Source organism: Gorilla gorilla, chromosome 9 (genome assembly GCF_029281585.2).
Source record: "Gorilla gorilla gorilla isolate KB3781 chromosome 9, NHGRI_mGorGor1-v2.1_pri, whole genome shotgun sequence".
Taxonomy (NCBI): domain Eukaryota; kingdom Metazoa; phylum Chordata; class Mammalia; order Primates; family Hominidae; genus Gorilla; species Gorilla gorilla.
In genome coordinates, this window is record NC_073233.2 from 83,146,343 (window position 1) to 83,288,548 (window position 142,206).

Genomic DNA, 142,206 nt, shown 5'->3' on the forward strand with positions numbered 1-142,206 from the left:
CTTCTTGAAGGATGTTTTCACTGGATATAGATTTCTGGGTTGACAACTCTTTTAGTGCTGTAAAGATGTTGTACTCCTTTCTTCTGGCCTCCATGTCTTCTATTGAGAAATCCACGTTCAGATAGTCATCCTTTGTATGGAAGAAAATACAAGAATGTGTCCTTTTCTCTAGCTGCTTTCAAGATTTTTAAATTTGTCTTTGGTTTTCATAAGTTTGGTTATTTTGTATGTTTATGTGTGATTTTCTTTGAGTTTAACCTGTTTGAGATTTGCACAGCTTCTTGAATCTATAAATTTATGTCTTTTACCAAATTTGGGGTGTTAGTGGCCATTATTTTCTCAACTATTTTTTCTCCATCAGTCTCTTTCTCCTCTCTTCTGGGAGTCCAGTGACATGGAATCTTAGGCCTTATGATATTGTTCCACAGGTCCCTGAGACTGTTAATTTCTTTCAACCTATTTTCTCTGTTTTTTCAGATAGAATAATTTCTATTGATCTATATTCAAGTTCACTGGCTCTTTCTTCTGTCAACCCCCCATTCTGCTATGAACTTATCCAATCAATTTTTAATTTCAGATATTGTGTTTTTCAGTTCTAAAATTTCCATTTGGTTCTTTTTTAATTGTTTCTATATCTCTGCTGAGAACTATTTCAATCCATTTCAAGTTATAACAGCCACTTCAAAATCTTTTATAATTCCAACATCTAAGTCATCTTAGAGTTGGCATCTGTTGATTGTATTTTTCCTTGAGGATTGGTCACATTTTTATGGGTTGTCACCCCACTCCCCCATCTTTAGTTTTACTTTCCCTGGTTTCAGTTATTTGCACTCAATGACAGTTGAAAATATTAAATGGAAAATTCCAGAAATAAAAAATATTAAATGGAAAATTCCAGAAATAAACAATTCATAAGTTTTAAATTGCACACCATTCTGAATAGTGTGATTAAATCTCACAGTGATCCATTCTCTCCTGCCTGGGACGTAAATCATTGCTTTGTCTGATGTATCTCGGCTGTGTATGCTATCTACCCATTAGTCGCTTAGTAGCCATCTTGGTTATCAGATCAACTGTTGCAATATCACAGTGTTTGTGTTTAAGTAACTCTTATTTTACTTAACATTGGCCCCAAAGTGCAAAGTAGTGATGCTGGCATTTGTTATAATTGTTCTATTTTATTATTACCTATTGTCGTTAATCTCTTACTGTACCTAATGTATAAATTAAGCTTTATAATAGGTATGTATGTATAGAACAAAGCATAGTATATAAAAGGTTTGGTACTATCTGCAGTTTCAGGTGTCCAGTGGGGATCTTGGAGCTTATTCCCCATAGATAAGGGGGGACTACCATATTTGTATGTTGAGTAATTTCAGATTGTGTCCTGGACATTGTGAATGTTATATTTTATAGACTCTGGGTCCTGCTATAATCCTCTATAGAATGTTGATCGTGTTGTTATTGTTGTTTCAGGAGGCAATGAACCAACTTAAGTTCAGAGAAAAGAGAAAAATGGGAAAATCATCCTATGGAGATGACTTCTCTAAATTTTAACTCACCTGCATCATTTGCCTTCTTTTGTCTAACTTTCACAGAGTTGTTATTTAATTGTGTTTTGTATTTTTGTCCAGCGTTTTTCGGTGTAATCAGTAGGAGAGATAGGCTGTAATGAATTTACTCCATGTTGGCCAGAATTTGAACCTCCTGTTCGGTTTCTTTTGATTTGCTGGAGTTTAAAAAAGCTAGGAGAAATGAAGCTCCAAAGCACAGTGAAGACAGTGATAGTGGCATTAAGGTTGAAAGATATGAGAAAACAGCAAATATCACTCCCTTGTTTGGAATCCTGTTCAGATGTCAAGGCATTCCTTCTAAATTGTGGTAACCAGGCCAACATAACTACTTCTACTTTTTGGATGAGAACACTAAGGAAGAGCTTGCCATTTGCCTATTTGATCTCAGATCAAATCCCTTGACCTTCTCTTGCTCTGTATTGTCAGGCCCTGACCATTGCAAACTGCATTTTCATATTTCTTGAAAATCAGCTTTTAATTAGATTCTGCCAATAGGAGGCTCTGGCTTAAATTTGGAGGGCAGGAGGAGAGAAGAAGCCAGAGCATGTCTCCAGTCTCTCTGCTTTGGGCAGCATTCCCAGCAAGGGTGATGTTTCCTCTGTGCTTCTGGCTTTCGTAGATACCCTCTTCCCCAATGTTCCTGCTAGGCTGCCCTGGTTCCTCAGCTCCTCTCCTTGTCCCTCCACCCTAGGGGTAGTAATGGTCTCCTATTGTGCCACATCTTTGGGTGGTCTCAAACCCCATTTGCACTTTCATCTCATCCAACATTTTAATAAACATTTCCCCAATTAAATTGCTTTCTTTTTTTTTTTTTATTTTAAAAAATTTGAGATGAAGTCTCGCTATGTTGTCCAGGCTGGTCTTAAACTCCTGGGCTCAAGGCTCAAGCAAGCCTCCCAAAGAGTGAGTTACTGCAGCTGGCTTTTTTTTTTAAGTGACAGTTTCTCACTCTGCCACCCAGGCTGGAGTGCAATGGTATGATCATAGTTCACTGCAGCCTTGAACTCCTGGGTTCAAGGGATCCTCCTGCCTTAGCCTCCCAAGTAGTTGGGACTACAGGCATGCACTACTACTCTCAGCTTTTTTTTTCTCTTTTTTTTTTTTTTTTTGAGAGATGGGGGTGGGGTCTCCCTATGTTATCCTAGCTGGTTTTGAACTCCTGGCCTCAAGAGATTCTCCTGCCTTAGCCTCCCAAAGTGCTGGGATTACAGGCATGAGCCACTGCATCTGGCTCAATTAAATTCCTGCTGCAGGGATAGACTGCTTATCTGGACTCAGACTGACACAGTCCATATGCCAGGGCAGCTGAACAAAAGCTGTAGCTCAAGTCTCCTGATTCAAATGTCAGTGTCTTCCCACTGCCCTACTCTGGCTGGAAGGGAACATCAGAGGAAACAGACTCCTTTCTGGGCAACCAGGAGGGCAATGTTCTGATCTACATTGCACAGTATTTTACAGGAATGTTAAAAAATATATTGTTCACCTGGAGTTCAAGACCAGCCTGGCCAACATGGCAAAACCCCATCTCTACAAAAAATACAAAAATGAGATGAACGTGTTGGCACATGCTTGTAATCCCAGCTACTAGGGAGGCTGAGACATTAGAATCGCTTAAACCCAGGAGGCAGAGGTTGCAGTGAGCCGAGATCGCGCCACTGCTCTCCAGCCTGGGTGACAGAGCAAAATTCTATCTCAAAAAATATATATATAGACTGGGCACGGTGGCTCACGCCTGTAATCCCAGCACTTTGGGAAGCCGAGGCGGGCGGATCACAAAGTCAGGAGATCAAAACCATCCTGGCTAACACGGTGAAACCCCGTCTCTACTAAAAATACAAAAAATTAGCTGGGCGTGGTGGTGGGCGCCTGTTGTCCCAGCTACTTGGGAGGCTGAGGCAGGAGAATGGTGTGAACCCGGGAGGTGGAGCTTGCAGTGAGCCGAGATCGCGCCGCTGCACTCCAACCTGGGCAACAGAGCCAGACGCTGTCTCAAAATAAATAAATAAATTAATAAATAAAATATATATATATTTCATATATAATTAATTTTCTAGGAAAGTCATCTTATATGCATGGGCGTCTTCCTTTTGTGTTAATACAGTACATTATCTATTAGAACATCGACTCTTCCTCACTGATATCCTTACTCCTCCCATATGTTCTGTTAGACTAGGTGGCACATAAGTCTTTGAAAACTGAAGTGACTTCAGGAAGACCCAGCAGAGCAGGAGATAAGAAGTGAACAAGAACCAGGGCTGGGGCTGGGGCGAGGACTCCCGCTGATGTGGTCAGTGGTGCCAAAGATAGAAGATAGGATGGCTTCACCCCAGGAGCAAACCATGGGTCACAAAATCCTGTGGTATCTGAGAGGGATGAGAGGTATGCCAGCTTCCCAAGGCCATAAGGCTGAACAGTGGCAGAAGAGGGACAGGAGAAAAGTTTTTGGCAGTCTCCAGAAGTTGGTACAAGGACCAGGCTGGAGCTGGGGCCACAGACAAGGGAAGAGAGCACCTCACCCAGTGATGAGCCCCATCTGCCAGTCCAGAGCAGCAGGGAAGCATTTCTTGGTCTTTGACCTGCCATGGGCTTATGAGACAGAAATGAAAGCACAGCCAGCATCCTATGCCACAAAAGACCTTTAATGGCCTCCTATTTATTGTTCTTTTGTTCATTTGTTAGAGTTGAAAGAACTATAATAACTTGTCTGACATAATAAGAATGCCACAGGTATAACAGATAAACCAGGCAGGTGGTCCAGGAATGAGAGTGTCACAAAATAATCACTCAACACAAGGGCCACAGACCTGGAGATTCTTCCCAGCCATCCCTCACTCCTGCCCCAGGACACAACCCATGCAGGCCCCCATTCCATAGGAAGAGGCAGGTCCCACAGTGTCTGTGGCTAGACCTTAACACTGAGCAGAGATGCCCGGGAAGATGGCACTTCCTATGCTCGTTCCCAAGTGCTCTGCTCATCTGCCATGCAGGTCAGGACCATACCCCGAGTTTGTGAGGCACCCACCTCTCATACTCACCACCTCATATGACCACCTATCATACCCACCTCTCCTATGACCCTTGCAATTGTCCCAGTGAGGTGGGAAGAGCCTGGACTAGCCCCATTTTGCACACAGGGAAACTAAGGACACACTCGGACCAAATGTAATACACCCGTGTCATGCACTTGCTGTGCCCTGAGCTTCACATTTTCACCTAGAATTCCCTGGAGGGTGGGAGTGGGGGACAGGGCAGGCAGGGTTTTGTGCCAAGGGCTGGTCCAGGTCTCACTAAAGTGTCCAGGATTCCTGGGGGAATCCTGCCCTCAAAGGAGGGACTTTTGTCATAAAATCCTCCCTGAGTCTGTCTTTTATGTGAGCCAAGATTTCCATCTATCCGGCTCTGTGTAAAGATGAATTTAACCCTAGCCTCTCTCTCCATCACACTGCTTCTCCTGCTGTGTCCCTTGGGCCTAGGCCAGGAAAGTGGGGTGCCAGATAGGGGTGCAGACACAAGTCCTCAGTGGGGGATTGAGCCTGTTTCCTTGCTCCAGAGCTCCCCATGCTTCATGGGCCAATATCAGGGTCACGACCCATCCCCACTGAGCACCAGGCCCCTGTCCAAATCAAACCTTGGCCAGAGCTTCAGGGTGGGTTGGCTAGAAAAACCATCAACTATGTACGTGTGTGTGTGTGTGTGTGTGTGTGTGTGTGTGTGTGTGTGTGTGTGTGTGTGTGTATAAATGCTTGCGCCTGGGTCTGTGACCCAAGTTCCAACACAAAGACACTTTGTACTGGAACGCTGGAGCCATTCCAACATGAACAGCAAGAATAGAACCTGTGCTGGCTGGTCTAAGATCAAACCTCGAGATGGTGGTTTGAAGTTTTTCTTCAAAGAAAGCTTGAAAATGAAATCTCAGTAGGCAAGACAAATAAAAGCAGAGTTATTCTGGTGGCGGTGGAAATGGGAGGAGGGCTGGAAACCTATCCTTTGCCTCCACTCCCATCTTCCCACTTTAGCATCCCCTGACAAAGCTCTGTGGAATATCAGGGGTTCCGCAGCACCTGGTTTGAAAACCACTGTGTCAGTGTCTACAAACCATAGGCCCCACAGACCTGTGCTTTGAATTCCCTTTTGGGGTGACGAGTTGGAGTGTGATGGGGAGAGGATGTTTCCCCTTCAACAGGGCCTGTCTTTGAAGCCGCTGTGCAGTGACCCTGTGGGGAAGTGGTAGAGGTGGAGTCCTGCCACTTTAGTCCAGGAGGAATGGCAGAAGAGATGGAGCTGCCTGGGCCAGGAGGAAACACCAAGCCCAGTGCAGGCCGTACAGATGAGGGTTCAGGAGTGTTTTGGTCCTTTTGAGTTTAAAAAATATAGATATCAGAACAGGCATAGGCTTATGTCATGAGACCCTATAAGAGTTGTAAGACTGGGACCTAACCCCTTCCTCCTGGATGGGTGGAGAGCAACCAGTCCCCAGTGACAGGCAGGAGAGAAGCTGCCGCTCTGGGATGCTGACGCCACTGCGTCCGCTGTGGCTCAGCTCTCAGGACAAAAGGCTTGGGTTTTCCCTGGGCCCGAAGCCCTCCCAATGTCACTGAGAAGCTGTGGTGGCTTCAGTTGCTCCTGGAAGAGGCCTTACACTTTGAAGGGAAGGAACAGACAATTTCTATTTCTCCTTGCCCTTAGATTTCTGCGGATGGGTGGTTTCAGCTCCCTGAGCCTGGGGGCTGGTGGCTCTCTTTAACCTGGGTCAGGGCCAAGGCCCCTTGGCCTCTGTGGGGTCTGAGAGATGGGAGATGTGACACCAGGCCTAGGAGGGTCCAAGATGTCCCCCTCCACCAATCACTGACAATATCCATGTCTTCCCTCTGTGTCCTGGTTGCTGGGACCACTATTTTTGGGCATGATATTCCTGAATTGTATCTAAATTTCCCTCTCAGCTGGGTCATCAAAGCCAAATTGGCTGTATCTCATTCTGGTTGACATCTGCCTAAGTGAGAAGCAGGGCAAGCGATGAAGACTGGTGGGGAGGGCTCCTCCTGCAGCAAACTTCCTGTGTGACCTTGGGCCATCCCTGCAGTGGCAGGGCCACACACATCCAGCCATTTTCAACTTACAGAGCCCTGACCGCTGACTTTCATCTCATCTGGGCCTCGTAACAATTCCTGCGTCAGGCAGGGAAGGGATTACAATCCCATTTTACAGTTAGGGAAACTGAGCCCCAGAGGTTGAGTAGCTTGCCCAAGCCCCCCAGGTGGTTGGTGACAGGCAGGACTGAGAGGCGGCATTGGGGACTTCCAGGACAGAGTTCCTTTTACTGCACCATGTAGGAACCAGCTTGTCAGGAACTCTCCCACAGAACCAACAGCCAGGTGAACCCACTCTAGCAGGTCTGAGCTTTGAGGCTGAGGAGAGGTGCAGCCAAATAACTCAGTCCTTATCTTCGTGGGGACTGAACTCTTCCCCTGGGTGGAATGCTGAGGAGGTCCCGCTGGCTCTCTGCTCAGTGGGTTTTCACCAGGGCATGCTTTTCCTTCCTGCCCGGACCGGTGTCCACACGCCACCCACAGGGCGCACTGCAAAGTCCCAGTGACGGATGGCTTGGCCAGTGCAGGCCCCAAACACTTGGCAGAGAAACCGCCAGTACTGTGGGATGGTGCCTGGGGCCTAGTGAGGCTCCCCCACCCCTAGTTTCACTTCAAGGTATCACCTGGACAGGCTGACTCCAGAAAGGAAAGGGGCCCTGCAGAGAAGCACTGGCTCGGCCATGTTTGGGGGCTGGGAGGTGGTGCCTGGAGTTGACCAGAAGCTTGGAAACATGACCTGGGGCTTCCTCTCCAGGAAGAGGCTGAAGGAAACACTTTGGCCCGTGTGTCCCTCGAGGCTGCAGCATATGGCCGTGCAGCAGGGCACCTGGCCAAGGGGCAAGGGGTGCTAAAATCCAACCTGTGTGTCACTCCCAAAGCTGTGCATTCTAGTGTAGGTCTGAATCCACCTGGAAAGGGCACCGTCTTCTAATTCACATCAAGGCACCATAGGGACCAGCAGCCACCAGGAGCCCTGAAGGCAACTGCCCTCTATTACTTCTCCCTACAACGTTTCCCTGACCATGGGCTTCCTGAGGATAGGGGCTGGGACTGACCCATCTCTGTGTCTCCAGTACTTGGCATAGAGCTGAGTCATCAGCAAAGGATGGTAGGCTGAATTCAACTAAATTTGGCCATTGCCTTGTGCAGTCCTGGCTCCAGGAGGAAAAAAAAAAAAGATAGTGCTCTGATCCTTCCCTGCAGCTGGAGAAATTTGCTAAATAACACTGGGCTAAACCCAAAAGGGTGAGCGTGATGTTGAGGTGGAGGAGGCTCGGGAAACCGGCCTGACAAACCTTTTCCATGCATGAGTAAGGGATAGGGGAAGAAGTTTGCAGGAAAGAGGTCATCCCAGACACTAAAGGATCTTGTGTCAGCCCCAAAGGTTTCAGAAGATACTGGAGGGCATATGTTTGCCATGCATTGCTCCAGCATTTCATCAGCTCTGCGCCTGCCCAGATGAGGTGCAGCCTGCCTAGCAAGCTCTAGGAGGAGCTGGATGCCTGGGGGACCTGCAACTAGGCCCTCAAGACTGGACAGGGTAGTACGACAGCCCCCAGCTGACTTGGTTCTGGTCTGGGGAGGGGTCCCTTGGGTTGAGTGGTCATGAGACTCAGAAGTCGCGCTGCCAGGCTTGTGAAACAGGTGATTTCACCACAGGAAATAAGTCACACTGCCTGCCCCAGGAGGTGCTGGACTGGAAAGGATTGAGAGGCCACTTTTATAAGATTTTTTTGTCTCTCTTTTCAGACAAGTATGGGAGAGAGATGGAAGGGAGCAGAAACTGAGGAGAGAGCCCTTGTCCTGCTAATCAATATATTTGCTTGGGTAAACCTCAGGGTGTCTGTGCCCACAGGGGGCTGTGAGGTACTGCAAGCCCTATCATAAGCCCCTCAGCCAAGCCTCAGCAAAGATATGCTCTGTCCCTCCTTGGGCAACTCATGCTAGCTATGGCCACAGCCTGACATCAGTCCCTTCCCAGTCTTGGGCACAGGGTGGGGTTGAGGGGAGTTGGTGCTCCATAGGGCCCTGCCACCTCTGAGGTCCAATAAATCCCCTCTGGAGGCAGAGAGACCAGTCAGCAGCTCTGGCTCTACCCACCAGAGCAGGAGCTCTAATGTTCACAAATTCTTTGTGGCCAGAGCTAGGAAGGCCCATTGTGACCATCTGGTCAAACTCCTTGCTTTCCCAAGTGAGAAACTGAGGCCCAGAGTGGGGAAGGAACTTGCCCAAAGTCACACAGTAAGTTACTCTCAAAGGCCAGGCAAAGAGGATAACTCCTAACACTTTCTATCTCATCTCCCATCTGGCTTCTTGCCCCAGGAATTGCCCCAGGTCTCAATCGACCCAACACCAGCTAATGCGTACTGGGTACCCATGACACTGGGAGCTACTGGAGGTCATCAACTCACCAAGAAAAGAAGGGGCTTATTTGCTACCCAGCAGCCTCCTTCCCTTCGGGTGAGGATATCTCAGTGGATGCTGCCACCTTCTGAGATAGGACCCCCTTTGACTGTGGCATGGTGGCCTCAGGCACTCTCTCCCAGTCCGTAGGGTCAGTCCAGCCCTGGAGAATGGCAGGGGGAAGCAGGAGGACACTAGTGGCCTCGGCCCCCGCTGGACACCCATCCTCACTTCCTGCATGACCATGTGAAGTCCACAAGGAAGGGACATAAGGCAGACTCTCCTCTCCCCGCCCCCTGCCCCCATCTCTGAGCGCCCCCCTTCGGGAACCCTCCTCAGGAGCTTCAGCTCACTCTGCTGGGAGCTGGTGCTTGCTGAAGACCCCCTCCCTCCCTCCCTCTGCTTTTCTCTCTGTGCATATCTCTAGACAGGGCCATGCACTTGAAATACAAGGTAGCTAAGATGTCACAGCCTGACAGTACTGAAATATACTTGGGTGAGTCCACACAGCTTGCCTCAGTCTAGGTAACTGCTGGTAAGAAAGTCAGTCCAGTTGCTTTTCTCTACTCCTGGGGTCTACGAACTTTCACCAACATCACTATCAGACACAGAGGGACATCAGGTGGGGAGGAGGGTGAAGGCAGAAGGTCTTTGGTGGGTCAGAACTTCAAAAAGGCATTGAGAATCTGTCCACAGGTCTGCCCCTCCCAGCCAGAAGGAGGTGGCCTTCAATGCGGTCATCTTTTAGCTGCCAGAACTTTGTTAACCACCTGGGACCGTGGACATCTTCTCTCGTGTCTTGAGCCCTCATCCCCACCCCTCCAAGCCCTCATGCCCACCACACCGTGTCCCACATTCCCCATCCTCCCCTGTCTGCTCCCCATCTCAAGTCCAATTCCAAGGCCAGAGCCCTGGCAGCTTTTCTGGGAGACAGCATGAAAAGGAGGGGAGTGGAGATGGCAGAGATGGGGTGGAGCCAGTGCGCTGTGGTCCTGTTGGCGTGGTGATGTGGGGCCACTCCTGAGGCCAGAGGTTCATCACCGTGATCTGGAAGCCCACGGGGCCCCCTGGTAGAAACTGGAAGAACAAAGGGGAAAAGAAACCAGAACGGGAAGAAGACGAATAAGCATCCGAGTGCACGAGAGTGGAGCCGGAGCCACATGGAGGCAGGGCCGGCCCGTCTATCTGTTGTTGAGCTGTGGAGAGCCGGTACCGTCCTCCTCTTCCTCCTTGTCATCCTTCATGCCTTTCAGTCTCTGGCGAGCAAAGTCCTCAAATACAATGTCGTCATCACTGGTGGGAGAGACAAGGAAAATGTGGTATGTTTGCAGGGGCAGGGAGAGTAGGCTTATCCAGAGGCCCAGCCAGATGTGACTCAGAGTATGGCTCTGGGGCCGGGGAGAACCACCCTCTCTGAGGTCTCTGGCCTCTGGGGCTGACCATGAGCAGAAAAGCCTGTCTGGCTGGCACATGTGGGTGCCACCTGTGGCAGTGGGGACAGTCAAATCAGGACTCGGGCCAGTCACGAAAGGGGCAGAGAGGGGCATGAATTTGACTCTTGTGCCTGAGGGCTAGAAAAGTAACCTGGTTCTTTAGGAGGTGGGGGGAGCAGTGTGGCTCTGTAGCCAGAGGAAGGACTTATTCCCACTGTGAGAGGCCAGGCCACCAGTAGTTTCACAGCATGTTCTGAATCCCCCAAGAAAAGGCCCGGCAAACCCCACCCCACCACCCAGAAAACTACCCTTAGGTAGCATTCCCGTTTCTGGACAGCAAGGAGTAGTTTGGCTTAATGGAAGAGAAGACCATGAAGAACCTTTCTCCCAGAAGTGTCAGCTCAGATTCTACCTTGGGGGATCCCGGACAGAAGAAGGCTGGGGTAGGAGGATGTGAATCTAAATAGGGGGGCAGAGGACCTGTTCGTGAGGAAAGGGGAGGCTTGAGTGGGGTTTCAGGACTAGACTGCCTTTAAGAACAGCGAGTTCCCTTCTACCATGAAACATGTCCACTTAGGACCACGCAGGTGTCCACCCGGGTCCCCTGCCCAACAGGGTTCAGCCAGTGCATGGGGCATCCTCATGGGGTGACTTGAGACCCCCACACCCCAGATTTCTCCTGGGGGACAAGGGAAGATTGGCTTTGGAGCTGGAGCAAGAAAGCCACTTGGACCTGGAGGTGGTCCGTGCAGTCGGCCCAGGTCCTCCCCCTCTGGCCACTGTCCGGTGACTCGATGGCCTTTGACCGCAGGGAAATCCACATCGGTTGGTCCTCAGGAGTCAGAAGCAACAAGATCCCCAGTCCCCTGCCCACCCCACAGCCTGATTCCACTGGTTGGCGTGGGCAGGACAGGAGAGCCGAGCCCAGGGCCATGGACCAGCCCTGTGTGAGCCGAGCAGGCGCTGTGGATGGACGAACGGACTGACGGACGGACGTGCAAGGACGAGGGAGGAAGACAGACCCCACCAAGGCAGGAGGAAGAGGAACAGGCACGGAGGGTCCTTCAAGTCACATGCAGGCAAGCGGGTTGCTGAAGAGGCGAGCAGAGGTGGCTCTCAGCAGACGGGGTTAGACCAGCGGCTCCTCAGGAGTTAATAAGCATATACGCAAATGACCCCCTCCACCCCGCCCACCCGCAGCCCACCCCCCGGATGTCTGCAGGCAGGGTTCAGCTTACTTTGTGTCAAGTTCTATGAGATTGGTATCTACTGGCGTCTCGTTCTCTGGAACTAAACACAGGGTGGGTGGGGAGGGTGTCCAGGGGTTAGTGAGTGGATGAGCACGGGGCGAGTAAGCACAGGCCCCCACCCTGGGACAACCAGACTAACATGAGGAGGGCAAAGGATAAAGGGGAATGGAGATGGGGGAGGACTCATTCCTGGTACTGAAACACCCCAAATCATCTGAAAGGCAGGGAGGATGGCACCAGGAGGGCCCCGGATCCCCACTGCAGCCCCAGAAGAACAGAAAATCCTCTAAACTTCTGTTTCTTTTGACAGGTCTCCAACATGAATTACATTAATTCCTTGCATGCATGCCATTCACCAATTCTAAGACAATCTTTTTTATATTTTCCTTCACATTTTAACATCTCCAAACTTGGAGTGTGTCTTACCGTCGATGGCACTGCACAGTTTAACCATGGAAGTTTTTTCCTAATCGTACCTACTATTAATTATGTTGTCTCTCTCCACTGAAAGTCTCAGATTCAATGAAATATGACCAATCTGCTATCACTTGAAAAAGAGGCCAGGCCAGGCATGGTGGCTCATGCCTGTAATCCCAGCACTTTGGGAGGTTGAGGCTGGAAGATCACCTGAGGTCAGGAGTTTGAGACCAGCCTGGCCAACATGGTGAAACCCCGTCTCTACTAAAAATACAAAAATCAGCCAGGTGTGGTGGCAGTCGCCTGTAATCTCAGCTACTCGGGAGGCTGAGGCAGGAGAATCTCTTGAGCCTGGGAGGCGGAGGTTGCAGTGAGCTAAGATCACGTCACTGCACTCCAGCCTGGGCAACAGAGTGAGACTGTGTCTCAAAACCAAAAAAAAAAAAAGAAGAAGAAAAACATGACAATAGTGTGTCCAACGGTTATCTTATCCAAGCAGCCCCTTCCCCTACTTCCAAACGGGATCCAGCCCATGCCTGGGTGCAAGATAGAGGCTCAAAGCACGGCCAATGAGTTCCCTTCTCCACTCCTGGCCTCCCTCTCCCATGGGGAACAGGAGCCACGCCTCACTGTCTCCTGGTGGGGTCAGAAGCAAATCGAGTTCTGGACCCCACAAAAGATCTGGGGACCCGAGAAAAGGGTGACTGGGCTGAGGGCGAACCCAGGGCGGGGTGGGTTACAGGGTCACGTGGCAGCTGCTGGAGAACCCCTACCCCAGAGACCTACAGATTCTGCTCACCTTCCCGATGCGGGGGTTCCTCTTTGGGCTTGGGGTGCATTAGGGTGAAGGGCAGTTCCACGGCCACGTCGCTGAAACAGAGACCCAGACCCAGTGAGCCTTGAGCGGACTCGCAGGCTGTGAGACTTGATGTCGATGCCCTGTCAGTCCGAGGACTGCAGAGGGTTCTGCCATCAGAGGAGGTAGATCCAAAAGATGCCCTCCAGCCCCAGTTCTGCCACTCGGAGCCTCGGTCTGCCTGGGAGCTGGACGAGGAGACTTCCTCTGGTCCCAAAAAGAAATGGAAGCCTCCTCTTCCCTGAGAAGGCTCTCTGGGTTCCCACAGGCTGGGAGGAGGCCCAGGGGTGGGACAGGATTGCCCAGGGCAGCATGCACCATGGTCACTGCGGGGCTCCAGAGGTGCCCTGGGACCCCGCCCACCTCAAATCGCTACAGCCACCCTCGCCTCCCCTGACACTGCCCTTCCCAACTTCCAGGTTGGAGCTCCTCCCACCCTCACACCATCCCATCTTGCAACACCTCCAGGGTGCTCTTGTAAAAGTGCTCAGGTGACCCTAGCACCCCTGCAATCTGGATGAAGCACTGTTGAGGTCAGTTTAGTCAGGTTTGGGATGGCCCCAGGGCCCAAGGCTGATTACACTGTGGGGATGCAGGGGAAAGCGGCTGGGAAGACCCAGCCACCAGCCAGTGCTTCTGATGGGGCTTTCTCTGTACTTGGCCCTGATGGACAGAATAAGAGAAGGTATTCACATGGTACTGACCCTGTGCCAAGGATTACTGTAAGCCCCTTCCATAGAGTAACTCATTTAATCCTCGCAACAACCCTATTATTATCCCCAATGTACAGACTGGGACATTGAGGCATGAGGAGATTAAAATATCTTGCCCAAGGCCACACAGCTATTAATGGTTATTATTAGATTCTGGCTCCATAACCACACCCTTGATCACTGTGTGACAGTAGCAGAATTGAGACTAACAAAAGCAACCCTGAAGGCTCCTCTCGGCTTGGGGTGACATCACCCTAGGAGACCGCCCAACTGCGAGTGCCTACAGGCACAAGCCACATCCCACTGATCTTGTTGTCCAGAGCCCAGCTGGGAAAGAGGAAGGGACAGGGAATGGAGTGGTCAGAGGCACAAGCCGTGCAATTAGAAAGGTCTGTTCCACCAGCCTCGCCACCCGCTGGTGCAGCACTTTCTAGCTTTGAGTCTCACTGAGCTCAACTTGGAAGCGGGAATAACAAAGCCTGTCTTCTAGAACCACGGGAACTTCTGGGAGATGAGGCAGCTAAAGAGCTGAGTTAAACTGTGAAGCCTGACCAGGCGCAGTGGCTCACGCCTGTGATCCTAGCACTTTGGGAGGCCAAGGCGGGAGGATCCCTTGAGCTCAGGAGTTCGAGACCAGCCTGGGCAACCTGGTGAGACACTGCCCCCACCACCCATCTCTACTAAAAATACAAAAATTAGGCTGGGCGCGGTGGCTCACGCCTGTAATCCCAGCACTTTGGGAGGCCGAGGCGGGTGGATCATGAGGTCAGGAGTTTAAGACCAGCCTGGCCAAGATAGTGAAATCCTGCCTCTACTAAAAATACAAAAATTAGCCGGGTGTGGTGGCGGGTGCCTATAATCCCAGCTACTTGGGAGGCTGAGGCAGAGAACTGCTTGAACCTGCGAGGCGGAGGTTGCAGTGAGCCAAGATCGCGCCACTGCACTCCAGCCTACCCGACAGAGTGAGATTCTGTCTCAAAAAAAAAAAAAAAAAAAAATTAGCTGGGCATAGTAGAGCACACCTGTAGTCCCAGCTACTCAGGAGGCTGAGGTGGGAGGATGGCTTCCGCCCAGGAGGCAGAGGAGGTTACAGTGAACCAAGTTTGTGCCACTGCACTCCAGTCTGGGCAATAGAATCAGACCTTGTCTCAGAATAAAAAATAAAAATAAAAATGTGAAGCTTGTGCCTGCCAGAATCGTTACTTAAGTCCCCTCATTGGGAACCTGGGGGTTTTATAAGGCTGTCAGAGCTATTTGGCCTTTTTTTCCCTTCTCTTTTTTCTTCCCTTTTGCTTTGCGGATTGCTTCAGAATGGAGCTGGTGGAAGACTGGGTTTGCCAACATTTTAGTGGAAGAATCTGGATCTTAACCTTCTACCGGGCCAGGAACGATAAGGTCAGGGACCACATCTGATTCCTCTCTGGGACTCTGGCACTCAGCACCAGCCTGGACACAAGCCTGGGTTGAGGAAATCTTTGCTGAATGATATGGAACTGAATTGAATTGAATGAATTTCACCTGTCAAATTAGTTTAAGATTTCTTAGGATGAGCCACACTGCCATCTTGTGACAGAAGGAGGCCAAACTGCTGTGTTTGGGGTACATGCATTTTTGGAATATAAGTGCATCCAGGTGGCTGCAAGGAGACCTTATTTACAAAATAGGATCTCCTGAGGACCTCTCCTTAGCAACACTTGGCCAGCAGTTCATCCTCACTAGTGTAGAAGTTTGAAAGCCATGAAGTCTGCATTTCTCCAAAAGCTCCTATAATTCAGGTGATCAGTAATTCAGACAGCTCTCTTGGGGGCCACTCCCTGTATCAGTGTAATCAGGCTTTGCTCTCTGTAAAGATCCCTGTCACTCAGGTGGGATGGAAGAGCAAGGTGAGGTTTGTTAAGGAGAAATTGTGTCTCCCAGCTCACACCTGAACCTGGCTATCTGAAATGACCACTAAGATTCCTTCCAACCCAGTGCCCTGTGATTCTGGTCAGCCAATGGGCTCCAGGCCCTCCAGGAAGGTGGGTGAACCAGGTGGAAGGGAGGAATTTACCTGGATGCAAGATCTCCCAACAGGCTGGGTGGGTCAGAGGAGGCAGGAGAAGTGGTCAGGAGAGAGTTCAGAGAGGAAGAAAACAAAAAGCACATTCATTCACCACTTCTGCTGTCCCCCGGATAGAGAAGACCCACGGGACACACTCCCACCCACCCCCCTGCACAGCCCTGACTGCTCTTTCAGGGATACACTGAAATGGCATTAGCCCTGCCCCGAGGGACTGGGATCCAGACCCAGCTCAGCAAACCCCTGAGCCCCAGGATCCTCATCTGTCAAGGCAGTGTAAAAATTAACCCCGGTGCTGCCTGTCCCAAGGGAGGCCGGACTAGCTAAAGGCAGAGGGAAGGACTCCGGGGTTGCCAAGAATGTTTGAGGGACTGTGGGTCCTGAAAGGTCACCAGACACAGGATTTGGGATTTGTAATTTTGAGATGTCCTATTATATAAGGTCAGGATTACACACTGCCACCTGCCAAGAGGCATTCTTCTAATAATCAAGGAGACCCAATGTCTAATGGGATTTAGCTTTTCAATCTTTTCACAGAAATTTATGAATTAAGTTACAAAAAAGAAACACAGTAGTTTGTTTGTTTGTTTTTCTCCCTGAGCTTCCACCAAACTATGCTCCAGGGCAGGGCAGTCTGGTCCACCACTATGACCTGAGTTAGGAGAGGAGATTTCAGGCAATGTTTGGGGCACTGTCTGGGCCTCTGTTTCACCATCTGTAAAGTGGGAAAGCTGACTAGCAAATCCCCAATCCAGCTCTGGGTTCTGAGCCCTTTTAGCCGTTTCCTCAGAAAATCAGCTTGGGCATGCATGGGGGTGGGTGCTATGCCCAAAGTGTGATAAGGAGATGGCACCCCTGGGGATCCCACAGCAAAGACTCTGAGGACGCCATCCCCTGGGCATGGCCAATCCTCAGTGCGAGCCCAGACCCAGGATAGAGGAGGAGGAGAGAGAGAAAGAGATGGGTGGGGGTAAGAGAGGGGCTGAGGGCCAAGGAAGGAAGAGAAGGAAAGCGGGCGGGGGAGAAAGAGGAACAGAAGGAAGGAAAAGAAGGGACAGGAGGTTCCTCCTCCAAGGTGGATGCAGCTAAAAGGGCTGCAAACAGGCAGAATGGGGCAGGGGCCTGTGGGCACCTGGGACGCTCCCCTCTGCACTCCAGGGTCTTGGGCTTGGTTGGAGCACTCACCCGCCCCGAGACACCACCAGCTTCACTTTCACTTTGTAGGAAACAATGATCCCCAGGATCTCACGGTTGGCGCCTTCCCTCAACCTGCAAAGTGACACAGGGGAGCCAGTTTAGGGGCCTTGCCAGGTGGGCGAGACACCTCAGGGGTGGGTGTGCTGGGGGGCAGTGGCCATCCATCCCCCATCTGGCTAGCCACTCAGCTACCACGTCCAATAGAGCCCAGTGGAGGTGAGGAAGGCGAGCAGTGCCCTTAGGTAGCAGGGACCCAGAGCCCCGGTTCCAAGTCTGACTGTAAGACTCGCTCACTGAGTGGCCCTGTTGAGCCCCTCTCCCTGCCCAGGCCAGCGTCCCCCCCATGAGGGCCAGGCTCCTCCTCCCCTCAGATGGATTCTGCTTCTCTCAGCAACCCATGGGCAGAAAGGGCCACACGGGGAGTTCACGGAAGGCGAGGCAGCTGGGGTGGGGTGGGGGCCATCAGAGAAGGACTTCTCCGCAAAGGTTGTGCTTCAGCCGGGTCTTGAAGATGGGTAGGGTGTGAGCCAGGGTGGAGACAGGGCAAAAAGCTTCAGGTAAGTGGGAGGCTGTGCAGGGGCTGCTGAAGAGAGCTGAGTCTGTGCTGGGAGTGGCGGCTGCTCTAGACGTAGGCCAAAGCCCCCCTGAAGGAGCACACTCGCAAGAGGGCAAGATGGCATCCCCATAGCCAGGGCTCTGCTGGAGCAGAGTAGCCTAGAGGCATCCACGATGACTGTGCAGCAGGAGTGACCAGATGCCCTGGGACCCCTGACTTGGAGGGGCACCCCATGTTGGGTCTAACCAAGCTACCACCCTGGTCTCTCCTCAGGGACACCCCATCTGACTAAAGGCATTACGTCAGAAGCTGCCACCTCTTGCAGGAAGCCTTCCCAGGTTGCCCTCCCCCAGGCATGGTAGCAGAGCCCAGCACTGCCTGAGTGAGCTGGCCTAGTGGTCCATCTTATTCTCTCAGTCACCCCTGGGTAGGGGTGGGAGTAAGGAGGCAGCTTCCCTGACAAGTCAAGCACCTGAGGACAGGCCCTGACAAGGCTATGGAGAGGGTAGCCTGAGCCTTGTCTTTGAACTGGGGGGACCAAGGAGGGTGTGGCCCCATCAGGCAAGATGCACTAGGAGCCCAGGGCTAGGAGGGCAGGTCCTCACAGGGTGCTAGAGGCCAAGTTCGTGTCTTCGTGCTTGAGCTTCCCGTCCAAGGCGAGGCCCCGCTTCTCTCGGTTATTGGCTAGGAAGGGAGTCAGTGTGTAGACCTTGCAGAACGTCGAGCTGGGTGCCACAGTGTCACTGGGAAGAAAGGAAGCAGCTGTGGAGATGGCCCTCCCCAGAGCCAACCCCAGCCCTGATCTCCAGCCCAGCAGAATATCTAGTCTGAGCCTGCTCCAAGTCTCCCTCTGCCAACCTCTGTCCCCTAGACACATGGACCACTTGGGCCAGCCCAGCTCGGGCAAGGAGACCACTGCCACTCAAAAGAGGCACATCTACATTCTACGCACAAACAGGACTGAATCTCGGATATTCTAAAAGATTATCCTAGTCAAGCAGCACAGTGCTAAAAAGCACATTTATTTAAAGAATTACAGCCAGCCGGGCGTGGTGGCTCACGCCTGTAATCCCAGCATTTTGGGAGGCCGAGGCGGGTAGATCACAAGGTCAGGAGATGGAGACCATCCTGGCTAACAAGGTGAAACCCCGTCTCTACTAAAAATACAAAAAAATTAGCTGGGCATGGTGGTGGGCGCCTGTAGTTCCAGCTACTCAGGAGGCTGAGCCAGGAGAATGGCATGAACCTGGGAGGTGGAGCTTACAGTTAGCCGAGATTGCTCCACTGCACTCCAGCCTGGGTGACAGAGCAAGACTCCATCTCAAAAAAAAAAACAGTACAGCCACAGCAGGCACAATTGCTCATGCCTGTAATCCTAGCAACTTGAGAGGCTGACAGGAGGATTGCTTGAGGCCAGGAGTTTGAGACCAGCCTGGGCAACATAGCAAGACCCCATCACTACAAAAAATTTTAAACATTAGCCTGATATGGTGGTGCACACCTGTAGTCCTAGCTACTTGGGAGGCTGAGGCAGGAGGATCACTTGAGCCCAGGAGTTCGAGGCTGGCTGTAGTGAGCCATGATCGTACCACTGCACTCCAGCATGGGCAACAGAGTGAAACTCTGTCTCTAAACAAATTTAATTTAAATTAATTTTATTTTATTTTATTTTATTTATTTTTTTTGAGACAGAGTCTTGCTCTGTCACCCAGGCTAGAGTACAGTAGTGTGATCCTGGCTCACTGGAACTTCCACCTCCCAGGTTGAAGCAGTTCTCCTACCTCAGCCTCCCAAGTAGCTGGGATCACAGGGGTGCGCCACCATGCCCGACTAATGTTTGTATTTTTAGTAGAGATGAGGTCTTGCCATGTTGACCAGGATGGTCTCAAACTCCTGACCTCAAGTGATCTGCCTGCCTCAGCCTCCCCAAGTGCTGGGATTATAGGCGTGAGCACCAGCCCTGTCTCTAAACAAATTTTAAAAAGAAAAAATTATAGCTACACATAAACCATAAATGAAGCTATTTGGGCACCCATATACCCACCATGGAGGCTCGACAATTAAAACTTTACTTGCTTGATCACATCCATCATATATAGGGTGTTTTGATTGTCCAATTTTTACTTGCTTTTGCTCTATCCCCCATCCTTTCCAATGAGAGCTGTCATGCAGCAGATAGTGAACAAGCCTTGGAGTCGGACGACCTGTGTTCCAGCCCCAGCTTTGCTGCTTGCAAACTTGCAAGTCACATCTCTCTAAGCCACTTCCTCCTCTACATACTGGGGCAGCAGCAACCCCAGCCCCACAGCGCTTCCTGAGAAGTAAACAAGTCTGTGAGTGCAAATGCCTCCCCAGCCATCCCTGCTGGTATTTGTTATGCAGACGCTGGCACCATCTGCAGTGGTTGGGATTTTCTACTCTTTAGGGATTATATGTTACTCTGGTTCTAGATCACTTCACTTTACCATCAGGAATCTATGCCTCATAGCTCTGATTTTTTTGAAAAAATCAACAGTGGATATGAAAAATATCCAGTAACCAGAGAAAGCTTGATCTAATCATAGCATGTTCACCTATAGGACATTAAAAACTATTTCAAAGGCCATGTAGTAACATTTTAAAAATGTTTTCAGTTGCAAGAAATACTGATTGGAATTATACATAAACAAATACACATATACATGTAAAATTATATCAGGTATAATTGCCCCAAGAAATTACTTGCAGGGCCAGGAAAAAAAAATGTGTATGTCTTTGAATGGGAGCATTTACTTCCTTTAGGTAAGTAAAGATGTTTCACTTCAGATCTCTCCTCTTGCCTTAGCTGCCAACAAGCCTGGGACAAAGTTCGGTCCATGCTCAACCATAGTAGTTCTCCTCAAACCTAGATGATTTTTGTGTGTGTAATTATTCTCTACACTCCCACACACAACCCCTTTTTCCCAATGAGCTGGATTACCCCTTTATCAGACAAGAGCTGTGTACCTAGTGCCTTACCCACTTTGCCCTGGCTACCAGGAAGCCAAGAACAAAGTATTTCCCTTCAACCTAGGTTTCTTGTACAACGTAATTATTTCTTCTCACAACCCAAATCCCCTTACATTCATTAGCTATTGTTTTGTCATTCTAGTTTTAGTGGGTCTCTTCCTTGACTGTAGCATGCATTTTCTTGAAGCTAAATCAGGTGGATGGTTTCTAAAAGGCTCTTCGGGATCATCTACTCTGAGTGGCAAGGAAGTCTGAGGCCCAGCCCTCTGCCAGGTGGAGAAGAGCCACCTGGACCTGTAACAGGACACCTAGAGCTTCTCTTTTTCCCACCCAATCCCACGCGCCCAAGGCCAGACTTGTGCCCACTTACTCAGCCTCTTCCATGGCAACAGGGCACTTGTACTGAGCTGTGTTGAAAAGGCAGATGTCTGCATACTGGCGCACTAGGGAGGGAGAGGAATCAAGGTGGAGTGAGTCGGGAATGTAGCTCCCATGGAGTCTCACAGGCGTCCCCGGGTTGGGGATATTCAGCCCCAGGCAATGGCCAGAGGCCACCAGTGGGGACTTCTGCATAAGACCACCCCTGTCTTACATCCAAAGGGTAGCCCCAAACACACCCATTTCCTTCCACAACCAAAGCCTTCCCCTCAAGGACAGCTTTGTCCAGAACCCAAGAAACTGAAGAGGTGGCTTAAAGAGCAAACTCATTACCTAGCCAATAAGCAGCCTGCCTTACCCAACTCAAAAGCTTTGCCCTGTGGCTCAGAGCAGGCCCTGGGCTTCAGTGGCTATTTTTTATACGAGGCTGTTAACAAGGGGAGATACTTCAGCCACCCCCAGCCCTTGGGAAGATTGCCTCTCGCTGTCCCCTAAGCTGACCCTGTCTGGGATACCTGAGATCTTGATCTTCTTCACCGTCTTGTTGGTGTTGTTGGTGACGTGGACGTTGACACTGATGGGTTCTCCATGGTAATAGATCTGGGGGGCATAAGAAGGGACAGGGTTGGCTGGGAGGACAGCAAGGTTCTAGGGAAAGGGGAGGGAGAAAAGCCCCCACGCGATCTTCTGGGGTTCCCCAGACCTTGCGCAGACCTTCAGAAGGGTCTGCTGCTCCCATCTGAAGTCCATCACATCCCTCAGGTTCATGCCCCCTCTGCCACTCCTTTAGGCCCAAGAGGCTTCTCCGAATCCCCCAAGGCATTGTGACATTTGCCCCAAGTTCATCAGCCACTTCTCACTGCTGCTAAGTGGCACGAAAGCCACCAAGCACATTAGCCTTCAGTTCCCTGGTGGGACCCTTGAAAGATAACGGAATTGGAAGGTGATAGTCCTGGGCTCCAGCCCTGGCTTGGCCAGCAGGAATTGCGACAACAATAACAACAATAACATTGACGATGATGAAAGCAGTGTGACCGTGGGTAGGTTATCTAAGCCTCACGGTCTCCCTCTGTGCAATGAAGGGGTTGGACTAGGTGATGTCTGAAGTCCCTGCCAGCTCTAAATTCTGTCCACAGAAGAATCTGGAAGAAGCAGGGAAAGGTGAGGAGGGGCTCACCAGTTCACTGAGGGAGCCAGCTCTGAATCCCTACAAAAAGACCTCAACTTGCATCTTGCCCCAAGGCACTTCCCTTCAGCCATGCCCCGAGAGAGAGGGGGTGCCCACACCTTGAGGAGGGGCCAGCCCAAGCTCACAGCAGCCATCAGTCAGCTGGGTTTGATTCAGAGTTTGAGGGGAGGCCCTTCCTTCTGCAGGGCTTGTCACCCTGATGCTCAGTGTTTGGCAGGGAGGTCACGGCCCCCCACTGTGCCCCCTCTGCAATGCTGGTTGACCTTCAGCACTCGGCCTGAGGCAGGCAGCTGGTGGAGGTGTGGGGGAGATGTCCAGGACCTTCGGGAGGGTCTGCTCCTCACTTCTGAAGTCCATCACATCTCTCAAGTTCATGCCCCCTTTGCCACTCCTTTAGGCCCAAGAGGCTTCTCCAAATCCCCCATGAGAGGTTTCAAATTCCCTGACCCCTGTGGTCCTTGGGCTGGGGGTAGAAGCTCCTACCTGAGGCATCCTTGCAGGCCAGGAGAGAGCTGGGATCTGAGGCCCACGCCCTGGTGGAGCAGCCCCCACCCCCTGCCAAGTCCGAGCCTCCTACCTCCTTATCCAGGGAGGCTTCTAGGTGCAAGGGCTTGTCCGACATGAGGAACTGCCTGGTGGTCTCGGCTGTGGGCTGGGGGCCAGGCCTCTCTGGGGCATACTGAACCTTCCGGATGACCAGACGCACAGAATTCCTAATGGAGATGGGCGGAGTGAAAGAGGACCAGGGTCACCCGCCTTCATCCCCTCTCCTTGCGAGCCTCACATCATTCTCCTGCTCAAGAGACTGGCATGGCTCTCCATCACCTTAGAATCCAGCCAAACTGCAGAGATCAGCATAGGGGTCTGTCACCATCTGGCTCCATTCCATCCTCCCCTGTTCTGTCCCAGAAGTGCCCTGTGGCTGCACTTCATTTGGGTCCTGGTACCCAGCAGGATGCTGAAACAGGGACTACATTTTTCACCTCCTGCTTCCCTATGTCACCAAATAGGTAACATTGTCACTTCCTGCCTCCCTATGTCACCATACACAAATAGTGTCCCTCTGTCATCTATTTTGGTGACATAGGACACTATTTGTGTAAGTTCTTTAAGGACAGAAATTTGTGTCTAAGGTGTTCACAGCTGTACTCTCAGCACCTATGACTGTGCCTGCCATATAATAAACACCTGCCAGATATCTATTATGTAAAACTATGCAGAGGGGACAGCGGTCTCAAGAAGAAATGGGGCTTGGGGAGGCGTTGGGGTTCAGAGAGGAGGTGTGGATTCAGTCAGGGGGATGCAAGCCAGTGAAGGGGACAAGCCCAGGGAGGGGAGAAGGCCCATGGATGAGACTGGCTCCATGAAGATTACAGGGGATCAGGGAGCAAATGAGGATCTGGTGAGGGAGGAGGACTTGGTGAGGCCATCTCTGTGGCATGCTGGGAATGCCGGCATCTCCGTTGCTCAGATAAGCTGCCTCCATTGCCTGTAACCAGGGAGCCAGGGTCAAACTCCCAGCTCTCCTCTTACTAACTATGTGGCCCTGGGTACATTAACCTCTCTCTGCCTCTGTTCCCTAATCTGTAAAGGGTGATGACAGAAGGACCTACCTCTTTTTTTCCTTTTTTAATTTTTATTTATTTATTTATTTTGAGATGGAGTCTCACTCTGTTGCCCAGGCTGGAGTGCAGTGGCGCAATCTCAGCTCACTATAACCTCTGCCTCCCAGGTTCAAGCAATTCTCCTGCCTCGGCCTTCTGAGTAACTGGGATTACAGGCATATGCCACCACACCTGCCTAATTTTTGTATTTTCAATAGAGATGGGGTTTCACCATGTTGGCCAGGCTGGTCTGGAACTCCTGGCCTCAAGTAATACGCCTGCCTTCGGCCTTCCAGAGCTCTGGGATTACAGGTGTGAGCCACCGCGCCCAGCCAGGACGTACTTCTTAGAGCTGCTGTGAGGATTAAATTAGTTCATACAGCCCAGCACTGTAAATGGTGTCTGGCACCTAATCAGCCCTTGATACATGATAGCTTCTATATCATCATTATTAGTAACTCCTTGGTGTGGATTTTAAATGTCCCATTGGTGGTAGGGTGAGAGGGGTGGCTCTCGATGTCACCTCCTCTTTCTTGTGCTTACCAAGCCTCCTCCCACATCCCACAGCACCCTTCCTTTTCCCTGGTCTCAGGTCTTAAGAGTAAAAGGGAGACAGAAGCAAGGGAGAAAAGTCCCATCTCCCCACACACAGCTGCCAGGGCTGCAGATGCAAATGCATGCAATACACCCTATAGCCACCAGGTGGCAAACTCAGCCCACGCCCTAAAAAGGCTGCTGTGCCCTCAGCCAACCTCCTCTGGGAACAGTGCCTCTGGATGCAGGAACATCAGCGTCGAGGGCCCACCAGCTATTCCAGGAGGCAGACAGAGAGAGCACAGCCCGACCCAGGAGGGGCAGGCATGAGACATCCGGGCCAGCTGTTTCTGGCTGCCAGCCTGGGCTCTCTGTCTGCCCGGGCTGTGCTTCTCCAGAGAACGCTTCCCCTCTCTTAGATGTGGGCCGACCTCCCTGTCACTCTCCCCTGGATGGGTTCACTATCTCCACTTCCTCCTCACTTAGAAGCTGCCATTGACACACACTCCACTCCTGCTGAACGCCTCCCAGGAGGAAAACTGGAAAATGGGGATGGTCAGGAAACAGCCTGCTCACTGTTTAACACAATCTGAATTTAGGGTTTTTCCAAAACAAATTAAAAAGACATGCAGTCTGGAGGGGATGAAATGAGAGGCAGGGAGATGAGGGAGGAAGCTGCCACAATGGTGCAAAGGAGAAGATGCTGCAGCCTGAACCCGGGCAGTGGAAGCCACCTCCCCAAGGAAGCCCTCCGTGACCTCCCAGCTTCCAGAGTGCCCTTCCAAGGCTGGAATGTGCGCCCCTCCTCACACACTTCCAGGTATTGTTACTTATCTCCTCTTGGACTTTGCCCATCCTGTCTCCCTCCCTCACCCAGCAGGCGGCCCACACCCTGGCATCCTACTCACCGCTTGTGGATCTTCTCCTCCAAATTCTCCGCGCAGAAGGCTTTGACTTCATAGTCCACACCGCAAGCCTGTGGGGAAGGGGTCACTGACCACAGGGCCTTGGAGAAGCAGGGTCCCCAGTACATAGCCAGCCCACCTCTCATTTTACAAACGAGGACACTGGACAGGAACACCAAGCTCCCACAGCCCAGCCTTTCTTGGTCTGGAAGAAGCAGGGGAACGCCCCTGTGCTCAGCCCCAATGCTGTGCTGCCTCCTCCATCTGACATGGGACATCCCAAACCACCCAAACGGGGCTCTGCTCTTTGGATTCCTGCCTCAGTCTGGGTGGCCATCCTCATCCAGGCAGCTGCCCAGAAACAGCAACAGGCACCTGAGCAGACTAGGGGCGCCTACTACTATGTGCGGCCCTGGGTGGCTTCTCTGGTATCCCTCTAACAAGACAAGGAGGCACGTGCTGTTATCTCCATCTTGCAGATGAGGAAGCTGGGCTCAAAGGTCTGGAGCTAGTGGTGTCACTTCTCTCCAACCCTCAGTTTCCCCATCTGTGAAATGGGGATGATTGCACTTTGATTCCAGGTTGCCAGGGGTTACATGAGGTCAGGTGTAGGTCCTCAGAACACTTTGGTCCTGTTGCAGCCAATGCCACCCAGGAGAGCCTCCGGACCCATCACTGAATGGGAGAGTGAGGCTGACCCCGTACCTGCTGCCCTGTCTGAAGAGAGACTGGTTGTCCAAGGTGGGACCAGCTTAGCCTAGACACAAAGACTGTTCAACAGGGAGAGTGGTCCTGTGTGTCCAGCACCTCCCAGGGAGAAAGCCAGGGACCTGGGGACATGAGACTCCTGGAGCCAGAGAGATAGTCCCCTTGGGGTGACCTACCTTCCCCGTGTCTTCGGGCCCCGGCTGCAGTGTCACAGAGCATGGAAGGTTTGGAGGGATCTGTCAAGAAGAGGACAGAACGAGCCACCTGTCACATCCACCACTGTCCTGTCTCATGTATTGCAGCCCAGACACTCCCATACACCCATCAGACCAAGGGCCCCAGGGGACAGGCCATGTCTATCCCATCAGACCATGCCAAGCCATGCCCCATCTAAAACTCTTTAGATAAAGAGTTTTCTTTATCTAAAGGGTTTGGCCCAGCCCAGTCCTCACAGCAATAGTTTAAATAGATCTTTCTATGATGTCTACTGTGGTTGGCAAAATAATGTTCCCCAAAGATGTCCACACCCTAATCCCCCAAACCTGGGAACTTAATGACAAAAGTGACTTTGCAGATCCAATTAAGGCCTTGAGATGGGGACCGTATCCTGGATGATTTTGGTGGGCCTAGTATAATCACAAGAGTCCTTAGAAGTGGAAGCAGGGGGCAGAAATGTCTGAGCCACAGTGATGGGATGTACAAAACACTCAACGGCCACCGCTGGCTTTGACGATGGAGGAAGGCACTGTGAGCCAAGGAAAGCAATGCTGGAAAAGGTGGACGCTCCCCGAGGGCCTCCAGAGGAGCCAGCCCTGCCACGCCTCCATGGTAGCCCACTGAGACCTGTTTTGGGACTTCTGACCTCCAGAGCTGTAAGCTCATACATCTGTGTTGTTTTAATTGCTGCCGAGTTTGTGGCAATCTGTTTCAGCAGCCATAGGGAGCTAACATGTCTACGTGGAAAAGGTGACTCCATGACCCTCTCCACTCTCTCAGCCTCCAAGAAAGGGAGAGACCACACTGAATCTCAGAATCAGAGAGCCTAAGAAACTTGAGATTTTGAAATCCAGCATCTTAAAGTCTCTGATTTGAAAGGTGGTGGGGCAGACAGATCACCTACTTGCCATCCCTCTCTTGCGAGCTGGGTTGCTGCCGGGCAAGTGGGGAGCTGATCTGAGCGGGAAACACCTTGCAGTGATTCAGGGGACAGAAAGGGCTCTTTCTTTCTCTGAAGCCCCTTAGCACCCCCTTTCTCCCACCAATGACCTGGCCTCAGAAGGGTCTGAGGAGTAGCCCAAAGGTACAGGTGACAAACCCCAGCAGGGGCTGGAGAAGAGACACTTACCAGGTAACACAGGTGACAGTGCCCCAGGTCCCAGCATACACTGGGAAACTGGGTGGCAGGGAGCAGCTGACCCTCACCGCCCTCTTATGCCCACCCCAGAGGGCTTCCTAGAGGCGGCGTTTCTGGAATGGGGCCCCAGGGATGGCAGTTCCTGACCTCAAAGGTGAAAGGGTAAGCGTGCTCGCCCAGCTTCTTGATGAGGCGCTCCTGCAGCCGCGTCAGGGGCTTCTTGTCCTCGGGGGCTGGTGGGAACGACTGTACGTTGGCCACAAACAGGTCCTTGCGAAAGGTCAGGCCCAGGACATCCAGGTCCTCCCGGCCATAGCGGAAGGCGCAGGTCAGTGTCACATAGACTGTGGGGAGCGAGGAGCACTGAGGAGCGGCCTGGGAGAGCAGCAAGCGAGCCCCCCAGAGTGCCGGCAGCAGCCCTGGGACGGGCCCCACTGGAGGCCCCAGGCCTGTCCCAAGCTCTGTGGGGATGGCTGCACTGTCTCCACCAGGAGGGCTGGTAGTGAGTACCGGAAGGATGCCATGGCCTGGCCCCTGGGAGGAGGAAGGGGCTGCCTGCTGAGCCAGCTCTGTCCTTCCCCCTCCCACCTCTCCCCAGGGCATATGTGGAGGGGTATGGAAACGGTCTGACCGGCTTGGTGGGGGCTGGAGTAGTCTGGCAGGCCTGGGGTGGGGGTAGGGGACCTGGGGAAGGAGCAGGGAGTTGTGGGGGCAGGGCAAGTGCTGGGTGGTATCTGGACGGCAAGGGTCTTGTCACAGCTCAGTCTGCACTCTTGTCTTCCTGCGCATTGATACTGCCCCGGTATCAATGTTCTGTTCTGTTAAAGAAGAACCTACTCCTGCCCTGCTGGCATCCCCAGCCTTGCCACAGTCATGACATATTGATGTGAAAGTGCTCAGGGCATGGGGAAACCTCCCAAAGTAGGCTTCGGGCAGGGCCATCCCAGGCTGGAGGAGGCAAGGGCATCTGTGGGGGTATTTGTTGGGGCTTTCAGGGGAACCAGTGGGGATGGGCAGGGAGTTCCTATGCTAGAGGTCCGGGGGGAAGAGGAGGCCCTTGACAGGCTGGGGATGGGGGCCACAGCCTACCTCTCCGCTCTTTGAGATACTCAGGATCCACCAGGACCACACCATCTGGGGAAACAACAGAGAGTAAGCAGCCTCTCCCAACCTGGTCTCCCAAACCTCTGTGCCCCCAACACCAGCCCAAGCCCAGATCCAACCATCTGTTCATCTAAAATCATTCCGAGAAAAATGGAAAGGCCGGCACCTAGAGGGTGGCACTGCCCACCTCCGCCATGCTCCACCCTTCCCCCATCCCAGGCCAGTATAACAGACCCAGCTGGTGACTTTAGGCAGGTTAGAGACCATTTCTGTTTCTTCATCTGTTAGTAAGAATAATAACATAGGTCCGAAACTCCTAGAACCAGGTATTCTTTGGAATTCAGAAATTGCGAAGTATAGAGAGGCAAAATGGGCCGGGCATGGTGGGTCATGCCCATAATCCCAACACTTTGGGAGGCTGAGGTGGGCGGATCACTTGAGGCCAAGAGTTCAAGACCAGCCTGGCCAACATGGTGAAACCTCATCTCTACTATAAATACAAAAATAGCTGGGCATGGTGGCGGGCGCCTGTAGTTCCAGCTACTCGGGAGACTGAAGCAAGAGAATCACTTGAACCTGGGAGGCAGAGGCTGCAGTGAGCTGAGATCATCCCACTGCACTCCAGCCTGGGCAACAGAGCGAGACTCTGTCTCAAAATAAAATAAAATAAAATAGGCAAAATGGTACATGTTCCATATATTCTGTAATGACCTCTGCAAGATCTGTACCCTATTATTAAAGCCATTAATACCTCTGTAGGAAAACACAAATATTCTCACCAAGAGGCTAAATCAGGCATAAATAGCCTCGCATCAGTTTGGGTCAGGTTTGCCAGTAAATGAATTCTGCATTAAACTTGGAAGCAATGTTAGGTTTTCAGAGCTTGGGCTTGGCACATGTGGATTGGGGGTTGTGATCTGCGGTGCCTCCCTCATGGGGCTCCCGTGACGACTGAACGGGTACATGTGTGAATGTGCATATGTGTACAGCGCTTAGACAGTGCCGAGCACTCGAGAGCACTCTGCAGATTGTGGAAGGCACCTCAGTGCCCTGAGGCCTGCCCGCGGGGGCAGAGTCCAGCTGGACACAAAGGACATCTCTGCTCAGCACCCCAGGAGGCCAGAAACACTGGCTCAGGGTCACCCCCTTGGCTGACATCCCCTGTCTATCTTTGGCCAAACCTTTCTTTCCTCTCTCTCTCCCCCTACCCTCTAACCCATTGTCACTCCATTGCTGGTGGAAGAGGAGGGCCAGGATGGATCATCAGTGTCCTGTTGGGCAGGCCAGTGGGCTTGGACTTGCGTGCAGGTTTGGTGGGGAACCGGTAAGCATAGGGAGGGTGTGATCAGATCAAGCCAAATGGCAGGGTCACTATGGGAGAAGAATCTCTCACAGTGAGTCCCTGATCAGCTCTGCACAGTGCCCCAGAGTTCTCGGGGATACCAGGCCTCACAAGGGGCCTGGCACAAAGGGGGTGCTCTGTGAACACCTGCTGAACAGCTCTCAGGGTGCCTGCATGTGTTGGGGGCTGGTTTCCTGCCCCTGTCCTCTCCCAGTCTCTGGGCCACCTCTGCTGCTGTCCTTAGTAGGCCAGTGGGCATGGACAACCCTGGCCTCAGAGGGCCCACCGGAAATGACAACATGAAGCAGCCACAGGTGAACACCAGGATGCCTGCTCCCGGCCTCTGAGAGGCCACCTCAGGGAGAAGATGCCAATGGCAAAGGGACACTGAGCTTCAGAAGACACCAAACAGCATCCCAGGCAGAGTTGGAGGGGAGAATTGGGGGTGTTCTGCTCTAGGCCATGAAGGGCTCTGCTGACAGCCCCCTGGCCCTGGGAGCCCAGGGTCCCCAGGTCTTCCTCCTGGTGAGCTGAAGCCTGCAGCCGGGCTCGCTTCCTTGGCTCAGGAACCACACAAATCACTCCTGCCCTGGACCCAGGACAGCCCACAGGGACATGATGGGAAAGGCCATACTAGGCCTCACTTTGATTTGCTCATCCTTTTTTTTTTTTTTTTTTTCTGAGCCAGAGTCTTGCTCTGTCACCCAGGCTGGAGTGTGGTGGCATGATCTCCCTCACTGCAACTCTGCCTCCTGGGTTCAAGCGATTCTCGTGCCTCAGCCACCCCAGTAGCAGGGAATACAGATGCATGCCACCATGCTCGGCTATTTTTTTTTTTCTGTATTTTTTAGTAGAGATGATATTTCACCATGTGGGCCAGGCTGGTCTCAAACTCCTGACCTTGGATGATCCGCCTCCCAAAGTGCTGGGATTACAGGCGTGAGCCACCACGCCCAGCTGGTTTGCTCATCTTTAAAAAATCATTGAACCTCTTTGGACCTCACTGTGCCCATTTATAAAATAGGAGTAATTTTAGGCTTCCCTCTCACAAACAGACATGAGAAGAGGCCATGAGACCAAGGCTCTTCCAATGACAGCAGTCTCTTAATCAGGGTGATTCTGCCCCCAAAGGAGACACTTTGGCAATGAATAAATACTTTTTTTTTTTTTTTTGAGATGGAGTCTCACTCTGTTGACTGGGCAACAGTAGTGCAATCTCAGCTCACTGCAACCTCCATCTCCCAGGTTCAAACGATTCTCCCACCGCAGCCTCCCAAGTAGCTGGGATTACAGGTGCCCACCGTCATGCCCAGCTAATTTTTGTATTTTTAATAGAGACAGAGTTTCACCATGTTAGCCAGGTTGGTCTTGAACTCCTGACCTCAAGTGATCCTCCCGCCTCGGCCTCCCAAAATGCTGGGATTACAGGCGTGAGCCACCGCACTTGGCCTAAAGACATTTTTAGTTGGCCTAACTGGAGCGTGAGGTACTCTGGGCATCGAATGAGTAGAGACCAGGGATGTGGCTATCCAGCCTATAACACACAGGACAGGCCACACCAACAAAGAACTATCCAATCCAAAACGTCAAGCATGCAGAAATTGCAAAACCCTGAACTTGAACAAGAACTTGGAAGGTGCCTTCAGCCGCAGCCCAGCTTCTAGCAGGACCCCCATGTACATGAGGACAGCCCCCATTTCACAAGTCCTAAGAAGGGTTCTCCCTGTGTCTCCCACTCTTTGCCATCACAAGGAAGCAGAACAAAGAGTTTTGCAGACTCTGCCAGGTTTGAACCGGGCTCCTCTATCTACTCACTCTGTGACCTGGAGTAAGTCACTGAGCCACTGTGTGCCTCATTCTCCTTGTCTGTAAAGCAGGGACAGTCATCATAGCCACCCCCACTGTCTGCTACATGACACGCCTTATAGTAAGTGTCAGTGTCTGTCGTCATCACCCTCACCCTTCTTACCATCATCAGGACGTCTTCCCTGATTCTCACCTCAGTCCTTCCCACAGTCTCTTCTTGCAGTCCTCACTTGAGTGGGAAAGTAGCTGCTCAGTAAATGCTTGCTGCCTGAAGCAGGAAGCCATTCACCCCCGTTCTTGGCACCGGGCCCCTCTAGGGAGCTGAGAGCTATTTCTGGGAGGCTTGGCCAGTCCCATCTTCCCCCAGCCCTCCTCTCGCCCTCCAGGGACTCACCCACAGGGTCCACGAGGTCAATGTGGTCCACAAAGTCCCGCTTTCCCAGGTAGACGGTGAGCTGAGGAGGAGAGGCATAGGGGGTGTTAGCAGCTGCAGGCCCAGAGGACACAGGACCCTGTCTTGGAGGAAACCCTGTGGGCAGCCTCTGAAACTCCAGACCCATCCCTAACCCTTATCAAAATCCTAACTGGACTTGGGCCTTCACCCCAGCCCTAATACCAAGATTCGCAAACCCCTGTAAAATCTTAAAAGCACCACTTCCTCCCAAAACCCTTGAAGGAGTCATTATTGTTCCTGTTTTACAGATGAGGACACGGAGGCCCGGAGAGATCTTCATGCCAAGCACCACTGCCGGTGGAGCAGCAGCGGCAGAGAAGCCGGGTGAGTGGGAGTGTGGGCCTTTCAGAGGGTGAGAGCCCCCAGGCAGGCGGGAGCGCTGAGCCCTCAGAGGCTCTGAACGCGGGCCGCGCTGTGTTCTTCAGTTGCTCCTTCTCCCATGCAGCCAGGCGGGGATCCACTGATACGAGGACTCGTTTCCTTTTTCTTAAATAATTTTTTTTTCGAGATGGAATTTTGCTCTTGTTGCCCGGCCTGGAGTGCAACGGTGCGATCTCAGATCCCTGCAACCTCCGCCTCCCGGGTTCAGGCGATTCTCCTGCCTCAGCCTCCTGAGTAGCTGGGATTACAGGCATGCACCACCACACGCAGCTAATTTTTGCATTTTTAGTAGAGATGGGGTTTCACCATGTTGGTCAGGCTGGTCTCAAACTCCTGACCTCAGGTGATCAGCCTGCCTCAGCCTCTCAAAGTGTTGGGATTACAGGCGTGAGCCACCGTGCCCGGCCTAATTAATTTTTTAAATTGAGTTAAAAGTATATGTTATTTATCATGTACAACACAATGTTTTAAAATAGATATACATTGTGGAAAGGTGACATCCAGCTAATGAACAAATGCACCGCCTCACACAGTTAGCAGTTCTGTGTGTGACGACTTGCCTTCTGAGGCACTGAGGGTTTGGGGGCTCACGCCCCACTCAGTAGCCAGCCGGGAGGGAAAAACCCCGAGACAGAATTCCAGCGGCTAAACCAGATCCAGAGCGTCACCCTGATGTGTGCTGTTCCTCAACAACCCTTCAATCCTTGTGACTCGATCGCCATCATTATTTCTCAAGTCCGTACCTCTCCATCCCCACAGCCACTCCTGCCTAGACCACCACACCAGCCCCTTGCTGCTCACTCGCTGAGAGCCTGCTCTCCTCCTTAGCTAGACTAGTCACCCTAAAATGCAAATCTTTCTTTTTTTTTTTTGAGATGGGGTCTCCCTCTGTCGCCCAGGCTGGAGTGCAGTGGTGCAATTTCAGCTCACTGCAACCTCTACCTCCCGGGTTAAAGTGATCCTCACACCTCAGCCTCCCAAATAGCTGGATCTACAGGCATGCACCACCATGCCTGGCTAATTTTTGTATTTTTAGTGGAGACAGGGTTTCAAACTCCTGACCTCAAGTGATCCACCCACTTTGGCCTCCCAAAGTGCTGGGATTATAGGTGTGAGCCACTGTGCCCAGCCCTAAAATTCAAATCTAACCATGCTACTGCCACCTGAAACCCATTAGTGGTTCCTCAGTGTCCAAAAATAAGGATGACAAATGGGTTTCATTCCAAGTGCCAACTCTGATCTACCGGTGGGGAGAGGGGACGGGGAGCTGTCTCGGATCTGGGCTGAGAAGGAATCTAAGATGAAACCCTGGTGCAGCAGGGAAGGGCAATGGTGACTGATGTTATCTACTGTGGGCACAGAAGAGAGATGTGGAAGCAAACGTGGTGCTATTTGCCAACCCAGGCCAGCTCATAAGCCAAGCCACAGTGTTCCCGTGACCAGCCCTGCAGCCTCTCAGCCTCAGCCTCCCTCTTGGCACTCTGAACTCAGCTGCTTAAGATTCCCACAGTTCCTATGCTTTTATGTCCCGCCTACAATGCTGTTTTCACCTTGCCTTGCTGGAAATGCATCCCTCCTAGAAGCTGCCGCTGCCCACCAGGCTGGGTCCTGCAGCCCCAATGGCCCCGTATCTCCCGCCTGCCACTTCATGCTGAAATGATGGATTTCTGTGTCTGCCTCTGCCATCTGGCTGTGAGAGGCACAGACTGTGCCTCATTCATCTCAGTACACCCTGCCCCTGCCCCTGTCCCCGCCGGCTCAGCGCAGACCTGGTGTGGAATGGTGTCAGTAATGTCTACCTGCTGAACTGAGGGGGAAGCAGGATGGCGTCTGGGCCTACAAGGAGAAAGCAAGGAAGCCAGGCCCTGGGAGCTGCCCTGGCTAAGGAGGTGACGCTAGGGTCCTCTCACAGCAGGGCACTCACTCCCCCACGGCCCTCGGCACTTACCACTGAAGTCTCTCTACGACAGGCCGTCTCTCCCTATACCAGAGCTCAGGGGAGCTGTGCTTCCCCACTCTGAAAGTTTCCTGAGTGTGTCCCTCCCCCTTCAACTGACAGCTCCGAGAGAGAGAGCTGTGTCACCCCTAAGACGGGGAGCAGCACCTGCCCCCTCCCACAGAGGTGTGCATTTCAGGGGACATGCCGTTTCCTCTGCTTCCCAAGAGAAAATGACCAGAGTGTGAGGTCAGGGAGGCGCTGGGCGCAGCTGTTACAGACTCACCTTTCCATTTGGACTGGCCTTCTTGAACACTCTGTGGAGAGAAAGAGAGGTCAGGCCAGGGTTCGCGTATCCTGCCCAGGCACAAGCTCCTGCGGGCCACCTTGAGGCAGGACTGGGGACCAGGGCTGGAGTGACTGACAGGCACCATGCAGGCTTGAGATCCGAACAGTGCCCATGTAATCCGCTCTTACCATCTCCACTTGTAAGCCTCCACGATAGCCATTAGAGCTCTCCTGGGCTACGCAACAGCTGCCTTGCAGTCAGGTCTTTGCAGGGCAGGCTGCGGGAGTCTCCAAGTGCAAGTTTTCCGAGCTCATGTGAGGAAAAGCCTGGCATGCTGTAAGGTCTGTGTGATCTACCGTCACCTCCCGGTGTCACCTCCTACTACTCTCCCTCACCCATCTCCAGCCACATCTACCCCCGGCTGGTCCTCAAGCACACCAGGGCGATTCCCACCTCGGGGACAGTTCTCTTCTGGGAGGCTCTCCCCGAGACATCTGCATGCTCAACCCCACTGTGCCTCCGGGGCCTGAAGTCCCTCTCTTGCTCTACTTCTTCTTTTTCCATAGCACTCATCACTTTCTTTTTTGAGACAAGGTTTCACTCTGTCACTCAGGCTGGAGTGCAGTGGCGTGATCTCAGCTCACTGCTTCAATCTCTGCCTCCTGGGCTCAAACGATCCTCCTGCTCAGCCTCTCAAGTCACTGGGACCACAGGCACATGCCACCACCCTGGGCTAATTTTTATTTTTTGTTTTCTTGTTTTGTTCTGTTTTTTGGTAGAAATGGGGTTTCACCAAATTGCTCAGCTGTTCTCAGACTCCTGGACTCAAGCGATCTGCCCACCTCGACTTCCAAAGTGCTGAGATTACAGGCGTGAGCCACCACGCCCAACCAACACCTACCACTTTCGAATGTACACATATTTTGCTTGTTTATGATGTGTCTACTCTGCTAATATGTCACTCCACAAGGGCAGGGATCTTTGTCTCTCTTATCCACAGATGCATCTATCCCAAGCACCCAGAACAGCACTGCAATCATTGTTTAATAAATGATGGGACCAGGAACGGTGGCTCATGCCTGTAATCCCAGCATTTTGGGAGGCCGAGGAGGTCAGGAGTTCAAGACCAGCCTGACTAATGTGGTGAAACCCCATCTCTACTAAAAATGCAAAAACTAGCTGGGCATGGTGGTGGGCGCTTGTAATCCCAGCTACTTGGGAGGCTGAGGTAGAATTGCCTGAACCCAGAAGACGGAGGTTGCAGTGAGCCAAGATCATGCCACTGCACTCCAGCCTGGGCGACAGAGCAAGACTCAGTCTCAAAAACAAACAAACAAAAATTGATGAATGGCAGGTAGCAAACACTCAATAAACATTAGTTGAACAGGTGAATGAATGAATGAGTGAAGGAATCAACTGCCTTACTTCACAGAAACTGAAGCCCAGGAAAGGCAGAGAATAAGCCATGGTCACCCAGCTGGATAAGGAATCAGGTTGAGATGTAGTCCATGACTCCCAAAAAGTGGAACTCACTTGCCTTCCGTATCTCCTCCTGCCCTCTCCCCCGAGCTGGGTCTTGGAGCCTGAGACCCCCTTCCCTAGCTGCCAACAGCTAGCTCCAGGATCTCTCAAAGTAATTGTTGGGAGGGAGAGAAGAAAATTGAAAGACAGAGACAGAGACCGCGAGATAAGAGAGGGGGTTGGGGAAGAGAGGGGAGGATAGGGACACAGGCCCTGGACGGGCGAAAATAAAAGATGGAATAAGAGAGGCTAAAACAGCCATGGACAGAGGGGTAGGGCAGGAACACATGAGGCTGAGAGGGCTTCCTGCCACCCAGTCCTCCCCAAGGAGCACAGGGTCCAGCAGGCACCAGGGTGGGCAGGACAGTGAGGCCCGCCATGGCACATGGACAGCCACTCCTGCCTCCTTCCAGAAGAGAAGGCGAGTGGGTGGTGGCTCTGCGCTGCATCGATAGCCCTGGCCCTGCCCACCCCCACCTCTCACTTCTGGGCTGGCAGGAACCACTGATGAGTGTGAGCACGGCTTGCTAAGAAGCCTGGCACATCCCGCCCCACCTCCCCTGGGAGCCCTGGGCTTTTCTCCTGCTCATAAATATTTATTTATTTATTTATTTATTTTTATTTTTTTGAGATGGAGTCTTGCTCTGTTGCCCAGGCTGGAGCGCAGTGGCATGATCTCAGCTCACTGCAACCTCCATCCCCCACGTTCAAGTGATTCTTGTGCCTCAGCCTCCCCTGTAGCTAGGATTACAGGCGTGCACCACCAGGCCAGGCTAATTTTTGTATTTTTAGTAGAGATGGGGTTTCTCCATGTTGGCCAGGCTGGTCTCAAACTCCTTACCTCAAGTGACCCTCCCACCTCCAGCCTCCCAAAGTGCTGAGATTACAGGCGTGAGCCACCGCGTCTAACTTCCTTCTCATAAATATTTATTAGTGTTCAGAATGTGAAGATGCCACAGTCAGCTGGGGTGTGATAATTGCTAAAGTGAGGAAAAATACAGATCACAAGGTTTGAAGCAGCAGCTCCCAAGCTGGGGCCGGACGTGCAGAGAAGACCAGAGAAGTGGCACCGGCCACAAGGGACTCCACCTGCTTCCAGAAGCCTCGGGAGCCCATGGTCTGAGGGAAAGGAGAGGCCACAAGTGCCTGCGGCCACAAACAACTGAGTCAGGGAAAACCATTCCAGGGACTGCTGGAAGGAGTGAGACACCCTGGTCAGGCTGGAAGGGGCAACTTAAGAAGGGAGGGAGAGAAGACAGAACTTTGTTGAGTGGCTAATTATTTCTCATAATAGCTCTGTGAAATGGGGATTATCATCCTCATTTTACAGGTAATTAGCTCAAGGCTCAGAGAGACGCAGTAATTTCCCCAAGAACACACAGCAAGCCAGGGGCTCGGTCAGGATTCAGACCCAATTCTATCTGCCTGCCTCCAGAAGCTGGGTGCTTCATATCCAACCCGGCTGTTTTCCTAAACCGGGTGTTGTCATCAACATCGGGAATAACAATAAAGAGGAGAAATGAGGAGAGGAGAGGGGCAAGGGGCAGAGTGAGAGTGGCCAGGGTAGGAAGTGTGGCCAGCAGTGGGGAATGACCTGCTGCTAACCTTGTCAGCACCAGGACCACCTCCTTCAGGAAGCAGGACTCTGATGGCTTCCTCAAACAACAGCAGCAGCCACCACATTCCCCAAGAGCATGCCATGCTCTAGACATGACTTTAGGTATTTTTCCTAGAACACTGCTGATCCTTACAATACCATTTCAGAGATGAGGAAATTGAGCTCACCAAGGTGAAGCATGGTCTGCCTGTCTCCCAAGCCCATGTCCTTTCCACTCTGTGACACTGCCAAGCCCTCTGTGATAAAACTCCTCTGACTTCCTGACCCTAACACTATCAGAAAAGAGGCCCCTGTGAGGATGTTTCGTTTCCTGGGACCTCCACCTATGCAGTGTCACACAGATGGCTCTGCCTGTCAACTTTGAAGAACAAGCACACACGTCCAAGACTGGTCAAAGCCAAATTTCCAGGATGCCAGAGGCAGGGTCTGCCTCATGCCCAGCCCCATCTATGCCCCACAGCCTGATTCACAGAGCTGGGTGCCTATAAGAGAAATACCAGCAGTGTTCCAGCTGATTAAGGCTCAGTGGAGACAAGGAACAGAACCAGCCCCCACCACACCCAACCCCACCACCCAGGGTAGCTCAAGAAAAGCGGGAGGGCATGTTATAAGAAGGCAAAATTCTCACAGGATGCAGGCAGGACACATGGGGGCTGGCGCAGGATCTGGGAAGCCATCTGAATCTCAGGCAGTCTCACTCTCTCTGCACCTCTCCTCCTGGGGCTTCATTTTCCCCCGGTTGCACTGCTTTCTGGGCGGCTGCCCCATTGCCTCTGTGGACCAGCTCTCTCTACTTACTCAAGGCTTTTCTCCTCCTCCATCCTTTTGGCTTGGATGTGACTCCCACTCTGACACTGTTTCCACTCTGATTCTCACTCAGCTTCCCACTGCTAACTGGTTGAATGGCCCACTTCCAAATTCCCAGTAGAGGAATTTGATTGGTCAGCACTGGTCATGTGTTCTACACCTGGGCCAATCAGCTATACCTAGGTGTGTCACACATCTAGGTGTGTCATATGGTCGAGGAGGCCCGGGCAGAAGAGGGTCTGTAGAGTAATGTTTTCCAAACAGGGGGTCACAACATACTAGTTGATAATAAAACCAATTTATGGCTGGGCATGGTGGTTCATGCCTGTAATCCCAGTACTTTGGGATCATGCCTGTAATCCCAGCCGAGGTGGGAGGATCACTTGAGGTCAGGAGTTCAAGACCAGCCTGGTCAACATGGTGAAACCCAGTCTCTACTAAAAATACAAAAATTAGCCAGACATGGTGGCATGCACCTGTAATCCCAGCTATTCGGGAGGCTGAGGCAGAAGAATCGCTTCAACCACGGAGGCGGAAGTTGCAGTGAGCTGAGATCATGTCACTTCACTCCAGCCTGGGCAACAGAGCAAGACTCCGTCTCAAAAATAAATAAATAAATAAATAACTTAAAATTTTTTTTAATGAAATGGAATGGAATAGACTAGAAAATATAAGCATGCACTGCAGGTAGCAAGGTATAATAGACATTACTATATTCACCAAAATTCAGTTTCCTTCTAAGCCTGGGGGTATGGGAGTATCAGATTTCTCTGGTCCTATGAAGTTAGGCATGTCCATGTGGCTTGCTCTGGCCAATGAAATATGAGTAGAAGTGCCAGATGTCAGTGCTAGGCAGATTTAAGTGCTGGTGCTTGATTCCCCATGCCCTCTGTATTCGTTTTCTATGGCTGCTGTAACAAATTACCACACACTTAGTGGCCTAAACCAACACAAACAGGCCAGGTGTGGTGGCTCATGCCTGTAATCCCAGCACTTTGGGAGGCCGACATGGGAGGATCACTTGAGTTCAGGAATTCAAGACCAATGTGGGCAACATGGTGAAACCCCATCTCTACAAAAATACAAAAATTAGCCAGGCACAGTGGCGTGTGCCTGTAGTGCCAGCTACTCGAACGCTGAGATGGGAGGATCACTTGAACCTAGGAGGTGGAGGTTGCAGTGAGTCAAGATTGTGCCACTGCACTTGAGCCTGGGCGACAGAGTGAAACCCTGTCTCAAAAAAAAAAAACCCACACACCCAACACATTATCTTATAGTTTGGTAGTTCAGAAACACTAAATGGGCCTCACTGAACTAAAATCAAGGTACCCACAGGGCTGCATTCATTTCTGGAGGCTCAAGGGATGAATCTGTTTCCCAGCCCTTCCCAGCTTCTAGGGGCTGCCCACATTCCTTGGCTCATGGCCCCTGCTTCTGTCTTCAAAGGCAACAAGAGCAGGTTGAGTTCTTATCACATTGCCTCACTCTGACCTCCTCTTCTGCCTCTCTCTTCCATTTATAAAGACCCCTGGGACTACGTTGAACCCGTCTGGATAATCCAGAACAATCTCCCTATTTTAAGGTCAGTTAATTAGCAACCTTAACTCCATCTGCAACCGTCATTACCCTCTGCCATGTGACATATCTTATTCACAGGTTCCAAGGATTATGATGTAGACATCTTTGGGAAGAGCATTCTTTTGCCTGCCATGCTCTCTTTCCTTTGCCACTGAAACCAGCAATGATTTGGATGAGAAAGCCTCCATCAGCCTAAATCCCAGGGCTGCCCCACTACATGACAGATGTGTAGCATAAGGGAGAATGAAAGCTCTTGAGCCACTAAGATTTGGCGGTTCTTACCGGCCACAGGCTAGCTTCTCCTGGCTGATACAAAAAGTGAGTATTGGCTGGGCACAGTGGCTCATGCCTGTAATCCCAACACTTTGGGAGGCCGAGGCGGGTGGATCACTTGAGGCCAGGAGTTTGAGACCAGCCCGGTGAACATAGTGAAACCTTGTCTCTACTAAAAATACAAAAAATTAGCCAGATGTGGTGGCACATGCCTGTAATCCCAGCTACTCAGGAGGCTGAGGCATGAGAATCACTTGAACCCGGGAGGCAGAGGTTACAGTAAGCTGAGATCGCACCACTGCACTCCAGCCTGGGCGACAGAGTAAGACTTTGCCTCACAAAAAAAAAAAAAAAAAGAGTATTATTTAGCAAAATGTTTGTTTCAGGTGAATGTGTGTGTACTGAATTACAATGTAAAATGAATTTCATGCTGCAAATTTAAAAATGTTTCAGATCCGCTGTTCTAGAAAAACATGCCTAAACCAAACATGCCCTATCCGTGTCTGTGCAGACTGCTGGATGCTGTCTTCTGATTCCATTCCATCAAGGTGGTGCTGCCAGGAAGACAGGTAGGTCAACTCTCCATGAACCAGAATGTCAGTTTCTCCAGTGAGCCTCGTTCCCCACCTGCAGCATAGGGTACCTGTGGACCAACTTTGACACTAATATTTCACTGCTCTTCTGTGAGCCATCAGTCCTCCCAGTGTCCCTTTGTGCCTGTCAGGGAGAGGGCTACACAACAAGGAACCCAAATGAAGTACCTTCCAAGACTGATTACACCAAAACAAGATTTTATAATTCTATATGATACAGCTAAACAAGGAATTTTTTTTCCTTTTCTTTTTTGAGATGGAGTCTCACTCTGTCACCCAGGCTGGAGTACAGCGGCACCAGCGAGGCTCATTGCAACCTCCATTTCCCAGGCTCAAGCGATTGTCCTGCCTCAGCCTCCCAGGTAGCTGGGATTACTGGTGCATGCCACCATGCCCGGCTAATTTTTTGTATTTTAGTAGAGATGGGGTTTCACCATGTTGTCCAGGGTAGTCTCAAACTTCTAAGCTCTGCCTCCCAGAGTGCTGGGATTACAGGTGTGAGCCACTGTGACCAGCCAACAATGGAATATTATACAGCACTGAAATTAGGTTTCCATCTTTGATAACACAAGGAAATGCCTATCATAGAATATTAAGCAGAGTAAGTCAGGAATCAGAATAGTACGTTTGGCATGAGCTGAACTTTACACTCAATAAATACCCAAAAGAAACAAATGAGAAGACTTGATGTTAAGATGCCTACGCTCCCCTAATTGATTCAATGTAATCTTTAACAAATCCCAGCTAGCTTTTTTGCAGAAACTGAGAAGCTCATCCTAAAATTCATAAGGAAATGCCAGGGATCCAGAATAGCCAAACTATCTTGAAAAAAAAAAATAGAACCAAGTTAGAAGACTCACACTTCCCATTTTCAAAGCTTACCACAAAGCTACAGTAATCAAGACTATATTGTGCTGGCATAAAAACAGACATATAGATCAATGGGATATAATTGAGAGTCTAGAAATGAACTCATATATTTACGGTCAATAGATTTTTTTACAAAGGAGCCAAGGCAAGTCAATGGGGAGAGAACATTGTTTTCAACAAATGATGCTAGGACAACTGGATAGTCGCACACAAAAAAACAAAGTTAGATCCCGACCTCACATCACGTACAAAAATTAACTCAAATGGGGCCGGGTGCTGTGTCTCACATCTGTAATCCCAGCACTTTGGGAGGCTGAGGCGGGCAGATCACCTGAGGTCAGGAGTTCAAGACCAGCCTGGCCAACATGGTGAAACCCTGCCTCTACTAAAAATACAAACATTAGCCAGGTGTGGTGGCAGGCACCTGTAATCCCAGCTACTTGGGAGGCTGAGGCAGGAGAATCGCTTGAACCCAGGAGGCGGAGGTTGCAGTGAGCCGAGATCATGCCACTGCACTCCAGCCTGGGTAAGAGAGCAAGACTTTGTCTCAAAAAAAAAAAAAAAAAAAAAATTAAATGGACCAAAGACTTAAATGTAAAAGCTGCAGCTATAAAACTCTTAGAAGAAAACATAAGTGTAAGTCTTCATGACCTTGGGTTAAGCAATAGTTTCTTAGATATGACACCAAAAGCACAAGCCACTTAGGAAAAAATAGACAAAATTTTAAAACTTTTGTGCTTCAAAAGTCACTGTCAAGAAAGAGAATATTGGGGGGTGGGGGCTGGGGGAGGGATAGCATTAGGAGAAATACCTAATGTAAATGACGAGTTGATGGGTGCAGCAAACCAACATGGCACATGTATACATATGTAACAAACCTGCACGTTGTGCACATGTACCCTAGAACTTAAAGTATAATTAAAAAAAAAAAAAGAAACGCACAGAATGGAGCAAATATTTTCAAATCATTTATCTGATCAGGTCCTAATAGCCAGGATATATAAAGAACTATTACAACTCAACAACAAACAGGTGAATCACCCATTTTTAAATGGGCAGTGGATTTGTTTGAATAGGCATTTGTCCAAAGAAGATATTCAAGTGGCCACTAAACACATGAAAAGATATTCAGCATCATCAGTCATCAGTCAAAACTACAGTGATACACTTCACACCCATTAAGATGGCTATACTCAAAAGGAAGGATAATAAGTGTGGACAGGAGTGTGGAGAAACTGGAAACTTCATACATCACTGGTGGGAATGGAAAGTGGGGCCGTCACTTTGAAAAACAGTTTGGCAGTTCTTTTAAAAGTTAAACCGAGAGTTAACATATGACCCAGTAAGTCCCCTCCTGGGTATACACCCAAAGTAACTGAAAATGTCCACACAAAAAACTTATGCATAAATGTTTGTAGCAGCATTATTCAAAATAGCCAAAAAGAGTGAAAAAAATCTATCAATGAATACATGTATTTTTTTAAAATTCAGTCTATACATACAATGGAATAGTACATAGCCATAAAATGGGATGAAGTACTGATTCATGCTACAACATAACGAACCTTGAAAACATTATGTTAAGTAAATTAACATAATGTTAATTATGTTAATTTAACATAATTAACATAATTCTGTTAACAGAAGGCTGCATATTATATGATTCCACTTGCATTAAATGTTCAGAGTAGGCAAATTGATAGAGACAGAAGGTAAATTAGTGGTTGCCAAGGGTTGATGGAGTGGGAAATGGGGAGTGACTGCTAATTGGTACAGAGTTTCTTTGGGAGGTGATGAAAATGTTCTGGAATTGGATAGTGGTGATGGTTATACAAACTTGTGAATATATACAAAAACCACTGAATTTTACCCTAAAAGTGTGAATATTATGGTATATTACATCTCAATTAAAAAAAAAACAACTAAAAAAAGACAGAGAGAATGAAAAAAAGGAAATGTGACTAAATACTGACAGGAGTTGAAGACTCCGCCCACCCACACGCTTCTTTATATCTATAATTTTTCTGTTATACAATGAGCATAAAGTACTTTATAAAGATGCTTGGATTTCCCTAACAAGATATGTCTCAAGTCTTGGAGAAAGGACAATCTAGGAAAATAAAAAAAAAAGTAAGTGAAGTAGGGAAAATCTGGACCCTAAACTCTGAATGCTTTGATGTAAGAGTCTCTGGTTCTGTGATTTTACAATCCAGGATCCATGTTTCTGTGAATCCTGAGATCCCTCCCCAGGCCTAATGTATCGTATACTCAGCTATCCTTTTTCCAGGAAGCCTTCCCTGACTACCCTCTAAGTCTGGATTAGGGGCCCCTCAGCTCCACATCCAGTGTGTCCCCAATCATAGCACTTACCATACTTTGTAATGGTCTGATAACACCCTCTGCTTCACTTTTATAGCAACAATGAAAGTAGAGATATTATTTGTGTTATATTCACTGTATTTCTGGGGCATAGCATGGTACCTAGGATATAGTAGGTGCTCAATAAATAAATATAGGATGAATATGGTTAAATGAATGCCCTAAGAGAATTATTCAAGTATGAGGATGGATGAAGTTTAAAAAGATGGTGGTAGGACAGGCGCAGTGGCTGACGCCTGTAATCCCAGCACTTTGGGAGGCCGAGGGGGGCAGATCACGAGGTCAGGAGTTTGAAACCAGCCTGGCCAACATGGTGAAACCCTGTCTCTACTAAAAATACAAAAATTAGCCGGGTGTGGTGGCACGTGCCTGTAATCCCAGCTACTCAGGAGGCTGAGGCAGGAGAAACACTGAACCCAGGAGGCGATGTTGCAGTGAGCTGAGATTGCGCCACTGCACTCCAGCCTGGGCAACACAGTGAGAGTCCGTCTCAAAAAAAAAAAAAAAGAAAGAAAGAAAGAAAAGAAAGCTTATCCAGGTTATCCAGGAGAGAAACCAGGTCCAGTTACTGCTGTAAGTGAGTTACAAATATTAACTCACTTATTTCTCCAACGACTCTATAATAAGTATTACTATCATCCCATTTCACAGATGAGAAAACTGAGGCACAGGGAGGTTAAGTAATTTGCCTAGGGTCACACAGCAAGTAAGCAACAGAGCTAGATATCAGAGCCCAGATACTCCAGCTCCAGAGACCACACTTTTAATCACTCACAATACTGCCTGAGAGGTGGGATTATATGGTTCTGTCTGGGGAGTCAAAAAAGCCTTCAGGGCTGGCCGCTGTGGTTCACACCTTTAATCCCAGCACTTTGGGAGGCTGAGGTGGGCGGATCATGTGGTCAAGAGATTGAGACCATCCTGGCCAATATGGTGAAACCCCATCTCGACTAAAAATACAAAAATTAGCTAGGCATGGTCATGGGCGCCTGTAGTCCCAGCTACTCTGGAGGCTGAGACAGGAGAATCGCTTGAACCCAGGAGGAGGAAGTGGCAGTGAGCCAATATCATGCCACTGCACTCCAGCCTGGCAACAGAGGGAGACTCCATCTCAAAAAAAAAAAAAGCCTTCAAGGGAGGAGGTAGCAATGAGGAAGATCTTGAAGGACACACGAGGTGCAGAAGGTGACCACACTGCAGGCAGAGGCCTGGAGAGGGCAACTGAATCCACCAGGTGCTCAGGAGACAGCGAGCCTCTGGTGTGGCTGGAGTGTGCCCCAAGTGCCTGGGAGGAGCCCCAGGGGAAGAGGCTGGGCTGGAGAATGGTCCGTTCACTCCACAGAGAATCACGGAGCACCTCTATGTGAGGGCCCTCGGCTAGGAGGGTAGGGCTGTGAAGGGCCTTGAGTGCTGGGCTAAGGAACTTGGACCTTATCCAGAAGGCAATAGGGAGCCATGGGCATTTGAGGGGAGGGAGAATGACTGGCCAGGGCCATATTTTGGACCCAGAGATGCCCTCAATCCCATACGTTCCCCCATCCCTGTCCAATAGCAGCCATGGCTCAGCTGGGTAGGGTGGGGAGACGCAAGGGGGCATTCACTCAGACGCAGCCACCCTACATTCTGACCCACTTTCCTCAGTGTGAGAGCAGCCATCAGGGAGCAGGGAGGTGCAGGGAGCAGGTGGCAGCGGCTGCAGAGAGGTTCCTAGGCCCTTATCGCATTCTCCCTGGTAGCAGAGTTATTTGTGTACCGGTTCGTCTGCTCTGCCAGAATTTCCCAGCCCTCCCTGTGTCAGAGTGTGGCCCTTCTGTTTACCCACCATCAGTGTATCTGCTTCTCATGACAGCCCAGGAGGGGGAAGGAGGCAGGAAGGCAAGAAATGTCACCCCATTTCAGAGATTTCCGGAGCCTGAGGGAGCACAGTCCCACCTGCTTCATTTCCCAGAGGGAGAAATCAAAGCCCGAGTGAGAGAAGAGTCTCACACCAGGGCCAGGAAGCTCGGGCTCAGGGAGACCCAGAGTCAGACTGGGATGGGGACCACCGGCTTCTGTGGTTCCCGTCTCCTGTCACATCCCTGCTCAAATCTGCCATAGCTCCCAGGGCACAGGGCAGTGCCTGGCAGGCCAGAGGGGTCAGGGGTGGTGGCTGGGGAGTGAGGGGTTCTGGCCAAGTCAGTCTCCTGGGCTGCAGACTTCCCACAGACTTCTAGGCCGACAGCAATTCCCCAAGCCTCCTGCCGCATTCACGGGTTCACTTCTTTGGCCATGAAGCATATTTGTGAAAATTCTCAGGTGGTGCAGAGTGAGGAAAGAGGGGGCCATGGACAGAGGGGAGAGTTTCTTAAAAGAGCTTGGCTTATTTTCTGTTAACCCATGAAGCTGGAGATCTGAAAATCAAGGGCTAATCAAAATTTCCCCAGGCGGGCTGGCAGCTGGATACCAAAGAGCCCATAGACTGCGCCTGAGCGCTGCCCAGCCTTCCTGGGGCTGAGATGCAGGAAGAGAAGGTTGCTGGCAGCCAAAAGGGCCCAGAGGCTGAAGCAGACAGTCCCTGCCTGAGTCTCTGCTTGAGCCCAGTGTGACCTCAGGCCCATTTCCTATCTTCTGGAAGGCTCAGCTTCCTTCGCCTAGAGAATGGGGATAATATCCACCCCATAGGCTGGGGATAGGTGTAAAAACTTGATCCCCAGTAGTGACTCAACACAGGTAAGCTGACATTGTGCTATGATACTATGAAATTATCATCATCATTATCCTGGCCAGTGTCCTGTCCCCACCCCCTGCTCAGGGAGAGTTCTCCCCCAAATGTCCCTCAGGTGAGAAAGCCTTGCGGGTGGGAGGAGATGGTCATGTTACTCCTGCTGGGACAGGGAAATGTTTAAACTGTCGGTCTCCCTACAGTCTTGGGTAGAAAACACAATTTATGATGTTTTTCCCCCAGATTATTATTATCATTATTATTATTATTATTTGGAGATGGAGTCTCGCTCTGTCACCCAGGCTGGAGTGGAGTGGTGTGATCTTGGCTCACTGCAACCTCCGCCTCTTGGGCTCAAGCAATTCTCCTGCCTCAGCCTCCAGAGTAGCTGGGATTACAGGTGCACACCACCACGCCCGGCTAATTATTGTGTTTTTAGTAGAGACGGGGTTTCACCATGTTGGCCAGGCTGGTCTCAAACTCCTGACCTCAAGTGATCCGCCCATCTCAGCCTCCCAAAGTGTTGGGATTACAGGTGTGAGCCACTGTGCCCCACTTTTTCCCAGTGTAGACATCCACATTCCAGAAATTTCCAGGTGCGTGCCCTGCTCTTCCCTCTTCCTGTACTATCCTTTGCATCAGTTCTACCAACTGCAGCCCCTTCCCATCCTTCACACAGTCCCAGCGTCACCTCACCCAAGAAGCCCTCCTTGACTGCCTTGGCTTAAAGTGCTCTTGCCCTGACTCCTCTGCCCTTGCTCCCTCCTTTGCTTCCTTCCATTCGTCTTTCTTATTTCCCTCCTTTCTTTTCTTCCCTTTATTTTTCAAATCTCTGGGCCTGGGGCTGTTTTTACCTGCAGAAGGTACAGGCCCGGGTGTCGGTGTTGTTTCCCCAGAGCACCTACAGGGCAGCGGAAGGCAGACACTCAGTGAACAAGCAAGCCCTCCCTCAAAAGCACAGTGGGAGGGTGGGAGGAGGTGCATGTGTGATGTGCCCAGTTCCGTTCCAGGCACCACCAGGCACCCAGCACACATGTGCATCTTTCCCTCCCTCTCCTGCTGGCCCCTGAGCATCCAAACAGGGCCTGCACATGGCTGCTCCTGAGTGGATGCCACGGAACTGAAATGATGGCAAACCCCAGGGAACAGAAACTGTGACTTCAGTCACTTATGTTCCTTGGTACATAGTAGGTGCTTAATAAAGATTTTGAATGAATAAACAAGAGCCAAGCCCTGAGCTTGAGGCTGGGAAAAAATAGGACCTGGGCCAAGAAGCAGCAGCCTTGCCATCTGGATGAGCACCATGGATGCGCAGTCTTGGCGGGAACCCATTAGCTATAGGGCACTCCTGACACAAGACAGGCCATTATTTTCCCAGCGGAAAGATTTTATTTAAAGGGGGTTTTTGTTTGGTTTGTTTGTTTTGCCAATTTCAACATGCAAACTTTTAAGGATATAGAATAACATATGTTAAAATAAGATATTAATTCAAAAACATCATTAATTTCTTCCTATTCTCACATTTCATAAAATGTCACAACAGATCCACTATGGCAGCATATCTCTGACTCTGTGTCCACTGCTCTGTGGATCAGTCAGTAAGCCGAGAGGGTTCTCTGTGGTCAGGGACTCCGTACAGACCGAAATCTAAGGCCTAAGGTGGCAGCTTTTTCCAGGGAAACAGTTGTGGGGGAAAAAAACTGCCTTATATTTATCTGGATGGGGTGCCCACGGTGTGCTGAGCTGGCTTGTACAGGCTCATAAGAGCCAAGTGTCACATTTTTAAGAATTTTGTGAGCTAGTTGTTAAACACAGCCAGTACCATTGGTTCTCAGCCGGGGGTGAATTTGCACCCCAGGGGACACCTGGCAATGTCTGGAGACATTGTGGGCTGTCATGATTTGGGGAAGAGGTGCTACTAACATCTAGTAGGTAGAGGCCAGGGATGCTGCCTGCATAATGCACATGTCAGTCCCCCCAAACCCCCCGCAAAGGATCTCCACACCAAAATGTTATGGTGCTGATGCTGAGAAACCCTGCTTGGAGCAGTGGCTCATGCCTGCAATCCCAGCACTCTGGGAGGCTGAAGTGGGAGGATTGCTTGAACCCAGGAGTTTGAGACCAGGCTGGGCAACATAGTGAGACCTGTCTTTAAAAAGAGAGAGGAAAAAAAAAAGTTTAAAAAAAAGAAAAATAGAAATCCTAATGTGAACTTACAATTAAATAAACTCTATTAAAAGCAAAGGGAATGCATTTTCTTTTCTTTTCTTTCTTTTTTTTTTTTTTTTTTTTGAGACAAGAGTCTTGCTCTGTTGCCCAGGCTAGAATGTGGAATGCAGTGACATGATCTCGGCTCACTGCAACCTCCACCTCCTGGGTTCATGCAATTCTCGTGACTCAGCCTCCCAAGTAGCTGGGATTACAGGTATGCGCCACCACACCCACCCAGCTAATTTTTGTATTTTTTTTTTTTTGGTAGAGACGGAGTTTCACCATGTTGGCCAGGCTGGTCTTGAACTCCTGACCTCAAGTGATCCTCCAGCTTCTGCCTTCCAGAGTGCTGGAATTACAGGCATAAGAAACCATGCCTGGCCCAGGAATGCATTTTCAAGACTGATTACATACTAATTATTTTACTGTTGTTACTATCATACCCTCAAAGGTATTTATGCCTACTATACCTGTATGGTGGAAATGCTATACAATGGTGTCTACTGTTCATCTCTTCCCAACTGCACATTCAGTGACTTCACACTGGTAGAGTGAAATCTGAAGTCAGAGAATTTACATCACAGAAATTGGCAGATGCTAAAATCCCCCACCCTCCTTTTTTTCTGGAGGGCCAGTTGTTACCAGCACACTGTTGGGTGTAACCCTAAGTAGAGAAGATAAATTCACAAGCTTGATGAATCCTTCCCAGTTTCCAGCCTAGGCAGACGACTTAGCACCAGCCTGCTGTATGGATCAAGGATCTGAATGTGGTCCTGTGCACGCACTCTACACACCATGCACAGAAAGACATACACAAATACTAAACAATAACACACCTGCATCACACTCCCCACACACATCTTGTCTACAAACTCCCACATATACAACATACACATAGCATATAACCGACTACACATGCACCCCACAGTAGCCCTTCAGTCAGCAGGGGAATAATTTGAATAATGACAAACACAAGCAAAAGAATGACAACCTGACTGACCAAATTCCTTGATATCTGAGCACCTTCACCTTTACTCCCTCTTCATCCTCTGTGATCCACCCTTACCCGCACACCCCGACACCACACTGCAAAAGCAAAGGTCTCAACCCTCACAAGAAGCACCAAACCCACTGACCCCATTTCAGTCCCGCTGGAGGCCCTGGCCATCCCTGCTCTGTGCCCAGCTCTCAGGAGACTCCAGAGCTGAGTCTGACCTTGGCCCCTTCCCAGAGCCCATGAAAAGGAGTTCCCTGGGCAACTCCACCCACCTGACCACTTCAGCTGCCACCGATGCTAGTAAGTCCAAACCTCGTCTCCAGCCAGACCCTCTCTGACCCCCACCCATCAGCCTTCAGACATTTCTACTCGATGTCCCCCAACTCCTTAGACAAGTCCCAAACAGCCTTCCCCCATCTCCGCCCTGCACTGTTCCTCCCTGTGTTCTCCATCCCCACCTATGCCAGAGGCTGGTGCGCAGGAAGCACTCAATGCACATCTCATGGAGAGAGGAAGAAATCATGTAAATCCCAGAAAGAGAAGAAAAGCAAACTTCCTGGTGAGGCAGATAGAAAGTCTTACCCCATTTTACAGATGAGAGCCCAGAGATTCAGTGGAGTGAAGAGGCCAGCCCAGAAGCAGCGCCAAAGCCGTGGACTGTGAGGTGGAGGGAGCCTGAGCTGGGGGCTGCAGGCAGCAGCAGCCAGGCCAGGGCCAGCCCCGCAGGCTCAGCTCTCCCCAGCCCCAAGTGAGGGGTTAGTTACAAAGAAAAGGAAAAGGCGTTCCTGATACGCGTCCTGTTTCCTCTCCTCCTCCGGGCTTCTCGGGCCATGGAGGGCGGATGTCCCTGGGCTGGCAGCACTCTGCCTGTACACAGACGGGCAGGGGGTGAGGGTCTCCCCAAGGATGGTGACGGTCTCCCTAGACCACTTTCCATTCCAGCAGTCCAGCCTGCATGGAGACAGGGGCTCACCAGAGTGACCCCTCAAGTTTCCCTTCCAGCCTGGGGGAGCCCTTACCCCTTATCCCCAGTGGGTACTTGTCACAGCCAGGCACCTCCTGTCCATCAGAGGATCCCACACAGACACCTTCACCAGGAAGGCTTCTACGTCACCCTCACTTGCTGCAGGGGGCCTTCTTGCAGTCTTCTGTAAGGAGTCTCCTGTCTTCCCTTCCTCCCTGCCCCACAGCAGCCAAGTTTATAACTGCCCAGCTCCGTCCGTAGCTGCTGCCTGTGGGACCTGAGCTCCCCATTAATCAGGTAGCGGAAGGGGTCAAAGTGAAGGGGTCAAAGGTGAAGGCCATAAATGGGGTTTCTTGAGTGAGAGGACAAGATGAGCCTCCATCAGACAGGGGTCCTTCCTGAGGACAGAGGTCAGGGCTCCTCTCTCAAATAGGGAATCTCTCTGAGGGAAGTGGCCACGGATCCCCCATCAGATTGGAGGCTCCTGCAGGATGGAGGCCATGCTTCATTCCTCAGGCACACAGCTCCTACAGAACAAGAGGACTGTGTCCCCTCTGTTACACAGAGAGTCCCAGGAAACAGCAGCCATGGTGCCCCATCAGACAGGAGTGTCCTGGAGGACAGGGTCATGCCTCCTCCATCACACCAGGAGCTCCCAGAGGGCATGATCCCCATCTGCTCCCTCTCCCCAGAAGTTCCCAGGACAGACTTCAGCTCAGTCTAACACACGGGGAAGGTCTTCCCTCTGGAGCAGAACTGACAGGGAGTCTTGCTCACACCCTCCCCTGCCCAGGGTCCCACTCCAACTCCCCATTTATGCTCTCCATTGAGCTGAAGCCACCATGCCATATTTATGACAGCTGTGTGTCTGGGCAGAGGCCAGCAACCTCTGGAGAGATGGCAGGGGGCAACAGGGGGATCCCTGACAAGAGGATCCCAGGACAGGCCATGGCTCCAGCTCTGGCTGGATGTGACCCAGATGGGTATCCACACCTGGCTCTGCCAGTAACTGAGCAAGCCTCTTCCCCCGTGGCCATGGATAGCACCATCCCCATCATCAAACTTTATCAGCACCCACTCCTGGCTAAAGTGGAATAAAGCATCAGGGACAGGGGATAACAGGCCCTTCCTTAGTCCCACTGTGAGGACAACACTGGCCCTCCCTGGGTGCCAGCCCTAAGCCTGGCCCAAGCAACTTCCACAGTCATCTTTCCTACTCACGGCAGCTCCAGGGAACTGCTATTAGTTAGCATCGATCCACAAAGTACTTTGCCGACACTTTATGAGCTCAGTCTCACCAGAGGCCCCAGGGACCATGAGCAAGAGGCAGAAACCAAGGCTCAGGAGCTCAGGCCACTGAGTAGAGCCAGGGAGTCGCTGAGCCAGCATTTGAAACCAGGCCCCATGACCAAGGCCCAAGCGAGCCCAGAGACAGCACTAAGTAAATGTTTACTGAATGCCCGTTCACTGAAAAGCAATCTGACTGGATTTTGGTAACAATCTGGGCATATTTTCTTATTAAGAAATTTGGCCTGGCACAGTAGCTCACGCCTATAATCCCAGCACTTTGGGAAGCCAAGGTGGGTGGATCACGAGGTCAGGAATTCAAGACCAGCCTGGCCAACATGGTGAAACCCCGTCTCTACTAAAAATAAAAAAAATTAGCTGGGTGTGATGGCACACACCTATAACGCCAGCTATTCGGGAGGCTGAGGCAGGAGAATTGCTTGAACCTGGGAGACGGAGGTTGCAGTGAGCCAAGATCGCACCACTGCACTCCAGCCTTGGTGACAGAGTGAGACTCCATCTCAAAAAAAAAAAAAAAATAGCCCTACAATAATATTTTTTTCTGGAGAAAGGGTCTCACTATATTGCCCTAGCTGGTCTTGATCTCCTGGGCGCAAGTGAGCCTCCCACCTCGGCATCCTGAGTAGCTGCAATTACAGGTACATGCCATCATGCCCAGTGATTATTTTAAGATATACCATTTGTTAATTTGTCTTGTGCTAGGTACTTTAAATATTTATGTTTAATCTCAAGGATAACTCAAGGAGAAAAAGCCAGTATCCTCATTTTACAGAATTGGAAACTGAAGGCTAGGGAGGGGAAGAGAAAAGTTACCCAGTTCAGGGGAGGCAACGCCCGCCTGGCGGCCCCAAAGCCCCTGCTCCTTTTCCGGCCCACACAGCTCCCTGTGCTCTCAGAAGGTGGCCTGGGGAGGCCAGAGGCCCACAGATGGGTGCAGCCAGCATCAAAGTGCTCAGGCAGCCTGCCTGGTGGGCCTGACCCCACATTGCAGGGACCCCTGGAGGAGAGGGCTCAAGCCCTGCTCCCTCAGGGAGCTTTGCCAGGCCTCTCTGAGGGCACCTATTTCACACCCCTGCCTTGGTGGGAATCATTCATTTGAGAACTTGCCCCCCAGGATGGGAGCTCCTCCAGGGCAAGGCCTGTGCTTGGCACAGAGAAGGTGCATCATAAAGGAGTTAAGGGCACAGGCTTAGGGTCAGGCAGGCCTGTAGCCTCATCACCCTGCAACGCAGCCGTCTTGAGTGAAATGAGGCCCTGGCACAGAGTTGGAGCTCTGTGAATGGTGAGAATACTAACCCCCACCACAGCAAGCAGACCCACTGGTGGCCTTGGGCAGGTCCTTGTCCATCTTGGCTTCAGATGGCTTACGCGCTGTCACTGGGGGTCACGTTACCTCACAGGAGGCTAGGTAGCTGGGAGGAAATAATGGGTATATGAGGAGTCCTGGGGAGACCAGAGTGCTGAGCAGAGACAAAGGCCTGATATTAGGACAAGGCTGAATTATTGAGCATTTTAAATAAATGCATTTCCATTACTTCCAAGAATACACAGGCCTTGCAGATAAGGTGGGCACAGCAAAGCCAACCAAAAGCAGCTGTGCCTCAGTGAGGCAGAGAGCAGGGGAGGAGCATTCTAGAGCATCTCCAGACCGTTCCCCAGACATACACTGGGACTTGGTAATATGCAACCCCCAAACCTTCCACCTCCTCCTCAAAACAGTTCCCTTTTATGGCTTCAGGAGGGGTAGTAAGAAGCCCGCAGGAGGAACGGTGCTGGCCCTCTTAGCCACCAACCTATCTGGAGTGACCTTCCCAGAACCAGCTCTGCCTGCCACAACCTAGAAGCTCAAGCCATCTGATCCCAAACCTCGGGGAGAACTGCGCAAATGGAAATGGATGTGGGGAGCAATGGGGAATGGGGTCTCGCTCTCTCCCCTGGTATTTAATGGCTATGTTTGGACATGGCATCTTACCTTTCCTGTCCTCACCTGGATAATAGGGCAACACAGCCTGCTCCAGGGTGTTGAGGGGGATGAAAAGCCAACGTCTGTATGTGCCTGGCATGTAACCTGGGTTCAACATAGGTAGGTGAGTGCACTGAGAGGCACTGGGAACACCAAGGGGGACAAGGCCATCCAGGGCCCTGCCTCTGTGGGGCTTAAAGTCTAGCAGGGGGGAAAAGGTATAAGGAATCGCATGTAAGAACACCTGCAGGAAGTGGAGGAGCCTTTGGTCACCATGCTACATTGTTTCCAACATTTATTTGATACTCTCTGTGTATCCAACCGGCACCAGGCAGTGGGACACAGGCTTCCCAGGGGGTTTGGAGTGTGGTGGATGAGCTTACGGAATGTGCTTCTTTAAGACCTAGATGGCCTTTCCTTCAGCACCTTCCTTTGGCTCACATTTCACCCTCATGAGGAAACCTCATGAGCAACTCAGCCCCTGTGCTGTCTGATTATCAGCAGGAGGCAGTGGGCATGGGCATTCATGCCACAGAGAGAGAAGGACCTGAATGATTTGGTTGCCTGCTTTTAGCTCAGGTTCATGTGAATCTGATTGAGTCAGTCATGCAGTCTGCTCAATTCTAAGGGCTGGACTGACATGTGGCAACTTTGTACAGGCCAGACCCCAGGAGGCCGGCTCCCCAATTGCCTTTGCCACACTGCCTCTGTCCCACCACAACCACAGTGACCTTAAGGAGCAGAAGGGTCTGTTACAAATGTACTGCCCACATAGGGTAGGGGAGACAGATGTCCAAACCAATACCCAGCCCACCAAAGGCACCCTATGAGAGGGTTATAAAGAGACCACAGGGCCAGGCGCAGTGGTTCATGCCTGTAATCCCAGCACTTTGAAAGATCAAGGCAGGCAGATCATCTGAGGTCAGGAATTGGAGACCAGCCTGACCAACATGGTGAAACCCCGTCTCTACTAAAAATACAAAATTAGCCTGGCGTGGTGGCACATGCCTGTAATCCCAGCTACTTGGGAAGCTGAGGCAGGAGAATCACTTGAACCCGGGAGGCACAGGTTGCAGTGAGCTGAGATGGTGCCGTTGCACTCCAGCCTGGGCAACAAGAGTGAAACTCTGTCTCAAGAAAATATAAAAATTAAAAAAATTAAGAGGCCACAGCAATTCCGAGAAAGGAGCAGCTCCATTCTTTCTGGGATGGGCAGGGGGCTGTTGAGAAAGTTACAGAGAGCAGGTGACATCTGAGCTGGACTTGACGCACAATGAAGAGTTTGTCAGATTGTCAAATTGCAGAAGAGAACGTTAAAGGAACAGGCTATGCATGGAATGCACATCCTTACATAGCAGACTGCACATTTCAAAAATCAGTTCAAAATCACAATCTCGTTTCACCCTCTCAAATCCCATAATGGTGTTATTAACTGCCTCTCCCACGGCCCTCCACCTGCCACACACAGGCAAACAAAAAAAGTAAGGTCCAGTGAAGGCAGATGGTGAGCCCCAGGGCAAACAAACGGTGACTGATTTCTGAGTAGAGGGAAGTGAGGGGTGGACTCTGGCTGAAATGGTCCTCTTCTCACTGAAGTGGGGGACTCCTGAATTCCTGTCTGGCGGCAGCACCCCACTTCGGCCCCTGCTGGCCTGTGACACCCTCCTCTCATCCCCAGCATACACACACACTCCTCCAGCCACCAGGGCCTGTCAGAAGGGGCTGGCTGAGAGGGGACGGCCGGCAGAGGAACCAAGCAGCAGGGCCTGGGCCGAGGGGCTGAGAAAAAGCTGACCATTCTCGAAGGCCCAGATCGGAGGCCCTGCCCAGCCTCTTCTCCTCCTCTGAGTGCTGATCACCTCAGCCTCTCCCACTGCAAGTCTCCTTCCATGGCCTCTCCTCTCCCATCTCTTGCAGTGGCTGCTGCCGGCCTCTCCCTTCTCCTTCCTCCACCCTCGCCCTCCCCGGGGAGTGGTGAGCTCAGCCTTTCCCAGCAGCCGTCCCTAGGAATGATGGGAAATGCACCGCCGGGAACTGAGAACAGGCCTGCCCCTGGGAAGGAGTGGGAGAAGAGGTGTCGGGGACAGGGCTCAAGTCTGCCACTTCCTAGGACCCCTGACCGCCGAAGGGACAGTCTGCCTGTGTGTACTGCACGCTGGAAGGACATGGGCTCAGACTATGTGGACTGCCAGGGGCCTCGTCTTACAGATGGGGAGACAAAGGCCCCAGGAGAGGAGAAAGGGGACTGACTGCCTGTCCCAGGCATTGGGAGCCTTTCGCTTGTCTTGTCTCATGTCATCCTCACAACTGCTCTGCAAGGTATGTGTGGTAGGCTGAGTAACAGCCCCCCGAGATGCCCACATCCTAATCACCAGAGCTGTGGCTGTGTTGGGTCATGTGGTAGAAGAGATTCTGCAGATGTGATTTTGTTCAGGGCCTTGAGATGGAGAGATTATCCTGCATGACCTGGGTGGGCCCAATGTCATCACAGGGGTCCTGACAAGAGGGAGGCAGGAGGGTCAGAGAGAGTAAAGGCGATGGGATGATGGAAGCATTGAAAGACAGACGAAAATCTACACTGCTGGCTTCAAAGCTGGAGGATGGGGCTGGGAGCCAAGGCATGCAGACAGCTTCTGGAAGCCAGCAGAGGCAAGGGAATGGATCCCCACTAGAGTTTCCAGACGACACAGCCCTGACAACCCATTTCAGGACTTTGGACCTCCAGAACTGTAAAGAATATATTTGTGTTGTTTTAAGCCACTAAATATATGGTAATTTGTAACAGGAGTAATAGGAGACTAATACGACAGGCATTCTTATTCCCATTCTGCGGACCAGGAAACTGAGGCTCACAGAAGGCTCATAACTCCCTCAGGCCAGGTGTGGTGGCTCACACCTGTAATCCCAGCACTTTGGGAGGCCAAGGCGGGCAGATCACTTGAGGTCAGGAGTTCGAAACCAACCTGGCCAACATGGTGAAACCCTGTTTCTGCTAAAAATACAAAAATTACGGGCGTGGTGGCTCATGCCTGTAATCCCAGGTACTTGGGAGGCTGAGGCAGGAGAATTGCTTAAAGCTGGCAGGTGGAGGTTGCAGTGAGCTGAGATGGAGCCACTTCACTCCAGCCTGCGTGGCAGAGTGAGACTCCATCTCAAAAAATAATAACAAGTATAATAATAACTCCCTCAGGTCCTGCGGGAATCTCTATAGGCTCTTAAGGTTGGGGGCCCCTCAGCCAGGGCTTCAGGCTAGGGGGAGAGTCTGAGGAGGAGGCAGCGGTCTGCCACTGTAGGCTAAGGCTGAGGACAAGAGAGAGAACTGGAGAAGGTTAAGCTTTGTGCCTTATTACAGCTGGGCCCTTCCAGATCCCGTGACTAAGAACTGCCATGTCCTGACTGAGAAGCAGGGAGGCGTGTGACACACAGGAAGGGCCCTGGCTGTGCAGCTGGGATTGGCTGGCTGAGTGTTTGCCGGATTAACTGAGATGAAATGATATCCCCTACTTAGCTCTTGGATCCTGATAAAATCCCTGTGAGGAAACTCCTTATCCTTCTGCATTACTGGTAAGGAAAATGGGTCCCCCAGGTTAGTGACTGGCCCAAGTTCTCCCAGCTAGTAAGCAGTGGAGTCTGGGTATTCATAATGAGCAACAGAAAAAGCATCACAGCCAGGCCTGATGGCTATTGAGTGCTTCCTACGTGCCTAACACTGCCTTAACAGTTGCAGGCATTTTCTCAGTCATTCCAGATGCAAACCTGATCACGTGCCTCCTCTGCCTAAAAACTCTTAACCGCTCCCAAGAGCTCTTCACGATCTGGCCTCTGTCCAGCCTCCAGCCTCCCTCCCACCATGCTCCCTGCCCCCACACACCCTCCAGCCACACTGACCTTGGTCAGTTCCCTGGAGCCACCAACTTCCTTCTCACTTCGGGGTCTCCCACAGGACTCCAGCCCCACCAGCCTGGGGCCCCACTAACACAGGGTGGAGAAACCATGGGTCCTGGCCACCTCTGCTCCCCATTGTGGGTAAGGAAGGGATAGGGCCAGGGGTCAGCCCACAATGGCAAGGGGCCTGGGAGGCTGGAGTCGTGAGGGCCCAAGTCAGCCAGTCATCTTCTTAGTAAAGATAACAGCAGACTGGATGCAGCAGGGCATGGTGGCACAGCTCCCAGGGATGCCCCCTCTCCACCAGAAATGCAGACCCCAGGACACTGGAGCAGAGGGGGTTTGTGGAACACAAGGTGTCCCCTTAAGAGCATGCATGGCAACATGAGGCCCACGGAAGGGCAGGACTTGCTGCAGGCCCCACAGTGTCACTCTGGGAGTCAGGTCAGAGCAATGGTTAAGGCTTTGGGGTCTGCCACTCACTAGCTGGGTAACTGAACCTCTGACTCTCATCTCTAACAACAGCACGTTTTTTTTTCTTTGAAAGAAAAACTCTGTTGCCCAGGCTGGAGTGCAGTGGCACCATCACAGCTCACTGCAGCCTTGACCTCCCCAGGCTCAGGTGATCCTCCCACCTCAGCCTCCCAAGTATCTGGGACTACAGGCATGCGCCACACCACCACACCCAGCTCATTTTTGTATTTTTTGTAGCGATGGGGTTTCGCCATGTTGCCCAGGCTGGTCTCAAACTCCTGACCTCAGGTGATCCACCCGCCTCGGCCTCCCAAAGTGCTAGGATTACAGGCGTGAGCCACCACGCCCAGCCAACAGTGCCTTTCTTCACTGATGCATGTGGAGCACCTGGTTCAGTGCCGAACAGAGAGGCCCATGGTAGATGACAGCTGCTCTTTCCATTGAGAGAGCAGGGCCTGCACTCGGGACGCCTGGGTCCCAGTTAGTGCTGCTTCCACCACCACCACCACCCCACGCTGCTAGATGGGGGAGATCACCCGCTGTAGTGAATTTTAACAATTTCATGTTGCTTGGGCACCCATTCTGAGTATGTCAGACTTTCTCGTACCAGAAGCGGGGCTCAGTCACCCTTGACACAGCTTCCAGTGCTCGGCCTCCTCCCAGTTCCTCAATGTGATCCATCCAGGTATCTGCCTTATGCAGCCTCCTCCTGGTGACCACCTCGCCATGGGACAGCCAGACAGAAGCCACCTAACTTGCCCATTGACCCCCACACCCACATGGGCTGCATGGATTTGCCGCAGTGACCCCCCTCAGTCACCATGCCTTATGCCTGCTTGCTCTAATCCCAGCAATTATATTTACCCACAGAAACTGTGTGGGTAACATCTTGCACCCCAACAAAGCCTCCAATCCACAGGTCCTCCCATCTCTCTCTTGCTCCAACTCACTGGCTAAGCACGGGATCCCAGGCAGCTTCCCACTGCCCTCCCCTCTGTGAGTAATACTCTGCTTCTGTTATTTCCCGGGTTTTGCTGGCTACTTTCTCCGTGTCTCACCTGACCACGTACTCTCCTAGAGAGTGGTTTTCTTGGTAGGAATAAACGGACACAGGTCAGAAAAGAGCCACGAGGCGCCTTCCACTATAAGCCAGTTTCCTGTGAGAGGGACACCTGGTCACGGCTGGATACTTAGGCATCAGACCATCCACCAGGATAAAGAAGCATCTCATGAAAGGCACACTGTGGACCCCCACAACCACCTGCCCTGGAACTCCATCAGCAGGGCTAGAATTTATAGCCATTCTCAGAGAGAGACCTCAAGACCAAATTAGAGGAAAATACACTCACCCCACCCCTACTCTATGATACAGCTGGGTGGGTTTAATTAACCCCTCAGGTGGGACCCAAACAGGGAGGACACCTGGAGAGGTGGCACTCAGCTGTTTCTGGAGCCTCTGCTTCTGGGCCTCAAAGCTGGTTACAGGTGGGGCACCGTGGCTCATGCCTGTAATCCCAGCACTTTAGGAGGCAGACAGATCACCTGAGATCAGGAGTTCAAGAGCAGGCTGGCCAACATGGTGAAACCCCGTCTCTACAAAAATACAAAAATTAGCCAGGCATGATGGCGGGTGCCTGTAATCCCAGCTACTTGGGAGGCTGAGGCGGGAGAATTGCTTGAACCCGGGAGGCAGAGGTTGCAGTGAGCCAAGATTGCACCATTGCACTCCAGCCGGGGTGACAGAGTGAGACTCTGTCAAAAAAAAAAAAAAAAAAGTGCTGGTTATGTCCTTATCTCCTCTGGTCATCTATAGAAAAGAGGTGATCAGCTTCGTTTTCCTTACAATTAAAGGAAGGGGCCAGCACTTCCCCAGCAGAGTGAGCCTAGGCTAGAGGAACTCCTAATTCAAAACTGAGCTCCCTACTTGCAAACCGACAGAAGGGAAAGAGGAATGGACTATTCACTGAGCACTTCCAGTGGGTGGGTGTCATGGGAACCTGCCATGAAACATCTCGCTTAAACCCCACAACAGCACAACGAGAGGGGCTAGGCAGTAGTCCAGTCCCATTTTGCCGGGCACGATGGCTCACCCCTGTAATCCCAGCAACTCAGAAGACACAGGCAGGAGAATCATTTAAGGACAGGAGGTCAAGACCAGCCTAGGCAAGACAGTGAGACTTATCTCTTTAAAAAAATTTTTTTTTAATTAAAAAAAATAATAGGCCAGGTGCGGTGGCTCACACCTGTAATCCCAGCACTTTGGGAGGCTGAGGTGGGCAGATCATGAGGTCAGGAGTTTGAGACCAGCCTGGGCAATATGGTGAAACCCCATCTCTACTAATAATACAAAAATTAGCCATGTGTAGTGGCGCGTACGTGTAGTCCCAGCTACTCGGGAGACTGAGGCAGAAGAATCGTTTGAACCCGGTAGGTGGAGGTTGCAGTCAGCCGAGATCGAGCTACTGCCCTCCAGCCTGGGCAACAGAGCGAGACTCCGTCTCAAAATAATAATAATAATAATCCCATTTTGCTTACATGAAGCTAAGGATCCCAGAGGTAAAACAACTTAACTTGTGGCACTGGCTGGCAAAGTCATTCTCCTCCACTGTGTCAGGTGGCCTCTGGGTAACGGCCCCATTTCCATTCTAAATGGCTACAGTCTGGGGTCCTTTTGAAGGAAAGGAACCCAGACCAGGAAGATGAGGCCCCCAAAGCAGCCTCTCACCCACCCTTAGCCCCTATGGCCCATCTCCTCCCTCCAGGTGCATTCCCCTCCCATCAGCCTACCCCAGAGGCTGGTTATTAATTTCTGTGAAAATAACACATAGCAATGCTGCTGCCTCCCCCAACCCCCGACGGCATCCTCACCCCCACGCCCGGTTCACAACCACTCCTTCTCTGAGTTTTGCTCCTTTGGCCCTTCCAAAGCCTTTAGTGATCTGCAACTAGGTCAGATCCCCCCATCAGACAATCTCCTGTGCCTGCACTTTTCCCTCGGAGCACATTTCACAGTGTGCATCTCTTGCCGTCTGTCTACCTGCTCCAGACCATAAGCCCCATTAAGCCAAGGACATGTCTGTTTTGCTGCCATGGTATCCCCAGGGGTGTGCACCGCACTGGCACCCAGCCTCAGAGTCACTCCACACTCGCCTGTGCCAGGCCCTGTGCTAAGAGCTGTGCTTAGGCATCACACTTAACCCCCATCAGTGCTCCAGCAGAGTGAGAATGATCATCCGGCTGCACAGATGAGGACAGCGAGACTCTGAAAGGTGAAGTGAATTCCTGGAGGTTACCCCTTAGCCTGGGTCATGGCAGGGACCAGCACCGAGGACTAGCTACATAATTTGTGGGACCCGGTGCAAACTGAAAATGTGCTCAGATGTCAAGACAAAGTCCTGACTCGAAGTCAAAGCCAGGCTCCACCCACCGAGATGCTTAGGTCCCCTAAGGCAGTGGGTCTCACACTTGAGCTGGGGTCACAATCACTGGAAGGGCTTGTTAAAAAACAGGTTTCTGGGGCCCAGTCCTAGAGTTCTGATTCAGTGGATGTGATGTCGGCCTGGGAATAAGCATTTCTAACTTTTTTTTTTTTTTTTTTTGAGAGAGAGAGAGATTGGATCTCACTCTGTTGCCTTGGCTGGAGTACAGCACAATCATAGCTCACTCCAGCCTCGAACTCCTGGACTCAAACAATCCTCCAGCTTCAGCCTCCTGAGTAGCTGAGACTACAGGAACATGCCTGGCTAATTTTTTAATTATTATTTGTGGAGACAAGGTCTCACTATGTTGCCCAGGCTAGTCCTGAACTCCTGGGCTCAAAAGATCTCCCCGTGGCTGGGCACGGTGGCTCATGCCGATAATCCCAGAACTTTGGGAGGCCGAGGTGGGCGGGGCACCTGAGGTCAGGAGTTCGAGACCAGCCTGGCCAACATGGTGAAACCCCATCTCTACTAAAAATACAAAAATTAGCTGGGCATGGTGGCATGCACCTTTAATCCCAGCTACTCAGGAGGCTGAGGCAAGAGAATTGCTTGAACCTGGTAGGCGGAGGTGGCAGTGAGCTGACATCACGCCACTGCACTCTAGCCTGGGCAACAGAGTGAGACTCTGTCTCAAAAAAAAAAAAAAAGCAAGAGAGATCCTCCCGCCTCAGCCTCCCAAAGCACTGGCACTGGGATTACAGGAGTGAGCCACTGCGCCCAACATAACTGTTGCATTTCTAAAGGGGATGCTGATGCTGTGGCCCACAGACACTGAGAACTGGGCTGTCAGGGCTGAGGATGTCCAGGATCCTTCAAACAATAGTCAGGCCCTCAGTCCAAATGGCCAGCCCTACTAAGAAGGAGAGGAGCACATGGGAGTAGAGGCAGAAGGAAAGGAGGAAAAAGGAAAACTTTACACAAGTTTCCTTGTTTGATTTTCATAACAATCTTGCCAGGTAGGTTCTATTATCTTTATTATAGAAACAACTGTAGCACATAGAAGTCAATAATTTACCCCGGGTCCCAGCCAGGAAATTATGGAGACCAGAACTGAACCTGGTTCTATCTATGTTAGGTAGCTAGAACCTGCTTGAACCACAGCTGGCTCCAACAGGTTCAAACCCCATAACCTGCTCACCCAGGGGAGCAGAGCCCAAGCCTCAGGAGGGAAGGATTAGCACAGCCTCAAGCCCTGGGGAGCCCTGGCAAGCCCCCAGGATCCTCCCCTTCCACTGCCTGTGTGCTCTCCAAGCCCAGGCCCGCAGCACAGAGACCTGGGACCAGGTGAGGGGGCCAATCACTGGTGCCACTCCAGCAGGCCAGGGTGCCCATGCCCAGATGAAAGGTTCCTCACACATGTCCTAAGTGCCAGATTTGACCACACTGTTTCAGACTTTGCACAGGCTGCTCCTGCCTGGAATGCCCTTCCCACCCTGCCTCTCTGTCCAACTCTTACTCATCTTTCAAAATGCGGTTGGGCTCTGGGAAGTGTTCCCTCAGCACCTTGTCCGTCCTCACTGCTCCATCAGGTCACCCTGCGATTTTCTGGCTGCTCCTCCAGCCATTCACTGCACAAAAATTTAATAAGCAACTGCCCTGCCCCAGGCACAGTGCAAGGTGCTAAGACTACAAGGCCGAGGTTAGGCTCTGTCAGGCCAGGATGTACATTGGTTTCATCCCTGTGAAGCTCTGTAAGCCAGGAGGAGCAGACAGGGAAAGGGACCATGAGGGTCCCCAGGGGGACCCCTGGGGGTTTGAAAAATTAGAAGTACTCAAATTCTACATTCCAGGCCACTGCCTAGGTGGTGGGGAAGAGGGTAGCCCCCACCCAGTGCTTCCAGGCCTGGAGTAAAGATGCTTGGCAAAGCAGCACAAAACTCCTACCAAACAAATACGAAGCATGCTATGTACCTCTGTGTCAAGAGGCCCAGTTGGCTGTGAACTCCCCAGGAAACCGAGGCCCCATCGGGGACAGGGATGAGACCAAAGTCCCCCCCAGAGCAAGAGGCAGCCCTGGAGTGGTCCTGCAGCCTCTTCTCCCAGGAGATTTGGGCTTCAACAGAGGAGGAAGAGAAGAGGTGAGGTGCCCCCATCCTGAAGGATTTGCCTGCAGACCCTCCACTGGCGAAGAGGGCATTAAGGGTGCACCCTGGGAAGCCACAGCCCACAGAAGCCCCAGGCTGGAGAGGATGGCTGCTGCCTGCCCAAGGTGGGGAGGGGGCTGGAGTGGAGCCAGGCTGGTGGAGGAAACATCTTGATCAGCAAGCGGGAGGAAAGGAGGAGGAATGAGAAAGGAGGAAAGAGCCAGACATGCAAACTCCTCCGCCTCCTCCTTCCAACCAAAACAGAATCCCCAGCAGACTGAGACCTGTGGAGAAGGAGGCGGGAAAGAAGCTGAGGCCTCCAAGGGTGGGTGGCTGGATGGTGGCCCTGAGGCTGGAGCCTCTGAAAGCTTGGGGGGCTGGATAGCCCCACCAGAGATGGGGAGGGATCAGTCATCAGGGCCTGCTCAGCTCTGTACCCGCAAGGGCTGAAGGCTCCAGGAGGAAGAGGCCATGGGCTCCACATGGTAACTCCGATTCCTCCTTCGAGACCCCACTCAAGTACCCAACTCTTCCCAAAGCCCTCAGACCTGACCTCAGCTGGGCTGGCTCCAGCACCGCACAAACTCAAAAACATTGTAGAGTAAAACTCATCCTAGTCTCTGGAAAGCCTGGAATCTGCTAGGAAACCCAAGGAACCCAGAAGAGAAAGTGCCAGCACAGAGATGGCCCTGGACTCCCAGACCACTGGGCGCTGGGACACACTTCAGTTCCATTCGCAAAGCCTTCATGGGGGCCTTTTCCTCTGGTGGGACAGGAGGCTGGGATGAGGAGACAGGAGGGGCCATGGGAACTGAGCAATAGGGAGACATCATCTTTGCCCCTCTGCCCTCAACACACACACGTGCACACACACACACATACACTCACTAGTGGGGGCTAAGAGGCTCCCAGGGACCTGGCTATGTGTCTTGCACAAATCCTTTGACTTCTCTTGTTCTTTGTTTTCCCTCACCTGCACACCTGCTTTCCTGCCCTCCTTCCTTTCAGGAGAGGCACAAGGTAAAGTTTAGGCCTCCAGGTAGGTAAGAACAAAGGCCTCTGGTATGACCTCAGCACGTGGAAGACAATCCCACCCCACTCCTGCTCACCCCCCCACCACCATCCCCCCACCTCTTTCCTCAGGACTCTATTATGGCAGAGTCAGCCTGGGAGGCAGAAGCTGTGGTCAGGAAAGTAGGCAGCCAGGCTTGGAGCCCAAGGGGAGAGTGACCACCAAAGTAACCCATCTCCTGTCCAGGGCCTTTTCTCTCCTTCTCTCCCTGCTGGCGGAAACCACCTTCCTTACACACATCCTCACCACCATTTGAGAGAGGCTTTATGGGATGACTTTAGTCTGTGTTTTCCTTACAGCCCTCATCTGAGTTAGTTACTTGAAGCTGCTGGAATTTAGGGGTGCTTCTTTCATTCACTTTTTTATCCTAGTGAACCGGTCTGCCTTGGTTGGAACCGGCTAGAGGGCATCAGTCAAGTGACCTCCCCTCACTCAACTTGTTTCTTCATCTGTAAAATGGGATAATAGCAGTGCCCACCCCATCAGGTTGTTCTGAGGATTAAGTGAGTGTAGTGTCTGGCACCTAGTAATACACGTTAGATCTTCTTATAAATATTCAACAGAATTTATTGAGCACCTATTGTGTGTCAGATGCTGTTGGCCATCAGACATATGGTGAATAGGGCAGATTCGGGCAAAGGGCCCTGTCTACATAAAGCTTCCCTTCTGGCCAGGGAAACTGCAGGGCTCTGCACTACACAACTCCTTTGGTTACCATGACACAGATCACAGTGCAAACAGAACACAGAGCGTTCCTACAAGCAAGTAACACAGCAGCCCTGCAAGACAGGCATCATACAAACAAGTATACGGTGACTCTCACAATAAATGCTATAAAGTGGAGGGCTCCAAGAGCCCAGGATGGGCACAGACCAGCCTGAGGAGTCAGGGAAGTCTTCCCCAAGAAAGTGACATCTGGGCTAAGAGTTGAAGAAGCAGCAGTACTAACTCCAAAAGGGACAAGGGCTGGGGTGCTGAACTGGGGCAAAACAAAACCAAACCTACCAGCCAGACACCTGTTATCCCAGCACTTTGGGAGGTTGAGGCGGATGGATCACCTGAGGTCAGGAGTTCGAGACCAGTCTGGCCAACATGGCAAAACCCTGTCTCTACTAAAAATACAAAAACTAGCCAGGCATGGTGGCACACGCCTGTAATCCCAGCTACTTGGGGTTCTGAGGCAGGAGAATCGCTTGTACCCAGGAGGCAGAGGTTGCAGTGAGCCAAGATCATGCCACTGCACTCCAGCCTGGGCAACAGAGCAAGACTCCATCTCAAAAAACAAAACAACAACAACAAAAAAACACCAAACCTACTATGGGAAGGTTCTAGGGGAAGACAGGGGAATCACTGAAGGTACAAGGCCAGCAGGGACATGGGGGCAGGGCCTGGTCACCAGAAGGCCGGATCAGAAGTGTGGATATTACTCTGTCACTGTGATAAGATGTTGGTGGGGTTTCAGAAGATAATTGACACAATGCAGTCATGCTTTAGTACGTTCACTTTGGCTGCTGGGAGGCGAATGCAAGGGCAGAGAGACTGGAGTGGAAGCAGAGAGACCAGTTAGGAGGCAGATTCAACTAGACTGCTCTGGGTTCAAATCCTAGATCTGCCATTTATTAGATGGGAAACCTCTCAGGGTCTCAGTTTTCCCTTCTGTAAAATGGACATTACAACAGTGTCTACTTCCCTGGGTTGTTGTGAGGATTAAATGAGCAACTTTACGCATGTAAAGAACTTGGAACAATACCTGGACCACAGGAAGTGCTGTATGTTTTGCTGATATTATTCATCTGGGTCAGAAATGAGGGTGGCCCAGATTAGGGAGGTAGCAATGAGAGAGAAAGAGAAAACTGGACAGATTCAGAGATAAAATCAGTAGGTCTTGCTCCAAGCAACCAGCTGCTCCAGCCCACCTTGTGCCACCTGCAGCCATCAGAGAGACCCTAAGCCAGAACTGCCCAGCGGAGCTCTTCCCAAACTCCTGACCTACAGAAACCACAGTCCATAACAAAATGAATGTTGTTGTTTTGAGCCACTAAGTTTTTGGGTGATTTGTTATGTAGCAAAAGATAAATGGAACAACCCACATTGAAATGTACCTAGAGGGGCCGGGCGTGGTGGCTCACGCCTGTAATCCCAGCACTTTGGGAGGCCGAGGCGGGTGGATCACTTGCGGTCAGGAGCTGGAGACCAACCTGTCCAACATGGTAAAATCCTCATCTCTACTAAAAATACAAAAATTAGCCAGGCGTGGTGGTGCACGCCTGTAGTCCCAGCTACTCGGGAGGCTGAGGCATGAGAATTGCTTGAACCCAGGAGACGAAGATTGCAGTGAGCCCACATCACGCCACTGCACTCCAGCCTGGGCAACAAGAGCAAGACTCCATCTCAAAAAAAAAAGAAAAGAAAAAAATAAGTGTACCTGGAGAGGAAACCTTCTCTCCCCCCATGAGCAAGAAGGGAAGCAGCTGAGCAGGAAGGAAGCGGAAAGGTGTGCAGGGAAGATGGGAGGGGCTGAGAGCCAAGCCTGGGACCTCTGAGCCACCCAGGGTCCAGGCTCTGCCTTCAGGAAGTGACGGGATAGCTCCAAAGCTAATCATTTCAGCACTATTTACAAAACCAAACACCTGGAAATAATGTAAATACCAAAGAAGGGGCTGGTTAAACTGTAGGGCACCCACATGAGGAACAATCATTAACGAATCGAGATACTATGAGTTAATAGCATAGGAGATACTGAAGAAAAAAAAACCGTATTCAAAATTTTACATACAGTTTAATCACAATTGAGCTTGAATACACAAACACATGCACGCACACACACACAGCAAGAAGCACAAATACCAAAAAGTGTTAGAAATGTTGTTTCTAAATGATGAAATTCTGGATGATTGCTCTCTTCTCCTTGTCTAATGTGGAGGGTTTTGTTGTTGTTTAAATAATTACTGAAAGATAACTGTTAGTTCTTTCAAGCCCTCAGAACTCAGGCTGTGTGCCCGCGCCCTCCCCCCAGGTCTAGGGAACATAGCACCAGCATCAGTTGCTCCATGAGGGCAGGGATTCTTGCCTGCTTCCTTTACTGCTGCGACAGCGCCTAGCACACAGCAGGCTGGATGAGCACTTCCTGGTGAATGAATGAATGGTCTTTATCTGCCCGTGCGGAGCTCCTCTGAGTCCACAGCAGCCGCCCTCATCAGCCTCAGGTAGGGATGAGGTCTGGCCCCACTCCATGTCCTCAGGGTTCAGAACAGGGCCTGGCACCGAGGAGGCACTAGCAAGGGCCGTGAATGAATGAAGGGCTGAATAAATGAACATCCTACCCAGAGAAGCCCTCCCTGATCACTGTTGCCAAGCCCTGGAGGCCTGGGGAGTGTGCGTGTGGGTGTGGGTGTGGAATAGGGGGCAGCAAGAATGGAAACATACCTGGGTCTTCTGAGAACCCAGAGAGCCTGTGCGCCTGACTCCAACTCCACCCGCCTCCTCGGGCCCCTTCCCCTTCTGCTGCGACTTTGCCTGTTTGGTCCCCTTCTGAGACCACAGAAAAGTTCTGGAAGGTTCTAACTGCTATGTCTACACTCAAAGTGTAGCTGTTTTTAAAAGGAGAAGAGAGCAAGGCCCTTCCTAGACTTTTATGCCTCTCTCACCACCCGCACCCCTGTCCCTGGGAGAAACCTCTGGGAGGGAAGCCAGCACATAGGGACCCAGGGCTGGTGGCTGGCGTGTGAGGTGAGGCAGGGAGGGATGCAGGTGTCAGAGACTCAGGCAGGGCTGGGTGGGAGGGCCTTGGGGTAGAGACCTGAAGAAAACCCTGTGGAAGGAAATGGCAGAGAACGTATGCTGGTTGTCAGGGTTGGAGAAAGGACTACATGGTGCAGGGGTGACAACTGAGGCTGGCAGTGGGGGAGGTGCCAACATGGAGAGATTGACCATAAGGAGGACCAGCAGTGGAATCAGATTGTTTTTGTCCAGGAGAAGTGAGGTCAGACTGAGCCTGAATGGCTACCAGAGGGGTGGGGCAGGAATCCCCTGACTCTCACCCCAGCCCCTACTCTGGCTGCCCAGAATGCCAGCCCAAAAAAGGCAGTTTACTTTGTTTTTGTTTTTGTTTTTTGACAGGGTCTCTCGTTCTGTCACCCAGGCTGGAGTGCAGTGGCGCAATCTCAGCTCACTGCAACCTCCGCCTCCTGGGTTCAAGCTATTCTCGTGCCTCAGCCTCCTGAGTAGCTGGGATTACAGGCATGTACCACCACATCCAGCTAACTTTTGTATTTTTAGTAGAGACAGGAGTTTCACCATGTTGGCCAGGCTGGTCTCAAACTCCTGACCCCAAATGACCTACCTGCCTTGGCCTCCCAAAGTGTTGGGATCACAGGCGTGAGCCACCATGCCTGGCCCAGTTTACTTTTTATAAAATAAATCTCAACAGGCATGACACTTCAAGCCCATCCAAAATATAGACTAGTGAACTCTGCGGCTCATGCTAAGAACAGGTAGGGGCTGAGGCCACCAAAGCCCCTCCCCAAACCAGGCTTGGTCATTACCTTCCAGGCACCCCCAGGCATGCCCCAGCCTCTCTCTGGACCTCACTAACCTTGTGCGTAAAGGGACCTCTGAGATCCCTTCTGGACCTCACGCCCAGGGCTCTCTGGTCTGACCCTGCCAGTGCTCAAAGCAAAAGCCCCAGGCCCAACTCGGGCCGGCTGACTCAGAGGCTTGGAGGTTAGAAAACAGAAGAATCTCAGAGCTCAGCCAGCCTGACCTCTCCCATGACAGGTAGGGAAACTAAGGCCTAGGATCTTTCCTAAGGTCCCCTCAAACCTAGGGCACCAGCTCCCAAGCCTAGGGCATTTTCTAATGCCTTGAAGGAGCTCTGCAGGGTCCCAGGGGAGGTGGTGCCTGCTCAGGCAGCTCTGGAGAAGCAGGAGGTGATGAAGAATTTTCATTAACAGCCAAGGCTCCAGGCTGGGAGGAGGAGGGTGCTGCCGGAGGATGTGCGAGAGCTCCTGAGAGAGGCACTGAGTCATGCTTGCAGCTGCGTCCCCAGAAAGCAGCCCAGGGCCTGGCACAGAGTGGGTGTGCAGTAAATGAACAAATAAATAAAAATGTGAATGAGTGATAATAACAGCAGCTAACACGTAGCACTTACTTTGTGCCAAGCACTTTACAAATATTAACTCATTTAATCCTAATGGAAACATTAAGATTCTCATAACAAAAGATTAAGATTCTCATAATAAAAATTTTGTTATTCCTCTTTTATAGACAGGGAAACTGAAACAGAGAGAGGTTAAATAACCTGCCCAAGGCCACACAGCTTTGAAGTCTGGCAGTCAACCTTGGTCTTAACCACTCTGCCTCCCACTCGGCACCCTTACCTGCCACAGCCTCTCTCCCACACACCGTCTCCAGCAGTCTCACCCTAACGCCCATGTCTCATCGCAACCCCATCCCCTCTTACTACACACTGCCTTTTTAAAATTACTGTCTTTTTTTTTGAGACAGGGTGTCACTCCAGCCCAGGCTAGAGTGCAGGGCTGCAATCATGGCTCACTACAGCTTCAACCTCCTACCTCAGCCTCTCGAGTAGCTGGGACTACAGGCATGCCCCACCACACCCATGCCTAATTTTTGTATTTTTAGTAGAGACAGGGTTTTGCCATGTTACCCAGGCTCATCTCAAACGCCTGAGCTCAAGTGATCTGCCCACCTTGGCCTCACAAAATGCTGGGATTACAGGCATGAGCCACCATGCCCAGACTCTTGTTATTTTTAAGAATAATTTTGTGCTGGGCGCGGTGGCTCACGCTTGTAATCCCAGCACTTTGGGAGGCCGAGGCGGGCGGATCACGAGGTCAGGAGATCAAGACCACGGTGAAACCCTGTCTCTACTAAAAATACAAAAAATTAGCTGGGCGCAGTGGCGGGTGCCTGTAGTCCCAGCTACTCGGGAGGCTGAGGCAGGAGAATGGCGTGAACCCAAAAGGCAGAGCTTGCAGTGAGCCGAGATGGCGCCACTGCACTCCAGCCTGGGCGACAGAGTGAAACTCCGTCTCAAAAAAAAAAAAAAGAATAATTGTATAAAATGTATTTTTTTGAAACAGAGTCTCACTAGGTTGCCGAGGATGATCTCTAACTCCTGGACTCAAGCAATCCTCCTGTCTCAGCCTTCCAAAGTGCTGGGATTACAGGTGCGAACCACATCAACCAGCAGACAAAATAATTTATTGAGGTGGGTGCAGTGGTTCATGCCTGTAATCCCAGCATTTTAGGAGGCCAAGACAGGAAGATCACTTGAGCTCAGGAGTTTGTTTATTTTTTTGTTTTGTTTTGTTTTTTGTTTTTGAGTCTTGCTCTTGTCGCCCAGGCTAGAGTGCAGTGGCGTGATCTCGGCTTACTGCAACCTCTGCCTCCTGGGTTCAAGCGATTCTCCTGCCTCAGCCTCCTAAGTAGCTGGGATTACAGGTGCTCACCACCACACCACGCTAATTGTTGTAATTTTAGTAGAGACGGGGTTTCGCCATGTTGGCCAGGCTGGTCTCGAACTCCTGACCTCAGGTGATCTGCCCACCTTGGCCTCCCAGTGCTGGGATTACAAACATGAGCCACTGCGCCTGGGTGAGCTCAGGAGTTTGACAGCAGCCTGGGCAATGCAGGAAGACCCTGTCTCTACAAATAAATAAATAAAAATAAAATAAATACATAAAGTGAACAATTCAGTGGCATTTAGTCCATTCACAACGTTGCGCAAAACCGCCACTTCTATCTAGATCCAACGCATTTCCATCACTCCAAAGTAAAACCCCTTACTCACTATGTAGTCTCTCCCCATTCTTTCCTCTCTCCAACCCCTGGCAACCACCAGTGTCTGCTTTCTGTCTCTATGGATTTCTCTATTCTGGATATTTCATACGAGTTGACTCATACTATAGGCGATCTCTTGTGTCTGGCTTTTTTCATTTCACGTAAGGTTTGCAAGGTTCGTCCACTTTATAGCATGGATCAGTATTTCACTCCTTCTCATGGGTGAATAATGTTGTACAGCATGGATATACCACCATTTGTTTATCCATTCATCTGCAGATGGGCATTTAGGCTGTCTGTTCCCACTTTTTGGCTATTGTGAATAGTCAGTTGCTGCCTGTTCCTCCTCCCTAAAACCCTGTGAGTGAGGACAGTTGTTCATCCCCATTCCCCAGAAGACAACATTGAGGTTCATTTGTGATACAGATGGTGACTTGAACTGAAGCCCCTGCCACCCAAATGAAAGTGCCCTTCTTACATCCTTGTCTCCCACCAGCCATTCACCCATCCCAAGTGTCATGCCTTCCCTGGGCATCTGTTACCACATGCTGGGCTCCGTGCCAACTGCTGGCCACCTGGTGTGGACAGCTCAGGCCAAGTCCCAGACTCTACTATAGTCTGAAGCTGCAGAGGCCTGGAGGCTGCAGTCTCACCCTCTGGGATGGGCTCCTGTCCAGCCAAGGAGTCCCAGGATCCAGGGCCAGGAGCCAGGCATACCACATCCAAGATGCGTACAGACAGGAGTGCCCTGCTCCTGTCCTCCCTGGATCCCAGTATTCCTCAATGCACAGAGGAAGATGGCCCCCAGCAGATGGCTCCAGAGATCTGCACAGCAAAACCATTGAGTGGAACGGGAATGGGTGGGCTGAGAGGGCCGTCAGAAAACACTGAACTCAGAGCCCTGAAGAGAGTGGGGCAGCCAGTAAGGGTTTCCCATGCAAATTGGTCACTGCACCTCTCAAATGTAAACACACTAGAAACAGCACTTCGCTGGGACCCTTCCTTCCTGCTGTGTAACCTTTTTTTTTTTTTTTTTTTTTTGAGACAAGTTCTTGCTCTGTCACCCAGGCTGACATGCAGTGACAATTATGGCTCATGGGCTCACTGCAGCCTCAACATCCTGTGTTCAACTGATCCTCCCACCTCAGCCGCCTGAGTAGCTGGAACTATAGGCACGCACCACCATGTCTAGCTAATTTTTTGTATTTTTTATAGAGATGGAGGGTCTCACCATGTTGCTCAGGCTGGCCTGGAACTCCTGGGCTCAAGTGATCCTCCTGCCTTGGCCTCCCAAAGTGCTGGAATTACAGGTGTGAGCCCCTGCACCCTGCTGCTGTGTAACCTTGAGCCAAAACTTCTCTGAGCCGTCTCTGCCTAAAAGCAGGGTTCAGGGATCTAGAATTCCAGATTCTAGGGTGGGAGGAGTGGGTTGTCCTTGCAGAGCCCCTCCTGTTAAAGACCACATCCATTCAAGCTGTCTGTTTGTGTAAGATGGTGTGACTGTGACCACTACGCAGACCACTGCCTTCCTGGCCTTTCACGAAACCACCTTCTGCCACACATTAGCCTGTTAATGGGACCATCCTCAGAGGGTTTCTGACATTCCATGTGGGGACGAACAGTCACAATAATCACTACTGGCTGGGCACTGTGGTGCATGCCTGTAATCCCAGTACTTTGGGAGATCAAGGTGGGAGGATTGCTTGAGCCCAAGAGTTTGAGACCAGCCTGGGCAACATAGTAAGACTCCATCTCTACAAAAAATTTTAAAAACTACCCAGGCATGGTAGCACATACCTGTGCTACAAGTCTCAGCTACTTGAAAAGCTGATGCAGGAGGATCACTTGACCCCAGGAGTTCGAGGCTGCAGTGAGATGTGATTGCACCACTGCACTCTAGCCTGAATGACAAGACTGAGACCCTGTCTCTAAAAAAAAAAAAGTCACTACTGCCTCTCAGACTCCCTTTCACACATGACAGAGGCCTGACAAATTTGCACTGAATGAATAAATGAACGAGCGAACAATCTGTCACTCATTTCCCAACTTCTAGCCTCTCTCTTCTAGTCTATTTACCTACACAGCTGCCATGTGAACCTTCAGATCCTGCTGCTCCTGCAAGCTGTGTGTTCAGACAAATTGCTGAACTTAGCTGAGCCTTCAATTCCTCAACTACAAACAGGGACTCTACTTGGGTAATTAGGAAGATTGAAAGAAAGCATAAGCACAGCATCTCAAGGGCTAAGGAGAAGTCCAGGAAAAGCTGTTGAAGGAAAGCTGTTTCTCCCCACCCCACCCCACCCCATAACACCCCACACCACCCTAATCCTCTAATCTCTTGTTCCAAAGGCTGCAGGAAAGAGCCCAGCCCCTGGGCTGGCCCCTGGCTATATGTAAATGTTTATGCCAAGCCCAGCCTCCTAAGGACAAGTTATTTGCTTTGCTTGTAATTAATTGCAGAAGGCCTCCCTGGGTAATAAACTCTGCCGAAGAAATATAAACAGTTTGCACAGAGCTTCAAATCCATTGTGAGGCCAAGAGAAAGGGTCTGCTAGGAATGGAATGTTCTCCCCAGTCTTCCTCTAAGCTGGAGGCAGAGAGATCACTGAAGGTCAGAACTGAAAGGACCCTTGGAAATCATTTGAAAAATAGCACCTGGCATTATGACCTTGTTCCAGGCCCGGCTGAGCACTTGCTTTATATGGTACAGCTATTTTCCCATTCTAAAGATGAAGAAACTGAAGCTGAATGAAAGTGGCAGGGAACTTGCCCCAACTAGAAGGCAGCTGGTCTGAAAGTTGAACCTGGCTAGACTTCAGAGAAAAAGAAAGACAGCCATTCATTCAACAAAAATATCCTGTGTCCCCTGTGCCAGACACTGGCACCTGGTGACACAGCTCCTGCAGCACTTGCATTCCAGCAGGGAGAGGCATATTTCAGACGTTGAGGACTAAAATCTGATTTTTATTTTTTGAGGCAGAGTCTCGCTCTGTCGCCCAGTGGCGCGATCTCGGCTTACTGCAACCTCCGCCTCCCAGGTTCAAGCAATTCTGCCTCAGCCTCCCAAGTAGCTGGGATTACAAGCGCCCGCCACCACGCCTGGCTAATTTTTTTGTATTTTTAGTAGAGACAGGGTTTCACCACGTTGGCCAGGCTGGTTTTGAACTCTTGACCTCAAGTGATCCGTCCGCCTAGGCCTCCCAAAGTGCTGGGATTACAGAGGTGACCCACCATGCCTGGCCATGTCTGATTTTTTTTTTTTATCTTGCCCAAATTCCTGTCTAAGGGGTCTGGGGAGTCATCTTCTACAAACCATGAATTCTCATTGTCAGGCCTCTGAGCCCAAGCTAAGCCATCACAGCCCCTGTGACCTGCACATATACATCCAGATGGCCTAAAGTAACTGAAGAATGACAAAAGAAGTGAAAATGACCTGTTCCTGCCTTAACTGATGACTTTATCTTGTGAAATTCCTTCTCCTGGCTCATCCTGGCTCAAAAGCTCCCCTGCTGAACACCTTGTGACCCCCACCCCTGCCCGCCAGAGAACAACCCCCTTGGGACTGTAATTTTCCTTTACCTACGCAAATCTTATAAAATGGACCCACCCCTATCTCCCTCCACTGACTCTCTTTTCGGACTCAGCCCGCCTGCACCCAGGTGAAATAAACAGCCTTGTTGCTCACACAAAGCCTGTTTGGTGGTCTATTCACACGGACTCGGACTCAAGTGAAACTCATCAGTTGGGTTTTATGTAACCCTACATGTCGTGACTTACTTTCCGGTCTGACTGTGGCATAACATTACTGTCAGGCTTCTGAGCTCAAGCCGGCAGGTATACATCCGGATGGCCTGAGGCAACTGAAGAACCACAAAAGAAGTGAAAATGGCCGGTTCCTGCCTTAACTGATGACATTACCTTGTGACATTCCTTCTCCTGGACAATAAGTCTCCGGAGCTCCCCACCCAGCACCTTTTGACCCCCGCCCCTACCCGCAAGAGAACAACCCCCTTTAACTGTAATTTTCCACTACCTACCCAAATCCTGTAATACTGCCCCACCCCTATCTCTCTCTCTTTGCTGATTCCTTTTTCAGACTCAGTCTACCTGCACCCAGGTGATTAAAAAGCTTTATTGCTCACACAAAGCCTGTTTGGTGGTCTCTTCACAGGGATGTGTGTGACAATTACGAGATAAGGAAGAAAATCAGAATATTTTACCCCAAAACATGTTTCTCTGCCATATCTTGAAATGGCCCTGCAAAGCTATCCTTAGTGGGGGAAAATCTGCATCTGTAAACATAGCTAGATCTTTTTCTTCGAGGCCCTCCCAATCCTGATGAGAATGACTAAAAGTCTAGCACCTTTTAAAGTTCTGAATAGGAAACATTTGTCATCTATTTTCTCTAAGGGCAGCCACCATTAGACTTCAAAAGAACTTTCGTCTCCACAATCTTTTATCTTAACCTGAACATTTCCTTTCTAAGGATCCCAAGTCTTTAGACAAACTCAACCACCTGTCAACCAGAAAATGTTTAAGTTTACCTATAGCTGGCCAGGCGCGGTGGCTCACGCCTGTAATCCCAGCACTTTGGGAGGCCGAGGCAGGCTGATCATGAGGTCAGGAGTTCGAGACCAGCCTGGCCAATATGGTGAAACCCCGTCTTAACTAAAAATACAAAAATTAGCCAGGTGTGGTCGTGCGCGCCTGTAGTCCCAGCTACTCAGGAGGCTGAGGCAGGAGAATCACTTGAACCCGGGAGGCAGAGGTTGCAGTAAGCTGAGATCGCGCCACTGCACTCTGGCCTGGGCGACAGAGTGAGACTCCATCTCAAAAAAAAATGTACCTATAGCCTGGAAGCTCCCCCCAACCCCTGCCCACCGCTTTGAGTTGTCCCACCTTTCTGAACCAAACCAATGTATTCCTTAAATGTATTTGATTGATGTCTCATGCCTCCTAAAATATATAAAACCAAGTTGTACCCCAACTTGGGCACCTTGGGCACATGTTCTCAAGACCTCCTGAGGGCTGTGTCACAGGCCATGGTCACTCATATTTGGCTCAGAATAAATATCTTCAAATATTTTACAGAGTTTGACTCAACAACGCTCACCAAATTGATTACAGCAGGTGCTAAGTGCTCTGAAGAAAAAAACAAAGCCACTTGTCTAGAAGGGCAGAGCCACAGCTGTGGGTGGCCATTCAAGCTCTGCAGGGCAGAAACCATACAGTAAGTGCTCTGGCAGGAGCACACAGTAGGTGTGTTGTAAGCAGGTTTCCAGCTAAAACTTAACACTGTTTTCTTTGGGCCCAGTGCAGCTTCTTGCCAACCAGTTCAGGGTGTATTGAAAGCATCGTGCCAGGGCTGGGGAATAGAATGATTGGTGAACAAAACTCAGTCCTTGCCACCACGGAGCCCACACCCAACTGGGGGCACAGACAAACGGGGAAGTGTAAAAGAGAAGTTGATGAGGGTCATGGGGCAGGAGAGGGACAATCAGCATGTATTGAGCACCTACTGTGTACCAGGCACTGTGTTAAGCCATGCATTATCTCATTTAAGCCTTACCACAACCCTATGGGGGTGAGGAGAGGATTTTATTAGCCCCATTTTAAAGATGACAAAACCAAGGTTCAGAAAGATTATGTAACCATCTCTAGGTCACAGGCATAACAAGCAATAGGGGTGGGATCTGAAACCCCGCCGGACACCATGTTTGTTCTTCGAAGCCCTCCCCACAGCCACCTGTCTTAGGGAAGCACAGAAGGCAAGACATTGCTGCCAACAAACTCCGCTTCCCTGACTCTGCAGAGGGATGCACCGCACCCTCCCAGCCTGGCTTCCTTTCTGAGCAGGAAAGGTCAGCTTGGCCTGCCCTGGCAGCTCCCCTCAGGCACCAGACCAGCCAGACTCCTGACCCAGTCCCAGGAGCAGGAAAGGCCTGTCCAGACTTCTACTCTGCCCCACTCCCACAGAAGGCCCCATCCCAGGCCGGGCGCGGTGGCTCACGCTTGTAATCCCAGCACTTTGGGAGGCCGAGGTGGGCAGACCACAAGGTCAGAAGTTCAAGACCAGCCTGACCAACACGATGAAACCTCATCTATACTAAAAATACAAAAATTAGCTGGGCGTGGTGGCATGTGCCTGTTATCCCAGCTACTCAAGGCAGGAGAATTGCTTGAACCCGGGCTGAGATAGCACCACTACACTCCAGCCTGGGTGACAGGGCAAGACTCCGTCTCAAAAAAAAAAAAAAAAAAAAAGGCCCCATCCCGGTTACAACAGCCCCTTCCCAGGCAAGCCGTGCTCCACAGTTTATAACCACTTTCACCCTCTTGATTCATCTGACCACCTCACCCCAGCAGCTGGTATCCCAGAGCCTAATACCAGGCCTGGCACACAGCAGGTTAATTTGACAGACAGCAGGACAGACTATCCCAATGAAAGGCATGGGCTCCCCTGAGCCATCTCCATCCAGCTTTCATCAGCATTTCCTGAGCTCCCAGGACAAGCCTGGGGCTAGACCAGGCAGTTTCACCTATGGTTCATTATTTTAACCTTTCCAGGAAGGTCTTATCTCCATTTTGCAGAAGAGGAAGATTGAAGTCAGAGAAGCCTTTCCAGTCTCTAATTTACATGGCAAGTGAAGCTGCAGGCTCAGCCTGCCCCAGAACTGGCTCCCCTGGATGCCTTTCAGGTGTTGCTTCTGTAGGGAGGGCTCTAACCTATGACAGATCTCTGCTGTGGGATGAGAGCCCCCTGAGGACATGCAGCAGATGTGGCACCAACATCATAGCCCAAAAGAAAACTTGCCACAGCAGGGCAGAGCTGGGCTTGGGTGCCTAAAGCTTACAGAGCTTGGAAGGTTTTTTTTGTTTGTTTGTTTTTAAAAAAAAAAAAAAGAGTATAAAAATAACTTCCTTTTGCAAATTTCACAAAACCCCTGAGCACATGGACACATTGCTAGGCCTTGGAAAGGGCCCTGGAGCGTGAAGGGCTGGAAGCTGAAGCTGCATCAGCCTCGTGGTGAATCCGCCTCGGGGCTGGAGGAAGGGCCCAGAGGCGATCTGAGCACCACCCGCCTTCACAAAGGCCCTGCCTCCAGCCCAACAGACAGATGAGGCTCCAGAAGACATTCCTTCTTCTTGTTGGGAGTCCCGCTGCTACTTAACCCTCCCTGCAGTAGGTCCAAGTCTGTCTGTCTTTCTCTTGCCATGGTTTCAGAAGAAGCAGATCTTGGCCGGACGTGGTAGCTCACACCTGTAATCCCAGCACTTTGGGAGGCTGAGACGGGAGGATTGCTTGAGCCCAGGAGTTCAAGACCAGCCTGGGCAATGTAGCAAAACCACATCTGTACAAACAATTTAAAAATTAGCCTGGGATGGTGGCAAACACCTGTGGTCCCAGCTACTCAGGAGGCTGAGGAGGAAGGATTGTTTGAGCCCAGGAAGTCAAGGCTATAGTGAGCTATGATCACACTACTGCACTCCAGGCTGGGCAACAGAGCCAGGCCCTGTCCCTGTCTCAAAAAAAAAAAAAAAGAAGCAGAGCTCAGCTGAGTCTCGGACCTGCCTGCAGGGGTCTGCTGCTCACAAGGGCAGCACCGCCAGATTTCTTTGTGATCCTGGGGCACATCCCCAAGAGGAGCCTTCCATGCCTGGGCTGGAATCCTGGGCCTGGAATCCTGGGCTGGCAAGGGCTGCCCTATTAAGAACCCCATCCTCAAACATTTGTAGGGTATGATACAGTTTACCAAATGTTCCCACATCCCATTTGGCCCACACAACAGTCCTGGAGGTGAGCAGGGCAAGCTTTATTGTCCCCCTTTTATAGACGGGGACAAAACATGAGATTTGCTGTGCACCTATTGCATACTAAAGACGACGCCAAGGGGCTTTCCACACTTGACAACTCACAGATACCCTGTGAGAAATCAAGGCTCACTCAGTGTCTGGGGCTGGGCCTGAGAACGAGCCTGCAGCCCTGCTCTCCCATCTCGCAGCCCGTGCCTCTGCCCTGTCTCATCTCAGTCTGGCATGGACAGCTCAGAAGGCAGTGGGCAGGCACGCTGAGACTCAGTAGGTTGAGGAAGAAGAGGCCTCCAGCTACCAAGGCAGAAGAGTAGCTGAGGGCTCAATATATTTAATAGAAATCAAAAAAGTGAGAATCAACCGTGCCCTCTCTGGATGTGTCTGAGGAAGAGCACATGGCCCTTGGGAGCCTGAAACCTGTTTGAAAGCAGTCACCTTACAGACTCAGGGCCTGATGTCCTCTCCACACCCTGCCAAGCTGCAGATGGCCCCACCCCTACCTCCCACTGTCCACATGCTAGGCCTTCCAGACCCTTCTGCTGACTCCTCTCAGCGCCCAAGGCAGCCACCCAGTGCTTGCCCTGGCCTGTTCAAGTCCTACTCCTGTCCTTCACTAATGCTTGCTTAATTCGTGGGTATACCTACTCTACGAATCTTTATGAGAAGATACTGTAGGGTGACCCACAGTCCTGATTTGCCCAGGAGTGAGCTGAGGGGTTTCCTGAGATGCAAGACTGAGACTGTCCCAGGAAAATTGGGATGGCTGATGACCCTCATGTACTGCATGCCTGGTCCCTGGGCTGGGCGCTAAGGACACATTTATCTACCGAACATAGTCACTGCCCTCAAGAAACTTCCAGTCGGAGAGTGGCTGCCACTCAATGAGAAACCACTGCCAAAGGCACCTGTTCAGCCCCTCACACACATGATCCATCACCACCCTATGAGGGGAATATTATCACCTCCGCGGTATGCATAAGAAAACTAGGGCTCAGAAAGGTGGCACAATGTGCCCAGAGTCAGAGTTACAAGTGACCTGCTAAGATTTGAACTTGATCCAATGAAACAGAAAAAGGAAAGGGCAGTTGCCAGCATGAACATTATGGAGATAGAAAAAGATAGACATGTTTTATTTAATTCATTTTGTAGCTCCAGTGTCTGGCATGTTCTAGGTATTCAGGAAATGCGTGAAGGGAGAGAGGGAGATCTAAGCCTTATTTAATTATCTCCAGGCTAGGAGATTCCATCCCTCAATTCAAAAGCCATACATTTCCCTTTTCAAAGTCAGTTTCAGACCAGGCACAGTGGCTCACGCCTATAATCCCAACACTATGGGAGGCTGAGGCAGAAGGATCTCTTGAGCCCAGGAGTTTGAGACCAGCCTGGGCAACACAGTGAGACCCCATCTCCACAAAAAATCTTCGAGGCTGCAGTGAGCTATGATCGTGCCACTGCACTCCAGTCTGGGTGACACAGCAAGATCCTATCTCAAAGGAAAAACAGAAAAGGAAAAAAAAAGTTTTGACTGTTTTCCTTCAGCACGAGGACCAGGAAGGAAGTAAGAGGAGGGAAAGGGTGCTTTTTCTTTAAGTCAGCAGCTCGGGGCTCACTTCCTCCAGGGAATCTTCCCTGACTCACTCCCTAACGCAAGTCTGGCCCCACACTGTGCCAGGCCCCAGTCAGGAGCTGGGAGTCCAAGAGACAAGAGATACACATTTGCCCTCAAGCAGAGAGGGAACTGACTTGTTAGCAGCCAACTACAATGTAAAGTGCCATCCGGGAAGCCTGCACAGTGCTAAGGGAGCCTGGAAGAGGCCATTCACTCTACCTGGGCAGGGAGCAGTCAAGGGAGGGCTTCATGTCTAGAGCAGGTGCCCTGTGCAGTTGTTCAATGAATTTCATTGAAATGTCTTTTTTTTTTTTTTTTTTTTTTTTGAGACGGAGATTCACTCCTGTTGCCCAGGCTGGAGTGCAATGGTGCTCAAGTGATCCGCCTGCCTCGGCCTCCCAAAGTGCTGGGATTACAGGTGTGAGCCACCGCACCCAGCCTGAAATGTTTTTAAGTTCAACCTGAAAATATAAGGAATATTTCACCAGAGGAAGAAGGGCATTCCAGCTAAAGAGATCGGCTTGAGCAAAGGCACAGAGGTGTGAAAAGTACAAAGACTGTTGAGGAAGATCCAAAAAAGTCAATGCAGCCAGGTTGTTAGCAGTGTGGTGGGGACAGCTGGGAAAGGAGTGTGGAAGGGACATTAGAGACAAATCCTGAAGGGCCTCCAGTGCCATCTAGAGAATGGGGACTTTCCCATAGGACATGGGGAGCAGTGGATCAGGCCTTAGGCTGGGAAGAATGACCAGATGTGAATTTCAGAATAACAGGATGGCTTGGAGGGTTGGGACTGAGCAGAAAGAGAGCAACTAGAAGCCAACTGTAATGATCCAGGCCAGGAGTGGGGCTTGACCTGAGCCAGTGGCGGTAGAATGAGAACAGTACTTTGGGAGCCATGTCTCTATCACCATTCAGTTTGGATCCCCTGAACTGGGGCTGCCCACAGGAAGGAATGGGTTTCTCTTCTCCAGGGAGCTCAGCACACCCCCATCCAGCTCTACACTCAAATGGAAGTTGAGGCCAGAGCCTCAGTGTACAGAAACCCAGGTCTTTCTGTACACTGGGTCAGGGCTCAGTGTGGGGCCAGGTCATGGTTCTTTGAAAGTTCTCCCTACTACAAAGTTTACTCGGCAAATGGTGAACATCAGAGGTGGCTGGATTGTTTCAAGTATGCACAGTGAATCACTGCTGTACTGAATCGCTGCTGTGGAACAGTCAGCGCAGGGAGAAACGACAATGCATATTAATCACTTGATTATGATGTGTAATCATTTTTGTCATTTTTAGAATGTCAAAAAAATCTGTTGCAAAAAAAAAAAATCTCCTTATTGAGTTTTAAAATGTCTCTAGGTTTCTCCCAGTAGCCTGGGGCAATAGAGACCCATCATAACATCAACCAGTGATGAGCCCTGCTAATGTGCTGGGTGCTTTAATTAGCACAGCTGTAACCGAGAAAGGATGAACACATTATCTCCAGAGGCTGGAAAACTTGCCTACAGACATGCAATTACCGGTAAAGGGGAGGTGAGAACCCCAGCCTGCTGCCTCCTCTCCACCACTCCACGTGGCTTCAGTGTGCCCAAAGATAGCCCTCCAATCTGTAGAGACCAGCGCACATGACCCCTGGCTGCCAGCCCCAAAGCCTGGAGCTGTTTCTCCTAAGACATAGTTTCCCAACTGTCTCATGTCCATGGGCTCCTCTGGGAAGAGCCATCAGATCTCTGCAGTGTCTCCTGGGCTGGAGGGAAGCTTTCCTCTCCATACCCTCAGGACAGTAGACCCTGGTTTCCAACGGCAGGTTTGCTGAGCCCAGTGTCTCCTGATATACCCACCCCATTTTCTTTCTCCAGGCGGAAACACTTACTGTGATGCCATGTGGCAGAACTTTCACTTTTCACCCTAGTTTTTTTTGTCCTCAAGCAGTCTGCATTCCCAAGACACTCCTTACTGACAGCAGATGAAACCAGTGCCTGACACTATGCCGGCACATAGTAGGTTTCTCAAGTCTGCTGAAGGAAGTCAGTCCTGGATGAAAACACATGTCACAGAGATACTGCCAGGAAGAGTATTACTTCTGGCTCACACAAACAGACTTTCCAACCTGCTCGTGGGTCCCTACTTCTGGGGAGCTGCCTCTGATCCTTAACCTCTGGCCCTGTTTTGTCCCTGCTATAAACAGATGCCCACTACCCCTCTTCTGGCAGCTGTTGTGATCATCTATTTCCTCTCTCCCAATACATCTGAGCAGCATGAGGGCAGAGACTTGTCTGGGTCCTCTTCATATTTCAGGTGCCCAGCACAGGGCCCGGGGTGTGGCACAGAGAGAAAGCTCTGTTCCTTGGAACCTCCTCAGGAGGGCAGCGATGGCCTAACAGAAACGATATAAGCTAACCCTGAAAACTCCTAGCCCGAGGCCCGGGGAGATAGTGTTCCATGTCATGAGGTTCCTTGCCACCCAGAACCTGGGAAGACCAGGCCCTCAACTTCGGAGAAAGGGCAGCCTCAGGCGGGAGGCAGAGCAGAGCTGCTCCATAAATCCCCTTCCCACTCGGAGAGAGACACACCACTGGGACAGGCCCGGCCACTTCGGGACATGCCTTGAGTGGAGGGAGAAATGTTTGTGGAATTGAATGGAACAAACTGTAAAATGCTAGCTATTTGTTCCTCTGGCTGCAGAGGCCAGTTGCCCTCTGGGGGCAGTTTGCAGGCAAATTATCTCAGGACGTGGCCTGTTTCCTCTAATGAGGCCTCCCCCCTTTGCAGCTCTGCTCCCAAGAGAGTTGGAGGGGACAATGCTGAGAGCCAACCCCAGAGGCCTGCACTGAGGAAGCATACATGGCTCACCATCCTACACGGTGTGGGCGGCACTACCACTATCCAAGGCAGGGGGATGCTCCCCACAACCTTCTGGGTGCAGGAATTCTGAGCAATGCAGCACCTCCTCCAAGGCCCCTCTGGGGAAACAGGGAGGAAAGGAGCAGGGAGGCATGCTCAGTTATGTAACCAGCTGCCTTGGAGTCAGAGTCCCTGGCATGTCTCAGCCCAGCACTACGAGGAGAGGCTGTGGGGGCTGGGGGTCTTTCTTCTCTTTTGCTGCCTCCTCCAGACCTGGCAGACCCTGTAGCAGGCGCTGCTTTCCAAGTGCCTGAGCTCCAAGTAGGCACCTCCTACTTGGGGTTGGGAACCAGGAAAGCTGTTGTTTTCTGAGTGTGTGAAACAGTGGCCTGCTGGCTCCCTTGGCAGAAAGCCAGGCTCGGGGCTCTGCACAGGGGTGAGGGTTAAGAAAGAGGAGCCTGGGGCCAGGATGCCAAGGGACTTCCCTCCACAACCGCCCCCAGCTTCCTGCTCCCCAATCTCTCCCCACTTCCTCCTAGAGAATCTGCCGTGGGTGAGGGGCCAGAGGGGAGTGGCGCCAGCTGCCCCAGCACCACACTGCTGCTGCTGGCCCTGGGCAATCTCACTTCCCTTCCTGCCTTCCTTGGAGCTTCTCCACTGGCTGGCACAGCCCCCACTCCCTGTGCCCCCACCCCCGTGCACTCAGCTGTGTACACTGCCCTGGACCATGGAAAAGAGGGATGAAAGAGGAGGAAGGGGACACGGGAGAGGGAAGGAGCTGAGATCCACCCTCAGTCTTGAATGACGATGGCTTTTTTGTTGTTGTTGTTGTTGAGACAGAGTCTCACTCTGTCACTCAGGCTGGAGTACAATAGTAAGATCTCAGCTCACTGCAACCGTCACCTCCCGGGTCCAAGCAATCCTCCCACCTCAGCCTCCCTGGTAGCTGGGATTACAGGTGTGTGCCACCACACCTGGCTAATTTTTGTATTTTTAGTAGAGATGAGGTTTCACCATGTTGGCCAGGCTGGTTTCGAACTCCTGACCTCAGGTCATCTGCCCACCTCAGCCTCCCAAAGGGCTGGGATTACAGGCGTCAGCCACCATGCCTGGCCGACAATGGCTTTTTATGAAGCCCTTACCCTCTCTGCCCACAGCAACCCCATTAATATTATTATACCTATTTCCCAAAGGAGGAAACTGAGGCCAGAGAGTTTAAGACCCAAGCTGAAGGTCATGGAGCTAGCAAGTGAGCAGTAGAGCAGAGTCTGCCTAACTCTGAATTCCAAACTCCAAACCTCCTGCCCCTAGCTCTGGGAGCCCCTCCTCCACACTCTCTGAGGGTGCTACTTGGGCAATTCCTACACAGATGGAAATGACACTGCCCAGCCCTGGGGAGGGAGCCCTCAGTCTTAAAGAGTCCCTTGCTGAGGACTAGTTTGGGAACCACAGGACAGTCCCAACGACAGGACCAAGGCTCAAGGGCAGGACGTGCTTGGGGAGCCAGGTGGGCAGACTGCTGCTCCCAACTGTCTTCCCTTCCCACCCAGTCTAGGCTGGCTCAGACTCCTACACTGTCTGCCACTTCCAGAAGGCAGGGCTGCCAGAGGCCAAGCTGTCCTGCCAGAATCACACTGCTGCTCATGCCCTCTCCCCTCCTAATGAGAGAAGGAAAAGGTCCTAGGGAGCCTCTAGGCCAAAGCCTCTCCTACTTCCTGCTTGACACATAGAGAAACTGAGGCCCGATGAGGAAAAGCAGCTTGCCTATGGCAGCACAGGGACAGTGAAGAAGTGAGATCCCTGTCTCCCAGGCCAGAGCCCCTGCCCTCCATTCACCCCATTTGGGTGCTCTCCTCAGATGGCACCTTTGGGCATCTGCCCACCTCTCTCCCTCTTTCTCACCTTCCCTCTGCACTTCCTGCTTCCCTCTCCCAGCCCTGCTCTGCAGACCCATTTCTGAGCCTCCCCTGTTACATCTCCTCCCAGCCTCACCACCCCACCCCCCTTCCCTCTGCTCTGGGCCAAGGAGCAATGCTTGGGTGGTTTAATTAGCTGATTATGACCGCAGCCTGCTGGATGCAGTGCCCAGAATTCTGTCCCCAGTAATTAGGTGGGTTCTGAGTACTTGCCCAGTGGGGAGCCGATGGGGAGCTCTGTGCTCTGCCAGCCAAGGGAGGCTGTCCAGCTGAATAAAGAGCTCCTTGATCACCGGTGGGTCATCGGAAACCATGGTCCCCTCCTCAGGCTGGGTCAAACCACACTGGAGGGACTGCAGCCAGACCCAGATGTCCATCCTAAGGAGGGACTCCCTACTCTCCCATGCCACTGCCCACACCCGGGAAAGGCTCAGTACATGACTGAGGATGAGGATGAAGAATGGAGCGTGCCCTCCGGAGGCCGGGAGAGAATGGCTCCGTGGCCGGGGCACCTATTTAGGAAGTAGGATTGGAACAAGTAGACAGAGAGGCGCAGCAGGAACAAAGGCCCAGAGGCGGGAATGAGCTGCCAATCCCCTTCCCAGAGAGCTCTGGTTGTCAGAAAATACAGCCTTCAAGCAAGGTAAAGCTGGACATCCAGTGACCCCTGTCCTTTAGGTCGCAAAGAATAATCTAATTCCTATGGCTCTGGGCTACTTTGAGATATTTTGAAATCAGCAATGATGTCCTATGGTCCTCACCAACCACACTGCCCACCCCCTAAAGTATCTCCTCCCAGTGAAATGCCTTGGCTGAACAAATATTTATGGAGCTCAGCGGCATGCCAGGTCTGCGCAGGTGCTGGGGACAAGCAGATCCAGGCCAGGTGCTCTTGAAAACTTCTTGACCTCACAAGATGACATCACGAGTGTGCAAATAACCAGGACCTATGCAGGGAGGGAGGGATGAGTGCTGAGAGAGAGAGATTACAAGAAGGTCACAAAGCACTGGGAATCCAGTGAGGGCTTCCCAGAGGAAGAGGTGTATGTGATCCAGGCCTTGAAGGATGGGAAAGCTGTTGTATGTGGTCAAGTCAGCAATCAGGTACTGAAAGCCAGCAATAATACAGGCTTGTAATGAGGCCTTGGGAGCCTCAAAAAAATGAATCCAACAGGGTCCTTCCCTGGGGGAGCTCACAGCTGGGTTAGGGAGGCAGGGCCGGTGAGAGGTCATATAAGCCATAAGAGCCGCATAACACTGACCTTGCACAGGGACTTTCTTTGCTTTATCTTACTTAATTTTAACTCAGTCCTCATGACAACCTACTACCCTATTTTACAGATAAGGGAGCCACAGCAGAGAAAGGGTTAAGTAATCAGGGAAGCCACCCAGCTGGTAAGTGTCAGAGCTGGGACTGGAAACCAGGAAATCTGGTTCTTCCAAGAGCCTAACCGCTATGCTAATCTGCTAATAATCCATGCTAATCAGATCACCGAGGGGCCTGCAGGTGCCCAGAGGAGGCCCCAGAGCAACAGAGAAGGCTTCCTGGAGGAAGTGTTCCTGACCTGAGTATTTTTTTTTTTTTTTAAGACAGAGTCTTGCTCTGTCCCTCTGTCGCCCAGGCTGGAGTGCAGTGGTGTGATCTCGGCTCACTGCAAGCTCCGCCTCCCGGGTTCATGCTATTCTCCTGCCTCAGCCTCCGGAGTAGCTGGGACTACAGGCGCCCGCCACCACGCCCAGCTAATTTTTCATATTTTTAGTAGAGACAAGGTTTCACCATGTTAGCCAGGATGGTCTCGAACTCCTGACCTCAAGTGATCCACCCGCCTCGGCCTCCCAAAGTGCTGGGATTACAGGCATGAGCCACCGCCCTGGACCTGCTACAGATGCTTTATGTCCCTGGAGGTGAACATGACTGCTGTTCAAGGACCTGATACCATGGGAGACAGCCCTTTCGAGCAGTAGCCAATTCCTTCCTGGCTGCCAGCACCCAACACCCATCCCCACCCAGGACACACTCCCTGGTGGTCTCAGTCCCACTGGCCTGTAGCAGAGGCCTGAGCTGCTCAAACTTCCACTTTGGCCGCCCAGAAGAAAGGTCACTCCTGGACCTGCTAGCAGAAGGGCCTCTCACCTGATTTGACTTCATAGGGAAACTAGGACCCAGAGAGGGTGCATGTCATGCCCAAGGTCACACAGCAATAAGTAAGCAGTAGAGTATGCCTCTGGGACCCTTCTGAGATGGTGAGCCACAGCAGTCTACTCCCCACCCCTCCCCTGGCCCTATGCCAAAACCTGTCCATGCCCTTTGCACAAGGCAGGGGCAAGGGTGAAGAGGGAACAAACCTAGCAGAGGTTTGCTCGCCCTCTGTCCAACCCTCTGTTCTCCAACCCCCTACTAGGACTCAAACCACCCCTAGGATGGACCCATCCTGCACACGGGAAGGCAGAAGAGAAGGTGCCCAGGAACCATCTGAGATGATACCTGTTCTAATCCCAGGGCTCATGTGGGAGACAAGGCCCCAACTTCAGGAGCCCCCAGTGTGATGGGGGAAGAAACGAAGAAAGAGTTCAGTCCAGTTCAACAAGCCTCCCTGCAAGGCTGAGGGAAGGGTGTGGCCGCACAAGGACCAAGTGAGTTGGTTGTGGGCTACAGGCCCAGGGCCAGCATGAAAGGGACCTCCTGCCTCATCCAGGCCCATACACGGGCTGTTGAACCACTGAATGGTTCAGACATTGCATCCTGCCTCCCGCTGACTCGACATCAGTCACAGTGCTTCCAGTGCTGAAGGCCCTTTAGACCAGTGGATCCCTCTCCAGGTGCAGGGAGGCAGAAGCTCAACTGTGGCCTCAGCCAGGTGCCGCCCAGCCCCAGGCAGAGGAAAAGCTGTTCAGTTCCTGCGGTGACCTTAGTCACACACAATTCTGGGGACCTGTCTTGTCCAACTCCCAGGGGCCTCATCTGGCACCAGGTCTCCTGGGAAGGAACAAGCAGTTCTTCTGAAGTGGGACTAAAGATGGGGCCAGTCCCAGGAAGGAGGAGGCGCGTCTCCCGAGAGATGACCCTGCCAGGGCCCCTTAGGGAAGGCGGGAGGGGGCTGGGACAACAGAGTCCTTTGTTACCCTCTCAAAAGCAGCCACCCTGTCCTGCCAACCCCCTCTGTTCTCCAACCCCCTACTAGGACTCAAGCCACCCCTGGGACAGGACCCATCCTGTCCACATGGGAGGGAAGAACGCAGGGTGCCCAGGGACCATCTGAGACGATACCTGTTCTAATCCCAGGGCTCACATGGGAGACAAGGCCCCAGCCTCAGGAGCCCCCAGTGTGATGGAGGAGACATCCTTCCTTCAGAAGCCTGCAGTCTGAGGAGGGAGACATGGCTCCCACCTGCAAAAGCCGATCAGATGAGGGAGCCCCAGGCCTCCCACTCAGGCGCCCCATGCTAATAGGGGTGGTATAACCCTGTCCCTCAGGACTTCCCAGTCTGATGGAGGAGTCAGGACCCCACCCCTCTCTTTTGAGAACTTGCCTAATGTGGGAAATATCGCTTTCAGTCTTAGGATTCACTAATGGGAAAGGCCTAATTTCAGCACTTAGGGAGTCCCTGGACCGATAGCAGAGGCAAGAAGGGAAAAAAATTTTCAGTCCAGTTCAGCAAACCTCTGCCAGGCATCTCCTGGGGAAGCAGACCCAGCGTGGGTAAGGAAGCATCAACTGAGAAACAGAAATAGCCCTGAACCACAAGCTGCTTACCAAATGGGGAGCTCACTCAGGCTGAGGTATGAATGAATAAGAAAGTACCTTGAAACCACTCACTCCAGCATCCAAGGCCTGCTGGCCAAGGCCGTCCCTTCCTCCACAGCCTCACCCCTCACACTCCCACACCTGCTGCCAGTATCTGCACCTTGGCCTAGGCTCTTTCTTCTGTCTAGAACACCTTACTCCTGCCTAAGTCTTTCTCATACTCCAGCACCCAGCTCCGGGGTCACCTCCTCAAAGAAGCCTTCCTCCAAGTCCCCCACCTGAGTCAGAAGCCCCTCCTTTCTGGAGCCAGCACATTACATGTCTTCCCCAGGACCAGCTCACACTTCACAACCCCTCAGCCTGAGCCTGAAAGGAGAGCACAAGGCAGTGGTCTTCTGCCTCTGGACATAAGGCAGAGGGAGGGGGTGGATGAGATAAAACCCCTAGGTTCCCATACCCAGTCTTCACTGCCTGCCGCCATACTGCTTGCTCCCAGCCCAGGGCCTCACGCCCTTCCTCCAAGAGGCTCAAGCCTCGCTCCAGGCATGTAGAAAAGCAGGGTCCCCTCCCACTCCTCTCTGCCCGCTGTAGCCTAGTTTTGCCCTCACCACTCCACCAAAACCCATGCCACCAGCTACTGCCTTCTGGCTGAATCTGAGGGGTCTCGCTCCAGCTCATCCTCTGTGGGTCTGTCCCTGCTTCTTTGGCTCCAAGAATATGGCCTTCCGTCAGTTTCCTCCCTCTTCTCTCCATACCCAGGCACTGGTGCTCTCCAAGGCCCTGGCTGTCCCTAATCATCCTCTCTTCATACTCTATACCTCCTCCCTATGCGATGTCATTCATCCACATTTCCAAAGCCCTGCCTCGCACCTTGATCCTTACCCCAGGATCCAGACCCTTCTATGCAGAAGCCCCACTATGTCCAGCCTATAACAGAATGCCCTGGCTCCCTCACCAAGCTGCTCCCAGCCATGCAGGCCTCAGCCAGATGGTAGGCGCGGGCACTCTGGCAGTAGCGGAGCATGGCTGGGTAGAGGCCAGGACCTCACTTGGGGTGTGCTGACTCCCAGCCTGCTGTTCTACTGCCACCACCCCAAAGTGTCAGAAGCCCTGGAAGTGGCAAGCCCACAACTCAGGACCTCTGGACCCATGCCAACGGGAGGCGTCAGCCTCAGGCAAGGAGGCCCAAACTTGGAAGGAAGAGAGCAGTGGAGAAGTCTGAAGCCCAGAGGCCGGCCTGGAATCAGGGATCAGAGACAGTGGGCCAGGCTTGATGCTACCACTCCCGGCGGCCCCATGAGCAGCCCTGGCCAAAGCCACAGGACTTCCCCATGTTCCAGCCAAGATGGGTCACACAGGGCTTAACCACCAAGAGAAATGACAGCCAAAGTTCACAGAGAGCTGGTGATTACATGTCCTCATCACCCTCCTTTCTCTGAAAAAAGAGTTCATCTACAGGAAAGGAAATTCCATTCCCTACCATTGCCTCTCAGGAAGTCCCTCCTGTTGTCTAAATCTGATCCTTCATGTTGTCTGTTGAGTTAGTGGAAACGGCAAGGCCCAGAAAGGACGCACAACTTGAGGCTGGGAGCTGCTGGGGAGGCCAACTGTGAGCCAGACAAGGCCCCCTCTCTTGGGCAAAAGCGTCGAGTAGCAGAGAGGGCTTTGTGGGTCAATAGGCCTGGGTTCTTATGCTTGCTGGCTGAATGACAGTGAACAAATACTTAATCTCTTCTAGTCTGTTTCCTCATCTGCAAAATGGGGACAACAATGACTACACTACTAGATTACAGTTGAATTCATTGAGATTATGCGTGTAATTCTAACACACACCAGATACCTGGCAAAGGTCCAATCAAGGACCAGCAAGGTTGATGGACTCCACCTCCTACTCACATTCATATTTCTCAGCTCTATCCTCTCTGCAGCCTAAGTTCAGAGCTCACAGCCTTAGTTCTCAGGTTTCTCCCCAGCCTCCTCACTGGTCTTCCTGCTTCTAGGCCTGCTCTTCCCATCCACCCTCCTTGGCGCTGCCAAAGACATCTCTCTGAAATGAAAACATCTGCTTCCAGCCCTCTGCTGCCTCACACTCTTCTCTGAATCACCATCCACTTCAGGAGAAAATGCTCTCTCCTTAGCCTGACATTCCCAGACTGCTGGTGACCGGTCTGTGTTTACCTCTTAAGGCTCACTGTCAACCCCAGCCCAGGCCCCAGGCTGCACGCCTTGCTTCCTGCCTCCAAGCCACTGCACATTCTGCACCCTTGGCCAGGAATATCATTCCCAATCCCGCCCCTTGGCCTACTCATCCTTCCAGATGAAGCTCAGTAGTTCCAACGCCACCTCCTTTCCAGGAGAGCTTCCTGTGCCATGCTCCCTGCCTGGGCCTGGTTTGGGGACTTCTCCTTAAGCCTCCCACAACACATGTCATCCTGCGTTATGACCACCTGCTCTGCTCTAAATCCCTGGAGGACAGAGTAGACTCCTTCCTCGCTGAATCCCCAGGCCCTGGGCACTCAGAAGGCACTCATCAACATTTGTTGAATGAATATATGATTGTTCCCAGAGCACCTTACAGCAACCATCATACTCCTGCCCTGTGATTAGTCCTGTCCAGGTATTTTTTTTTTATTTTTTCAGAGTCTCACTCTCTCATCCAGGCTGGAGTGCAGTGGCATGATCATGGCTCACTGCAGCCTTAACCTCCAGGGCTCAAATGATCCTCCCACTTCAGCCTCCAGAGTAGTTAGGACTATAGGCATGTGCCACCACACTCAGCTAATTTTTGTATTTTTTATAGAGATGGTATGTTGCCCAGACTGGTCTCGAACTCCTGAGCTCAAGCAATCTGCCCATCTCAGCCTTCCAAAGATCTAGGATTACAGGCGTGAACCACGGCGCACAGCCCTGTCCAGGTATTTAACACCTCTTTCCCCCTTGACCCTGGGAGTTCCTAGAGGGCAATGACAGTTTGTGATACATTTTCATTGTCACTTTCACATGGGGGTGCAATTCCAGATGGAGGGATGGTTGCGATGATTCCTGATGTTCAGTTTTTGATATCTGCAGATTCCTCTTCTAAGTCATAGGTAAAGTAGAATCTCATGGCTTACGGAAAAAGACAAGGTACAGCCCATTACTGATTTTGCCCTTCTTTTCCAAATTACTTAGCAAACTGTCCGCAAAGGCACAGAAAGGCCTCATGGGGCTGCAGGAGAGTCTGAAGGGGAGGTCAGGGCCACCATCAGGTGGATTTAGCCGGGCCTTGGCTCCAGGCTTCAGGCAGTGCCTCTTCCCCTGCCCAGTGAAGTCAGTAAGTACAAGGGAAGCCCTAAAATGTAAGTATTGATAGCTCCAGTTTACAGATGGGAAACTAATGTCTGAAAAAGTAAAGGCAATTGCCCAATGTCCCAAAGGTCCACCAGTGAGTTTGAGGCAGGGCAGGGGGAGCCATGGAAAATACCTTGGCCTCAGAGACAGGGTCTCCAACAGGTGCCTGGAAGCCCATGGTGTCCACATCTTCCTGACAATCATGTCAGCAGGACAGCAATGACACTTATCCCCCAAGTCACAGAGAGGTACAGAGAGACCCAAGAGAGGCTGAGTCACTCCGATCACAAGGCAGCCTAGGAAGGACAACGGAGTGGAGAATGGCTCCGACTCCCTGCTATGCCCTGCAGGAAGAAAAGCCTGACCTCATGGGTCAAGAGGGTCTTAATTTCGGGGCAGATGGATGTGGCTGGGGAGGGAGTCACATACCTTCCTACTGAGGACAGAGGCCTAGGTCACAGTGCTGGCCAGCCAGCTGCAATGGGGACTAGCCATCAAGGTTCATGCAGACACAGCATGATCTGCCATCCCCCACAAAGCCTGGGCCTCCAGCACAGAGCAGGGCTCCCCTCCCTGGCCCATGAGGGGCCTGGCAGTGCCCTAGGGCCATCCACAGAGACATGACCAAGTGGACTCCAGCCTCCGCCCTGCCTCTGGCCCCTTTTGACCTTAGGCAAATCACATGACCTCTAGCCCTCTGGTTCCTCTGCTAGAAAACAGGAAGAGGAAAATTAACCTCCTGGAAGAGCTGTCAGGAGGATGGCTGGAAAGTAGTTTCTAAACATTAAGAGCCTGAGTTGCCTCTGAGCCTCAGTTTCCTCCTCTAGAAAATGGAAATAATCTCTGCAAGCCCTTTCTCACACTGTTGAGAGAGAGTCTTAGACGGCAGTGGGTGAGAAATAGCTTTGTCAGTGGCCCTGAAAGGTGGTGCCCACTGGGGTGGTGTCTCTCTAGTCCTTCAGGGGAGGAGTGGGCCTTGTGCATCTTTGATCCCCCACACTATGCCTAGTATACAGCAAGAGCTTAATAATAAATGGAAACGAGGAGAGGGGAGGGGAGGAAAGGAAGGAGGCAGAAGTCGGACACAAGAATAGGAGAGGAGAAAGACAGAAACAATGAGAAAGAGGGGGAGCCCAGGGAGAGGCTGCTGTGCCCACTTAGGGGTTGGGGAGGGCAACGGGGAAAATAGGGTGGCAACGCTGAGCCCCTGACCAGGGCTGGTCCTGTCTGAAGGGCTGCCCCCAGGGGCTGTCCTGCTCCAGCCCCCTCCTCCTTTTGTCCCAGTTTCCCCTTTCAGAGGCATAGACTGTTTCTTTCTGAGTATTTCAGGACAGGTTCTAGGAGAACGGGAGGGGTTCTCCCAGCCCTAGGTTCAAAACAGCCCCTGGCCAGCCACTCCTCAGGAGGTCAGAGGGAAAGGGAAAGGTCAGATGGACGGGATCTATTTGGATGGGATGCGATCTGTTTTCCCCAGGCTGGTGGGGGTGTGGGGGGGGGCGCTCTACCCTGTGTGATGTGTGTGTTTCCACTTCTGGCCATGTGGGGCCTGAAGCGTGTGTGTCAGCGGGCCTTGGGCTAGCAGCTCGTGCCTGTGGGGTGCCAGTCTTTGAGGGCATCAGTCTGATTGTGTCTGTGGGGGTCAGTGTTGGTGTGGCCTTGCGCTCCGCTGTGTTGGTGAGACATGCCAGCACAAGTGTATGTGCCAGTGAGGGTGATGTGTGTGCCAGCAACAGTGTTTGCTACAGCGAGTGCAGGTGACAGTGTGCGTATCAGTGTATGCCCACACGTGTGTGCCAGCACGAGGGTGTGCTAGAATTGGTGTGTGTTGGAGTGTGAGTTGTGCATGCCAACAAGGCTGTCAGCAAGAATGTGTTGACCGAGGCGTGTATGACGGCGTGCCACTGCGTGTGATGAGCGTGTGCCAGTGGTTGCCAGTGTGTGCGCCAGCATGCCTGTGCCACGGGTTAGTGTGCCCGTGCGTGTATTGTGTGTCAACCTGCCCCCGTGCGTCTCTGCGGCTGCCGGCCAATGCTGCGTGTCAGCGAGCTGTGTGTCCGGGCCAGGAGCCGCGGCCCACATGGGGCGGCCCGGCCCTCGCCCTCTGGGTCCCCCCGCCCACGGCCCTGCCGGGGAGACCACACAGGAGACCTCGGGTGGAAGAGAGCTGGTACTAGATCCCGCGGTGGCCGCGAACGCAGAACCAGGACGCAATCGGAGCTCCCGCCCGTGTCCTCGCCGAGGTCGCCCCCACGCGCCCCCCGCCGGGCGGCCGCCCTGCACTCACCGGGTCCCTTTGTCGCCCATGGTCCGCGACGGTCGCAGGGAGGTCCGCGGCGTCAGCGCCCAGGCTGGAAAATCCCCGGCCAGCAGGAGGAGCGCGGGCCAGCCCGCTCCCGGCTCCCTGCTCCGCCTCCTCGGCTCTCCCGGCCGCCGCCGCCGCCGCCCCCGCCCCCGGTCCCCGCCCGCCGCCCGCCGCGTCGAGCAGCGCAGCGCCCGGGCCGCGGCCAGGGGCGTGGAACCGCGCGGGATGTGTGCGTGTGTGTGTGTGTGTGTGTGTGCGCGTCTGCGTGTGCGCGCGCCGCCCAGCGAGGCAGGGCAGCGCGGCGGGACGCGTCAGGGCCCCAAGGTCGGCGTTTGTGGTGGGGGAGGGGGTCCACCCGCGTGCGAGTCCGTGTGAGAGTGTGTGTGTGTGTGTGTGTGTGTGGTGGTGGTGGTGCTGGTGTGTATGTGAGGGCGTACGGCTGTGTGCGGGCGCTATTAGGGAGTGTATTGGTGTGGATGGAGGAGTGTGCACGTCTTTGTGCAGTTGTGCGTGTGTGCGCACGGCCGTGGGTGCGAGCGCGCTCTCCCGCGCATGCCGGGGCAGCCTTTGTGTGTGCGGGTGGTTGGAAGCCGAGGGTCTGGCGACCCCGAGGCCGCGCTCCCTGCGGCCCCTGGCTTAGCTGGAGACCCCGGGATGCCTGGCAAGGCCTTCGCCCTGTGCTCCACCCTTCCCCATTCCACCCACCCCACCCCCTTCTACTGGAGAGATAACACCCAGCCACACAACAGGGACAGGAAGAAGGGGCGGAGGGGGCAGTAGACGGCCTTGACACTGGGGAACTGAGCGGAGACCCGCGGCCAGCAGGGGCTGCAGGAGGCCGCCCAAGAAGAGGAAGCTGTGAGAAGTTAGAAGAGGCGATAAAGGAAGAGGGCAGAGCTGGCCCGCTGCTGTGACCGGGTAGCACCGTGGAAAGCGCCCATGCCCAGCTCCATGGCTTGCTGCGGGTGACCCTGTACACTAAGCTTCTGAGAACCCATGTCCGGACCTGTAAAGTGAGGATACACTAATATCAGCCTGCAGAATTGTTAATAGGTTGAAAGAACTCGCTTGTGTTTGCTGGCCTCCCCTGAGCGCCTGCATACAGTAGGTGCCCAGTAGATGTTAGCCCACTTCTCTGCAGGCTTCTTGATGTCCTGTGAAATCTTGGCTGGGACACTGCTTTGTCTGAGGTGCCTTCCTGCTTTGCAGATAGTGGGAAATGGTAAGGTCTTTACCACACCCTCACTACTGAGATTTGGCTAATTATCCCGGATAGGTCCCTGATATCTAAGTATTAAGGGGAAAGTAAGCTATCATTTACTCTGACGCTGTTGTGAGTATGTAAACATCTCCTGTAATTATGCTCAGAAGCAGTTACCTATACTGTTTATATGCAGTATAATTACTATAATTATGTCCAGATTTGGCAGAGGGGCAGGGGGAGGCTGATGGGTAGGCAGGGTGGCCCACCTCTGGGCAATGTTAGGAGCTAGAGAATATGGATGAAGGCCCAGAACCCTCCTCCCGGTCCTGGCCTCTGGGCTTCACCCTCTACAGGGGAAGAAGAGGAAGCCACCTGTTGTTTCTGCAGGGCTCAGAGATCTGGTAAGGAGCAGACTAGAATCTTCTTTGATGACAGGAGATCCCTAACCAGGATGGTGAAGCCAGGTCCTGCCACTCTCCACATCAGTTTCCCCACCTATAAAACAGGTTTGACCAAACCATATGATCTCCAATGGATCTCTCCATGCTGATGCCCAAAACATCTAAATGTATTTATTTATTTTATTTATTTTTGAGATGAAGTCTTGCTCTGCCACCCAGGCTGGAGTACAATGGAATGATCTTGGCTCACTGCAACCTCTGCCTCCTGGGTTCAAGAAATTCTGCCACCTCAGCCTCCCCAGTAGCTGGGATTACAGCCACTGCCATCATGCCCAGCTAATTTTTGTATTTTTGTAGAGATAGGGATTCACCATGTTGGCCAGGCTGGTCTCGAACTCCTGACCTTAGGTGATCCACCCACCTTGGCCTCCCAAAGTGCTGGGATTACAGGTGTGAGCCGCCGCACCTGGCCCTCAATTTAAAGACTCATGCAAATTCTTCATGTATTTGTTTTACTGTATTTGTTTTTGTGTTTGTTTTACTGTAAAAATAATGTTTTTAATTACTTCCAAGTAAAAGAAACAGTCCAGAAAGATGCATCAGGTGGTTTCAGGTAACCTCTCCCCACAGCTTGGAAAGCAGGGCTCTGACATTTAGGGACACTGAACAGACTGGTAGATTGTGGAGTCAACATGCAGGAGTCCAAATACTGTATATCCCCACTGGCCTGTAAATTCCATGAGGCAGGGCTGTGGTATGCCTGGTGCTACTTGATACAATTCTGAGATAAGTGCTCTTCCCTTTTTCTTTTTCTGATGAGGTCTCACTGTTGTTCAGGCTGGAATGCAGACTGCAGTGGCATCATCATAGCTCACTGCAGTCTCCAACTCCTCAGCTTAAGCTATCCTCCAGCCTCAGCCTTCTGAGTAGCTGGGATTACAGAAGCACACCACCACACCAGGCTAATTTTTAAATTAATTTTTGTAGACATGGGGTCTCTCTGTGTTGCCCAGGCTGGTCTCAAACTCCTGGCCTCAGGTGATCCTCCCACCTCAGCCTCCCAAAGTGCTGGATTTACAGGCATGAGACACCATGCCTGGCCCTCTTTTCCCTTTTTTATAAATGTGCAAACTGATATCCAAAGAAATTAAGTCATTTGCCCAAATCCATAGCCTCCTCTGGGCCTTGCCTCTGACCTCCCTTCCTCTAGCCTTCCCCCAAAGGGAAACTGATACATAGTAGAAACTATGATTTAATTTACTTTATTTATTTATTTATTTATTTATTTATTTATTTATTTATTTTTATTTGAGACGGAGTCTTGCTCTGTCACCCAGGCTGGAGTGCAGTGGCGCAATCTCGGCTCACTGCAAGCTCCGCCTCCTGGGTTCGGGCCGTTCTCCTGCCTCAGCCTCCCGAGTAGCTGGGACTACAGGCGCCCGCCACCACGCCCAGCTAATTTTTGAAAAACATATTTATGTATTAATAACATTGCCGGGCATAGTGGCTCACGCCTGTAATCCTAACACTTTGGGAGGCCAAGGCGGGTAGATCACTTGAGGTCAGGCGTTCAAGACCAGCCTGGCTAACATGGTGAAACCCTGTCTCTCCTAAAAATACAAAAAAAAAAAAAAAAAAAAAAATTAGCCAGGCATGGTGACGGGCGCCTATAGTCCTGGCAACTTGGGAGACTGAGGCAGGAGAATCACTTGAACCTGGGAAGTGGAGATTGCAGTGAGCCGAGATCACGCCATTGCACTCCAGCCTGGGTGACAGAGCCAGACCCCATCTCAAAAAAAAAAAAAAAAATTAATAAAATGTAAAAGTGATAATGTTGAGGAGAACTCTTTGTATATCCACAATATAATCTCAGCATATCCACAATATAATCTCAGCCAGTAATAAGTGTTATGAAGAAAATAAAACAATAATGAAACAGGGTGATAGGACAAGTAGACTTAGAAAAAGGCCCTCCAAGGAGGTGGGCTTCGGGCTGAAACCTGCAGAAAAGAATCAGCGATGTGAGGGGACAGTCAGGGAAGGAGCTGCCCAGGCAGAAGGAGCAGCAACTGTAGAGGCGCAGGAGCAAGGACAGTGCTCCTGGTGGTGAACAGGCAAGGGGTGGTACAGGTGAGGCAGCAGGGTTGGGGTCACACAGAACTTGTAGTTGAGGATGAGGAGTTTGGGGAGCCAGTGGGAGGTTTAAGCAGCTGAGTACCAGTATCTGCTTTACATTTTTAAAGGTCACTCTAACTGTTGGATAGAGGTGACTTGGTACTGGACAAGAGCAGAGGCAAGGCACCCCATTATTGCAGTCGTCAGGGTGGGGTTTTGGGCAAGACAGGTGGCCACAGAAATGAAGGAAGTAATGGGGTTCAGGATATATTTGGGAAGCAGATTTTTTTTTTTTTTGAGACAGAGTCTCACTCTGTTGGCCAGGCTGGAGTGCGGTGGCACGATCTCGGCTCACTGCAAACTCCACCTTCCAGGTTCAGGCGATTCTAGTGCCTCAGCTTCCTAAGGTAGCTGTGACTACAGGCGCATGCCACCCCGCCCAGCTAATTTTGTATATTTAGTAGAGACACGGGATTTCACCTCAAGTGATCCACCTGCCTCGGCCTCCCAGAGTGCTGGGATTACAGGCGTGAGCCACCACGCCTGGCCGGGTTCAGGATATATTTGAAAGGGGAGCTGCCAGCACGTGCTGAGGGACTGGCTGTGAATAATGGAGGATCCAGGATGACTCAGAGGTTTGGGTCAGGGTCTGTCTGTGCCAACTCTCCATGTAATTCTCCAAGGGAAGTCACGGTCGAGAGGACTGGTGGCCTCCATTCTTCCCGTCAACCCATTTGTGTCACATCCTCCACCTGAGCAACAGAGTGATTTTTGCTCAAAGGCAAATGGCTTCTGCAGCTGAGGCTCATAGGAGATGGTCATCTCCAACTGTGTTCCAACTAGGGCGAGTCACATGCCTGAAATTTACCACTCACAATCATTTCTTATTAAAAAATGAGAAAGGGAGGTTCTGGGTGAGGTGGCTCATGCCTGTAATCCCAGCGCTTTGGGAGGCTGAGGCAGGAGGATTGCTAGAGCCCAGGAGTTTGAGACCAGCCTGGGCAACATAGTGAGACCTCTACAAAAAATAAAAAAACAAAAAACTAGCTGGGTTTGGTGGTGTGTGCCTGTAGTCTTAACTACTCGGGAGACCAAGGAAGGAGGATACCTTTAGACCAAGAGTTTGAGGCTGCCATGAGCTATGATTATACCACTGCACTCCAGCCTGTGCAGAGAGACCCCTGTCTCTTTAAAAAAAAAAAAAAGAAGAAGAAAGAAAGCAAGAAAAGAAAAAAAAGAAAGCAAGCAAGAAAAAGAAAATAAAGAAAAGGAGAGATAGAGATAGAGAGAAAGGAAGTATTATGTCTGCTTTTTAGATGAGAACACAAAACTTTACAAGGGAAACTGCTTAAGCCAAGGGCATAGCAAATGACAGGTAGAGCAAGGACTCAAACCCAAAGCTGCTGCGTAGCTGGGCAGATAGCTGAGTGTCAGACTAAAGTCAGACTGAAGTGTAAGTGAGTGGGTGGATGAGTTTTCAGCTCCTTGTTCAACAAAGGACTTGAGCTGGGTGTGGTGGCTCACGCCTGTAATCCCAGCAATTTGGGAAGCTGAGGTGGGCAGATCACCTGAGATCAGGAGTTCAAGACCAGCCTGGCCAACATTCTGTCTCTACTAAAAATACAAAAATTAGCCAGGTGTGGCGGCACGCGCCTGTAGTCCCAAGTACTCAGGAGGCTGAGGCAGGAGAATCGCTTGAACCTGGGAGATGGAGGTTGCAGTGAGCCGAGATCATGCCACTGCTCTCCAGCTGAGGCGACGGAGTGAGACTCCATCTCAAAAAAAAGGACTTGAGCCTGACTGATGTGCTCCTTCAAGATGTTAGAAATTGAGAAACTAATAAGGAGCTTCTCTACCTCTGCCCAACCAGAAATCTGAGTGTGATCCTTGACTGCTTTCTTGTCCACCTCACTCCTTAGCTACCTAGTCCCAGACTACCTCCTAAGTGTCTCCCAATAAAGTTGGAGGGGTAACCAGGAACGAGACCATGCTGGGCCTGGAGGGTCATGTAAGGAATTTGTTCTTCATCCAAGTATCAATGAAGAGGCTGTGCAGAGAGGTGACATGATCAGACATGCGTTTGGAGAAGATGCTCTGGCGGATGTGTGAAGAATGGATTGGACATGCACCAGAAGGGATGCAGACAGGAAGACCAATTAGGACATGGTGTCAGCAATTCAGAGGGAGGAATGATAACTGCATTCCAGAGAGAGGACACACAACAGCTGCAAAGCCAGGAAGGAAGGAAAGGGCACAATGCTTGGGGGAATTCAGATGGATCTGTGGCAAAAGCAGAGTAGTAGGGAGGGACTGGAAAGGAAGATGGGGCCATATCCTGAGGAAGCAGGCTCAGACAAGGCATCTCCCCAGTATGGCTCAGGGCCTGTTTTAGGTTTGTCTAACAAGATCTCCAGTCCCCATTTTCCTAAGGTGGGATTGTTGGTATTTATCACTAGGTGGACATTTCAATGTTATCTTTTTTTTTTTTTTTTTTGAGATGGAGCCTCGCTCTGTTGCCCAGGCTGGAGTGCAGTGGTGCGATCTTGGCTCACTGCAACCTCCACCTCCCGGGTTCACGCCATTCTCCTGCCTCAGCCTCCGGAATAGCTGGGACTATAGGCACCCACCACCATGCCCAGCTAATTTTTGGTATTCTTATTTTTAGTAGAGACAGGGTTTCACCGTGTTAGCCAGGATGGTCTTGATCTCCTGACCTCGTAGTCTGCCCGCCTCTGCCTCCCAAAGTCCTGGGATTACAGGCGTGAGCCACCGTGCCCGGCGTCAAAATTCTTATTTGTAATCAACAAAAACCAATTCTGGCAGACTTAAACATACAAAAAAAGTATTGGCCATATATTAAGGTAGCTGCCACTGCTGAACAATGGACACCACAGTTCACATCTCCACTATCTCCAGCACCAAACCCAACCCCATTGCTGCCCCCAGAAACTAGATATGGCCACTGCTGCCTCTGTCACCATGATGGACTCTTTGTTGGCCCTACATCTTTGAGTCAAAGTCCCCCATGCATTTGATTGGCTGAGTCTAGGTTATGTGGTCCCACCCTTGCTTCAAGGATGCTGAGAAACTGTGTAGATGGCATTTGAGATTTCCATTCTGGGAGGTGGGCTTTGACTTACTGTAAGATTTATGGGATAGAGAATTCCCCAAACATAAGAAAAGAGTTTAGAGGCTGAGCAGCCAAAAACAATTCAAGTATCCACTTCACTGTGAAATGCAACTGGGTGAGTTATAGGAATAGCTCAGAATGGGAGGCAACATGAATGGATAGATGTCCTTGCTGACAGGCCTTTGCCAGGATGCCTTAGTGTTGCTAGCTTTCTAAAACAGGGAGAAAATGATTATGACTCTGTTAATGGTGGAGTATTATCCTCCACCCTCCTCCAGATAACAATATAAATGTTGGACAAAATATAAAAACAAGGATTTGACTGGACATGGTGGCTCAAGCTTGTAATCCCAGCACTTCGGGAAGCCAAGGTGGGAGGATCGCTTGAGCCCAAGAATTCAAAACCAGCCTGGGCAACATGCGAGACCCTGTCTCTGAAAAAAAAAAAAATTTTTTTTTTTTTTTTGCCAGGTACAGTGGCTCAAGCCTGTAATCCTAGCACTTTGGAAGGCAAGGCGGGTAGATCAGCTGAGGTCAGGAGTTCAAGACCAGCCTGGCCAACAAGGTGAAACCCCGTCTCTACTAAAATATAAACATTAGCCAGGCATGATGGTGGGTGCTTGTAATCCCAGCTACTTGGGAGGCTGAGACTGGATAATCGCTTGAACCCAGAAGACAGTGGTTGCAGTGAGCCGAGATCACACCACTGCACTCCAGCCTGGGTGGCTGAGTGAGAGTCTGTCTCAAAAAACAAAAATTTTTTTTTAATTCACTGGGCGTGGTAGCGTGCACCTATAGTCCCAGCTACTTGGGAGGCTGAGGCAGGAGGATGGCTTGAGCCCAGGAGTTTGAGGCTGCAGTGAGCTGAGATTGCGCCACTGCACTCCAGCCTGAGTGACAGAGTGAAACGCTGTATTTGAATTAAAAAACAAAAACAAGGATTTGAAAGCACTGCAGAGCAAACAAAAACAGTCCGAAATTGGAGGAGATTCACCCTTGTTAGATGGGAACCACACTGGGGAAATCTCCTTTTCTATACTTTCCTCCTGAAGGCGCTACCCAATCTGGGCAGTGCATGGAAGCTAGGACTCAGGAAGAAATCTCTAGGATGCAGGAAGCTGCTTGAGGTATTAAAGGGTGGAATTAGGGGCTGCTAAAATGGCTAGAAATTGAAGGAGAAATCCTGGAAAGAAGAGGGGCACAAAGGGAGTAAGCCCCCAAATAAGTATTTGACAGAAAAAGTATTTGAATTTCATAAATTTGATGAAAAACCTCATTAGAAATCCAAAAAGTTTAGCAAAATCCATGTATGATAAATACGAAGAAAACAATACCTAAACACATCACAATCAAACTGTTAAAAACAAAAAAGAAAGAAAAAGTCTTTTTTTTTTTGAAACAGAGTTTTGCTGTTGTTGCCCAGGCTGGAGTGCAAAGGCGTGATCTCAGGTCACCACAACCTCCACTTCCCAGGTTCAAGCAATTCTCCTGCCTCAGCCTCCCGAGTAGCTGGGATTACAGGCATGTGCCACCACGCCCGGCTAATTTTGTATTTTTAGTAGGGACGGGGTTTCTCCATGTTGGTCAGGCTGGTCTTGAACTCCTGACCTCAGGTGATCTGCCCACCTCGGCCTCCCAAAGTGCTGGGATTACAGGCGTGAGCCACCATGCCCAGCAAGAAAGAGAAAGTCTTGACAGTAGCCATAGAAAAAGACATAATAGCAAACAGATTACGTACAGAGAAACAATACAAATGAATCCTGACTTCTCATCAGAAACCATGGAGCCAGAAAACAATGGAATATCATCTTTAAAATGCTGAAAAGTAAACAAAAACCTGTCAATCCAGTGAAATAAAGATCTTTTCAGATAAATGAAAGCATAGAGCATTAATTGCCAGCAGACCTGCAGAATAAGAAATGTTGCTGGGCACAGTGGCTCACTCGCAGTCATCTCAGCAATTTGGGAAGCCAATGAAGGAGAATTGCTTGAGTCCAAAATGTACCACAATGCCCAGCTAATTTTGTATGTGTGTGGAGACAGGGGTCTCATTATGTTGCCCAGGCTGGTCTCAAACTCCTGGGCTCAAGTGATCCTCCTGCCTCAGCCTCCCAAAGCGCTGGGATTACAGGCATGAGTCACCATGCCTGTCCCCCAAAAGTTAGATCTTTAGAAGGGTATGAAAGAACACTAGAAACAGTGAGTATATGGACAAATACATGAACAAATTTTTTTCTCTACTTTTAATTGACTGGTGAACATCAAAATAATATTTTATTGTGGAGTTTTTAATGCATATAGAAGTGAAATGTGTGGCAACAATAGCATAAAAGACAGATAAAAATTGAATTATATTGTTGTAAGGTTCATATCTTTTTTTTTTTTTTTTTTTTTTAGACAGAATCTCCCTCTGTCACCCAGGCTGGAGTGTGCAAGGGCGCCATCTCAGCTCACTTCAATCTCCGCCTCCTGGATTCCAGCAATTCTCCCGCCACAGCCTCCCAAGTAGCTGGGATTACAGGCACCTGCCATCATGCCCAGCTAATTTTCGTATTTTTGTAGAGACAGGGTTTCACCATGTTGGCCAGGCTGGTCTTCTTTTTTTTTTTTTTTTTGAGACAGAGTCTTGCTCTGTCGCCCAGGCTGGAGTGCAGTGGCGTGATCTCAGCTCACTGCAACCTCCGCCTCCCAGGTTCAAGCGATTCTCCCACCTCAGCCTCCCCAGTAGCTGGGACTACAGGAGTGTATCACCACACCTAGCTACTTTTTGTATTTTTAGTAGAGATGGGGTTTCACCATGTTGACCAGGCTGGTCTTGAACTCCTGACCTCAGGTGATCCACAGGCCTCGGCCTCCCAAAGTGCTGGGATTACAGGCGTGAGCCACCGCACCCAGCCTATATCTTTTATTCTGAATAAACTGTGATAGGTTATGGAGGTATATTGTAATCCCTAGAGGAACCACTTAAAAATACAGGAAGTAGGTATATTTAAATGAAGTACTAAAAATACTTGATTAACCTGAAAGAGGACAGAAAGGAAAAAGAGAACAAAATACAGATGGGACAAAAAAGAAACACAGCAAAATGGTAGATCTAAATCTTACCGTATAAAAACTGCATTAAGGGGTGGGGTGCGGTGGCTCACGCCTGTTGTCTCAGCACTTTGGGAGGCCAAGGCAGGTGGATCACCTGAGGTCGGGAGTTCGCGACCCACCTGACCAACATGGAGAAACCCTGTCTCTACTAAAAATACAAAATTAGCGGGGCGTGGTGGCACATGCCTGTCATCCCAGCTACTTGGGAGGCTGAGGCTGGAGAACTGCTTGAACCTGGGAGGCGGAGGTCATGGTGAGCCAAGATTGCGCCATTACACTCCAGCCTGGGCAACAAGAGTGAAACTCTGTCTCAAAAAAAAAAAAAAAAGCACTGCAGTAAGTATATATGGACTAAACATTCTAATTAAAAGAATAAAAAAGCAAGGCTCAATTTATACTGCCTTCAAAACATGTACTTTAGGCAGGGCGCAGTGGCTCACACCTGTAATCCCAGCACTTTGGGAGGCTGAGACAAACAGATCACTTGAGACCAGAAGTTCGAGACCAGCCTGGCCAACATGATGTAATCCCATCTCTACCAAAAATACAAAAATTAGCTGGGCGTGGTAGCACATGCCTATAATCCCAGCTACTTGAGAGGCTGAAGTATGAGAATCGTTTGAACCCAGGAGTTGGAAGTTGCAGTGAGCCGAGACTGCACTACTGCACTCCAGCCTGGGTGACAGAGCAAGACTCTGACACACACACACACACACACACACACACACACACACACACACACAAAGACTGAATAGTACTAGTCTAAGGATAGACAAAATAGGTTAATGGGATGGAAATAGCCCCATAAGAATATGGTCAACTGTCAGCATCCCCTTTTGGATTGTAAGCTTTGTATCTGTGTCTGTATTTGCCTAGTTTCTAACTGCACCCCCAGAGCCTAGAACAGAGCTGATTACTTAGTGTGTGTATTGTAACTGAATAATCAGAGCCTAGTATAGTAGGTGCTCAATAAATATTCATTGAATAAATGTATTTTAAGAAATGGGGTGGACATAACAATCTGGTCCTCTCCCAGGGCCAAACTATATGCTTTCTTAAAAAAAATTATTTATGTATTTATTTATTTATTTTTGCGACTGAGTCTCACTGTGTCCCTAGGCTGATGTACAATGGTGTGATCTTGGCTCATTGCAACCTCTGCCTCCCAGGTTCAAGCAATTCTCCTGCTTCAGTCTCCCAAGTAGCTGGGATTGCAGGTGCCTGCCACCACACCCAGCTAATTTTTGTATTTTTCGTAGAGACAGGGGTTTCACCATGTTGATCAGGCTGGTCTCAAACTCCTGACCTCAGGTGATCCACCCACTTTGGCCTCCAAAGTGCTGGGATTACACGCATGAGCCACTGCGCCCAGCCCAAACTGTATGCTTTTAGACATGCTAATTCTGGAGGATGAGAGATCACCCTACCTTACTCTATTCCCACTTCTCCTAGTTCCCTTTGCTGGAGTCCTCTCTTTCCTTTCTTTTAACCATCCGGAAAATCAGCACTACTGGCTCCCTGATCTGCACTCTCCCCAACCCCCCGACTACTGTGGACCCTCCAAAATTCAGAAAGCAGATCATGCTAGGGGCTCTAGAGTTTCTCCTCCAGCAGAACCAAGATGGAGGAAGAATGAGAGGCTGGGCTGGAATTGCCCCCTTGGAAGGGTGACCAACTGCACAGGTTTCCCAGATGCGGGGGTTTCCTGGGACATAGGGCTATGAGTTTTTAAACTAGGACAGTCCTGAGGAAACCAGGGATTACACCCACCTCCTGGGAATCCTCCAGCCTCCTTGATCAGAAAGGGATGGACTATACCTCTCCCATGGTGGGGACTGCCAACCCTAGGGTCAGCAGTCTTTTTGTAATGATAGTTTAAATATCCAGAGCAAAGATGGCTCCATGTCCTCACCCCCAAAACAGGGTCTGAAGCTTAGGAAGCGCTAGATAATTGTTGGATGATGAGCGTGCTTAGGAGCAGGAGAAAGGGCCCTGCCCTCTGGGACCCCCTGAATCCAAGGTGGGCTGTTTTCTACAGCTCCAACCCCTCCTTCCTGCACACTTTGCACCTCTCCCAAGCAGGGAGACGCCTTTCTTGCCCCATCCAGTCCCGTCACATCCCTGCCCACCCTGCACGTTCTATCAAGCACCAGCATGTTTCTGCAGTCAACATTTATGTACATTTTAATTATTTTTATAAAAGCATTACTTTTTTAAAAAGTTTCAATATAGAATGTTAGTAAGGGAAAAGTCAAAGCCCCACCCCACCTCATCCCACGCTGCCCTATACCCCCTCTCTCTTTTTTTTTTTTTTGAGACGGAGTCTAGCTCTGTTGCTCAGGCTGGAGTGCAGTGGCGCGATCTCGGCTCACTGCAAGCTCCACCTCCCAGGTTCACGCCATTCTCTTGCCTCAGCCTCCCAAGTAGCTAAGACTATAGGCACCCAACACCATGCCCATGCCCGAATAATTTTTTGTATTTTTAGTAGAGACAGGGTTTCACTTTGTTAGCCAGGATGGTCTCAATCTCCTGACCTTGTGATCAGCCTGCCTTGGCCTCCCAAAGTGTTGGGATTACAGGTGTGAGCCACTGCACCCAGCCCTTACCCCCTCTCTTAAAAAAACTTTATTTTTACCTTTTCTGCTTTTAGCTATGGTAGTTTGTACCACAAATCTGATTGATATGCATATACCTCAATTTCTTGATTTATCCACTTGAATTAACATTTATTGACTCTTCTCATGAAAAAGGACATTTGCTTATTTACTTTAATGCTCATCTCCCAATACTTTCTACGTTGTGTTGTAGTGTTAGTTTATTCTTCCATTGATTGATAATTGCCTAAAACCTTTATTTCCATTCCTATGCACTTTAGATAGTATCTGTCTTTTTTTTATTTTTTTGTTTTTTATAATAGAGATGGGGGCTCAACATATTGCCCAGGCTGGTCTCGAACTCCTGGGCTCAACTGATCCTCCTGCCTTGACCTCCCAAAGTGCTGGGATTAAGGCTTGAGCCAGCGTGCCTGGCCAAGATAGTATCTCTTGATTTATACTATGTAAAATGAAAAAGTTAGCATCTGTGCAGTGTTTGATCTCTCCTCCTCTCCTCCAGCCTTCTGACACTGATAGTTATACTCTTACATTACTAAGTTATAATATTTAAATTTATTCTGTAACTATAATGAAGTCTTCCATGCTTTATCTAGAGAGTAATTCTGCTCATTTAAATCCAATAAATAGCATTTTCAATATTACAATTAGAAACAAATTCTAATTTGAGATTATATTGGATTCATAAAACAAGAAAGAACTGCTAATAAAGGGATCAATTAGACAACATGAAAGAGTCCTGGGAAATAAAAAACATGATTGCCCAGATAAAAAATATAATTAAAAAGTCTAGAAGTGGCAGGGCACGGTGGGTCACGCCTGTAATCCCAGCACTTTGGGAGGCTGAGGCAGGTGGATCACAAGGTCAGGAGATCAAGACCATCCTGGCTACATGGTGAAACCCTGTCTGTACTAAAAAATACAAAAAATTAGCAGGGCGTGGTGGTGGGCGCCTGTAGTCCCAGCTACTTGGGAGGCTGAGGCAGGAGAATGGCACGAACCCAGGAGGCAGAGCTTGCAGTGAGCCAAGATCACGCCACTGCACTCCAGCCTGGGCAACAGAGTGAGACTCTGTCTCAAAAAAAAAAAAAAAAAAGTCTAGAAGCTAGCGCCAGAAAATAAGGAAGCACTGAAAAAAAAAAGGAACCTGAAAGAGCTCTCAATAGCCAAAACCGGAACAGTATAAGCAACAAAATAAATAAGGTCATATTGGATTATAACCCAAAGTATAAAATAAATAAACATGAGTCCATAGTGGTCTAAATAAATGGTTGAATAAATAAATACATGGCAGGAAAGGACAGATCTTCCTTACAGAGGAATACCAAATAATATATAGATATACTGTCCCCTCCAGATGGAGTTGAATTAGCCCTCTTGCCTTGAATGTGTGCTGGACTTAGTGACTCACTTCCAAAGAACAGAGTATGGATAGGGAAAAAAATAGTAACTTTAAAGTGGAGAAATCTGGCAAACACTGCTTTAATGAAGTGATCAGGGTTACGTCACCAGCTGATATCATGTGATGAGCCAGACACTCCACCCTTGTGATATTCTCCCCCAAAATACCTAACTCCAGCCTAATCATGAGAAAAATTCCAAACTGAGGAACATTCTGCGGAATACCTGACCAGCCCTTTTAAAACTGTGAAAATGATTTTAAAAACAAGGAAAGACGGAGAAATTGTCACAGAGGAGACCAAGGAGACATGAGGACTAAATACGGTGGGAAATACTGGAGTGGGTCCTGGAACAGAAAAGGACATTAGTAGGAAAACTGGTGAAAATCTGGAGTTTCATTAACAGTAATATATGAATGTTAACTTCTTAGTTTTGATGGACCACAATTATGTAATGCCACGGACCCTGGTGGACTGAACAAAGGAGGACAAACATGGGAATAAAAACAAAGACAAGGCCAGGCGTGGTGGTTCACGCCTGTAATCCCAGCACTTTGGGAGGACGAGGCAGGCAGATCACGAGGTCAGGAGATCGAGACCATCCTGGCTAACACGGTGAAACCCTATCTCTACTAAAACTACAAAAAATTAGCCAGGCGTGGTGGTGGGCACCTGTAGTCCCAGCTACTTGAGAGGCTGAGATAGGAGAATGGCGTGAACCCAGGAGGTGGAGCTTGCAGTGAGCCAAGATCGCGCCACTGCACTCCAGCCTGGGCAACAGGGCGAGACTCCCTCTCAAAAAAAAAAAAAAATCAAAGACAAAAGAGTATATTTGGAAGAAGGGGTTAGGGGGCTGCTTGCTTCTAGTGAACAAGGGCCCTGAGCTTCTAGAGCCCTTTGTATTTACTAAGTAAAGGAGATAAGGAGAAGGGGGTGGTTGTCGGTCAGCTGCTTGACTTAGTACATGGCCTGCATGACTGCTTTCTTTGAAGACTAGGCTCCAGATGTCCCCAAAGATAACCTCAAGAAGCACGGCACCAGGGAGTGACTGCAATCAGCATACCTTCTGGTAGCAGGTGCAGGTGCGAGTTTGCCCACATTCTGTATTCATGATCAACAGTTTGCTGTTTGATCATATAGCCTCCAGTGGAATGCTGAGTTGGTCACAACCCTCAGGCTTTCGGCTCCCATCAATGTAAGATGCTCACATTACAAGAAAGTGGGTGAAGGGTATACGGGAACTTTGTATATTATCTTTGCAACTTTTCTAAAAACCTTTTTTTTTTTTGAGATGGGGTCTCGCTCTGTCACCCAGGCTGGAGTGCAGTGGCGCAATCTCGGCTCACTGCAGCCTCTGCCTCCCGAGTAGCTGGGACAACAGGCGCCTGACACCACTCCCAGCTAATTTTTGTATTTTTAGTAGAGATGGGGTTTCACCATATTGACCTTGCTAGTCTTGAACTCCTAACCTCAAGTGATCCACCCACTTTGGCCTCCCAAAGTGCTGGGATTACAAGCATGAGCCACTGCACCCAGCCTCCTACAAATCTAAAATTATTCCAAAATAAAAAATTTATGTAAAAAAGTGGCTGGGTACAGTGGCTCATGCCTGTAATCCCAACACTTTGGAAGGCTGAGACAGACAGATCACCTGAGGTCAGGAGTTTGAGACCCGGGCCAACATGGAGAACCCCATCTCTCCACTAAAAATACAAAAACTAGCTGGGTGTGGTGGCGCATGCCTGTAATCCCAGCTACTCAGAAGGCTGAGGCAGGAGAGAATTGTTTGAACCTGAGGGGCAGGTGGAGGGGGCAGGTTGTAGTGAGCCAAGATCACACCACTGCACTCCAGCCTGGGGCAACAGAACGAGGCTCTGACTTAAAAAAAAAAAAAAAAAATTCATATAGTTCTCCAAAAATATAGAGACAAAAAATAATTCTTTATTTTACCTTTTTTTTTTTTTTTTAAGACAAGGTCTCACTCTGTTGCCCAGGCTGGAAGGCAGTGGCACAATCATGGCAGCCTTGACCACCTAGGCTCATATGATCCTTCCACCTCAGCCTCCCAAGTAGTTGGGACTACAGGTGCATGCCACCATACCTGGCTAATTTTTTACCTTTTATAGAGACAGGGTCTCACTATGTTGTCCAGGCTGGCCTTGAACTCCTGGGCTCAAGTAATCCCCCTGCCTCAGCCTCCCAAGGTGCTGGAATTACAAGTGTGAGCCACCATGCCCAGACACAATATTTTTAAATAGGTAGAAAAAAATCAAGTCATAAAGCATCAATTCAGGAGGTCTGATATCTGTTTAATGAGAATTCCAGAGAGGAAAAAGAGCCAGAGCTGGGTGCAGTGGCTTACACCTGTAATCCCAGCACTTTGGGAGGCTGAGGCAGGCGGATCACGAGGTCAGGAGATCAAGGCCATCCTGGCTAACACGGTGAAATCCCGTCTCTACTAAAAATACAAAAAAATTAGCCGGGTGTGGTGGCAGGCGCCTGTAGTCCCAGCTACTCGGGAAGCTGAGGCAGGAGAATGGTGTGAACCTGGGAGGCAGAGTTTGCAGTGAGCCGAGATCCCGCCACTGCACTCCAGACTGGGCGAAAGCGAGACTCCATCTCAAAAAAAAAAAAAAAGAGCCAGGCATGGTGGCTTATCCCTGTAATCCCAGCACTTTGGGAGGCCAAGGCAGATGGATCACGAGGTCAGGAATTCAAGACCAGCCTGACCAACATGGTGAAACCCTGTCTCTACTAAAAATACAACAATTAGCTGGGCATGGTGGCACATGACTGTAATCCCAGCTACTCAGGAGGCTGAGGCAGGAGAATCCCTTTAACCCAGGAGGCAGGGGTTGCAGTGAGCCGAGATCATGCCATTGCACTCCAGTGACACAGCAAGACTCTGTTTCAAAAAAAAAAAAAAAAGAAAGAAAATAGAGGTAAGAAAATAATCAGAGAAATACTAGAAGAAAATTTCCCAGAGCAGTAACAACAAAAAAAACGAGTCTTTACATTAAAAGTGTCCGTTGAATGCTGAGCAGAATCCTAGGGATTCATGAGGTTTCAGAAAGTCCAAGACCTTCTGGAAATTAGAAACAAACAAACATTATCTGTAAGGGAATAAAGATCAAATGAGCACTGGGCTTCTCTGAAGCTAGAAGCTATAAAACAATGGTCTGTATAGTTCTAAGGGGAAATGGTTTTGAACAGTTAAGCCACAAAACAAGCTTAGGGGCAAAATTCTGAGAAGTAATAAAATTTACCTCCCACACATTCTTTTCTTTTCTTATTTATTTTATTTTTTTTTTGAGACTTGCCCTGTCGCCCAGGCTAGAGTGCAGTGACACCATCACAGTTAGCTGCAGCCTTGACCTCCTGGGCTCAACTGATCCTCCCACCTCAGCCTCCCAAGTAGCTGGGACTACACGTGTACACCACCACACTTGGCTAATATTTGTATTTTTTGTAGAGATGGGGTTTCTCCATGTTGCCCAGGCTGGTCTCGAACTCCTGAGGCTCAAGTGATCTTCCCATCCCAGCCTCCCAAAGTGTTGGGATTATAGGCGTGAGCCACCGCACCTGGCCAGCCACGTGCTTTTGCTGAAAAAATTACTTGAGATTGTAATCCAGAAAAAACAAAAAAATCAGATATAATGTAGTGCTGTCATTCTCAAGATATAGTTCCAGAAGCAGCATCTGGGAACGTGTTAAAAATGCAAATGTAGGGCCCATCCCAACCTGTTGAGTCAGAAACTCTGGGGTTTGAGGGCAGCAGTCTGTGTCTTTACCACCCTTCCAAGTGATGTGGTGCATGCTCAAATTTGTAGACCCCAGAGTTGTGGATCATGCTGTCAGTCCACTCAAATCCCCTTCACCAGGCTGCTGCACCCATTCCCAGCTGCTGTGAGTTGCTGTACAAAATGCCCCCTGTCTCAAGGTGGCACCAGGCTGAGACTGGTCTCCAGCCAAGAACACTTCCTAGCTTAGCTTTCTTCCCCCGCCCTATCCTGCTTCCCTCCTTCCTCTTCTCCTGAGATCACTTCCTCAGTTGGTCACTGTCACCAAAATCCCTGTCCCAGCCTCTGCTTCCTAGGAGGCCGGACCTAAGTCACATAGTAACCAAGAAACCACAGAACTAACTCACATGCACATTGAAAAAGAAGTCCCACAATGGTAACTGCCAGGAAGTATTTGATTTAAATTAGAACATGGAAACAGAAGACTGCGATAACAATGTCTTTTAAACGTTTTTTTTTTTTTTTTTCGAGGCAGAGTTTCACTCTTGTTGCCCAGGCTGGAGTGCAATGGCACGATCTCAGCTCACAGCAACCTCCACCTCCCGGGTTCAAGCCATTCTCCTGCCTCAGCCTCCAGAGTAGACGGGATTACAGGCATGCACTACCACACCCGGCTAATTTTGTATTTTTAGTAGAGATGGGGTTTCTCCATGTTGGCCAGGCTGGTCTCAAACTCCGGACCTCAGGTGATCCGCCCGCCTCAGCCTCCCAAAGTGCTGGGATTACAGTCGTGAGCCACCGCGCCGGGCGGGTCTTTAAAATGTTTTTAAGAAAAAGAATTTCAGTCCATAGACAGTACAATTAAGAAGCTAGAAGCTCTTAGTCATATGGTAAAGAAAGCACACAGTTCTTCTCTCAAAAAGGAATAGCAAAAGTGTCAAGAAACTCCAGAAAAAACACAAAACTATACCAGAAAATTGTGATTCAAATATGAAACTGTGGCATGATTTTAAGCAATTGATGATATGTAAGGAAAGAGAAGAACTTGATCTGAACATTTGGAATATTTCATTTTTTTATTGACCTTATTTTATTTTACTTTGAGAAAAATTTCAACATATACCAAAGTAGAAAAAAATTGCAAAATAAACTTCATGTACCCATCATCACTCAACTTCAATGGTTATCAAGATCAGGTCAATCTCAAATATCTAGTCAATTTTCAAATTTCTCTAAATATCTCATTTTTTTCTTTTTACAGTTGGTATGTTTAAATCTGGACCCAAAGTATATTTATTGCATTTAGTTTATATGTCTCTCTTAAATCTCTCCCAGGCTACAGTGGAACGCTCCCATTTGGACAGCCTCAGTTTAGGGACCTGGAATTACATTTCCTTCTTTACTGATCCAAACAGTATCCAAAATCTACAGTGACTGTTCTGTTCCTGCTTGAAGGTCAAATCCCTTGTCTTTTTTTTTTTTTTTTTTTTTTTTTTGAGGTGGAGTCTCGCTCTGTCGCCCAGGCCAGAGTGCAGTGGCACAATCTCGGCTCACTCCAAGTTCTGCCTCCCAGGTTCACGCCATTCTCCTGCCTCAGCCTCCTGAGTAGCTGGGACTACAGGCACCCGCCACCACGCCCGGCTAATTTTTTGTATTTTTAGTAGAGACGGGGTTTCACCATGTTAGCCAGGATGGTCTCGATCTCCTGACCTCGTGATCCACCCGCCTTGGCCTCCCAAAGTGCTGGGATTACAGGCATGAGCCACCATGCCTGGCCAAATCCTTTGTCTTAATCACTACTGCCTCTTGAAATAACCATTTGGATTGCCTTCAAGTTCAGGCTGCTTCAACCTCTCTCAAATCTTCAGGTTTTTTAGAATCAAAAGATTATCTCCAGTTTCTTTAGGTCTTAAAGGACCTTTTCTTGGGGGTCCAGTCAATATAGAAATTTGGGATCCCCTGTTCCTGCATAAATACTGAAGCAGGTGTCCGGGGTCTAGAAATCTTCTGTATTTTTCTGTTTACCAAACTTCGTTAAGAGCTCCCCTGGTTACACAGGCTATGGATACTTGAGTGCCAGATGGGATTAAAGATAGCCAAACAATGCTCTAATTTATCTCTGAACCTCTCAGAAAGTTCAGGAAGTTTAGGTTAGGAGCCAAAAGGTGTTTAGAGCTGCAGCCACAAAAGATCCTCAGAAACAATCTTCAGCCGGGGAGCCCAGGTTTTGTTGTAAAGAGCCCTTGACCATGAACATGAATGAAGCGGCTGGCTTTGGGCATAGACTGCCTCATGGAAGCTCTGCCTCCTGCCCAGCCCTGAGTCCTGGGGTCTGGACTTTACCCCTTCCTTCTCTTTATTGGGGTGGTTGGTTATGAGGGGTGGGGAGCAGGAAGGGCAGATGGGGCTGGAAGCAACGTGAAGGGAGCTTTAGTCTCAGCTGCCCAAGACCTCCCAGCTAGTAAGTTGTCAGGCCAGGATTTGAACCCAGACTGGTCTGGTTTCAGATTTTAACCCCTTCTCCTGCCTCCTCACTCGCATGGAAACTGGAAGACCAGGAGGGAAAAGCCCTAATGCTGACTTAGATATTCACTCACTCAAGGACTGAGAGGAACGCCTAGAGTCAGAACGGCCAAGTTCCTTGCAGTTAAACAGTTGACTCAGACAAATATCAACAGACACACCCAGATAGATGAAAGCAAAAGTCAACAAACCAGCTAACAAAAACGGTCCTTTTGACAGATGAGGAAAAATCAAATAATTACTCAGGTCAGCCTCTTCACTCTTGTTATAGATGCTTGGGGAACTTAAACCTTAACTAGCTAATTTTTTGTTGGGGGAGGAAAGGCGGGTAGACATTTGGAATGTTCCAGACACTGTGCTGAAAACTGGGACAGCAAGATGAGAAGATACAGTCCCTGCCCTCAAGAAAACTGTTCCTGGGTGCTTTATTCCTGTGAGTGATGAGCTCCCTTGACAGCAGGGACAATTTTTCATCCTGTCTCCATCCTCATTGCCTGCATGGGGCCGGTCTGGCACAAAATTACCACTCACTCCGTGAATGAATTTCACTTTTGAAAATTATCCCATTTTCTCTGACACCTGATAATTCTTCAAGTGTTTGGTGATTTTGTAAATTGTTAGACAAGAGAAAACTGGGCCAGGCACAGTGGCACACACCTGTAATCCCAGCACATTGGAAGGCTGAGGCAGGTGGATTACCTGAGGTCAGGAGTTCGGGACCAGCCTGGCCAACATGGTGAAACCCCGTCTCTACTAAAAAATACAAAAATTAGCTGGGCATGCTGGCAGTCGCCTGTAATTCCAGCTACTCAGGAGGCTGAGGCAGGAGAATTGCTTGAACCCGGGAAGCAGAGGTTGCAGTGAGCTGAGATCATGCCACTGCACTCCAATCTGGGTGATAAGAGCAAAACTCCGCCAAAAAAAATAAATAAATAAAAAGAAGAAACTGTAGTCAAGGAAGGGAATTTAGAGGTGAAATGATGCATGCTGCTTGGTAGATATACTTTTTCTTTCTTTCTTTTTTTTTTTTTTGAGACAACGTCTTGCTATGTTGCCCAGGCTGGTCTCAAACTCCTGGGCTCATGTGATCCTCCTGCCTCGGCCTTCCAAAGTCCTGAGATTACAGGTGTCAGCCACCATGCCAGCCGAGACATACCTTTTTTTTTTTTTTGAGATGGAGTCTGGCTCCGTCACCCAGGCTGGAGTGCAGTGGCGCAATCTCGACTTACTGCAGCCTCCGCCTCCCAGGTTCAACCAATTCTCCTGCCTCAATCTCCTGAGTAGCTGGGACTACGGGTGCTCACCACCACGCCTGGCCAATTTTTGTAATTTTAGTAGAGATGGGGTCTCGCCATGTTAGCCAGGCTGGCCTCGAACTCCTGACCTCAGGTGATCCACCCGCCTCAGCCTCCCAAAATGGTGGGATTACAGGTGTGAACCACCACAACTGGCCAAGACATACTTTTTTAATGCCTTCCTGAGTAAAGTAAGGGAAGCAGAGGGAGAAAACAGCCAGGCCTTAGAATGGCACCCTGTATCTGATGAAGAAAAAGCACTGTGACTTCTGGAACAGGAGATGGGACCATCTGTTGCTTTCAAAGGTCTCTAAGGATCCACAGCCCTGTGGCTGTGAAGGAGACAGAGTCTGAAATGGTTGTCAGAAGTAAATCTTCAGACTTCCAGGAGTGGGGCCATTCATTCATTCAACATGTGTTTGTTTGTTTATTTATTTATTTATTTATTTATTTATTTATTATTTTTTGAGACAGAGTCTCGCTCTTGTCCCCCAGGCTGGAGTGCAATGGCGCGATCTCAGCTCACTGCAACCTCCGCCTCCTGGGTTCAAGTGATTCTCCTGCCTCAGCGTCCCGAGTAGCTGGGATTACAGGCACCTGCCACCATGCCCGGCTAATTTTTGTATTTTTAGTAGAGACAGGTTCTCACCATGTTGGCCAGGCTGGTCTCAAACTCCTGACCTAGGGTGACCCGCAGGCCTTGGCCTCCCAAAGTGCTGGGATTACAGGCATGAGCTACCGCGCCTGACGTCAACATGTATTTATTGAGTACCTACTCTGTGCCATGTCTTTGTTTGAAGGACTGGAGATACAACAATGAATACGAGTTTAAGAATCCCTGCCCTCCTATGGAACTTACATTCTATTCAGGGAGCAGGAAAAAATTAATACATACAATTATAAATGCACTTATTCCTTGACCCAGCAACCTCATTTCTGAGGCTTTAGCCTAGAGCTTTATCGGCACCGTAAAAAATGATACAGGCACAAGGTTATTCATTGCAGTACTGTTTGAAATAGCAAAAGACTGAGCACAGCTTTGAATTTTGAACCACAAAACACATTATACATTCAAATCAAAAGGAAAGTTTAGAAAATTGTAGTATAGGTTTTGTTGGATGGCGATAAATGTATTATGGAGAAAAATTAAGTAGGGAAGGAGATTCGGTAATGATGAGAGGGGACATTGCTATTTGAAAGTGATTGTTAGGGAAGGCCTAGTGGAGAAGGCCCGCATGTGAGTAAATATCTGAAGGAGATGAGGATATACTGGGACATCCTTCAGGCAGAGGGAACAGCAAGGGCCAAGGCCCTGAGTCCTTTCAATGGCTGAAGAACAGCAAGGAGGCTAGAGTGAGCTGGAGTGGCCTAGTGGTGGGGAGAGGGTGTCCCAGCATTGTCCTCCAGCTGCTGGGGCCTGAAGGCTTGCAGCTGGGAGACTCATGGCCCTGAGGGACCACCACCATCTCCAGCTCCCCTGCCCACCTCCTAGTGCTGCTTGCAGTGACGGCTTCCTCCTGGAAATTCTCTTCTCCGTTGGCCACCTGACAACAATCCTGAGGTCTCCCTCTGTGTACTTCTTCTTTTTTTCTTTTTTTTTTTTGAGATAGGGTCTCGCTATGTTACCCAGGCTGGAGCACAGTAGCACAAACACTGCTCACTGCAGTCTCAAACTTCTGGGCTCAAGCGATCCTCTCGCCTCAGCCCCACAAGGAGCTGGGACTACAGGTGCGCAAGTCACCACTCCCAGCTAATTTTTGTATTTTGTAAAGACGGGGTTTCGCCATGTCTCACCAGGCTAGTCTCCTGGGCTCAAGTAATCCTCCAAGCTCAGCCTCCCAAAGTGCTGGGACTACAGGCGTGCATCACCCTGCCCCTCTGGCTGCCTCTTCTAAGTCTCCCTCACTGCCCCGAAGCCCCAAGCCTCCCGGTTCTGTCCTTGTCCTCCTCTCTCCTGCCGGCTGTTACCATTCCACCCTCCTCCGGGGCTTCTGTCCAGAGTCCGCTCCCAAGCCCAGACCCACAGTTCTCCTGGCCTCTGGACATCTGCCTCAGATGTCTCAAGCATCTTGGACTCCACGTATGCCCAGACCTGACCAAAGCACTCGCTGATCACCCCTCTGCCCCTCAGACCAGAAAGGCTCATCCTCTGGATTCCCACCGTGCATGCCTCCCCTCACAGACAGTGCTGATGGTTCCCCCTTCCTGCCTCCTCCATCTGCCCTGAGCAGGACCCGGCTTGATCTGTTTGTTTGCTGAGGCCTCCCCAGCACCCAGCGCAGTGCCGGGTAGACAGTGAGTCCTCAATAAACAAACTGAACAGGCCAGGCACGGTGGCTCATGCCTGTAATCTCAGCACCTTGGGAGGGAGGCAGGTGGATCACCTGAGGTAAGGAGATCGAGACCAGCCTGACCAACATGGAGAAACCCCATCTCTACTAAAAATACAAATAAAATTAGCTGGGCATGGTGGCACATGCCTATAATCCCAGCTATTCAGAAGGCTGAGGCAGGAGAATCGCTTGAACCTGGGAGGCGGAGGTTGCAGTGAGCCAAGATCGCGCCATTGCACTCCAGCCTGGGCAATAAGAGTGAAACTACATCTCAAAAAGCAAAAAACAAACAAACAAAAAAAAAACTGACAAATAACTGCACAGCTTCAGTCACTGCCTCCAGCTTCTGAGTCTGCTCCCCTCTGCTAGACCCAGGGGCCCGCCCTCCAGGGCCCCTAAGCTCTGGTTGGGGACAGCCCCACGGTCCAGCCTCACAGCTCTCCCACACTCAGAACCGTGCTTCTTGCAGGAGATTCAGATTTCAGGAGGCCACCGGCCCCTTGCATCTGCCCCCTGGAGGCTCAGTGTCGCTCTTTTGGTTTCAGTGATTTCTGCCTGCAGGGGACAGAGTGTGACTAGGTCATGGACACCCTTGGGAAGAGCATTTTGAATAGCAGGAAAGAGAAGCAGAACCAGGCATTGGAGGGCCCTGCCTGTCGGGCCTTAAAGACCCATGGTGATGCCTCTCAGTGCAGCATCTTGATGTGTTTGTGTCCCACGATGAGACTGTAAGCCCTAGAGAGCGAGGATGGCCTCAGCTTCTCCTCTATGACTGGTGTCCTATGGCAACGGTTCTCAACACAGGGCAGTCCTCCACCCTCACCCCTAAGATTGCCAGAAAAATGCAGGCCACCCAGTGAAATCTTAGAATCAGATAAATAAGTACTTTTTCAGTATAAGTATGTTCTCTACTCAATATGTCATTTGGGGCATCCTTATACTGAAAAGTTATTTGTAGGAACATTCATTCTGTTTTATAGAATGAGGTGTTGTCCAATTCTAGAAAAAAAATTTGTTATATGTATGAAATACAAATTCAAATTTAACTGGGTGGCTTGAATTTTTATTAGCTAAGTCTGGCAACCCTATCCCTGGGTGACATTTGGCAATGTGTGGAGACACTTTTGGTTGTCAAACTGTAGGGGGGTGCGGGGTGCTACTGGCATTTAGTGAGAGAGGGGAAGGATGCTACTAAACATCCTGTAGGGCATAGGATACCCCCGCCACAACAAAGAATTCTCCAGACCAAAATGTCAATGGGTACTAGAGCACCCAGAACTCTCCTCCTCATACCCTTGATGCACCTGCCTTCCTACCCCCAAGCCATTGTGGCAAGAGACTCTTAGACTTACCACAGATGTTGGCTGGGCATGGTGGCTCATGCCTGTAATCCCAGCACTTTGGGAGGCTGAGGAAGGAGGATCACTTGAGGTCAGGAGTTCGAGACAAGCCTAGCCAAAATAATAAAACCCCATCTCTACTAAAAAATACCAAAAAAATTAGCTGGGCATGGTGAGGGGTCCTTTCTGGACCAGCTCCTGCAGCCTGGTCCCCGTGCCCATGCAAAGGTAGCTGCTGCTGCTGAGCTGATGTTGAGCATGGCAGGGACAGAGCTCTACCTTCTGCTTGGAACTGACACTGGAAAATGGGATCCTGTGGTCATGGGGGCAGTGTATTCTACTAGATTCTGCTAAGTTGCTTTAAAATTAGCTGTATCGACTGGGCACGGTGGCTCACACCTGTAATCCCAGCACTTTGGGAGGCTGAGGCCAGCGGACCATGAGGTCAGGAGTTCGAGACCAGCCTGGCCAATATGGTGAAACCCCATCTCTACTAAAAATACAAAAATTAGCCGGGTGTGGTGGTGAGCGCCTATAGTCCCAGCTACTTGGGAGGCTAAGGCAGAAGAATCGCTTGAATTCAGGAGGCGGAGGTTGCACTAAGCCTAGATCACACCACTGCACTCCAGCCTGGGTGACAGAGCAAGACCTTGTCTCAAAAAAAAAAAAAAAAAATTAGCTATACCATTATACTCTACCACCAGCAAGGTATGGCAGGACTGACACCAGGCTTTCAAATGCTGGCAATCTGACAGGCAAAAAGTAGCATCTTATTGTTTTAATTTGCATTTCCCTTACAATGGTAGAGATCGAATATCTTTGGATGTTCATTTTTATTTTTATTTTATTTTATTTATTTTTGGTGAGACAGAGATTTACTCTTGTTGCCCAGGCTGAAATGCAATGGCGCGATCTCGGCTTACTGCATCCCTGGCCTCCCAGGTTCAAGCGATTCTCCTGCCTCAGCCTCCCAAGTAGCTGGGATTACAGGCATGTGCCACCACGCCCGGCTAATTTTGTATTTTCAGTAGAGATGGGGTTTCACTGTGTTGCCCAGGCTGATTTTGAACTCCTGACCTCAGGTGATCTGCCCGCCTCGGACTCCCAAAGTGCTGGGATTATAGGCGTGAGCCACTGTGCCCGGCCTTATTTTTTTTTTTTTTAATTTTTTTAGTATTTATTGATCATTCTTGGGTGTTTCTCGGAGAGGGGGATTTGGCAGGGTCATAGGACAATAGTGGAGGGAAGGTCAGCAGATAAACATGTGAACAAAGGTCTCTGGTTTTCCTAGGCAGAGGGCCCTGCCGCCTTCCGCAGTGTTTGTGTCCCTGGGTACTTGAGATTAGGGAGTGGTGATGATTCTTAACGAGTATGCTGCCTTCAAGCATCTGTTTAACAAAGCACATCTTGCACCGCCCTTAATCCATTTAACCCTGAGTGGACACAGCACATGTTTCAGAGAGCATGGGGTTGGGGGTAAGGTTATAGATTAACAGCATCCCAAGGCAGAGGAATTTTTCTTAGTACAGAACAAAATGGAGTCTCCTATGTCTACTTCTTTCTACACAGACACAGTAACAATCTGATCTCTCTTTCTTTTCCCCACATTTCCCCCTTTTCTATTCGACAAAACCGCCATCGTCATCATGGCCCGTTCTCAATGAGCTGTTGGGTACACCTCCCAGACGGGGTGGCGGCCGGGCAGAGGGGCTCCTCACTTCCCAGCAGGGGCGGCCGGGCAGAGGCGCCCCCCACCTCCCAGACGGGGCGGCAGCCGGGCGGGGACTGCCCCCCACCTCCTGGATGGGGCATTTTTTATTTTTTATGTTTTTAAAATTTATTAACTCATATACCTGCACATCCTACAACAGTCAAAAATCATCAGTGAGCCAGGAACGGTGGTTCACGCCTGTAATACCAGCACTTTGGGAGGCCGAGGCAGGAGGATTGCTTGAGCTCAGGAGTTCAAGACCAGCCTGGGCAACATAATAAGATCTCATCTTTACTTTAAAATTTTTTTTAATTAGCCAGATGTGGTGGCACATGCTTGTAGTCCAGCTACTTGGGAGGCTGAGGTGGGAGGATCACTTGAGCCCAGGAGGTCAAGGCTGCAGTGATCTGTGATTGCACCAGTGCACTCTAGCCTGAGCAACAGAGCCAGACCCTGTCTCAAAAAAAAAAAAAAAAAAAAAAAAAAAAAAAAAAAAGTCAGTAAAAAGTAAATCTCCTTTCCATAGATCTGAAGCCAGCTCCCATTGAAAGACCGTGTCTGAAAGAAGTTTCTGGTGTTTCCTTCCAGAGATATTCAATGCATATGTAAGCACTTGGATATACAGGCTTTCCTTTTGGTTTTTAAACAAATTGTCAGCCAGGGATGGTGGCTCATGTCTGTAATCCCAGCATTTTGGGAGGCCGAGGTGGGCAGACCACTTGAGGTCAGGAGTTCAAGACCAGCCTGGCCAACATGTTGAAACCCCATCTCTGCTAAAAATGCAAAAATTAGCCAGGCATGGTGGTGGGCGCCTGTAATCCCAGCTACTCAGGAAGCTGAGGCATGAGAATCACTTGAACGCGGGAGGTGGAAGTTGCAGTGAGCCGAGATCATGCCACTTCATTCCAGTCCGGGCAACAGAACAAGACTCCAAGACTCCGTCTCAAAAAATAAACTAAACTAAACAAATTGTAACATTTTCCACACTGTTCTGCACTTTTCTTTCTTTTTTTTTTTTTATGAGACAGGGTCTTACTCTGTCATCCAGACTGGAATGCAGTGATCTCGCCTCACTGCAGCCACAACCTCCTGGGTTCAAGCAGTCCTCCTGCCTCAGTCCCCCAAGTAGCTGGAACTATAGGCATGCACCACCACACCTGGCTAATTATTTTTTTTTTTTCTATTTTCTGTAGAGATGGGTTTTTGCCACATTGCCCAGGCTGGTCTTGAACTCCTGGGCTCATATGATCCTCCCGAAAGTGCTAGGGTTACAGGCATGAGCCACTGCACCTGGAATTTTTTTAAATCCTGGAAAATGGCTTATCCCAATACACACAGAGGTATCTCATTATTGTACATGATTCATAGTATCCCATCTGATAGACACAGTACAATTTTGAACAGTTCCCTAGCGTTGGACATTTTGGTGGCTTCCAATATTTTGCTGTAGTGAATATTTTTGTGCATATACAATATCTCACCTATAGGAATGTATTTGCAGGATAATTTCCTGGAAGCACTAGAAGCGCAACTGCTGGGTCAAAGGGCAAGTGTATTTAAAATGTTCAAGGTTATTACCAAGGTGCCTTTCATATCAATTCACTGTTTATGTCATTTTATGATCATACAGAAGCTATTTTTTTTAAATTCAGAGAAAAATATAACACAGTCATTGTCTTTGATAATAAGAAACCAGCATTTATGAAGCATCTACTGTGTATCAGGACCTTTACACATATTGCCAAAAACACTCAGGACTCCTCTGAGGCACAATGAATTAAGTATTTTGTTCGAGGCACCCACAAAGGAGGTGGCAGAACCAGAAACCAAGCCACGGTCTATCGGGATCCTCAGCTTGGGCCTGGGCTTGCTCCTTGTCATCGTGCAGAAGCTGACACCCTGGTATGAGGAACTGGATTCCAGCATAACCCACAGTGCTGTCACATGACAGGTGTCTGCATGGAGGCCTGAACCAAGAGCTGGAACACAGACCCAGAGAACAGGGCAGGTCGGGTGGCGGTGGGGTGGCTGAAGGGGCTTCATAGAGGCAAGAGCCTTGAAGGTGAGGCCTAAGGGTTGAGGGAACAGATTTTGCTGGTGAAAAGTAGACAAGGCTGCTCAGGGGAGAGGGATCCACAAAGACATAGAGGCCTGAAAATCAACTGGGGAAAGAAGAGCTAGTGTGCACAGAGCAGAGGTTGGTCTGGGGCTGAGGCTGGAAAGGTGGGGTGCAGGCAGGGGGTGAAGAACCCCTTGCAGGCCGCTCTATGGAGCTTGGGCCTTCCAGCGGGAGGCTGCTCATCTGGGAGGCTGGACAGGGCACATGGCATGGGGTGGAGCTCAGACTCTGGAGCTAATCTTACCTCCACCCCTTCCTGGCTCTGTACGCTGTCTCCTCCTCTGTGAAACAGAGAATCTAATTCATAACATTGTGGGAATTAAATGTGTTAAAACACATTTAAAAAATAAAAAACACTGGCTGGGCATGGTGGCTCACGCTTGTAATCCCAGCACTTTGGGAGGCCGAGATGGGCAGGACGGGTGCATCACGAGGTCAGGAGATGAAGACCATTCTGGCTAACACGGTGAAACCTCGTCTCTACTAAAAATACCCAAAAAATTAGCCAGGCGTGGTGGCAGGCACCTGTAGCCCCAGTTACTCAGGAGGCTGAGGCAGGAGAACGGCGTGAACCCGGGAGGCAGAGCTTGCAGTGAGCCGAGATTGCGCCACTGCACTCCAGCCTGGGCAACAGAGCGAGATTCCGTCTCAAAATAAATAAATAAATAAATAAATTTATTGTGAAGTGCTGACACTTCACAAGCACTCAAGAAGTGGTAGCCATTTATTAGCCAACAATTGAATTGTTTTAAAAAGTTGTTTTTTAAAATGGATAACCTCTTTCTTTTAAGGTTGTTAAAAAAATTCTTAGTTGGCAGAGCATTGGTTCCATTTGGCAGGAGATGACAGGAGGTGATATCATAACGGCCCAGTCCAGGCACCACTGACAAGGGTTTTGATCAGAGCGATGTCAGGTCCATCTCTGGGCAGCACAGCTGCCGAGACAGCTCTCAGTAGTTTATATGTGTTGCCAAACAACAATTGTCCTAAAATGTTGAAATGCTGTTACGCAAATGCAGATTTTAGAAAGTTAGCATTTATTTAGCTCTTACTATTATAATTAAACTATCTAATCCTCACACCAATCTTATTGGAGAAGTACTCTTATTATCCCCATTTTACAGATGACAAAACTGAGATCCAAAGAGAGCTTTAGGCCATTTTCCCAAGGCCACACAACTAGGGTCCACACCAGGCTTTGTGAGTCCAGAGCTTGTTCTCATCTCTTTTTTTGTTCTTTGGTTTTTGGTTTTTATTAGAGACAAAGTCTCACTCTGTTTCCCAGGCTGGAGTGCAGTGGCACGATCTTGGCTCACTGCAACCTCCGCCTCCTGGGTTCAAGTGATTCTCCTGCCTCAGCCTGCCAAGCAGCTGGGATTACAGGCGTGCACCACCATGCCTGGCTAATTTTTGTATTTTTAGTAAAGATGGGGTTTCACCATGATGGCCAAGCTGGTCTTGAACTCCTGACCTCAAGTGACCCTCCCGCCTCGGCCTCCCAAAGTGCTGGGATTACAGGCGTGAGCACCCATGCCCAGTGCTCTCACCTCTTTTTGGATCTGCCTTTCCAGTGGGAAACTGAATCAAGAATCCAGTTGGTGGTGGTGGTGGTGTTGCCTTCCCAACACTGTGGTCTTTGAAGTTGAGCTGTCTAAACTCTCCAACCTCCTGAATCCTGAATAGCTCTGTTCTCAGACCAGAGGGGAACAGAGAGACAGGGGTAGCCACACAAGTTTCCTAATCTGGGGCATGACAAGCTAAGCTGCATTTGTTATTTTATTATATATTTTAATTTTTTTGAGACAGGGTCTTGCTCTGTTGCCCAGGTTGGAGTGCAGTGGTGTGATCATAGCTCACTGTAACCTCAAACTCCTGGGCTCAAGTGATTTCTCTGCCTCAGCCTCCCCAGTAGGTGGGATCACAGGTGCTATATATATATACACATATATATGTATATATGTGTAGTATATATGTATATCTATACATATATGTACATATGTGTATATCTATACACATATGTACATATGTGTATATCTATATATTTTTAAATATAATTTAGAGACAAGGTGTCACTACGTTGCCCAGGCCTGTCTCAAATGATCCCCCCCGCCTCAGCCTGTCAAAACGTTAGGATTACAGGCATGAGCCACCACCCCAGACCCATGCCTCGCTAATTTTAAAATTGTTTTGTAGAGACAGGGGTCTCACTATGTTGCACAGGCTGGTCTCAAACTGCTAGGTTCAAGTGATACTCCCACCTCAGCCTCTAGAGTAGCTGGGACTACAGACATGAGCCACCATGCCCGGCTGAAGTTGTGTTTTAGAAAGCAGCTCTGATGTAGCAAGGCGGAGGCCTGAGGGGTGAAGAGAGAGACAGCAAGCGTCCAGGAAGTGTGTGTGGGAGGTGTGGGCTGGCAGGGCTGTGGGCAGGGCCAGGAGAAATCCTGAGCCTAGCCATCTCCCAGGGATGCTCTGAAATCCTCCTAAGCCCTTGTCCCGCAGCAGGTACTTACCTGACTAAAATTATCAATAGCCACAAGTGGCTACTGAGCCCTTTAAATGTGACTAGTCCAAATTGAGAAGGGCAAGAAACAAAAAACATCAGATTTCAAAGACTTAGTATCAAAAAAAGAATGTAAGGTGTCTGAATGATTTTTAGATTAATGGCATGTTGAAATGAGAACATTTTTGGATATATGGGGTTAGATTGAAATATTATTACAATTAAAGTCACTGTTCCATTCTTTTTTTTTTTTTTGAGACAGAGTTTTGCTCTTGTTGCCCAGGCTGGAGTGCAATGCGCGATCTCCGCTCACTGCAACCTCCGCCTCCCGGGTTCAAGCGATTCTCCTGCCTCAGCCTCCCGAGCAGGTGAGATTACAGGTGTCCACCACCATGCCCGTCTAATTCTTGTATTTTTAGCAGAGAAGGGGTTTCACCATGTTGGTCAGGCTGGTCTTGAACTCCTGACCTCAGGTGATCCAACTGCCTCTGCCTCCCAAAGTGCTGGGATTACAGCGTGAGCCAACGCTCCCGGCCCCTGTTTCATTATTTTTTTCTATGATTCTCTTTTTGAAATGGAGTCTCGCTCTGTTGCCCAGGCTGGAGTGCAGTGGTGCGATCTCGGCTCACTGCAACGTCCACCTCCCGAGTTCAAGCTATTCTCCTGCCTCGACCTCCCAGGTAGCTGGGACTATGGGCGTGCACCACCACGCCCGGCTAATTTTTGTATTTTTAGTAGAGGCGGAGTTTCACCATGTTGCCCCGGCCAGTCTCGAACTCCTGACCTCAAGTGATCCTTCGCCTCAGCCTCCCAAAGTGCTGGGATAACAGGCGTGAGCCAGCGGGCCCGGCCTACTTTACTTTTTTTTTTTTTTTTTTTTTTTAAGTGGCTACTAGAAAACTTGAAATTACGCATATGGCTCACGATGGACAGAGCCATACTTCCCTCCTGGGAACCTGTCTTCCTTCCCTTTCACAGAAGCTGGGTGCTCGGGGGCGAAGGCTCGGCATCAGAGGCGTCCTCCTGGGGCCAGGCTCTTCTGGGTTCTCTCCTGCTGCGGAACCCACAGCGCGGCTCCTGCAACCCGCGGGCTCCGCTGTGCTCTGCCGCCCCCTAGCGGCGCCTCTTCCAATCTGCCCTCCGGCTCTTCAGCGACATCCCATCTTCGTTGATGTGACTGGGAGGGACTCTGTATCCTGAAGCACTTTGGGGTCCCAAGGCGTTCATTCCACTACCTACCATCCTGTGTTGATTTTAGCTGAAAGCCACTTAATACAAAGAATTTAAGGAAAAAATTAGAGTTTAAGGCATGTCCTCGTCCCAGGTCTCAATATAACGAAAATGTCTTAGGTATCTCTTCTCCGATTGTGGCTTCTGGTTGGTGAAGAGTTATCGATGATGTCTGGAAAGCAATATTTCGCCTACTCCATTAAACTCCAGGATGTTAATAAGTAATTTGATTTATGGGACTAAATGTTTGGTCTCGGAAGGCAGTTTCCTGATTTTGGTAAAACAGGTTAGTAGTATAGAGATCAGTTAAACTGTACCCTGAGGATTATGGGGCAATAATGTATATAAAGTATTTACAACAGTGCCTAGTACATTATGAACTCTCAACAAATGTAGCTATTGATAGATGAATTGATTTTTTAATATATATATAAACAAAAATCAGGCCGGATGTGGTGGCTCACACCTATAGTCACAGCACTTTGGGAAGCCGAGGCAGGCAGATCACCTGAGCTCAGGAGTTCTAGACCAGCCTGGCCAACATGACAAAACCCTGTCTCTACTAAAAATACAAAAATTAGCCAGGCATGGTGCACACCTGTAATCCCAGCTGCTCTGGAGGCTGAGGCAGGAGAGTCGCTTGAACCCGGGAGGCGGAGGTTGCAGTTAGCCGAGATCACGCCACTGCATTCTAGCCTGGGTGACAGAGTGAGACTCTGTCTCAAAAATAAATAAATAAATAAATAGTATAAACAACAATTGTAGGTTTGGGGAGTGTTACTTGCCCCTGCATGCATGCTAGAGTCCTAGCTCAGAACCTTTTCCACGAGTAAACAAAGGGAGTTGAAAGAAACGAAATTTCCTTTTTTTTTTTTTTTTGGGCTGGAGTCTCACTCCGTTGCCCAGGCTGGAGTGCAGTGGCACAATCTCAGCTCACTGCAACCTCTGCCTCCCAGGCTCAAGTGATTCTCCTGCCTCAGCCTCCTGAGTAGCTGGGATTACAGGTGTACACCACCACACCTGGCTAATTTTTGTATTTTTAGTAGAGACGGGGTTTCACCATGTTGGCCAGGCTGGTCTCGAACTCCTAACCTCAGGTGATCCACCCGCCTTGGCCTCCCAAAGTGCTGGGATTACAGGTGTGAGTCACCGTGCCCCGCCAGGAAGTAAATTTCAATGGGTCACTGGGCTGGGAAAACATCCCGCTGGTCAGGCTCTTCCTGGAAAATTACCCAGTGAGACCAAACCGAAGTCAACTCGGCCACCCTGGGCAAGGGGAGCGAGTGGGGAAGAGGTCATGGATCAACTCCACAGAGAACTCTGGATTTTCCAGAGTGCACGAAGACATTCCCAGGGTTGTGCAGAATGGAACTATAAATTCAAGAAGGAAATGAAACAATAAAAAATGTTCAACTGTTCAAGAAAAGCTTATTTGTGTACTTGTGTATTTTTTAAAGTGGATGATTATGGGTATCAAATCACTATGGCATTTATATTCCCATGGATACATTTTCATAAGTGACTAACTGCTTTAAAGTGTTGACATTAGAATGGTGCTGGAAATTGGCCGGGTGCGGTGGCTCACGCCTGTAATCCCAGCACTTTGGGAGCCTGAGACGGGCAGATCGTGAGGTCAGGAGGTCAAGACCATCCTAGCTAACATGGTGAAACTCCGTCTCTACTAAAAATACAAATATTAGCCAGGCGTGGTGGCGGGTGCCTGTAGTCCCAGCTACTCGAGAGGCTGAGGCAGGAGAATAGCATGAACCCGGGAGGTGGAGCTTGCAGTGAGCCGAGATCGTGCCACTACACTCCAGCCTGGGTGACAGAGCAAGACTCTGTCTCAAAAAAAAAAAAAAAAAAAGAATAGTGCTGGAAATTATAGACTTTGCAGGTTTATTTAAACTTACAGTGAAAAGTTCTACCTATGTCAAGGTTCTACATAACTTTTAAAAATTTTATTTATTTATTTATTTTGAGATGGGGTCTCACTTTGCCACCCAAGCCAGAGTGCAGTGCTGCCATCTCGGCTCACTGCAACCTCCGCCTTTCAGGTTCAAGCAATTCTCCTGCCTCAGCCTCCTGAGTAGCTGGAATTACAGGCACACGCCACCACGCCTGGCTAATTTTTGTATTTTTAGTAGAGATGGGGTTTTGCCATGTTGGCCAGGCTGGTCTAGAACTCCTGACCTCAAGTGATCCATCCACCTTGGCCTCCCCAAGTGCTGGAATTATAGGCATGAGCCACCGCACCCTGCTCAAAGTTCTGCATATAACTTTAAACACACAAAAGAAAAACACATCCTTCAAATTCTTGGAGGTGGAATGTGAGCAACTCTGAATCCCAGGGCTCAGGCTGTATACCTGGGAGTGGTTCGTCTGGGTTGTAGGACTGCAGGATCAACATTCCTTAAGGATATACCAGACTCCACAAAGCAGCTGTGCTGCTGTATTTCCCCCCAGCAGGCTTGGCAAGATCCATTGTTCCACATCCCCATGAAGGGGTAAAAGACAGCGCCAACCCGAAATATGCCAGATTGGTATATTGATTATTGCAAGAGGAAAACACTGGAGAAATTGTAGTTTCTGAAAGGCTGAGCTGACCTGTCTCTTGCTACATGAAGCAAGCAATAAAGATTCCTCTGGGAGGAGTCCCTTCTCCACACCAGACAGAGAAAATAACACTTATCACCGGAGACTGGGAATTGGAAGTCACCATGGACCTGAATAAACATACTTAACAGTAACCCTTATCTTCCACTTGGTTCACAGCTCCCCACTACCATGTATCTCCTAGTGACTTCCCTAGAAAATCTACTGCCCCATAGCCAGATTTTCTTGGTCCTGTCATTTCTTCTCAAATGTATCACTCTATCTAAAAAGTATAAAAGTTTCTTGCTTTGGCCACTTCTTCATGCTTCACCCTCTTATGAAGATCCCCATATACGTGTAAAATTAATGAAATTTGTATACTTTTCTCTTGTTAATCTGCCTGTTGTTGATTTCGTTTCTAGATCCAGCGGAAGAGCTCACTAAGATCTAAAAGAAGGGGTTAGAGGTGATCTCTGGCTCCCCGACACTCCCCAAGTTGATGACTGGGTGGGGTCTTGCAGCATTCCTGAGGCAAACACATCCATCATCTCTCCGGGGAAGTCCAAACTAAGCAGAGGTTACTTGGAGCCAGGACCTCAGACTCCCAAGCCTGGTGAGTCAGGTTTTGGGGTTTTTGTATGTGTGTGTCTTGCTTTTTGTTTTTTTTTTTTAAGAGACAGGGTCTTGCTCTGTTGCCCAGGCTGAAATGCAGTGGTACAACCTTGGCTCACTGCATCCTCAAACTCCTGGGCTCAAGCAGTCTCCCCACCTCAGCCTCCTGAGCAGCTGGGACTACAGGCATGGGTCACCATGCCTGACTAATTTTTATTATTATTATTATTTTTAGATATAGGATCTCACTATGTTGCCCAGGCTAGTCTTGAACTCCTGGCCTCAAGCCATCCTCCTGCCTTGACCTCCTAAAGTTCTGGGATTATAGGTGTGAGCCACCATGCCTGGCCAAGAGTTAAGGTCTGAACTAGATTGGATGGTTCTAATAGCTTCTCTTTACGAAAGCCCTCAGCACTCACCCCTAAGTTAAAGCTCTCTTTTCCCTGTCATACCTGGTTCCTGTCCCTCCCTGGTCAGCTTGGCTGCATGCCAGTCCTTGGCTCTTCCCCTCCCCACTTGCCTCCAAGCTAACCAGCTGCCTGTTCACACAGCCTTATTCTGGGTAGGAAGCTGGGAAGTTGGTAGCATTGGCTTGTTAGCCTCTTGTTCCTGTCCTCCAGCTACCTAAGTGGAGTCACACAGTATATTCAGACCCATATGTGTGGATTTCACTAGTCAAATCCTGGGAAGCCAGCCTCCTGCCTGTTGTTTCTGTAGGGCATGCCCACCCCCCGCTATGTACTGTTCTCCATGCTCAGGCCTTTAAATGGAGTTTGAATGGGGTTACCAATGGTGTCCACTTGGCTGGGGGCCAGGTTTGTAATGGCGGTAGGATGCGGAGAGCAGCAGCCCCAACTGTTTCTGGGAAACAAATTGACCACGTTGCTGTAGTTGGTTGTTATGACCACCAGAGTGCGCAGTATGCACAGTTTTGGGAGAGCCAGTTAAGAAGGGTGGCATTTTAAACCTAAAATTAGGTGATAGCAAAGACGGAACTTATGATGAAAAAAATGAAAATAAAATTAAACTAGATAAACCTACTGCCTCTGGGTATTCCAACTGTGTTCCCTGTCTTCAACCTGGGCTCAGTAACAGCGCTTCAAGAAGGGTCCAGCTGGTCTGTCTTACCTGGCTGACCACTGAAACTGCCCTCCCGCTCCTGGCCCTTTTTGGCCCTGGGAAGGCCCTTGCAGCTGCTCCTGGGCCCCATCTCTCTAGAACAGATGCTGGTCCCATGCCCCTGCATGACGCCTGATGGGGCTGGGACATCCTTGGCCTTTCTGTTCCAGCAGTCTGATCTGTGGCCGACTTCTTCCCACATTTTTCCTTTGAAGGAGCTTTCTCTGTCCTCTACGTTGTGGTAGTGTGGTCCTTTTTCCTGTAACGAAATAGTGCCTGCTGTGTGTAAGAATGAAAGGCACTGGTGTCTTGTGGTCTTCCCCTAAGAGCAGAGATATGAGCCACGTGTTCGTGTTGGGTAGGACTTGTTGAAACTGACTCACTAAACAAAAACACTGAAGATTAATGTAAACCTAAATGCCAAATTGTTTGTCTGCATTAAAAGCAATGATGGCCGGGCGCGGAGGCTCACGCCTATAATCCCAGCACTTTGGGAGGCCGAGGGGGGGTGGATCACGAGGTCAGGAGATCGAGACCATCCTGGCTAACACGATGAAACCCCGTCTCTACTAAAAATACAAAAAAAAATTAGCCGGGCGTGGAGGCGGGCGCCTATAGTCCTAGCTACTCGGGAGGCTGAGGCAGGATAATGGCGTGAACCCGGGAGGTGGAGCTTGCAGTGAGCCGAGATAGCGCCACTGCACTCCAGCCTGGGCAACAGAGCGAGACTGCGTCTCAAAAAAAAAAGCAATGCTAACCCATTCCATCTAACAAGGATTTTCCATGTGCTAAGCACTAAGCTAAATGCTTTACAGATACCATTTAATTCAATCATAGAAATTCTATGAAATTAATGATAATTCCTCCATGTTATGGATGAAGACTCTTAGACTCAGAAAGGTTAAGTGACTTGCCTGAGATCACAAAGCTTGTAAGTGGCAGTACTGGGATAGGAAATAGACTGAGCTGGCTTCCAGTTTGCCCTCCGTCTGCCTCCACCTGAGCTGCCCACTCCCTTTCCACCCTCCAGGCATGGCGCCAGCGTCCCTCGCCGCCGGGTGTATTGTGGCGCCCCCATTTGCGTGATATTGCAGGTGCACATTGACTCCTCACAGTGGGTATCGACACCTAGGGAGAGATCTGGAAACTTGTGCGCCCGTAGTTTACACTGCCTTACCAGAACAGTGTCATTTTTATTTTCCTGGGTCTTTTTTCTTTTTTCGAAAAGGAGTCTCGCTCTGTCGCCCAGACTGGAATGCAGTGGCGCAATCTCAGCTCGCTGCAACCTCCATCTCCTGGGTTCAAGTGATTCTCCTGCCTCAGCCTCCTGAATAGCTGGGATTACAGGCACGCACCACCACTTCCAACTAATTTGTGTCAGTAGAGACGAGGTTTCACCATGTTGGCCAGGCTGGTCTCAAACTCTTGACCTCAAGTGATCTGCCTGCCTTGGCCTCCCAAAGTGCTGGGATTACAGGCGTGAGCCACCATCTCCAGGCTTTCCTGGGTCATTTTTATTTCCTTCTTTGTTCTTTTCAATATTTTTAAATGAAAGCATTTTATTGTTTAAATCAGGAAACTATTTTCATAATTCAGGGGTGTTCTCTTGCTCCCAAAGTGTTCAACCCATTTACACTGCCTGGTGCATCCACTACTCTGGTAAACAACTGAGCCTCTTGTAAGCCTCCACTGAAGAACTGAAACTCTGTGACATCTTTTCTAACACCCTGCCTTCCCCAACACCTTCTCACTGTAATGCCCCTTATGATGCCTATCACACTCGTTTATCTGTATCCCCACTCCCAGCTCTGAGCTCCTGGAAGGCAGCAGCGGAGTCAGATTCTTCAGTGACCCTAGGATCTGGCATCGGCACTGGTTCCAAGCAAGAATAACTAATGCCAATTGAATACACTGCATCCCGGGTGCTTTACTATGTGCTAAGCACTTTGCCTGTATTAATTCATTTACTCTTACAACTATTCCAGGGTGTGGGTTTACTATTATTTTCATCACATTTTACAGATGAAGTAACTGATGCACAGATAACACACCTGAGGTCGCCTAGCTGGTAACTATAGAAACCCAGACCAGGAATGCGAGACCAGGCTGTCGGGCTCAAACATACGTCACACTGAAGAGGTGCTTGGTAATGCTTTGCTAAATGAAAAAACCTAGAGTTTCTCCAAAGTATCATTCAATCTGAAAAGTGTTTTGAATACAGCCGGGAGCAGTGGCCACACCTGTAATCACAACTATTTGGGAGGCTGAGTGAGGTATGAGGATGGCGTGAGGCCAGGAGTTTGGGAGCAGCCTGGGCAACATAGCAAAACCCTGTCTCTAAAATAAATAAATAAAATTGGTCAGGGGGAGTGTCTTGAATAGTCTCAAAGGCAGGAAATTATGCTTATTTTTTTGTGTGTCTTTTTTTTTTCTTCCTTTTTGTGAAGAACGGGGTCTTGCTATATTGCCCAGGCAGGTCTCGAACTCCTGAGCTCAAGCTATCCTCCTGCCTCTGCCTCCCTGAGAGCTGAGATTACAGGCGTGAGCCACTGCGCCCGGCTTCAAAGGCAGGAATTTAAATCCACATCCCAGCCCACTGTGCAGATCCAGTGGCCACACAGCCAGTTTATTCAGGAAAACCTGAACAAGGTTAAGTGGTTGCACTCACTGAGTTCACCTCTCCTCATTTACTAAACCATTTGGACCTCAGTTTATAGAAAAGAAAGAACACGTATATGTGGGTGAGGGGCTGTGGTGGTCGCACTTCCCTGGCTCCAGGGCTCCAGGCCTCCAGGAGCAATCCTGAACTTCCCTTAATCTGCCTCTTCCATCCTTATAAAGCTGATCTTCTAGGTCAGAGTGGGGTCCCAGGAACTCACCTGACTATGAAACTTAACTGTGAGTTTGCTATCAACTGTCTCTAAAAAAGAAAAAGAAAAAGGAATTGCCACAGTCACCCCAGCCTTCAACAACCACCACCCTGATCAGTCAGCAGCCATCAACATCAAGGCAAGATCTTCCACCAGCAAAAAGATTATGACTCACTGAAAGCTCAGATGATCATTGGCATTTTTTATCAATAAAGTATTTTTAATTAAGATATGTACATTTTGGTTTTAGACATAATGCTATTGCACACTTAATAGACTACAGTTAAGTGTGCAATGGTGCAAATAGAACTTTTACATGCACTATAGTGTAAATATAACTTTGATATGCACTGGGAAACAAAACAAATTCATGTGACTCACTTTGTTGGGATGTGTCTGAAGCCAAACCTGCAATGTCTCTGAGGTATACCTGTAATTCTAAATGTTCTAGTAGCAAAAAGCAAAAAGAAACAGATGAACTTAATTGTAATAACATTTTATTTAACCCTATATATAAAGTGTTATTGTTTCAACATGTAGTCAATATAAAATATTAATGAGACATTATATTCCTTTTTGTATTTCCAAATCTGATGTGTATTTTATACTTACAGCATTTTTCCATCCAGACTAGCCATTTTTACGTGCTCAAAAGCCCCATGAGGTCAGTGGCTATGGTATAAGACAATACAAATATATAGTCTGAATAAGAGACTCTGAGTTTTTTTTTTTTTTCCTGAGATGGGGTCTTGCTCTGTCGCCCAGGCTGTAGTGCAGTGGCGCAATCTTGGCTCACTGCAACCTCCGCCTCCCAGGTTCAAGCAGTTCTCCTGCCTCAGCCTCCTGAGTAGCTGAGATTACAGGTGTGTGCCACCACACTCGGCTAATTTTGTATTTTTAGTAGAGATGGGGTTTCACCATGTTGGCCAGGCTGGCCTTGAACTCCTGACCTCTGGTGATCCATCCGCCTCAGCCTCCCAAAGTGCTGGGATTACAGGCGTGACCCACGGCTCCTGGCCTGAGACTCTGAGTTTTCTATCATGGAACACATTGTAGGTGAAAAGTTTTTTTTAAAAAAGAAGAGACTCTGAGTTTTCAGAAGAAAGGATTATGCCATTTTGTGTTGTAGGAAAAGACATCCCCATTGTTTCACAAGTGGCCGCATGATCAGAAATCCATATATGTTCGTGTCTCCTTACATTTTTTTTCTTTTTTCTTTGTTTTCATTTCACAAGTAATACATGCATATATATATTTTTTTCTTTTTTTTTTTTGAGACAGAGTATCACTCTGTCACCCAGGCTGGAGCGCAGAGGCACGATCTGGGCTCACTGCAACCTCTGCCTCCCAGGTTCAAGCCATCCTCCCACCTCAGCCTCCTGAGTAGCTAGGACTACAGACCCACACACCCGGCTAATTTTTGTATCTTTTTGTAGAGATGGAGTTTCGCCCAGGCCCGTCTCGAACTCCTGAGTTCAAGCAATCTGCCCACCTCAGCCTCCCCAAGTGCAGGGATTAAAGGCGTGAGCCACTGCACCCAGCCAATATATTTTAAGAAAAGTCAAGCCATAAATTGCTCCTTAACCTCCCCTAATACTGCTGCATTCCCCAGAGGTAACCTTAGTTCTCTATCAGTTGAGTATAAATCCTTCCACGCATTTACATGCATAGATATGTTTTATTATATTTTACATAAATATTATAGAGTAATATTTTTCTGCATCTTGCTTTTTTCACATAGCAGTATTACTTGATGCTTTTTCCATGCAAGTACACAGATCTATTTCTTTTTTTTAGTTATTACATAATATTCCACACCCATTTTCCTACTTCAGGGCTTTTTGGCTGTTTATAATTTATTTTTTCACTATTACTAATAATGTTCTAATAAGCATTCTTGTAATCACCCCATGTACATCGTGTGAGTCTTTTTCTGCAGTAGATAAAAAGAAATGTATTTTCTGGGCCAAAGGGAATCTACATCTTCAATTTTAGTGGATACTGCCAAGCTGCCCTCCAAAAAGGAAGTACCAATTCACACCTCACCTACAGAGTGAGGATGTCTGTTTTATCACACCCTTCCATACACTGAATCTTATTTTTATTTTAAGTAGGGGTATTCAGAAGTGTGAGTCTTTTAAGCAATGATACAAAAGCAGTAAAAAAAAAAGATCTGTTCAAATTTATTTGACAGCATTCTTCTATGAATATGCAGAGACTCAATTTGAGACCCAGAGTGAGTCACTGATCAATTTTAAACAAAACACTGAGAATCCAATGACATCATTGTGTCTCTCTGGGGGTGTCAGACTCTAAAGTAAGTGACAACTGAATATAGTCGCTATTGCCCTAGAACGGCAATCCCTTAACAGGTGCCATAATGGAGACCCAGGTACCCTCTCTCTGTGAACGGTAGAAGCTCCTCCGTCTTCCCACCTCCCTCTGAGCCACTCTGGAGCAGCGAGGCAGGCACACCCACCCCTATTCCCACGACTTCCATTCTCTCTCTTTCTTTGCCAAGCTCATCGAGTGGGATTCAGGTAAGTTTTTCTCTCTTTCTTTCTTTTTTTTTTTTTCCTAAGACAGAGTCTCACTCTGTTGCCCAGGCTGGAGTGCAGTGGCGCAATCTCGGCTCACTGCAAACTCCACCTCCTGGGCTCAAACGAGTCTCGTGCCTCAGCCTCCTGAGTAGCTGGGACTATAGGCCTGCCACCATGCCCGACTAATTTTTGTATTTTTAGTAGAGACGGGGGTCTCACCATGTTGGCCAGGCTGGTCTCAAACTCCTGGCCTCAAGTGATCTGCCTGCCTTGGCCTCCCAAAGTGCTGGGATTACAGGCGTGAACCACCATGCCCAGCCTTTGGATTCAGGTAAATTCAATGCTTTCTATGAGGTTCTACTGTTTTCAAACTGTTCCCAGAAACTGTGGGCTGTATTCATTCGACCAGGGCAAATCTCACCTTTGGTTTTCAGGAATTTCAGGAAAGTACCTTTGTGATGCTCAGAGGGCCCCTGCATGGCCCAAGTGTGGCCACAAAGCCATATGTTTCTCAGACACACACAGTCCTCTCTTCACAATCCCAGGGACAATTCTGTGACTCTGTGGGCTGAACAGATAAAGCCTTGCTTTCATTTTGGATACCCAGGGAGAGATTAAGGCACTCTCACTGTCCTTGCTCTTAATTACAATTCAGTGTATTACAACTACTATTGTTTTCATAGCATTATTTTGAGTACTATATTGCCTTTTTCTTATAATAGTCTTAGACAAAGGAAGGGCAGTATGATCAAGACAAAGGCTTCCTTCATGGACTTTCTCCTGGGACTAGGGGGTGACACTCAGGCAGGCAGCCTCCTGGCATCCCTGGGGAAGGGCAACAGATGAGCTACCACATCATCAAGAGGCATTTACCTCAGAGAACTTGCCACTGTCTGATCCTCAGCTTTGAGCCTCCAGAATTTGGTTTTCTGAACATCCCAAATAAGATACAGCATGTGCAGGCAAATTCATATTAGTTCCACGCTACGAGTAACTATCTAAAAACCAGAATCCATGCATTGATTTGTTTGCTCTTCAAACTTTGACTGACACTGGGCCTGAGCCTGTCCAGATCCAAGCTCTGAATAGAATGAATAAAATAGGCTCAGTCCAGGCTCTTACAGAACCTACAGTCTACTGAGAGAAACACATAGACCATTCCAACCCAGTGAGCTGAGTGTTACAGGAGGGGATGCACAGAACGCTATCAAAGCAATGAAAGGAGGCAAAACCCTGAAGAAGTGGTGTATTTAACATGCGGGCAGCAGGGAAGGGAAAGAGTCAGTATGAAGTGAGATTACCATGGGCAACGGGCAGAATGATTGCTAGATCAAAGTCTTAAGGAAACAGAACTAAACTGGGACCAGAACACAATGGGAAGGCTGGCCTTGGGAAGAAAGAGGGTCTCTTTCCTAAGCCAGGAAGGAAGGAGGAAAGGATAGCCAGGGACACATGGGATTATAGGATGGGCGGGAGGCAGTTTCTGGTTGTGCAATCTATTAGGGGGGCAAGGGACTAGGAGGGAGGTTGACTATTGAAAGTGAGGAGGAGGTTCTGGGGTTCTAGCTTTGTCAAAGATTATAATAGGGACCGTGGGAGAATGTGAGGCATATGGGAATGAAAAATAGAAGCGATTCACTGAGAGGGTCTAGGAGCCTGCTGTGATTTTACTCTGATCCCAGCACGCAAGGCCAGGTGCTCTCCCTCAGCGCCCACATCTCTAGTGAATCCATAGGCAGGTGGATTTACCAGGCTCATGTTTTCAGCAACCTGGCCCCACTCTATAGACAGACCAAGGAGCTGGATGAAGAGGCACATGAAGAGCAGAGAGAGATAACAGATGGATGGGGGGTTGGGGGGAAGAAAAACAACTTATTCCTAGGTTCCTCATCTTGGTAAGGATTGTCGCCAAGCATTCACAACTGAAGTCAGAAACTAGGGCTTCTGCTGGGCACAGTGGTTCACGCCTGTAATCCCAGCACTTTGGGAGGCCGAGGTGGGTGGATCATCTGAGGTCAGGAGTTCGAGACCAGCCTGGCCAACATGGTGAGACCCTGTCTCTACTAAAAACACAAAAATTAGCCAGTGGTGGTGCATGCCTGTAATCCCAGCTACTCAGGAGGTTGAGGCAAGAGAATCGCTTGAACCCAGGAGGCAGAGGTTGCAGTGAGCCGAGATTGCGCTACTGCGCTCTAGCCTGGACAACAAAGGGAAACTTTGTCTCAAAAAAAAAAAAAAAAAAAGATAGATCCACAGCTACCATCTCTTTGGTTCTTTGGTTCATCCACTTCTTTTCCTTTCTTTTCCTTTTTTTTCTTTGAGACGGAGTCTCGCTCTGTCACCCAGACTGGAGGGCAGTGGCTTTGACCATGGCTTACTGCAATTCCACCTCTCGGGTTCAAGTGATTCTCATGCCTCAGCCTCCCAAGTAGCTGGGATTACAGGCGTGCACCACCACACTTGGCTAATTTCTGTATTTTTAGTAGAGATGGGGTTTCACTATGCTGGCCAGGCTGGTCTCAAACTCACGACCTCAGGTGATCCACCTGCCTCGGCCTCCCAAAGTGCTCGGATTACAGGCATGAGCCACCGCGCCCATCCACTTTTTGTCATCTTCCCTGGTCCCTCTGCTCAGCAACCACAGAACTCTGTTAATTCCGTGATTATAGGACAGGTCACTTTACATCAGAGTTGTTTTAGTGCTGGAGTTAAACACTCCAATGGCTTCTAGGACCAGAAAATAACTGAGTGGTGCTGCCAGGGAGTGTGGCACCTTGGAAAGCCTCTTTTTGTATAACAGGAAAGGAGAGCACTGCCCATGAAGAAATGTGGGTTCACTATTTTGCTAGATGTTTCTATATCCTTAAGAAAAACCTAAAATAGTTTTAGAGAGAAATACCCTGACTTTTAAATGAAGAAAACTATTCAAACTTAAAATAAAACTGTTGGCTGGGTGCGGTGGCTCACGCCTGTAATCCCAGCACTTTTGGAGGCCGAGGTGGGCGGATCACAAGGTTAGGAGTTCAAGACAAGCCTGGCCAACATAGTGAAACCCTGTCTCTACTAAAAATACAAAAATTAGCTGGACATGGCGGTGCATGCCTGTAGTCCCAGCTACTCAGGAGGCTGAGGCAGAAGAATCGCTTGAACCCGGGAGGTGGAGGTTACGGTGAGCGGCGATCGTGCCGCTGCACTCCAGCTTAGGCAACAGAGTGAGACTTCGTCTCAAAAATAAATAAATAAATAAAATAAAACTGTTATTGAAGTGTTTAGGGGTAAAGTTTACCAATGTCTGCAACTTACTTTGAAGTGCCTCAAAAGATGTATTGGTGGGTGGCTACAGGGATGAGTAGATACATGGTAAAGCAACAGCAAAATATTAATTGTAGCATCATTCTCAATTCCCCCTCAGCTTGGTGATGCATACACGTACAGTTTTTTCAATTGTTCTGTAAGCTTCATTAAAAAATGAAGGGACATTTTTAATTTTTTATTTTTTTTAGACTGAGTCTTACTCTGTTGCCTGGGCTGAGTGCAGTGACACAATCATGGCTCACTGCAGCCTAGACCTCCTGTACTCAAGCAATCCTCTCACCTCTCCCTCCAGAGTAGCTGGGACTACAGGCACACACCACCACACCTGGATAATTTTCTTTTTTCACTTTTCATAGAGATGAGGGTGTCTCATTCTGTTGCCCAGACTGGTCTCAAACTTCTGGCCTTAAGCGATCCACTTGCCTTGGCCTCCCAAAGTGCTAAGATTACAGGCCTGAGCCACTGCACCTGGCTAGAATTTTTTTTAAATGAAAAAGAAGGCCAGGCACGGTGGCTCATGCCTGTAATCCCAGCACTCTGGGAGGCTGAGGCAGGTGGATCACTTGAGGTCAGGAGTTCAAGACCAGCCTGGCCAACATAGTGAAACTTCATCTCTACTAAAAACACAAAAATTAGCTGGGTGTGGTGGTGTGCACCTGTAATCCCAGCTACTCAGGAGGCCAAGGCAGAAGAATCACTTGAACCTGGGAGGTGGAGGTTGCAGGGAGCTGAGATCGTACTACTGCACTCCAGCT

General features: G+C 50.0%; 1 protein-coding gene and 1 non-coding gene across 4 annotated transcripts; both read right to left on the reverse strand.

Moving 5' to 3' along the window:
- Nucleotides 1–4,192: 4,192 nt before the first annotated feature.
- Nucleotides 4,193–95,807, reverse strand: ARRB1 (arrestin beta 1). Of its 3 annotated transcripts, none has more exons than XM_004051822.5 (16): nucleotides 95,634–95,795; nucleotides 34,515–34,545; nucleotides 31,852–31,912; nucleotides 28,295–28,339; nucleotides 27,353–27,549; nucleotides 26,028–26,087; nucleotides 25,147–25,214; nucleotides 22,678–22,813; nucleotides 21,427–21,511; nucleotides 20,904–20,976; nucleotides 18,151–18,288; nucleotides 16,978–17,061; nucleotides 15,784–15,807; nucleotides 12,964–13,034; nucleotides 11,736–11,787; nucleotides 4,193–10,357 (listed from the first exon to the last, which is right to left on the reverse strand). In XM_004051822.5, the coding sequence occupies exons 1-16, from the start codon at nucleotides 95,651–95,653 to the stop codon at nucleotides 10,246–10,248; spliced, it is 1,257 nt and encodes a 418-aa protein (XP_004051870.1). In that variant the 5' UTR covers nucleotides 95,654–95,795; the 3' UTR covers nucleotides 4,193–10,245. The 3 variants fall into 3 exon arrangements, with proteins under 3 accessions (XP_004051870.1, XP_004051869.1, XP_018892801.1); XM_019037256.4 differs by lacking the exon at nucleotides 4,193–10,357 and adding an exon at nucleotides 10,369–11,588 and having other exon boundaries at nucleotides 95,634–95,807; XM_004051821.5 differs by lacking the exon at nucleotides 15,784–15,807 and having other exon boundaries at nucleotides 95,634–95,796.
- Nucleotides 79,126–79,234, reverse strand: MIR326 (microRNA mir-326). Its single transcript, NR_106428.1, has one exon. It is a non-coding gene; the product is annotated as a microRNA mir-326 (primary transcript).
- Nucleotides 95,808–142,206: the final 46,399 nt, after the last annotated feature.

Bases quoted from the DNA above. Each gene is read 5' to 3' on its own strand.
- ARRB1 (XM_004051822.5), bottom strand. From the start codon at position 95,653: ATGGGCGACAAAGGGACCCG. The intron at 21,512-22,677 runs GTAGGAGGCTCG...TATGCCCCCCAG, and splicing joins AAGCCTCCCTGGATAAGGAG to ATCTATTACCATGGAGAACC. The intron at 10,358-11,735 runs GTAAGCTGAACC...CTCTCCCACCAG, and splicing joins CTCATAGAACTTGACACAAA to TGATGACGACATTGTATTTG.